The 142,047-nt window shown below is 38.5% G+C and overlaps 1 protein-coding gene across 2 annotated transcripts; it reads left to right on the forward strand.

The window, feature by feature from the left end:
• Positions 1-25,556: 25,556 nt before the first annotated feature.
• On the forward strand, positions 25,557-83,946 carry EFHC2 (EF-hand domain containing 2). 2 transcript variants are annotated; one of them, XM_058186540.1, is made up of 15 exons: positions 25,557-25,735; positions 26,951-27,139; positions 31,001-31,151; positions 37,825-38,048; positions 44,888-45,139; positions 46,154-46,264; positions 46,516-46,654; positions 57,957-58,122; positions 59,187-59,329; positions 61,818-62,014; positions 63,865-63,998; positions 71,172-71,369; positions 72,765-72,857; positions 78,901-79,006; positions 82,664-83,946. In XM_058186540.1, the coding sequence occupies exons 1-15, from the start codon at positions 25,694-25,696 to the stop codon at positions 82,757-82,759; spliced, it is 2,241 nt and encodes a 746-aa protein (XP_058042523.1). In that variant the 5' UTR covers positions 25,557-25,693; the 3' UTR covers positions 82,760-83,946. The 2 variants fall into 2 exon arrangements, with proteins under 2 accessions (XP_058042523.1, XP_058042524.1); XM_058186541.1 differs by lacking the exons at positions 25,557-25,735; positions 31,001-31,151 and having other exon boundaries at positions 27,001-27,139.
• Positions 83,947-142,047: the final 58,101 nt, after the last annotated feature.

Below are 142,047 nucleotides of genomic sequence, written 5' to 3' on the forward strand. Positions count from 1 at the left end.
CTGGTCTGTTCTTTATCATTACACAAGTCACAGAGATTTTAATACAATTCTCTATATCCTTTTTCATTCTTGGCCACCAAAACTGCCTCTTGGCCAGGTGTAGGGCTTTCAAAAACCCAGTGTCCATCTTGTTTGGCATCGTGGCTTCTCTGAAGAACTTGGACTCAGAGAGTACTTGGGATATATAGTTTGGTCCCGTTCCATGCTAACTCATTCCTGGTGGTCAGGAGTTGCTGGTGGTCTTTGAACCAGGGGTTGAATTTTAGCTCAGCCTTGAGCTTCAGTATCAACTCATTACCAGGCTTGGCTGACTGTTTTCTGGCTCATCACTTCATGGTCACTTGGGCGACTTGCTGAGGGAGAGGGGATGATTGCATTGACCACTTCTTCCCAGCTACTCTTGTATTGGGGCATTTGCAAAACAGCATCAGCCAGGAAGTATCTACCCCTGGGGATATGCTTTAAGGTGAATTTGAACTGGCTGCAGTACTGTGCCCATCGGACCTGTTTGGGTGAGAGTTTGCGAAGGTCTTAAGGGCCTCCAGATTTTTGTGATCACTCCATACTTCAAAAGGCACCTTGCTGCTCTCTAGGAAATGTCACCAAGTCAGCAGCACCCATCAAATGGGAAAAGCCTCCTTTTCCCATATGGCCCGTTTCTTCTCAGTATCAGTGAGTTTCTGAGAGGTGTAGGCACACGTCTGTAAGTCTCCCCCTCATTCTTCTGAAGGAGGATGGCCCCTGCAGCCACATTGCTAGCATCAGCTTAGATAACAAAAGGCTCCTCGGGGTCAGGGTGCTTTAGGACTGGCTCCTTTGCGACCAACCTCTTTAGTGTTTTGAATACCTCCTGGCATTCCATAGTCCACTGAAGCTTGGCTTGGTCATGGCTTAGCCACTGCACTTCCTGTTTTCAATAAGTCTGATTGGCAGGACTACTTTTGCAAATGAAGGGATGAACTTCCGATAGAAATTTGCAACTCTATAGCTGCTTGCAGGTATGAGGGGGTTGCCACTCCAAGATGGCTTTTATCTTTGCAGAGTCCATTTCCACCCCATCGCTTGACACTTGGTAATCCAGGTATGACAGGCAGGTCTGATAGAACTCACACTTGGACAACTTAGGATATAGGTTTGCTGCCAGTAATTTCTTAAGGACCTGGCAGACAAGCTTGACATGTTCTTCTATTGTCTCAGTGAAGATCAGGATGTCATACAAATAAACTAGGAGCCCCTTATATAGGTGCTTGTGTAGCACTTCATTAACCAGCTGCATAAACACTGTGGGGGCTCCCTGTAACCCAAACAGTATCACTTTGAACTGGAAGCTTCCAAGCAGGCAGTTGAATGCCATTTTCTACTCATCCCCGTTTGATCCCGACCCAGTAATATGCCTCTCTCAAGTCTAGTTTGTTGAATATCTTTTCCTTAGCCAGATGTGCCACCGTGTCTTTCATCAGAAGGATGGGTCCATGTTTTTCACACATACTTCATCAATCCCTCTAAAGTCCACACATAATCTCACAGTCACGTCTTTTTTTTCCTTAAACAAAACTGGGCTGCCATTCGAGATTTCGCTGGTTGGATGAAGCCTCTGGCTAGGTTTTGTTGATATACTCCCTCAGCCTAGGGATCATGGAGTACATCTGCCTAGGGATCATGGAGTACATTTTGGACTTAGGTAGTTTTGCCCCTGGTATGACTTTGATTGCGCAGTTTGTGGGGCCATGTGGAGGCAGTATGTCGCACTCCTTTTCACTGAACTCCTCTACCAGATCCTGGTACTCTCTGGGGATGATCTGGGTCCCTGGTGGTTGCTCCAATGTTGCAGTATTCAGGTTGTCTATCACCTGTATTTCGCTGGAGGGGTGGCATGCCCTGGTCGTGCGGAGGAGGAAGAAGGCCTCTCCCTAGCCTTATCTTCATGTTTTCCCCTTCCAATCATATTGTTGGATCCCACTTGTCCAGCCAGTCCAGTCCCAGGATCACCACTTCAGTCATTTTTGGGACTATCACAAACTGAATCATCTCCCAGTGCTGGCTCATTTCTAGCCTCACTGGTTCGGTCAGGTGGGTAGCAGGGGTCCCCTCTATTAGCGAGTCATCGACCTGCTCAAATTTCATAGCCCTGAATAGCCGCTTTGCTTGGATCCCAGTTTCAATGACCATATCATTTTTATGTATATTTTTCATCTCCAAGCTGTATAAACTTGAATGTTTAGTGGATATAAGCAGATCAGGTGATGTGTATTTGCATAATGAGGGAGGGTGTGGCCTAAGGAGATCAACATGCTATATCAAGGTGTGCATAATTATTAGGCAGCTTGTTTTCCTCATGCAAAATGGTCCAAAAAAGAGATTTAACTGACTCTGGAAAGTCAAAAATTGTAAAAAGTCTTTCAGAGAGATGCAGCACTCTTGAAATTGCTAGGATATTGGGGCATGATCACAGAACCATCAAACGTTTTGTTGCAAACAGTCAACAGGGTCACAAGAAACGTGTTGAGAAAAAGATGCACATTAACTGCCAAAGATTTGAGAAAAATCAAATGTGAAGCTACCAGAAATCCATTATCCTCCAATGCTGTCATATTCCAGAACTGCAACCTACCTGGACTGCCCAGAAGCACAAGTTCAGTGCTCAGAGACATGGCCAAGATAAGGAAGGGTGAAACCTGACCACCACTGAACAAGACACTTAAGTTGAAATGGCAAGACTGGGCCAAAAAATTCTGACAACAAAATTTTCAAATGTTTAATGGACTGATGAGATGAGAGTGACTCTTGACAGACTAGATGGATGGGCCCATGGTTGAGTCCACTTCGGCTCAGATGCCAGCAAGGTAAAGGTGGGTTACTGGTATGGGCTGGTATTATTCAAGTTGAGCTAGTCAAGACTTTTTCGGGTTGAAGATGGACTCAAAATAATCTCCCAAACCTACTGCCAGTTTTTAGAAGACACTTTCTTCAAGCAGTGGTACAGGAAAAAGTCTGCATCTTTCAAGACCACCATGATTTTTATGCAGGACAATGCTCCAACCTATGGATCGAAGTACTCCACTGTATGGCTAACCAGTAAAAGATAAAAGACTAATGACATGGCCCTCACCTGACCTAAACCCTTTTGAGAACTTGTGGGCCCTTCTTAAACGGGAGATTTACAGTGTAGGAAAACAGTACAGCTCTCTGAACAGTAACTGGGAGGCTATGCTGCACCAACAGTTGATCACTAACAGATCAAGAAACTGACAAAGAGTCCATGAATGGAAGGCTTATGACTTATTGAAAAGAATAGTGGCTTGCCACCCACTCTGCAGCCTTCCCTTCCATGTTAACGGCTACATCATTCACCATCCCGGTTGGGTAGGCTATGCCATAGCAATCCACATGAGCCGGTACCTGGTTTAGGAAGAAGGCCAGCTTGTCTGGGTTTCTGTCGAAGGTGACTCCAATTGGAGGGGGATCCACTGGTGAAGGTAGAGGCACCCAATAGCCAGGGTGCCAACCAGGGGCTGGGGGGAGGGTAGGGTCATTGGTATGGTCCAGGACACCCAGGGGTTTGCTACGGCCACCCCATCGGGCTCACCACTTCAGCCGGCCAAGGAAGCAGACTGGCCAGTCAGGCTACTGCAGGTGAACTCGGCCTCCGATGGATGAGGGGTGACTGGATTGCATAGGTCAGTCTCCACCAGTGGCTCCAGTTGGCACTTCTCCTTCAGTCTCTCCACCATCTTCCCTGGGTCTTACCCGTCCTCCTGGAGTGACTGGATAGGCAACCAGGGCTCAGGACCCCAGACGGTTGGTTTAGGAGACTTGGCTTGATGTCATGGTTCTGAGTAATGATCCCAACCAAGACAAACCTCTGAAACTAGAACTCTTCTGAAAGATTTTCTTTATTGGGTACATCGTATCGGCATGTTCAAATGTGAAGGCAACTCTGAATATTTCTCATGGTTCAGTATACAGTAGGACCCCGGTCATGACCCTAATTCGTTCCATAACTTTTGGTCGCAACCCAATTTGGTCATGACCCAAACTTAATTTTGGAAATTTGGCGCTTACAAAAAAATTGGCACAGAAGGGGAAATCAGCCACACACACACAAAAAGAATTGGTGATTTTTTTGGTGGGAATCTGATTTTGTTGTGTCAGAAGCGTTCATGACCAGAGGTTCTGTTGTAATTAAAAGAGTAAACGATTCCATCCCCCCCCCCCCAAGTGTCACAGATCACATTGCCCAACTGGGTAAATGGCAGGCTCTTCAGGCACTCTCCTTTCTTGCTCAGCACTTGTTAAGATGACCTTGGCTCTACCAGCCTCTGCCTGTGTTATGTTTAGCACATTGTAGAATAGCATTCAAAACCTCTTACCCTCCCTCCATCTGTGTGGCAACTGAGAAATGGGGGAAAAATGCCTCAGCCAGAGTCGTTTTGAAAGTTGACACTAGTGCCTTAATATCATAGTTTAAAACCTAAATGTTAATATGTTAATTGCATATTTTAAACTTTATATTAAAATGTTCTGAGCAGGGGAGAAAAAAGGGTCAACTTAAATTAATAGCTCTTCAAAAAGAATAGAAAAGAGTCAAGAAAGATAAATATTTAGGAATTCAACTAATGGCAAGGTGTGTTAAAGAAGATAATTATAAATTCGCGCAACAAATTAAAACAGATTTGGAGAAGTGGAAAATTCTGCAATTGTCATTGATGGGAAGAATAGCTACTATAAAAATGAATATTTTGCTGAGATTATTATATTTATTTCAAACAATACCAATAAAACTGGAAAAAATATTTTGAAGAATATATTAAATAAAACAATATTAAAATATATTTGGCAAGGGAAAAAAGCAAGGATAAATTTGAAAATGTTGCAAGATTCTAAAAACAGAGGGGGTTTTGGGTTAGGAATTGTACTACCAAGCTTCGATACTTACTTGGATGAAAGAATGGATTGGTCTGAGGCACAAAAGACTATTGACCTTTGAGAGACATGATCTCCAACTGGATTAGCTGGTTTTTTATGGTATGGAAAAAACAAAACGCATAACTATTTCCAAAGACATTATATTAGGAATGCATTACTATTAGTATGGGAGAAAATTAAAGAACAACACTATTTGAAAATATTGGGCTGGCTCTCCACAATCCAGGCACTGATTTATCCAAATGTTATTGATATGGAGAATATCACTAGATATAAAAATATTTTGAATGAAAAGGGGAAACTTAAAACTAAACAGAAATTGAGTGGTCAAGAGATTGAGATAACATGGTGGTCACATGTGCAGATACAATCCAGATATGAGAAGGATGCTAAAATGTATGGTTTCCATAAAGAATTAACAGAATTAGATCAGATATTAACAGGGCAGATGAAAAACTAATAAAGCAAATACATAGTCATTTGTTAAGTATTAAGATGGAAGATGAACAAGTAAAAGAGACAATGATAGTATGGGCTAAAAACTTTGGCTATCTCATTAAATAAATGGCAGATAAATGGCAGAAACTATGGGATAGAAATTATAAATTAACAATGTCTACTGCATACAAAGAACATCTTTATAAAATGTTTCTGCCCTCAAGATTAGCAAAGATGTTTAAGGATAAGTCTGCAAACTGCTGGAAATGCCATCAGACACCTGGTTTGTACTATCATTTATGGTGGACATGCCCAAAAGCACAAAAATATTGGACAAAAAAAATACATGGTTGAAAAAATGGTAAACCAACATATTGATTTGAAACCAGAAATAGTCTTGTTGGGCTGGATAAGTAAAGTCCCTTATTATTATTAAAGTAATGCATACAGTTGTAAACATTTTGATTATTTCCTAAAGCTATTTGTACCCAGACAACACACTGTTTAATTGAAAATGGAATTTTTATATGTTATAAAATAAAAAACGTGAAGCCCCCCCCCCAAAAAAAGCTGCTCAGAAGGCCATGAACCAATCAATGTTCCCTCTGGCTGAACCTATAGGAAAATGCAAAACACTGTCTCCTGTCCCAAATTGCTGCCAAATCTGGAGCAGTAAAAATTCCATTCACCTCTGAGTTGCCTTAAAAGGGAAGAAAATACTTTGCTATCAACCTCATTTTTCTTTTGTTCAATTGCTAAATACTTTTTAGTCTTTGTGAGTTAAATTCATTTGTTATGAATTTGTTTGATGTATGTTGTGAGTGGTTCAATGTAATTTTATCATGAATCAATCTTTATTAGGCAGAAAGAAATTTTTTTAAAAATCTTTTGTCACTAATTTATTCATATATAGGAATTAATACTGGCCAAATTAAAATTCAGGAAGAAATTACCACAAAATTTTTCTTTTGCAAAATAGACCAGCAAATAAAATCCACTAAACCTCTTTTTGTTTTTAAAGCAATTTGCAAGTGGCATTTTGAAAATATGTAGAATGAAGAAGGTTTGCTTCTTAGTAAAGAAATAAGATCTTTTGGTCTTGATACGGAAAAGAAAAAGAATTTGTAAGCACAAAGGATACACAGAAAGGATACCAACATTTGTTTACTAAACTCTTTCAAAGTTAAATGACAACGGATGTATAATGCATTTTTAAATTATTGGTTCCCAAGTCAACGTTTTTTATAAAAGATTTTGGTTGATTCAGTCAATTTATTTTTAACAAAGAAGTTGTAAACTAGAGTTTACTTCTATTCCATTATCAACTGGCTACAAAAGTGATAATCAATGACATGAAATAATATGATATGATATGATATGATATGATATGATATGATATGATATGGTATGGTATGATATGATATAGGAAAGAGACTTATTTCACTTGGCTTCCTTTTGAAAAGACATAATAATTGAACTGTAGATGAATTAAAGATTGCCTTTTCAGGAAGAAATTGTCTGAAGACCAAAATGGGAGGCCTTACACACTACAAAGTTTGTGTAAATAGACTCAGATTAACAGATTAAGGGACCTTGTAGGTCATCTGGTCCAGGGGTCTCCAACCTTTCGGACCTCAGGGACCACTAAATTCATAATTTTAAATCCCACGGACTACTAATATGATCTGCCTAATGACCGGCTGGGTGGGCATGGCCAGGTGGTCATGTGACTTGGTGGGCGTGGCCAACTCAATGTCACTCACATTGAGGGGCACTTCCTCAGCCTCTACTCACTCCTCCCCTGCCAGTCACTCCTCGCCTCCCTGCCTGGGCTCCTTAGGGCTCCAACAGAAAGCAGTTGTTGGAGCTAAGCAGCCACCATGAGAAAGAGTTGGAAAAACAGCTGGCTCAGTTCAAATTGGATCTGACCGAGGAGGAGGCTTAGGAGTACTTAGGAGGACTAGGAGTACAGGCTTTCCAAGCAGACGGAAGACCTGCGGGAGTGCAAGGCCAGGTACTGGCACCTGGAGGCTCAGTGGGCTAAGATGGTCAGTCAGTTCCAGGTCATGATGCAGTCCCACTGGAACAAGGCCCTCCGGCTCTTCGCCACCAGCACAACTTCCCTCCAGCCTTTGCCCAAAGCCTTGCACCGGGAGGCTGAAGCAGACCCCAAGTGGAAATTTCTGCCCTCTCCAACCCGCACAAAAAGACCTTGAAGGGGGAGTCTCTCTGCAGCAACACAAATGTTCATTGATGGTATCTGGCCTAGGGGCCATAGTTTGAGGACCCTGATTTAGTGCAATATAAAAAATGCAAATAATTTTTCTGCGGACCACCAAAATTTTCTCTACGACTAACAGTGGTCCACGGACCGCCAGTTGTTGACCACTGATCTAGTCCAAACCCACCCACCCCGCCCAAGCAGGAGACCCTACACCATTTTTGAATAAAATAAGTATAAAATAAATATAAAAAATAAGTATAAAATAAAGTAAGTATAAAATAAGTCTAATTGCTAAGAAAGTAATGGATACGAAGGAAATATTCAGTGTTGTGTCTGCGCCCCCCGAGCCAGGCCCCTGCCAGAAAGTGACTTGGAAAGTGAGGGGGAAGGGCCATCAGGACTTACCTCGGGAGCACCGGCTTCCTGGCTCAGCTCCAGGAGCCAGAGGCAGGCCAGGTGGAGGAGGTAACGAGGCCTCTGTCCCCTGACTCTTTCCCTCCAGGCCATGCCTCCAGACCCAGCTGATGGCAATCAGGCCTGGCTGGACCCTAGGTTTCATAGGCAGGAGAGGTGGGAACAACAGAAGCAGGGGTGGGGCAGGCGTAGGAAGTGCTGAGTCATGGAACCACACCCCACAAAATATAAAACCAGCGAGGGCTGCTATGCTTCTTCGTAGCAGGCAAATCAACTGCTTAACTAGCGCTGAAGTACTGTTTGTTCCTGGGTGACTCATCGGCATCAAGGGAGATAACAGAGTCACTTGGCAGATGCTCGCTAGTTTGCTGCCAGGGCTGATAGTGCCGGCTAATTAAGCCATCGCTCAGACGGAGGCGAGGGGGGACAGAATATTCAGTGTTGAGATAGCAGTTGAATAGGGAAGCAGCTACTGCTAGTTCATGTCACTCAACATTATCTCTTTTTAATATAGGAGGAGAGGAAAGAAAATCATTTCCAGAAAGCTGTGCTAGATATACAACGGCTTAATTTTTGGTTTTCATTCACAATTCATCTTGTTGGCAAAAACACCAGATACAAGTAGCATAAAGTATGTTTCAAGCAGGGATCTCAAATCATACCAGTAATTGATTATATTTAAAAAGGCCAACAAATTGAGTCTAGATGTCACCCAGATGTACAACTACACACTGAACAGTGGCCTGTTGTACGGTCAACATGAAGGAGATAAAGATTCCATGCATTCCAATATAAAATATTTTTTCTTCTTGCACAAGGATTTTCACACAAATAATTGATACGTCACCAGAAAACTGCTGCCCATTTGCACTTGAAAATTATGGACTATGTGGCTGAATTAATCATGGTTTTATTTATTTATTTATTTATTTATTTATTCAATTTTTATAACACCCTTCTCCCGAAGGACTCAGGGTGGTTTACAGCCAAATAAAACAGCATAAACATAAACAAAAATTAAAAACATATTTAAAAACTGATTATAAAATGGCCAAATAGGATTAAAACTAAGATAAAACCATCATAAAACCCCCACTTGAAAATTTCATCAGGCTAGCCCCGCACGGTGAAATAAAAAGGTCTTGAGCTCGCATTTAAAAGACCGGAGGTCGGGGAGTTGACGCAACCCCGGAGGCAACTCATTCCAAAGGGCAGGAGCCCCCACAGAGAAGGCCCTCCCCCTGGGGGCCGCCAGTCAACATTGTTTGACTGACGGCACCCTGAGGAGGCCCTCCCTATGGGAGCGCACAGGGCGATGGGAGGCTATAGGTGGCAGTAGGCGGTCCCATAAGTAACCCGGTCCTGTGCCATGGAGCACTTTAAAGGTGATAACCAACACCTTGAATTGCACCCGGAAGACCACCGGCAGCCAGTGCAGGCTGCGCAGGAGAGGTGTTGTATGGGAGCATTGTGGTGCCCCTTCTATTACCCGCGCAGCCACATTCTGGATCAGTTGGAGCCTCTTGGTGCTCTTCAAGGGGAGCCCCATGTAGAGAGCATTGCAGTAGTCCAGGTGGGAAGTGACAAGGGCATGAGTGACCTTGCGTAGGGAATCCCAGTCAAGGAAGGGACGCAACTGGTGAATCAGGCGCACCTGATAAAAAGCTCCCCTGGCGACAGCCGTCATATGTTCTTCTAAAGACAGCCGATCGTCCAGGAGAATGCCTAAGTTGCGAACCCTCCCCCTGGTTGAATGGATGTTGGATCATATGGACTTTCCCTTCAGTGTTCCTTGAAAATATGAAGATGTCATTTGATGTCCCATGCACACTAAGTCATGCATACACTATGTTGGCTGCTTTCATCAAACTCTTTAACTATTATACTGCTATTGTTGCAATACAACATTTGTATATAAGAACATAAGGGTTGCCCTACATTGGATTGATTCATTTATTCCATTCATTACCAACACTGAAGCCACTTGAAAACCAGTATTTAGCATCATTTTGAGATCAAATTGATCTTATGCCTATTTTTGGAAGTTAATTCATTTCAATTTTATTTGAAACCTTTGCAAAGTTGGGTAGTTTAGGTTATTGTTTTGTTTTTTAGGCAATCCAAAAATTTACTTAATAAAATATTGATAAAAATGTTTATTTGTTCAACAGGAGCAAATTATCAAATTATCAAATTTAGACACCATCCATTTCACTATCCAACTCTGACTCTGACAGATTTGCAGACACAGATTTTTTTAAGATGTTAAAAGGAAATTGTTTTAATAGTCAAAAACAAGGTAGAGGCTGCTAAAATATCCATTTACAAGGCTCAAAGAATGAAGAGTTTATAGAAGCCAGTTTATATACAAATTGAATCTGCTCTCCAATTTTCTTCCTCAGTGAGACATAAAAAAATAAAATTATATTTTGTGAATTTTAAAAACTGAAATGGCTACTAAACCACCTAAGACTGGGGGTAGAAGGGGTTCTGAACCAGCTTTAGAAGATTTGATTAAAGAACAAGGGAAAGTCTTTGAAGAAAAGTTTAAGGAGATAATGGATAATAATGAGAAAATAAGAGAGGAAATAAAAGAGAATAATAAAAAAATAAGAGAAGATATTTTGATGGCTTTCCAAGGTTTGGCAAAAAGACTGGAGGTGGTGGAGGAGGAGGTGCAAGAAATTGCTCAGTCAAATCAGCAAATAGAAAATAGAATGGGGGGAATGCAAATTAAATTGGACAAAAATGAAGATCAAGTGGTGGTGATGCAGTATAGAATGATGGAAGGAGCTCTGAGAATTAGGGGTTTGAATGAGGAGAAAGGGGAAGATTTAAAAAAAAATTTATCAGAAGCTCTGGCTGAATTTATTGAACTTGATCCACAAGAGGTTGCTTATCAAATTGACAAAATTTATAGAGTTAATTCCTGGATTGCTAGGCAGAAGAAACTTCCTAGAGACATTGTGGTTTATTTTTTGAAAAGAACAGTGAGAAATCAAATTTTGCAAGTTGCATTTCAGAAAAACTTGAAAATAGGGGAACAGGAGCTGAAGGTTTTGAAAGAGATTCCTCCCAAGATGTTAAGGGATAGAAAGGACTTTACATTTTTTACACAAGAACTTAAGAAATACCAGATTCAATTTAGATGGGAGATTCCAGTTGGTTTGACAGTGTATTATCAAGGAAGGAGATATCGTATTGATACAGTGCTTAAGGCCAAAGATTTTCTTTCCACCGTGCTGAAACTTGAATTAGAAATAATAGAAAAAAGAATTCAAGAGACTCAAATGGGTGTGGAAGCTGAGGTGATTCCAGTGATGTTACCATCTGAGGAACAACCACAAGAACAAAGACTGATGAGGGGAGCCCTTAAGCGTAAAGAAAAGGAGCAACAAACTCAAAGTAAAGTTCAGGATTCTGCTACAGAAGCGGTGGGAGGAGCATGGCCGAAGATACGGGAGGACGATCTTCAGCTGATCGCTCAAAAGCTTCAGCAGGCCAGTAATGGCAAATAAAATCTTGACCTGGAATGTCAATGGTTTGAATTCAGCTCAGAAGAGAAGAAAAATATTTCATTATTTGAAACAATTTAGAAATGATGTAATTTGTTTACAAGAAACGCATATTAAACTATCAGATCAAAAGTACTTAATAAACTCAAAGTTAGGTAAACATTTTGTTGCTTCTGCTTTGGACAAAAAACATGGCATAGTGGTTTATTTGAGAAAAGATATACCAGCCAAGTTAATAGAGGCAGATATTCACGGAAGATATATTGCTATTGAACTTACAATAGAAACAAAAAAGACCCTTTTGTTTGCTATATATGCACCCAATCAGCAACAAGAAAAATTTTATAGAATGTTGTATGATAAGTTGATTCTATGGGATTATAAATCGTGTATTATATTGGGAGATTGGAATGGAGTAATAGATACACGAAAGGACAAGAGAACTTTTTCTAAGAAGATACCTGCACATGCAAAGCTGCCTAAATCCTTTTTTGACATGATAGAAGATTTTGAGTTGAGAGATGTATGGAGACTGTAGAATTTGGAGGAAAGAGACTATACTTTTTTTTCTGATAGGCATCAATCCTTCTCACGTATTGATTTTATTTTAATTTCTAACGACTTGCTTTTTAAGGTGAAGAAAACTAAGATATTTCCAAGATGTTTGTCTGATCATAGTCCTGTTTGGATGGAATTGCAATATGGAAAAGAAGGTAGAAGAACTTGGAGATTAAATGAAAATTTGTTTAGATATCAGGATAATGTAAATCAATGTAAAAAGCAGATGAAAGAATTTTTTGATTATAATTTGAATAACGAAACATCGATAGAAATGGTTTGGGACGCCAGTAAAGCTTTTATGAGAGGTGTATTAATATATATTAATAATAGACAGAGAAATAAGCAACAAAGACAGCGTAGGTATTTAGAAGAGGAAATTTATAAGAAACAACAATTATTAATACATAACCCGCATGATCAAAAACTTAAAGATGCAATAAAGTTATTACAGAATCAATTTAATATGATAATAGCTGATCAGGTGGCAACAAATATACAATATGCCAAACATAATACTTTTTGTAATGCAAATAGACCTGGTAGATGGTTAGCATATACTTTAAGGAAAAGACAAAAACAACGTACTATAGAAAAAATAGAATATAAAGGTAAAGAGAGATACCAACAGGATAAAATTAAAAAAGCTTTTTTAGAATATTATACAAATTTATATCTTAAAGATAATATATTGAACTGGGATATTGATGATTATTTGAAGGAATATAAGGTTAAAAATTTAACTTTAGAACAAACGGATGAACTGAATCGGCCTATAACTTTTGAAGAAATTATCTTAGTAATTAAACAATTAAAAATGGGGAAAACTCCTGGTACGGATGGTCTTACAGTTAGTTATTATAGGAATTTACAGGATGAGATGTTAGGTCCACTTAAGGAATTATTTAATCACATACAAATAGGAGGGGGAATTCCCCCCTCATGGAGAACCTCTTTTATTTCATTGATACCAAAAGAGGAACAGGATTGTTCTAAACCTGGGAACTATAGGCCAATCTCGCTTTTAAATAATGATTATAAGATTTTTGTTAAAATAATAGCTAATAGATTAATGTTGATTTTGCAGCGAAGAATTCATAATGATCAATCTGGATTTATAAAAGGGAGACAGATGAGGAATAATGTTAGGCAGATTGTTAATTTACTGGAGTACTTAGAAAAGAAAAATTTTATTCCAGCAGCATTTATTTTTCTTGATGCAGAGAAAGCTTTTGATCGATTGCATTGGGATTTTTTATTTAAATTAATAGAAAAGATGCAATTTGGAGATGGTTTTTTAAGAATAATTAGGGCAATTTATGGAGAGCAAACAGCACAGATTATAATCAATGGTAGCTTAACAGAACCTTTTAAGATTGCGAAAGGAACAAGACAGGGATGTCCTTTATCACCATTATTGTTTATTTTAACTCTAGAACCATTATTGGATAAAATACGAGAAGTAAAGGAGATAGAGGGAATTAAAAGTTAGACAACATGAATATAAGCTGAGAGCCTTTGCAGATGATTTGGTGATTACTTTAACGAACTCTATAAATTCTAGTAAATCTTTGTTGGAAATAATTGATCAATATGGGAAGGTTTCAGGGTTTAAGGTAAATCAGAAAAAGACAAAAGTGATAATAAAAAATATGGCCAGACAACAGAAAGAAAAATTAGAGGAAATAACAGGATTTGAAATTGTAAAGAAGGTTAAATACTTAGGGATCTATATTACATCGTCAAATGTGAAATTGTATAAGAATAACTATGAGGTTTTATGGCAAAAAGTTCAGAAGGATTGTTTGGAAAAAATTGCAATTATCCTTGCTGGGGAGAATAGCTGCTATTAAAATGAATGTTTTACCTAGATTTTTATTCCTCTTTCAGATGATACCAATAATTAAGAAAGATAAGAATCTTGAGGAATGGCAGAAGGGAATTAATAAATTTATATGGGAAGGTAAAAAAGCTAGGGTTAAAATGAAAATAATTCAAGATTCTCGGAAAGGGAGGTTTAAAATGCCCAATTTTAAATTATACTATGAAGCAGCTGCTCTCTGCAATAAGTGATTGGTTTAATTTAACGGAGGAAAGAATTTTGAATATAGAAGGTTATGATTTGCTATATGGATGGCATGCATATTTAATTTATGACAAAAAGTGGATAAGGCCTTTAAAAATCATGTGTTAAGATCTGCTCTTCATGTGTTTGGAAAAATATTCTTACAAACTAAATTATAAGGTTCCTATATGGGCAAGTCCTAGACATACAATAGAGAATATAAATATAGAACAGAATCAGGAAATGATTACATATAAAGGTCTTTTGTATACTGAAAGAGGTAATTTGCAATTAAAATCTCTGCACGTACTAAAGAAGAAGGAAAAATTATACTTGGTTTCAATATGAGCAACTACGTGCCAGATGGAAGGAAGATCAGAAAATTGGTATAGAGCAGAACGAGGAAATTTGGTAAAGCAAATTAGAAATCAGTCTCAGGAGCATATAAAGAGATTGTATAATGTGTTACTTGAAATAGATTCTGAAAGGGACTTGGTAAAGGACTGTATGATAAAGTGGGCACAAAATTTTCAGGAGCCAATATTATTGGAAACTTGGGAAAAAATTTGGGTTAGAAATGTTAAATTCACGCAGGCACAGAATCTGAGGGAAAATTTTTATAAAATGTTTTATAGATGGCACTTAGATCCTAAGAAATTATCGTGTATGTACCCAGATATGCAAGCAAAATGTTGGAGATGCAATTGTGATGATGCTACATATTTTCATATTTGGTGGACTTGTAAGGATATAAAGGCCTTTTGGATAAAAATTTGGTGGATTTTACAAAATGTTTTGAAAAAGAAGATAAAGTTCCTGCCGCAATTTTTTTTTTGGGGAATTATTACGGACTGTACAGTAATTGAGACTAAATTGATTTTAAATCTAATAACAGCAGCAAGATTACTAATAGGACAATACTGGAAGAAAAAAGAACTACCTACAATAGAAGGATGGATACTGAAAGTTGCCAATTTGGCTGAGATGGCGAAGATATCAGCCTTTTTGAAAGACAATACGCAAGAAAGATACTTAAAGGAATGGAAAAAATGGATTGACTATATTCAAAGCAGATATCAGACTAAGAGTTATCAGATTGTTTTTGAATGATTATGATGTATTATTTTTGTTTGTTTTTGGGGGAAGTTAGGAATTGATGATTGTAGGGGTATAATTAAGTTGGGACGAAATTTTTTTTAGCATATGTTTGTTTTATTTTTAACTATACCTTGTGCTCGTTCCGGGAAGTCGGGGGGGGGGAGGGGGGTTGTGAAGTGAGGGGGGAGGGGAGGTGGGGGGAAAGGGGGGGAAATTTCTGTAAAACTTTTTGAATAAAAAAAAAAATTATAGTACCAGTGGTATTTTTTTAATGTTAACAGCTTGACATGAATTTGTTTTCAAAATGGCTCATGTAAGGAAAAAAAGGTTTGTGCTGTATTTTTCCCCAATATACTTTATTGAACTTTTATTATGTTAAAAACATAAAAAAACATAAAAAATTATATCACTTAAGAGTAAGAGCTATTTGTGGTGTTTTCTTATAACAATACTCTGTGCATTATTTACAAAAATTAAATTGTGTGTATTTACATTCTTGTTTTATCTTTTGCTTATACTTAATAATTAACTATTTTTAATCTGTCTCCATTCTATCCATTTGTACCACTTTTCCCATACACTATAGAATATCGATGCCTCTTTATCTTTTAAACTCAGTGTTAATTTATCCATTTCTGCACAGTTCATTACCTTTTGTATAACAAGTTTCTCTGTAGGTATATATGGCTGTTTCCAACACTGAGCCAAGGCCATCCTGGCGGCAGTTAATATGTGTAGTACTAGGTATTTTGTGCTCTTCACATATTTTTTTAAAAAAATTCCCAATAGAAAGAGTTCCGGTTCTAATTCTATTTGTTCACTAGTAATTTCCTGTAGCCAATCTTTAATTTTAAGCCAATATTTATGAGACTCGGGACAGGACCACCACATATGGTAATATGTTCCGTCTTTCTTTTTACATTTCCAACATGTGGGGCTCATTTTAGGATACATTTTCGCTAATCTCAAGGGGGGTAGGTGCCACCTATAAAATATTTTATATGGATTTTCTTTATATGCTGCTGATTTTGTTAGTTTATGGTTTCTGTTCCATATGCTCTCCCATCTATAAATGATAGATGTATATTATGTCCAATATTTTGACCCCATGCAATCATGCATCCTTTCACTACTTCTTCTTCCATTTCTACTTCCAGCAGATATTTATAAATTTGGGTAATATTTTTTTTGTCTAGCCCTAGTAAAATTTTATCTAATTGTTGTGGTTTGAGATATATTCCATAATCTTTTATAACTTGTTTGTATTGGTTTTGTAATTGAAGATAAGCCCACCAGTCAACTCGTAGTCCTTGTTCTTGGAGGTCCTGTATTGTTTTTAATTTTCCATGCGTATCTAATAGGTCTTTGTATTTTAACATTTTATTCAGATCTAAATTATTTGGGTGAATCATTGCTTCCATTGTGGATAGCCAAATTGGGTTTTTTATATAATGTTTCTTTTTAATTTTAATTCAATTATTTATTAGCGAGTCTCTAATCAGGTGTCTATGGAAGTATTGTTCTTTCATGGGTCCTGTTTCCCACAGAAAAGCATACCATCCTCTCTGTAGGTCATGACCTTCTATGGCTAATATTCTTTTATTCTTTAGATTGATCCAATCTTTTAACCAGACTGGTATAGCTGCACTATAATATAATTTCCAATTTGGCAAGCCAAATCCTCCCCTGCTCTTCATATCTTGTAGAGATTTCATTTTTATTCTGGGTTATTCCCCCTGCCAGATAAATTTTGTTATTATTTTATTAAGGTCATTAAAGAAGATCTTATCTAATTTAACTGGAATAATCTGGAATAGATATAGGAATTTTGGTAGTATAGACATTTTTACTGCTGCTATTCTTCCTAATAGTGACATCTGCATCTTCATCCATAGTTCTAAATCTTTTTTTGTTTGTTGTAATAATTTGTTGTAGTTATTCTCCTTTATTGCTTTGCAATGCGCTGTCAACCATATCCCTAAATATTTGATTTTTCTTGTTGTTTGGAGTCTAAGTGTTCTTTCCAATTCTATTATTTGTAGTTCTATTAAATTTTTCGGTAAAAGTTTCGTTTTCTGTCTATTGATTTTCAGTCCTGCAACAGTTCCATATCTTTCTAATTCCTTAATTAGTGCTTGACCTCTCTCTAATGGCTCTTCAATAATAAATGCCAAATCGTCTGCAAATGCTTGCAGTTTATATTCTTCGTTTCTGGTTTTCAATCCTTTTATTTCTGGGCTTTGTCTAATTCGTTCTAATAATACTTCTAGTGACAGTATAAAGAGAAAAGGAGATAAAGGACAACCTTGTTGAATACCTTTCTCTATATTTAAAGTTTGGGTATTTTCTCCATTAATTATATTTTTTGATTTTTGTATTGAATATATTGTTGTTATAATATTTTCAAATTTAGTGCCCAAATTCATATCATAAACATATCATTATGTTGAGTCATAAATTGCCAATTGAGGTTGTCAAATGCTTTTTGGGCAACCAAGAAAACAAGGGCTACTTGTTTCTCCAGATGAGCTTTGTAATATTCTAAACTGTCCATTATTATTCTTAAATTATTTCTGATTTGTCTATTTGGGAGGAATCCATTTTGATCTGAGTGTATATAATCATTCAAAATTTTCTTTAGTCTATTGGCAATGATAGTGGTGAATATTTTATAATCTACATTTAACAAAGAAATTGGTCTATAATTTTGTATCAGTCTGGCATCCATATCCCCCTTTGGGATTAGCGAAATTAATGCTTCCCTCCACGTATCCGGCATTTTAGCTGATGTTAATACCTCGTTAAATAGATCAACCATTATTGGTCCTACTTGTTCTTCTATTGCCTTATAGAATTCTGATGGAAAGTCATCGGGGCCTGGTGCTTTATTATTTTTCTGGGATCTAATTGCTTGATTTAATTCCATCATAGTTATGTCCTAAGTCAGCATTTCTTTCAGTTCGTCTTTTATTTCTCGGGTTCTTTTTTCTCTTAGATAGTCCCTAATTTGATCCTCATTTATTCTTTCTTTCTTATAGAGATCTTCAAAATATTTATGTGCAATATCTTTTTTCTTTTCTATTGTATGTTGGTTTTCTCCATTTTTGTCTTGTAATTGGTAAATGGTTCTTTTCTCTCTCTCTTTTATGAGTTTATAAGATAGCCATCTTCCTGGTTTATTTGCTTGTTCAAAGTATACTTATTTGGTTGCTTTCAAGTTTCTGACCAGTTCTTCCTGCTCAATTAAATTGAGTTTATGTTTATGGAGAATTAATTGTTCTTGTAGTTGGGAGTTTTGTGGATTATTCTGTAAATTAGTCTCTAATTTTTTGATTGTTTGGAGTAAACCATTTTGTTGGGCATATTTTTCTTTGTTTTGTTTTTTGCAACAAAGGATATTCTTGTCATTTCTACAACAGCTTTCATAGTGTCCCATAGATTTTGAGTTGTTGTATATTGATTATTATTTTCTTTAAAATAAAATTTTAGTTCTTCCTTAATTTTCTTAATCAATTCCTCATCTTTCAATAATTGGGTATTTAGCGTCCATCTTCTCCTTGGTTTTTTTCCCCTTCCAACTAATTCTGAGCGGGTTATGGTCTGCCACAAATTTGGTAAGATTCGGTAAGTGCTTCTATCACTTCTTCTGCTAGTTCTCCACTCATCCAGGCCATGTGAATGCGTGACCATGATTTATGGGGGTTCAAATAGAAATGTCTCTGAGTTTCTTTTACGCAGAAGAGGTATTTCTGGAACCTTGACATTATTCCAAAACTCATAACTTTCTTTTGCTAACGGTACTCTCTCCTCCTCTCAGAGGGGGCCCGTTAGAGGGGTGCTGGGCCCCAGTCTCCGCAACCTCCACAGCGGTGCAAAGACCCAGTGAAGATGGAAGAGCAGCAAGTTGAAAGCGTAGAAGGAGCACCGAAACATGAATCTGACGATTTAGTTGAAGTCACCTATTTCCCATCGGAGGAGAGGACTCGAAGCCCCGAAGTGGTAGAGCCTGCTTGTCAGCTTGGAGCACGGCCCAAGGACTCTGATTCATGGGTAAGCTGCCAGTTGGGAGAAAACATTTCCCCGGGGCGGAATGGAGAGCCCCCTCCCTCTTCTCAACCTCACTGGAGGACAGTAAAACCTGGAGAATCGGGAGAGTCACTGGATTGGGACCTGAGAAACCCCCTGAAATCCCAGTCCCTATTAGACCTCCCTGAAACTTTTGAGCGTCTGGAAGTGAGGCCCCGCATAAGCTCAGCCCACCTACCTCGAGAGCCTTTAGCTCAGCCTAAATTCACCTTCCCTCCCACCAGAGAGAGAGAAATTACTGAAGCTCGAAGCCGTTCCGATGAATGCAGAAAAACCTCCCTTCCCTCTTTCGGACGGCAGGGAGTTCAGGCAGCACCAGGAGCTTGGGGGGAATCGCAACTCCCCCCTCCAATCGACCTTTCCCGCCAACAGAGGCCTACGCTGCCTCCAGCAGCTTCTATTCCTCCTGGTTGGGCGTTTTATCCTGGACAAGGGTGGATCCAATACCAATGGCAACCAGCCAGTTCAGCACCTTTCTTTCCTGTGGGCCCCACGCCGATGTTTGTTTCATCAGCTGAAGCATTTCAAGGACTTCCTTCTCAGCAGCCAGGGGGAGTCCCACCCCCCTTTACAGCTCAACAACCAGCCACAACAGCAACGGCCCCGCCCCCGCAAATCCCTCTTCAGCCGCAAGCAGGCCAGTCACCCTACCGCTCCCCCACCCCCCTTGATAATCCAAGGTGAAACCCACTATGAAATCAAGAAAATTCTTGACTCTAGACTCTACAGAGGTCAATTACAATACTTAGTCCACTGGGATACCCATTATCGGAATCTACTTGGATCAAAAGTTGGAAAGTAAATGCTGACAATTTAATTAAACAATTTCACGACACTTTCCCTGACAAACCTAAGAAACCTCTTGGAGAGGGGAGGGGGGGGTAGAAGGGAATTGTGGACCACTGACACTCTTCTTTATCGACTCTTTGTTTTCTTTCCTAGGATATAGCTTCTTTTCCAAGGGGGGACGCCTGTCAGGCCTGGAAACCATATTAGACTTTAGGGTTCCAGACGCTGCCACATTTTTCCCCTGAGGGGAGGGGGGTAGAAGGGAATTGTGGACCACTGACACTCTTCTTTATCGACTCTTTGTTTTCTTTCCTAGGATATAGCTTCTTTTCCAAGGGGGGACGCCTGTCAGGCCTGGAAACCATATTAGACTTTAGGGTTCCAGACGCTGCCACATTTTTCCCCTGAGGGGAGGAGGGGGGGTTGAGGGGTATGGTAACATTCTTCAAGTGGTCAAGGTCGGATGGTGTTAACGTCTGCAGGAAGAGTGGCAAGAAGATATTCGAATGAACTGGAAGAACGTGGGACCATGTGACCATCAAAGGGGTCAGGGGGGTGGGACTCTTGGGGTTTGTATAACTGGGAAAAGAATCCGGAACTTCAGTTTTGGAATTGCACTCATCGTGTGCCAGTCTCCTCATGCTAGTAAAGAACTCTGGAAAAGAAATGTCTCTGAGTTTCTTTTACGCAGAAGAGGTATTTCTGGAACCTTGACAACGTGAATTGTCTCTTTTCTGGGTTTAGTATTCTCCATATATCTATTAAATTTAATTCCTTAGTCATTTCTAGAAATAATTTGGGTAGTTCTCCTTTTTCCCCACTTTATTTCCCCCATTATAGTCTTTTTGATAGTCTGATATTGTGACATTATGATCTCCTATGATGCATATATTTTTCTTTTCTAATTCAATAATTTTGTCATATAGGGCTTTATAAAATTCATTTTGATTATGGGGGCATCAATTAGCACTAGTAGAATTTTTTAAAAATTTATCTGTATTTCTATTACCAGAATTCTTCCTTTGGGGTCTTCAAATACTAACTTTGCCTCTATCTCTTCCTTAATGTAAACCGCTATTCCTTTTTCTCCTGATCTGCAGAAGTCGTAAACTGCGTCCCTAATTTGGGGCAATTTAAATATTTTTCATCAGTTTTTAGAATATGTGTTTGCTGTAGACATATGATATCTACATTTTGTTTTATTAAGTTTGCCAAAATCCATTTTCTTTTTGTTGTTGAATTTAGTCCATTTATGTTGATAGATAAAGAGTTTCACCTCTTTTTCCATAGCTCTAGTTATCTTTATCTTTTTGTCTTTTAGCTGCTCTTATTTCCCTTTCTGTTTGTTGTTGGTGGGTATCTATTACTTCTTGTTCTTTGTCTTTAGTTTTTAATTGGTCTTGTCTTTTTTGGCCGTTTAGATCTAGATCTTCTCAACTACTTTGGTCTTCCGACCCCACCAGTTGTACATAAAGTTCCTGTGCTTTTTCCAACATATCTATTTTAATTGTTCTTTCTCCCAAGTAACCAACATCCCTTCTGGGATCAGCCATCAAAGCAGGATGTCTTGTTTGTTCAACTGTTTGGCCAAAAATTTATAATCTTTTCTCTGCACTCTTACCCTTCTCGAGATTTGTTTAAGGATCTGGATCTCTTTACCTTTGTATGTTATTACTTCTTCTCTGGATATTTTGTATATTATATCTCAAACTTTCCTTCTTGTAAATTGAACATGGACCTCTTTTGGGAGTTTGTTTCTTCTTGCGTAGCTTGTACTGACCCCATAGACGTTATCCATCTCCTTTAACATTTCTACTTTGTCTCTAGTGCTTTGGCTAGGATTTCTTTGTCTTTTTCTTGTACTATATTTTGGAATCTTAGGTATAATGCAGCTTTCTCCATCTCAATAAAGGTCAGGGAGTCTCCCATTTCTTTGCTCACTGATTTTATTTGTTGGTTCATCTTTTCTAGTTCCTTCTCTGTTTGTTCGGTTCTTTTCTCTACTTCCTTTATTGTGTGCTCATTCTTCTCTAGTACTTGTTGGATTGATCCTATTTTTTCATCAAGTTTTGATATATCTGATCTCATTTCCAATTTTAATTTCCTCATTTCCTCTTTTCAGTTCATTAATATCAGCTCTTGTTTCTTAAAGGTTCTTTACCATTATTTCCTGGAGTTTTACCATAGATTCTTGTAATGTAAGTAGGGAAGTTTGGATACTAGAAGCGGTATTTTGTTCCTCAGCTTTCAGCATTTCCTCTATTGTTTTTTGAGTTGTCGCAGCAGGTGTTGTTGCTGAGGGTGTTAGAGGTAGTATGGCTTTCTTTCCTGCCTTAGTTAATGTGATGTTTGTAGTACTCGTTTCTTCTAGTATCTCTTTCTGCTTTTTAAGAATATTGTGCACGTGGTCCCAAATTGGCATTAAACAGCTTCAACTTCTTTACCTTAAAAATTAGCTATTAGTATAATCTGGCATATTTCTTAAGTTCATCCACTAAAAAGGCAAATTCTTTTCTCTTTCTTAACATTTTAGGAGGAATTTCCTTCATCATTATTATATCTTGTCCTAGTATTTGAAATTTATTTTTATAAGATACTTGTAAAATTCCATACCTAATCTTCTTAGTTGTAAAATAAATCACCACATCTCTTGGTAGTTGCCTCTGTCTAGCCAACCAGGAGTTAACATGATAAATTTTTTCAATATTAATTTCAAAGTCTTCTGGATCCTCTCCAGTTATCTATGCAAAAGCCTGTATAAAAATCTTTTTTAAATTCTCCTGCTTACATTCCTTCAATCCTCTCACCATTACGGCATACTCCATTAATGTATATTGTAAGATAACCCTTTCTTTATCTGCCCTATCCACCTTAACTTGTATTCCCTCTATTTTGTTTTCTAAATTCAAATTAACTTGATTCATTTGAACCTCCTCTATTTTCCTTTTCAAATCCAAATTAATTTGATTAAGTTTTTCCATTCTTTCATTCATCTTAATAGTATAATCTGCTAAGAGTTTGAATGCATCTACTACACTTTCCAAATCCTCATTCTGAGTTTCCACCATATCTTTAAAATCTAGTATTTCTTTTTCCATTTCATTAAATTTTTGATCTATTATAAAAATTCGAGCCTCCCAAAGTTCCTTTAAAAAAGCCCTTAAATATTCCTTAAGACCTTCTTTTACCTTCTGTATTTGAACTAAAGAAATTTCACAATCCTTGATAACATTTGGCTTTGTTTGCTTAAAAGCCATTTCCTGTTAAACTATAATATGCCAAATGGCAAAAAGAAATAATAAGAAAAAAATGAAAAAATTCAGTAAATCTTCTCCTCTTGAACAGTATAATAAGAAATAAATCAGTTCTTGTTCATTCCATTTACTTAATCTCTTCTTATATACTTCATGTAGCTTCCTTAACTTTCGCTCTCAAACAACAAAGCACCATTTCCTTTCTTCATCTCCAATCTTTCCATCAAAATATCCTCTGGTTAGTGAGTTAGAATTTCCTTACAAATAACTGCCGGTACTTCTATTTTTGTTCCATCTGCGTTGAAAATCCATTCACGTGATTTTAGAGTTTCAGTTCAGTATAAATCCAGCAGCACAAAGATGCTGAGAGCAGTAACAGCTTTAACGAGCAATTAACTTTCACTTTCACACCCTGTTACAGTGAAAGCGCCATCTTTATTCTTCTTACATTGATTCTGAAGGAAACTTTGTAGAGACAAAATTACAATTTGATACTTGTAATTACAGTTGCCAGAACTCCTGTTTTCACTCTGTCTGCATTGGAATCATCTTGAAACAAGTATTAAACTCAGAGGTGGATGCTGCGTCTTGTTCTGCTTAGGCAGAAGTGCTTCGGGTCTGGAGCTTGTCAAGCTTCTGGGGAGCTGTCACCTTTCGAGCCCCAGGCTTTATTCCTGGGGCTCTAAGGGAGCTCTACTCATGCCTGGCTGCTCTCCTTCCCCTCTTCTCCGGAGGGGAAGGAATTCAAACCATCGGACAGCTGATTTACGCTTTCCAAACGGTTCTAAACACGATCCCGAGGCGGACGATCCATAGGACTGTCTTCGAGGCAGTAGAGCCAGCCGGAAGTCCCTCAATAGCTTGATACTTTAACAAACAAAATAAGAGAAGATAACGATTCGTGATACCTCTGACTATTAGATTCCAGACTTTAAACTCTGAACTTTGAAAAACTGAGAACTAAACACTAGTTACGAGGCTGCAAACTCTGTTTTTTACTAGAGAGTGATAGATATTAAGTAGCAGCTAGAGTAACGGAAAGTGGAGAGAGTCCATAGCAAAGAGCATTACTCAGCAACTTATCTGCATAATAAAGAAGACTGAGTTGATGGGAACCTTTGAGAGACTGATACATTAATTAGAAACTGATGAGATTGGTGACTCTTCTACTTTTTGTTTACTCTTGTTTGCTGAATCTGCTAATTGATTTTTTTCCTCTTTTTTTCTACTGGATATAACAACTTAAATGCTTTTTGGTTTGTGCTGTTTTAAATACTAAAAAAAGACAAAGGATTATAGAATACTGGCCAATCATATCAGGAAAGGTGCTAGGTTATATAATCCCAATTTGAAATCAAGATACTAGACAAGGAACAAATTGGGGATTAGTATTTACTTCATCAAATGTGAAAGTGAAACAGACTATTTGCACTTCTCAGGCTACAGGTGAGTATAGACAAATATATATAACTGTGAATTTAGTGAATGATATTATATTACAACTTAATAATTCATCCTAGGATGTTTAGTTGATATTATCCTACTCATTTCAAAAAGACTTATACTCCTAAATGTGTATAACAGATTTTAGTTAAATATACACAAAAGAACAATGACCATTCCCAGCAGGACTGATTGATGAGACAGTATCTCACCACTCAAGGAGTGGACAGAAAACAAAAAGCAAAATCAGTGCTGACAGAATTTTAGACTCAGGAGTTCCAGATGGGGAAAAAATAAAGTAAGACTTTCTCAACATGGTAGATGCCTCCTAAAATAAAAATGGAAGAATTTCGAAATCCGAATTTCCGAAGTGAAGTCAGCTATATTTCATATACCACTTAATATATTGTAATATAGTGAGGCACCACAATAAGTAACTGTAATATAATAAAAGGGTTACCTGTTGCTATGTCCATTTTCAAGCATTGGCCTATGTCAATGAAAACGTCCGTTTAATTAATTTGTGACCTGGGATGGCAACAATCCCTTGGGTACGCAGGATGAAAAGGAAGAAAGACCTTTCCTAGCAGTCCCGTAGATGGAACTGCGCATACCTCAACAGCAAAGCGCGAGCCAGCAGCCCACGCAGGTCTTGCGGCAGAGTCTTGTGTCTGCAGGGGGCAGCATAGAGCAGGGGCGAAGCGAACACACCTTTCCTCGCCACCCTATGTGACGTCAAATGGGGGTCTCCAGGCAACTGGACTCCAAACAGCGCGGCTGCGCTTCCTTCGGCCTTGGTAGCGCGGAGAGCGATCAGCCAGGTTCGGGCAGCAACACCAGCCCTGAGGCGGCGGGGGGCGCGGGAGGCAGGACCGGCACAACTATGGCGCTACCGCTCCTGCCCGGGAACTCTTTCAACAGGAATGTAAGTAATGTTGAGTAAGATCCAGGGGCCACCGGATCTTATGTTTAGGTTAGGAATGTTTTGCGGGAACACCTATCCACGTGTGTAAACTTGGTGCGTGAAACTAATTCTAAATGTCCAATAACTGCCGTCCAACCAGAGAAAGAATCTCTTTCCTTCAGAAGGCAGACTCAAACTCTGCCTTTGATCAGATCTCAGATTATTTATAGGATTCGTCAATGTGGTATAATCCCAGCTTGCTTCCTGGATCTGCATCATCTGGGTAAAGAAAAGGCTAAACCTGATTATTGGGAATCCTTGCTAGAAATATGGAGGAGCTCTGTCTGCACCCAGACTACAGAGAAGGTGGATGAATCAATTTTGTATCTTCACTCTTCTTTCATTGCTAAAATTAGCAAAATATCATATATATATATATATATATACACACATACATACATACATACATACATACATACATACATATATATATATATATATATATATATATATATACACACCGTGCCCAACTGATTGGCAGTGCAGGTTAGAGCTTCAGCCAACATCGTTCCTTGGTCTGCTATTCATCTATGCAGATATAAAAATAACTTATACTTAAAAAAAGCCAACGTACTGCAGTACTTCTATCTTTCTTTAATATTTGAATTTACCCAAAGTGTAGCTGTCTACTTTTTACTGTGTTTTTTTTTGAGCTATGGTACAATTAAATGTTTCAGAAGTACCTTGATAGATGTTGCCTCTTGCATCACCAGCACTCCATAATTTTAGTAGTTCCTTAAGTCACTATTGCATATGTGTGTGTGTGTGTGTGAAAGAGAGAGAGAGAGAATAAGAGAAATCATTAAAATGTATATGTATGTTTTCACAGAGCATATGTATTCCCATTGTTATTTACAGAAGCAGCACTTTAAATCTGCAAAGTCAAGTCTATGTTTTGTTACATGATAAATTTTGGCATTAGATCGTGTAAAACTTAGGCACAGTATTAAGATGGACTTTTAACATTATGCAGTCTTGCCCCACCTTTATCTTTAAATGAGATTGAAAACATAAAGTATTTCATCACTGATAATAGAACTGACTGCTACTCAGGTTCCTTCAGAGTTTTATGGATTTGAGCAATTATTGTATAAATTATTTTGTATATTTAAAACATTCTTTTCCTTTCTTTGTTTTTTTAATAATTGTCTTCTATTTATTTTATTTTGATTGCAGCTAGGAAAAGAAAAGTTCCATAAGTCTCAACATTGGAGTTACTGCAATAAGGTTTCTATGTTGGTGGGAGAAGACAAACCTGGAATAGGAGGAGAACCTTTGCTTGGACAAAAACTAAAACCAAAGTATAGTGTATTTCCTAGAGGTGTTGGAAGTGATGCACCTTCATGGGTAGCATTTGATAAACAGGTAATTTATTTATTTTTTCACACTGATCTGCTGTTTTTTGTGTGTGTTTTCATTTTCAGTAATTAATTGGATCCTAAAATAAGTTAACTGAAAAAATGAAAGAAGAAAATTTATTGGATCCCATAAAAAGTCTTTTGGGAGAGCCAGAGATTGACAATTGCACATCAGATGGGATGAAGTGGAGGAATTTCTAATGAGGAAGAGAATTGCCCAGAATTGGTGGAAGTCTTTGCTGTTGAGTTATTGAAATCTGGCCAGGCTGCTAGACAAATTCTGTGCTATTGGACTATATACACAAAACATTTTGGAGGTTGGACAACATATAGAAGTGCCTGCAGGAACAATTAGAGATCAAATCTTCTAGAGCTCCTCAACAGTTTTGAATTATGTTTACATAACTTCTAGTCTGTGTCGGTGTGCGTTATTCACAAGTCATTGATATAATTTGAGAACTCTACACTCCAACCTTGCAAACTGTTAGATGAAATTTAACGGATTTATTCAGATGAAAAAAATGTCCAGTCCAATTGACCAGAGAGTCTTTCTTTTTACTTGCTTCATCTCTGCAATTGATTTATTCTACTGAATTTGTAAGCAAATCAGAGTTTTGTTATCCTGAATACGCTCTGTGCAAAAGCACACTTGGCATACATTTGCTGTTTTATAGATTTTATGGATTTTATAAATATTAGTTGTCTCTCCAGCATTACCTCCTCTTGTGCAATAAATATTAAGGATACATCTAGCTTGGGGTTTTGACTATAAAGTTCTGACAGAAAGTAATCTAAATTATAAATTTAGAAAATCTCACAGTACCATGAATGCATTTAGTACCTTAGAAATTGACTGTCTCTCAGCCTCTAATTCCTCATCTAGAAAATTAAGGTGATCTAATTTGCAAGATTATTGTGAGGTTACTTAGGTAATGGTCTATCACAAATCATATTTCTGTACCTTCACACTCTATCCCGGATGATTGGAAACAGACTGTTATGCTTCCTGTGATTAGCAAGCCCTCTGATCCAGGATTGCCAAACACAGTTTAATCCAGAGGTTCCCAATCCGAACTGCAACTGCGCATGCGCACCAGACGCCCAGAAATGGCGCATCAGCGGACCCAGCGGCGCAGATATTCATGGCGCCCCCATGACGATAGCGCGGCTCCCTGGGGAGCCGCGGCTCACAGTTTGGGAATCACTGGTTTAATCCAATTTACTGTCTTGCTTTTCAGATCTTGCTGCAATCACACACTCTAATTACAGACTACTAGAAAACAATGGAAAAGGGCTATCACCCTCCTGTACATGCTTCTTTCCAAAATGTATTTGTTTGACCATGTGTTATACAGAATGCTGGACAAGATAAGCCTTTAGCCAGATCCTGTAGGTCTTTTTATTTTTTATATAGAAAGAAGTATTCCATTTGTAATCCAGCATTTAAGAGTTTGTATCATGTGAAATACTCACATACTATTCTTTTTACTCCTAATTTTATATTTTCTAAGTATACAAATTGAAGGATTATGATGATTAGAGAAAAGTTTACATTTCATGCATAATAATGATACATAAAATGATGATCTTAGTTTTCTGTTTATGTAATGCTTGCCACACAAATGTAATGTTTGCAACATGATTTACAAACTAGTTCAGCCAAAGTGTTGTGAAGTTAAATCATTTCCCAGTCTGAAAAAAAACCCTGTGGGACAGAATTCATATAAATCCAAATAAAATTACTTAACTGGACTGTGGATTAGGATATTAAATAGTTAAGTCATGCTTGAAAACGTTCCTTATAAAACATGTTCATTAAACTGTATTGTCCAAGCAAGCCAAACATAATGCAGTTTCCTGGAGTGCCCCCAGGATTTGGCTAATCTCCATTCTCCCTGTCTCCCACCATATTTTTTTTCTTCTTGATATAGAATTTCTATTAATTTTATTGAAAAAGCGTGAATAAACATCAGCACATATGTGCCAAAAACCAGGCAGATGGTGTTAAATTGTTTCCAAAGCTATATACTAACAAGAAAAAAAAGACATTTCAAAAATTCAGAAATTTGAATTACCAGAATCATCTGCAATTTTTTTCCTTGCTAATATGAACATTTTTCTTGATGAGACTTGTGATTATTTCCATTTGATATTGGTAATAATAACTGCACAGTGTTTAATTAACTATGTATCGCTTGTGTAATTAGGAGATTAAATCTATCATTAAGGGTAAATTCAGACAGGACTCCCTTTCATAATCTTTTTCTTGCCTACATAGCTGCTGTCCCTCTTATCTTGATAGCAGAACATGCTTAGGTATTCTTTCAGTAAAGCATGCTAAAGGATCTCTTCTTTCTGGAGCATGCCATCCTGATTGCATGTACTACAAAAATATATGCCATCATATTAAGACAGTTTTAAATAATTTATCTTCCAATGAATATTACAAAACCAGAAAATTTGGATAGCCATGTGTTTACAGTATCAGAACAATCAGACAGAGTGACATTCAATAGAGTTCCTTTTAAAAATTTATAATTTCTGTTGTTGACAATTAAAAAAGTTGTTGACTTATGGGAATTTTCTGTTGATTTTACTCCTTCTTCCTCCCTCCCCCCTCCCTTCAGAAATAGGAAGTTTTAATACTGACTGTCATTCTTAGATTGTTGAGCTTTTATTTGTATCATAGATAAATGTAAGAATCTGGATAAGTAATCAATTGTATAATCAGATCAATAACAATAACAATAATAACAATAACAACAACAGAGTTGGAAGGGACCTTGGAGGCCTTCTAGTCCAACCCCCTGCCCAGGCAGGAAACCCTACACCATCTCAGACAGATGGTTATCCAACATTTTCTTAAAAATTTCCAGTGTTGGAGCATTCACAACTTCTGCAGACAAGTCGTTCCACTTATTAATTGTTCTGTCAGGAAATTTCTCCTTAGTTCTAAGTTGCTTCTTTCCTTGATCAGTTTCCACCCATTGCTTCTTGTTCTACCCTCAGGTGCTTTGGAGAACAGCCCGACTCCCTCTTCTTTGTGCAACCCCTGAGATATTGAAACATTGCTATCATGTCTCCCCTATTCCTTCTTTTTATTAAACTAGACATACCCAGTTCCTGCAACCATTCTTCATATGTTCTAGCCTCCAGTCCCCTAATCATCTTTGTTGTTCTTCTCTGCACTCTTTCTAGAGTCTCAGCATCTTTTTTACATCGCGGTGACCAAAACTGAATGCAGCATTCCAAGTGTGGCCTTACCAAGGCATTATAAAGTGGCACTAACACTTCACGTGATCTTGATTCTATCCCTCTGTTTATGCACCCAGAACTGTGTTGGCTTTTTTAGCAGCTGCTGCACACTGTTGGCTCATATATAAATGGTTGTCCACTAGGACTCCAAGATCCCTCTCACAGGTACTACTATTGAGCAAGGTACCACATATACGGTACCTGTGCATTTTGTTTTTTTGGCCTAAATATAGAACCTTACTTTTTTCACTGTTGAATTTCATTTTGTTAGATAGTGCCCAATGTTCAAGTCCGTCAAGATCCTTCTGTAACTTGAGCCTATCTTCTGGAGTGTTGGCTATTCCTGCCAGCTTGGTGTCATCTGCAAATTTGATGAGTTCCCCATCTATCCCTACCAGTGTTATGATCCTATAAAAGATCAATACAACTAATTAAAATATCTCCATAATAAATATAAAATAATATAATTCTTTGTTAGCATCCAACTTTCCCACTGTGTGTGTGTATGTGTATGGGTGTACATATGCATATACTGTTCGTTTCTGTGTGTGTGTATATGGTAGTGGTAATAGTAGTACTTGAATTGATTTTTTCTATCTCTGCTTTTATGTAGGTATTGTCTTTTAATGCTTATTTTGATGAAGAAGTTCCTGACAAAAATCAAGAGCTGTATAGAATAAGACATTGTAAAATATATTTCTATCTTGAAGATGACACAATTCAGGTTGTTGAACCCCAAGTGAAGAATAGTGGAATTCTACAAGGTATTTTATATCTTTTTTATTGCAAACGTTTTAACAGAATAATAGAGATGGAAGGAACTTGGCCAGTCTTCTAATCCAACTCTCTGCTCAAACAGGAGACCTTATACCATTTCAGACAAATGGTTGTCCAATCTCTTCTTAAAAACCTAAAAAAGTAATGGAATACACACAATTTTGGAAGGCAAGCCATTCCATTGATTAATTATTCTAACAGTTATTTTTTCTGTTCTGAGAGGTGTTTTTTTTTCCTTTTGCTTGCCTAATAAACTTTCTGAGAGTCAAGAACCACTTAATTATGTTGAGCTTCAGCCACAATATAAAATTTAGTAGTATAGGCCACTATTTGTTGCAATATATGGTATTTCCCAATATAATTTTGTGATGGTCCTGTGATTAGATTTATGTGTGAATTATAGAAATGATATTTCATATGAATTATAATTGTGTTTTGAATCTTAAATTGAAAAGATAGAGTTTAAATTTCCTTTACCTTTAAGAGTCAACAGTTTAAAGTTGATGACATATTATCAGTAAAAAATTACATTATTCTAAACCTAATAATAACAGATCTATGTTTATGAAAATAAAAGTGGAAAGTTGCATTTTTTTTCAGAAAAGAAATCCTTTTTTCATTCAGTTATAATGAAGAAAACCATTTTTGTTTATTCGCTTTTAGTTTTTATTATAAGATCTATAGTAATATACAGCTGTAACACCACCTTGTACAATAGATAGATTAAAAAAACTAATGAAGCATCAGGAGGAGGAGTCTTTTGGTCATCTGGCTGAGGATATCCCAGCTTTTCTGCTTGCAGTATTCATCCCATGTTTTGTGTTTTCTTTTCAAACCTTAACCCTAACCTAATGTCAATTAATTTTAATGGTTTTGCTAAAGACAATGTAGTTCTTTAGGTCCAAAATGATATGGTGACTTAGGGTCAATTGCTGTCCCTCAGTCCTAGGGAAAAGGTAATAGCAAGCTACTTCTGAAAAATGTTGCCAAGAAAACTGCATGGTTGATGTACTTATTAGAATCAGCACTGATTTGAAGATGCACACTATAGAAACAAGAGAAGAGAGTTGAGAGGGAAAGTAAAGTAGAGGTATTTTAGTCCATTTACTGTGCTGTTGGTATAATTGAGTTTGAATGTATTGTGAGAGAAAGTTGTTCAGCTAAGGATAGTTTTCTGGAACAAGTTTATAGGTGGCCTTCTAATTTCAGCATTTGATATGATTGCAGAAAAACAGAAATCTGTATTGTGATTTTATGTGTTTAAATATATCCCATTGAATGAAGTAAGATTTGATTTTAAATAAATATGCACAGGAACAGAATAACAGTTAACTATCTGTTGCTAAGTGAGACATTTGTTAAGTGAGTATTGCTCCATTTTATGCCACAGTTGTTAAGTGAATCACTGCAGTTCTTAACTTAGTAACATGGTTGTTAAGTGAATCTAACTACCCCATTGACATTGCTTGTCAGAAGGTTGCAAAAAGTCATCACATGATCTGGGAACACTGTCACTGTCATAAATGTGAGTCAGTTGCCAAGTGTTTGAATTTGATCACATGACCACGAGGATGCTAAAACAGTCATAAGTATGAAAAATGGTCTAAAGTCACTTTTTTCAATGCTGTGATAACTTTAGTCACTAAATGAAATATTATAATTCAAAGACTACCCTGTATTGCAGTGGTTCTCAACCTTTATAGTGCTGTGACCCCTTTAATACAATTCCCCACGATGTGGCGACCCCTTTAATACAATTCCCCACAATGTGGCAACCCTCAACCATAAAATTATTTTCGTTTTGAATTTATCGTGCCTGAAGCCGTATTAGCTAGCGATCTGAACTGCTTGTGATTGCCTTGAGGACGGAGGCATTAAAGCGGAGACTCCTCCCCTGTTAAGTTTATCGTGCCTGAAGCCAGATTAGGCTAGCGATTGGGAGTGATTGCAGCTGGCTTGAGAGAGAGACATCCGAGCAAAGATTTCTCTCTTTTTTAATTCATCGCGCCTGAAGCTGAATTCAGCTAGCGATCTGAAGAGCCTGCAGCTGGCTTGTGGAGTCAACCATTGGAGCGCGATTCTTCGACTCGCAAGTATACTTCCCATATTTCCGAAGGTCTTAGGCGATCCCTGGCAAATCGTCATTCGACCCCCAATGGGGTCACGACCCACAGGTCGAGAACCGCTGCTGTATTGCATTGTATTGCTCCTTTTTGAAGAATTGCTTATCTCAAATTACTGATACTCAGCTTTGCAGTGAGGCATTAGTAACAATTGAGTATGGAAAGTGTGGAAATCTGCTCTCCTTTGAATCCAGGAAAGAAACAGGGTCATTTCTATTTTTTTCCGTTATATAACCATTAAAATTATATTAGACTGATTTAAAAAAATATGCAGAAGTATTCTTTTACTTATTCTTTCCCAGTTACATGTTTCTCTGTGTGCTATAGGAAGGTAGTATATTAAATAATGCGTGGAATTATAACTAAAATTCCATCTCCAGTTATTATTTTACCAGAAATTAAAACAAATCACTCCTGAAATACTGAAGAATAGTATATGTTTCTATTTTATACTCAAAAACTCAGTTTTATGATAACTGTTTTCTATAAAAATATGTGTATTATTAATTTACCATAATAATATAACTTTTATGCATACTTATCTACTGTAACTGCATTTCATGGAGTTAAAAGGGTATGGGTATTGGCTATATTCCATGAGTATTAGAATGACATACAAAGGTGAAGAAAGGAAGGTGAAAGCTAAGTTTTGGCTTATAACTATTATTTCAGTAGAGATAAGGATAATTCTTGCTCAGGACAGGATCCTGAATAATATTTTTATAGAGTATGCAAAACATATAAATCCCGTTCATAAATACAACTAGGCTTCAGGGGGAGTGAGCTAAGAGATTCTTATATGCATACTCATGGTATCATTGTTTTTTAAAAAGTATGCTTCCACTACTTATTTTATTATATATTAGAATAGGATAGGATAGGATAGGATAGGATAGGATAGGATAGAATTTTTTATTGGCCAAGTGTGATTGGAATTTGTCTTGGTGCATATGCTCTCAGGGTACATAAAAGAAAAGATACCATCATCAAGGTACAACACTTACAACATTTAATGATAGTCATAGGGTACAAATTTAACACTTAATGATACAATACTTAATGATAGTCATAGGCTACAATTAAGCAATCAGGAAACAACATCAGTATAAATTGTAAGGATACAAGCAACAAAGTTACAGTCATAAGTGGAAGGAGATGGGTGATGGGAACAATGAGAAGATTAATAGTAGTGCAGATTTAGTAAATAGTTTGACAGAGTTGAGGGAATTATTTGTTTAGCAGAGTGATGGCATTTGGGAAAAAACTGTTCTTGTGTCTAGTTGTTCTGATGTCCAGTGCTCTATAGCGTCGTTTTGAGGGTAGGAGTTGAAATAGTTTATGTCCAGGATGTGAGGGATCTGTAAATATTTCCACAGCCCTCTTTTTGATTCGTGCAGTATACAGGTCCTCAGTGGAAAGCAGGTTAGTAGCAATTATTTTTTCTGCAGTTCTAATTATCCTCTGAAGTCTTGTTGGGTTGCAGAACCAAACCAAACAGTTATAGAGGTGCAGATGACAGACACAAAAATTCCTCTGTAGAGCTAGCTGTATCAGCGGCTCCTTGGGCAGTTTGAGCTTTCTGAGTTGGCGCAAAAAGAACATTCTTTATTGTCCTTTTTTGATGACATTTTTATGTCAGCTGTCCATTTTAGATTTTGCGATATGGTAGAACCTAGAAATGTGAAGGTTTCTACTGTTGATACTGTGTTGTCTACTATTGTGAGAGGTGGAAGTATGGAGGGGTTTCTCCTAAAGTCTAACACCATTTCTACGATTTTGAGTGTGTTCCGTTCCAGATTGTTCCGGTTGCACCACAAGGCTATTCGTTCAACCTCCCATCTGTATACAGATTCATCATTGTCTTGAATGAGACCGATCACTGTTGTCACTGTTGTCACTGTCATCTGCGAACTTCAGTAGTTTAACAGATGGATCGTTAGAGATGCAGTCATTGGTATACAGAGAGAAGAGAAGTGGGGAGAACACACAGCCTTGGGGGCCCTCTGTGCTAATTGTACAGATATCTGACGTGATTTTGCTTAGCTTCACCTGCTGCTTCCTGTTTGTTAGGAAGCTTGTGATCCACTTACAAGTGTATTCAGATACCTGTAGCTGGTTTAGCTTAGTTAGAAGAGTGTCTGGAATGATGGTGTTGAATGCTGAACTAAAGTCTACAAAGAGGACCCTTGCATAGGTGTTGTGTCTTGCCCGCCCTCAGAGCAGCCGGGGCCTTCTTACCTGCTCCCGAATGTATGCCTCCCGGCCCAAGTCCTGGCTCCATGCCCACACAAACTGCAGAAGAAGGAGCATCTCCCGGCCCCAGCCCTGACTCCATGCCCAGGCAAACGGAGCAGCTAGACCCCTCCCCCTCCTCCACAGCATGTGAGCCTGAGGAGGGTTTATTCCCAACAGCTGCTGATTGGTGTGACCCTCGCATCAGAAGGCTGGATAGGCAGAGGCAACAGAAGGAAGGGAGGGGCAGGCCTTAATGAGTGCTGAGTCATGGAGCCACACCCCATGGCCTATATAAAGGATCTGCTTTCTGGCAGTCTCTGAGTCAGGCAAAAGTCGAACTTATCTTGCTGAAGTCACTTACTGGTCTCCTGCCTGCTCTGAGGACTTTGCTAGGACTTTGGGCAGAGCTGCAGAGGCAAGCCTGATTCGGATTTCCCTGACCCGGCCGTCAGCGGAGGAGTGGGACACGACAATAGGTCTTTGGATATTCAAGATGTTGTAGGATGTAGTGCAGAGCCATATTAACAGCAGCATCTGTTGATCTATTTGCTCAGTATGCTAATTGCAAGGGGTCTAACAGCGGATCCGTGATGGTTTTCAAGTGGGACAGCACCAGCCTTTCAAAGGTTTTCATGACTACAGATGTTAGAGCAACTGGTGTGTAGTCATTCAGTTTCTTGATGGTGGGCTTCTTCGGCACTGGGATGATAGTAGAGCGTTTGAAGAAAAAGAAACATAGCACATCTCTAGTGATTTATTGAAGATATGGGTGAAGATGGGGGCCAATTTAAGCAAGAAGAAGTTATCTTGTCTGGGCCTGGAGCTTTTCCTGGCTTTTGTCTGTGAAATAGGTCTTGCACTTCCTTTTCTCTGATCACTAGGGGTTGTGAACCCAATGGGATGGGGTCAATTGTAGGAGGCTTGGCTGTTGTTGGTGTGTCTGAGATGGGGGTTGTGGAGATAGGTGGCTGTAGTTTCCTTTCAAACCTGCAGTAAAACACATTCAGGTCATCTGCCAGTTGCTGATTTCCTTCAGCCTGGGAAGGCGGTTTGCCGTAGCCGGTGATATTTTTAAGAGTTTTTCACATGTTTGCTGGTTCATTTGTTGAGAACTGATTCTTTAGCTTTTCAGAGTAGGTTCTTTTTGCTGCTCTGATCTCCCTTGTTAATACATTTCTGGCCTGATTGAATCTTGAATATTGAATCTTTTCCAGGAATTTTGATCCTTTCCCTTAAGACATTTTAAACTTTTGGTAGCTATTTTATCTGAATTTCATAATATTGTGCTTTAAAGATAGTCATGATAAGCAGTAATATGCTATTGGATATTTATTTTAATTTGAGTGTTCTCTATATCTTCCCTTAATCTCACAGGTATTAATCATAATACCAATTCTCCAAATGATTCTTTGGACAATTTAAGGAATGGAATAAGGACTTGCTGTTATTAAGGCACATAGGAATTATAGGATCTCTTTCTGATAAAGGGATTCAAGAGGGCTCTGATTGCATTGGAAAAAATATAGTTAAAACCATACAATTTAATTATAAATAAAAAAAAATGTATTAGTGCAACACAGTACAACTTACAACAATCACAATTGAGCCCAAAATTTCTCTTACTAAGCGAGACATTTGTTAAGTGAGTTTTACCCCATATTATAATCTTTCTTGCCACAGTGAATCAATGCAGTTGTTAAATTAGTAATACAGTTATTAAGTGAATCTGGCTTTCCCATTGACTTTGCTTATCAGAAGAGCACAAAAAGTGAAATACATGACCCCCAGGATGCTGCAACCGTCATAAATATGAGTCAATTGTCAAGTGTCTGAATTTTGATCATGTGACCATTGGGATGCTGCAATAGTTGTAAGTGTAAAAAATGGACATAAGTCAAATTGTAACTTCAAACAATCACTAAACAAACTGTTGTAAATTAAGGGTAATTTCAAACAAGGAATGCTAAAATACAGTAATTGTTTCAAACGTTACATCTTTACCTAGTAAACTACTGGAATTAGAGGCACAGAATTCTGAATGCATATAGAAATAATATATAAAGGAACAAAACCCTGATATACTGTTTTTATCGATGATTTTCTGAGAGAAATCCTCAGATACAAGTTTCAAGTGGCACAGTCCAAAGGGCGCTATTTAAATTGATGTTTAAATTCACCCTATTTAATATTTCAGGTGAAATTTCGGTTACCATGTAACTATTTTGAGATTTCATGTGAATAACGTTAATACAAAGTTACAGTTTGGAGTAAGTTATATTAATTGTGTTTTTCTTCAACATAGGAACACTTCTTAGGCGCCATCGGATTCCACTCCCGCCTCCTAATGAAGATCAGTTTTATACTGTTGATTATTTCAACCTTGACACTGATGTGATATTTTATGACCAAAGATATAAAATTATAGACTGTGATCAGTTCACTAAAAATTTCTTGAGAAAGATGGGAGTCAAATTAAACCCACCATTGGAACGTCCAGATGATCCCTATACGAAAGGACGCCAGAAGGTTAGATGAAAGAATGATTGACGAAACTGTTGTTTGTAGGGTAAAATTAAGAACAGCTTGAACATAACAAACAAGGAAAAGTTCATGTTGGGAAAGAAATATCTTAAAGAATCCTTCTTAAGAAGTCTTACATTAATAATCCATATTTTATTACATTTCTTGTATTGGTTTGCATATATTCCTTATAATATCTTTATTCCCTCAGAACAAGACCAGAAGTATAGCTTAACGTTGTGTTTGCCATCACTATAAATAGGTGCTTGTATCGATGAGTAAACCAGATTAAATTGGCAGTATCTTCATGCATTATGCATAGTTTTCAAACATATGCAGGATGTGTTAGATAGCATGTAAAATCTCTTGCCTTCTCTCATTTGCAAATAAAATATTGAATAGTAGATCAAGGAGTGTTCAAAAGTATTGCAGATAATAAAGTTCCTTTAATACTTTTTTAAATATTGCAATCTTAGGAGTAAGAATGATTATATACAGTGGAGCCTGTTTAAAAGAAACTTATAATGTTCTATAAATGTTTCTTTAACTTTATTTGACTGAACGGCCCATTATTCAACACATATCAGCATGGAACATAGTAAGCATAATAACAAGCCCCTCTTCAATTGCAGCAGTAATTATTTTATTTCTCTGATAAAAGGCACTGATTGAATCTTTCTAGTCTATATTTTCTTTGAGAATTTTCAATTAACACTAATCAGCTATGTAGCTTGCAGCTTGCTTGTTGTCTGGCAGTTGACTCTGTTTCAAGATACTCTTACCCTGTCCATTTTGTATTTCATATTTCATTATGTGCCTTGGTCGTTCATTTGTATACCTAGAGCAGCAGAAATGTCTGGCAACATCAAGGGCAACTTAGCAGACCTTTTAAGATAGCAGTGTTCACCTTTATATAAGGGAGGGGGTTAGAAAAGGTTTCTAAACATTGCCTGCCCCTCAACAACATCTGGCTAGTTAATCGTAGCTAGCAGATCATCCCCTTAACAGTCAAGAATCAAGGGGGGAAAATCAAAGAAAACTCATTTTTGGAGCCTGGAACATCCATACATTGTTGGATAGAGACAAGGTGCCATGGCCTGAAAGACAAACAGTGCTCATAGCAGCCCAGCTTTGCTATTATAGCATTGACATTGCTGCACTCAGTGAGATCAGGCTGGCAGATGAGGGTTCATTACAGGAATTGCAAGTGAGTTTTTTTGGAAAAGAAAAATTGACTGATAACAGGACTCACAGAGTAGATTTTGCAGTCAAAATTGCTCTGCTGAAGAACTCTACTCTTACCTACTGGAATAAATGAATGCCTCATGAAGTTCCGTTTTCCTCTCAGCAAATCCTGGTATATAACCATTGTCAGCACCTATTTACTAACTTCTCACTAGCAGATTTGAAGACAAGAAAGCTTTCTATGAAGACCTGAATCAAATTATTTGAATAAGCTTTGACAGTGACAAATTCATTGTTTTGGTTGATTTCAACACTAGGTTGAGGATTACAACTGGGACAGATTCTTTGTGAGATTTATTATAGGAGAAAATGTGGGCCAGTTTATGTTAAAGGGAAGCAGAAGGAAAATAGGCACTGGAGATGAATTAGGTTAAAATGAAGTAAGAGCTGAAGGTTTCTCTCTAGTAAGACCTATTGCCTAAAACTGAGTAGCTGATAATTCAGGGAAGTTGATACAAAAATTGTAAGAGGAATTCACATATGTAAGAAACTCTGCTGAATGTTTATAATTACGTTATAAAATGTAACACAGTGCAACAGAATTCCCATTATATGAATCTGCCCAAATGTTGTGTTCTTGTGTATAACCCCCTTTGAGACAATTTCATTTAAATTCTAATCTTGTTGATACTTTTAAACATTTTGGCAGTTGTTTTATTGTTCTGGAAGGGATTGTAAAATATGTAATATATTCAAAGCTGTTTGGTTTTAAAGCCCGGAACTTAATAATAAACATAAAATAATAGCTACCCTAAGGAGAAATTTCATGAAATAAATCAACTGAACAGACATTTGTTGGCCTACTCTAACCTACTGAAAATTCTTAATGCCATTTATCACAAACCTAGCTGTACTTCAACATTACCAGAATGAATGTGCAGAATATTTATAGTTTATCTTGTAATACATGTTTGAATCAATGTAATAGCACTACAACCTTTTACATAGATTTTTAATTAGGATTCTCCTAGCATAAATGTAACTGCACCATGGTAACTGTCAGATTAATTTAATACCAGTTTCTATTATCATTTGTCCTTTCCTATGTTGCATAACGATTAATTTACAATAGAACAAAAGACAAGAGAATGAAATAAAACTGATGGAAAAGAGTAGATTCCTTTATGTTGTCCCAAGATGTTTTTTCAAGACGACTTTTTTCAACTGGATTTTTTTGTTTTTCTTTGAAGACGTTTGGCTTCTCATTCAAGAAGCTTCTTCAGCTCTGACTGGGTCGTGGGGAATGGGAGCTGAAGAAGCTCCTTGGATAAGAAAGAAGCCAAACGTCTTCAAAGAAAAACAAGAAAGTCCAGTTGCGTCTTGGAAAAAGCACCTTTGGGACAACCATGACCTGGATGACTGAGAATGTCCATAGATGCTCCTTTATGTTACAGAATTGTAGATAAGGAGCCATATGACAGGGGTGGCTGAACATATATAGAGTTCTGCGGTCATTATAATAAGTGCCAAGAGATTATGAATTAATTTCTGAAAGCCATTGTTAAGAATATGGACAATGGAGTTAATCTAAGATTTCATAAATCAAGAATTATGGATTATTCATAATTATACTATAACAGACAAAATAAAAAAGTAGCTGTTAGGGCACTGAAACAGTTCTGTGTATCATTTCTTTTTTTTGTCTGGGACAGGATCAGTAGTTGCTGATTGAAAGGCTTTTGTATGCTGAACTTATAACTACTGAGAGCTTGCAAATATGCACACACATCTTTACTCAGTTTTATACACACTTATTTATACTTCTGTGATGCTTGTTTTCTCTTAATAATATTTCAATGTTAACTCAACAAAAAGTAGAAACTCTGCTTCCCTAAATGTTTAGAACAAGATACAAAGATGTTTCACACACATCTTATAAATGACATAAATGATGTATTTGGAAATTGATGTCCATAATTGCTTATGCACAGGGCCCACATAAAAATACATACTGGATTGACTAGTAATATTTTCACTTTATTATCTGCACTAGGCTTCTCTTTTCAATTGGCTTATTGAGAATACATGATATTACAAAAAGGTGGCAGCTGACCATCCTTTTTTTTCTAAATCCATCTGATTCTGCACACACATGTATGCAAACAGACACACAGAATCTAGAGAATTTTAGCACAATTAAATATGAATATATTAAAAATAAAAAAACAAGGTCGTAAATGTCATTTTAAGAAGTAGGGATATTTTGCCACAGCTGGCCATTTAAATTAAGTCACTGTTGTGCACAAATATTTTGTGTATCCTCAGCCGTATTTACAAAGCAATCCTATACTACTGCATCTACTCAAATTATCACTATTTTTTTTTGGTGTTTACTCCATGATTGTAGGATTGTTGCTTAAATTTCTATAGCCTAGTGACTGCGAGAAGTGGATAGCAGATTTGAGATAGAAATTTTTCTTAATTGATTTGCGCATATGTAACTTACAGAATACATGTGTTTACTATTGCTAATGTTAACATACTTATTATTTTAGCTGGCATATAAAATAATTGAGTGGCAATATATATTTTAAAATACCTAAATCTGGCAAATTAACTGACTTGTTTTCCAGAAGAATGATTATATTAATCTATGGAAAATTTAGAGATTCATTAGAGTTGTTATAATCGTACAGTGTAAGATTTATTTGTATTTAATTGATAAATGCGACATATATTACTGAAAGAATTTACCATTTTCCCCTCACAATCTTTTTGATCTAGTCTTTTTTGCCCATTTATTCATTTTATCTCGTATGTTTTGTAAAAGATATAACAATGATGTAAAGCAGGAATATCAAAATGATGCTACTGTAGATGTGTTATGAATGATTTAAATTGAACAATGTACTGACAGCTCCTAATCCACATTAACTCCTATAGCTGTTAACAGTTTCTCCCTCTTTCTTGCCCCCAAACACCATGACAGTTTTTTTATCATGCAACTGTCATCCCAGTTCTTTATTTTTAAAATCATGCTTGCATGATTAAAAGAGCACATATACCTTTTTGTTTAACTAGCATTTTATTTCTTTATTTTCATAATGGTCCCATTGTATAGATTAAACTAAGAGATATTGAATTGTTGAAAGCAGTTCAATATAGCCGTACTAGAGCACCTAGCTTCTACTATTCAGTTGGCCAAGTCTATGTTGCTTCATAATAAAATGAAACTTTGCTTCTTTCACTACAGTTCAATTGATCTGGATCTGATTCACACAACATGCTAAGCCATAATGTAATTTGTTTAGTTTTGGATTAGCATTCTAAGTTAACCATGGTTTTAAATAATGTTTTATGTCTTATGTGAACCCGGCAAATAGTAATGTAATAAACAGGGTTAGGGTTGCAAAATTTAGTTTAGGTTGATTTATAAATCTACACTGTTCTGCTTGTGGATTACTATGTTGGAAAAGGGCTTGGACTAGAAGATCATAAGATTCTTCCCAGCCTTATACTCCGCGATCATTTTATTAATATTTTAAAGTCTGGAATACTATGATTGCTCAATCATTGGTTGGGGCTTATAGAATAATAAGCTAACAACATTTTATGCCTTTCTATGTGCCTTTTTTCCTTTTTTCCCCTTGATTCCAGCACCCCCTCCCACTTCCTCTTCAGTGATGTCATAATATCTAACGTTAGTGTTCTGAAGAGACAGGGATGTTAATCCTGTTTCCTTTAGATGTTTATTGCTTGTCTCCTTCACTCACATTTCATTAATTTGATTTTGAAATCAAACTCAGGCTTCAAATTGAAGGTAATATCATTTATACCGTTTCTAGGGTATTTCTATTGGCTTTCTAGCTTTGTCAGTGAACAATTCAGTCTCTTCAAATTTTTATCTGTATTATCTTTTTCCTCATTGCTGCCATTTCTTCAGACCATTTTCTTCCATTCAGAATGTGTTCCTATTTTCACAAACTGCTTTTTATATAGTCTCGTTACCTCCAATTATTCAGCTAATGTGGTTTTCAATACAATTCTTTGTTTTTTCTCTGAACGTTCCTTAAGCGTATTGTAGCAAGTTACTAATACTGAAATAATACTAATGGATGTATTTTGAGAACAACTATTTTTATTTAGTTTATTTTATAGGCATAATGTAGCAACTACTAATCTTAAATAATACTAAAAGGTTCATTTCGAGAACAAGAACTAATACCTACTTGGATAAGAAATTTTATAATACCACTTCAGAACATGAAAAAGATTGTTTACAAAATGAAGAAAATATATCTGACAAAAATGTGCCTGAGACACATTTTTGCATACAAAAAATGGGATCGTATATTGAGATATTGGAAGATCGTAAAGTTGTCTGGAGGCTGTTAGGGGTTGGATGGGGAGCAATGGGTTGAAACTAAACCTTGGCAAGACCAAGTGGCTCTGGGTTTGGGCTCGTTGGCTCAGGAGAATTGCCGCCTTTAGTCTTGGATGGGGTGGCACTAGCCCAAACAGACCCTGTGCATAATCTGAGAGTTCTCCTGGACTCATGACTCCTGTTCAAAGAGCAGGTGGTGGTTGTGGCCAGGAGAGCTTTTGCGCAACTATGGGTTGTGTGCCAGTTATGCCCTTTCCTGGACCAACAATTCCTACTCATAGTCACTCATGCCCTAGTCACATCCGGTCTTGACTATTGCAATGCGCTTTACATGGGGCTGCCCTTGAAGAGCGTCCGGAAGCTCCAGTTGGTGCAAAATACAGTGTCCCACATAGTTTTGTGCAGACCCTGATGTGTACATGTATCACCTTTCCTGTGAGAGCTGCATTGGCTACCAATTTGCTTCCAGGTACTATTCAGTGTGCTGGTTGTCAACTTTAAAGCCCTTCATAGCTTGGGACCAGGTTATCTGAGGGACCGTTTCTTTCCAGTCACAACTACCCATCAGAGCGGGGAGGAGGAAATGTTGCGGGTCTTATCCCCTCAGGAGATATACCTGGTAGGACCCAGAAGAAGGGCCTTTTCCATGGTCTCTCTCTCTCTCTCTCTCTCTCTGGAACATCATTTCCTCAGAGATTAGAATGGCCCCCATTCTAATATTCTTCCTGAAGGCGCTGAAGACCTGGTTCGGCCAGCAGGCCTGGGAATCCCAGAACGGGGTGGAGTCCATTAAATGGCTCATGTGATGTGGAGGGTGGGGTGATTTTATTTTATTATATTTATTTATTTGATTCTTTTTTATTTGTTTTATTGTTTTAAATGAGGTTTTATATTCTGTAAGCCGCATTGAGTCGCCGTGTGTGAATAAGTGGCAATATAAATTCAATAAATAAATAAGTAAATTTCCAGTTTTTAGATGTAAAAGTTCTTCATAAAAAGAAAAAAAAAATTGAAACCTTGATACTTGAACTCACTATTGAAATTGTTCCTGGATGGTTATTAAATGTAGCATATATTTCATTTGCTATAACAAAATTGAAATGTGTATATGTTATACTAAAATAAAATGAATAGGAAACAAGAAGTATTAGAAAAAAATATGGTTTTGGCTATGAAGACTGGTCCTATGGGACATTTTAAAAGTTACTAACACATTGAGATTTGTATGTTCATAACAATAATCATTTTAAAAAACATTTTCTTTTTTTATCTACAGTTGATAGATAGTATGACACCATTGCGCCCCTATGAGCGCTTTGATACACTTCGCCAGTTTCTGGAACATGAAGGACATGTTTTACGTTTTTACGGTGTTTGGGATGACACTGAAACAATGTTTGGGGACTTTCGAAAAGTGGTGCTACATTATTTTTTGGCTGATGATACGATTGAAATAAAAGAAGTGATACCTGTAAATTCTGGCCGGGATGCTGTACCTCTATTCCTCAATAGACAGAAACTACCAAAGGTAAATGCGTATGTGAAAAATATGATTTGATATTTTGCAGGGTTGGGATGCATTTATACATTTATTTCATTTGCTGTCTTTTTCAATGAAATAAATATTTATATATATATAGTTAGCTGGACATAAAATATAGCTTTTATGTGAAACAGACATTTATTACCTTATAAAATTTCAGATGCAGGTAGTTCTTGACTTATTATTACAATTGGGGCAGGAATCTTGATGGTTGAGTGAAGTGGTCTTTAAATGAAACATGACATGACCACTTTGCTGAACAACTGCAATTCTGGCACTCACATTTGTAATTGTTAAGCGATCTCATGGGTCATTAAGTGAATGGAATCCCAACTAAATAGCACCAGTTGCTTCAGGGGGGATGGGAAAAACAACTGGATGCCCAATGTAGGCTAAGGATAATATGGGGTGTTACAACACATGCAATTCTTCCTGAGGGAGGCCTCAGCACACATAAACATTTTTACATAGTTGCATAGATTTACATAGGTGGGTGGAGGGAGTTGCAGTGGCTCAGCGGTTGTAAGTGTGGCTGAGCTGCCAAGTTCCTGAATTTTGATCACATGATCATGAGAACATTGCAACAGCTGTAACTTCAGGCATGGGTCGTAATTCCATTCAATTATGTTATTAGAACACAGAGCCTGCAATTACTGCAGGTTCGAGCCCGGCCCAAGGTTGACTCAGCCTTCCACCCTTTATAAGGTAGGTAAAATGAGGACCCAGATTGTTGGGGGGGCAATAAGTTGACTTTGTAAAAAAATATACAAATAGAATGAGACTATTGCCTTATACATTGTAAGCCGCCCTGAGTCTTCGGAGAAGGGCGGGGTATAAATGTAAAAAAAAAAAAAAATTAGCACCAGTGTAATTTCAATTAGTTGCTGAATGAATGGTCATAAATCGAGCACTCTTTATACAAGATAATCCTGGCTGCTTTCTTTAGTTAGTCTGGTAATTATATATATTAATAGCCTATGTCTTTTACCTGAACCCCAGTTTGCTCCAGTTGGAATATATCAGCCTGGTACAATTACAGATCGAACAGTCTTGAATGTATTTGGAGGGCTAGTTGGGAATAAAGGTCGTTATATTCTGGATAATCGTAAGGTAAGCTATTTTAGACAATTATAATTTACAAAGTTCACTATATTTAAATTGTATTTTTATGACTGGTACCTGAGTAAGCAGGTTGGGTAAAAATGTGAATTGGGAGAAGATGTATAATGTAATACAAAAATATAATCTCATACAAAAAGATATTTCTCAAACCGAAGCTTCTCAAGAAATTTTTCAAAATAGAATAACTGATGTAACCTTTAATGTATATATTTCTTCTCTCCCCACTCCCCAATTATTAGACAGGAGCAGTGTATCAGGAATTTTATAAAGACTGTGACCTGAGAATAGGAGCAACAATCAATGTTTGGGGACGAAAAATAATTCTCTGTGATTGTGATGAATTTTCCAAAGAATATTATAAGACAAAGTATGGAATCAGTAAGTAAAAATACCAATATTTTAATTTTAAATTGGGCATTTGTCAAGGTTAGTTTTTTAATCCATTGAGAACCTTCATTATTGTAGTGCAAATTTTAGCAATAACATCGTTATAGGAACTTAAGCAATTGGAGATGAATGCTTTTATTAATATCCTTGTATGGCAAAGATTCTGTCATATCTGAGCCCCTTGGATTCCATGTACTTTTACCTCTAGTTATATCCCCCAGAAATTGTCAAAGGTTGTTACCAAATTAAAACGTATAATGAGATAGAAGAAAAATATGAATGGAGAATAATCATATTTAATAGTAAATTAAAAATAAATAAAATGAAATAACTTAGACCAAGGATGTCAAACTCAATTTCATCAAGGGCTGTATCAGCATTATGATTGCCCTCAAAGGGCCAGTTGCATGTAAGACTATGACGAGTCACAGCAGCCAGGTAGGCGTGGCTGGGTAGGTGTGGCTGGGAGGTCACAGCTGGGTCACCGCAACTAGGTGGGCATGGCTGAGTATGACTGGCTCAACCCTCTTTCCTGGGTGTGGTGGACCAGGTATGGCTAGGTTGGGACTGAATAAGTTGTACTGGCTAACTGAACGTGGGGACAATATGGTGCCCTACAAGCTCCTCATCTCCCTAAACTTCTGGCAGCCAAGTGCGTGCACGCATGCTCACACACGCTCCCCCCCATTCTACATTTGGGGATTTTTATGCACAGGGAAAGGAGAGGGCCTTCTCCCTAAGCCCAGGCATGATTGGGAGTTGCAAGTTCAGATGTGGATAAAAGACTCCAAACTTGGAATGGGGTGTGTGTGTGTGCGTGTGCACAACATGTTAAAGGAGACATTCTTCCCCCAATCCCAGATATCGTTGACATTTCCCTGTCTGGTGCCCCCTCCCAGCAAAGCAGGAAGCGGAGGACAATACTACTGCGTGTGGAAGCACAGAGGAGAAAGTTTGCAGGAAGCAATTTCCTCCGAGTCCAACTTCTGCCTTGACAGATCTCTGGAGAGCAAGAGGAGGAGGCGGGGGAGCAGTGCTTCCTGGTCCTGCACGAGGGAGGCTGTTCCTTCTTGAAAGGGAATCCCCATTTCAAATCATGTGTGTAAGAATGCTGTCTTGTTGGGGCAGGCTTCCCTCATGAAGCTCCCCTGCCAGCCCCTCCTCCCCTCTAGAGATCTGTCAAGGCAGAAGTTGACTTGGCGGAAACTGCTTCCTGCAACCTTTCTCCTCTTTGCTTCCACATGCAGCAGCATCGTCCTCCACCTTCTGTGGGGAGCAAGTCAAGGCTGGGAGGGGGGATCTGGAAGTCTCCAGTGGAGAAAAGCAAAATCAGAGTGAGCATCAAAGCCTTGTTCACCGAAGGAGCCTCGCTGTCACTCTCAGGCCACGCAAAGGACCCCCGGATGGCAGCGCGGGCTGCTCGGAGCTCTGTGCAGCAGAGGGCAAATGCCCAGCATGGGCCTCAAGCTCCTGGGGCATTGGGACCCAGCAGCCCACCCCCGCCCCACTTCCCCAAGAAGGCACCCAGCTGCACTTACTTCCTCCTTGAGATTGCTGCTGCTGTGCTGTCCTTGGCCAGGTTCATGGTGGGTGCAGGATGGCAAAGTGCATAAGTCAGAGGGACGCCCACTCCCTCTCCATGCAAGGAGACCCAGCTTTGTAAGCAAAGCATCCTCAGTGATAGAAAGGAAGACCACCAGGAGAGACCAGGAGAAGGGGGCAAGGGGATGGCAAAAGGGCAGCTGGGCTTCTGGTGGCCAAGTGCTAAGGCAGGACTTCCCTCAGACCCTCCCTCCCTATCATTCCAATTTCCTTCCTTCCTTCCTTCCTTCCTTCCTTCCTTCCTTCCTTCCTTCCTTCCTTCCTTCCTCCCTTCCTCCCTTCCTCCCTCCCTCCTTCCCTCCTTCCTCCCTCCCTCCCTCCCTCCGCGTCCAGAAAGGGATGAAGGGAAGGAGGGGGAGAGGGTGGCAAAGCTGCGGGTGGCCATGGTTTTCCCACATGGGGGTAGGGGTGGGCTCCAGAGCCGCACCGGCAAGCAAGCCATGGAGGCAGTGGAGACAATGGTGGCTGCTCCTATGCTGCTGTTGGCCCCACACTGATCTATACCAACTTCGTGGTGGCCCACCCAGGCCTTAGATCAAGCCCATGGAGCCACCCTGGATGCCAGCCCCCATGCAGTCGCCGCCTGTTGGGCTGGACTGGGGTTGAGGCAGCATGGGCCAGCCCCTCGTTGCCTCCAGGCAGCCCCACAGGCCAGATCTAACCACATCATGGGCCAGATGTGGCCTATGGGCCTTGTGCTTGACATGTCTTCTTTAGGTCAACAGGCAGCCCATAGGCTCTGTGTGGCCCCTAAATCTCCTCAGGAGCAGTCCATTGAAATAATTTACTGGCAAAGTTTTTGATATTTTTTAGGATTGAAGGTTTGCAGTACGCATATCAAGCTATTTAATACTGAAACTTGCAAATATGTTCAAAAATAAAGAGTTGTCCTGTCCACTCCAGTAACATGACCAGCTCTCCCCATGAGTGCTTTAGTAAATGCAGCTTCCAAGGAGAAAACAATTTTAAGTAATGGGTGTTCTGCTCCAAACTGGAGCAGGACTTAAATTTTGACTGCTATTACTTTACTCTTCAGATGAAGTAAGAATTAACCAGCCTTCTTTAACTGATTCACTGTTTTGTTTATTGAAAGTTAGACAGTCTGAACATCAGATTATATCAGATTGTAACAAAACATGGTCATGGGAACTCTATTAGAGAAACAACAGCAACTGCAAAACCTAAGTTCAAGTCCTTTAAGTTTGAAATGATTTCTCTTGGAGAGTTAAATGTGAATTTAAATAGTCTGCTGCATTGAAAATTAAGAGTAAACTATTTGTTTAAGCATGATTATCTCAGTATTTTATGATTGCTATTGGACACTCACCAGCTGAAAAGAATGTGTGGTTTCTTGTGAGAAAGATTTATTTTCACATCCTGCCTTGCAGCAATATTTCTGAGAGAATGAGAAAAGCAACAGAAACAGTTGCTTCTTATTTCTTAGAATCTGCAGACTAGAGCAGCAAAAATACTCAAGTAAATGAGTAAAATAAATGCATTTGAGAGATTAACACAAAGTATTGCTTTCAGCTTTCAGTTTCAAGCTGAGCATGTGATCTGCAGTGGCTGGTGCAACGGAAGTAGAAGAACTGGCTTTCCGTTTTTACAACGGTTCTCTTGGAAGAACCATTTAAATGTAGTTCCTTTTAGCCCATCTTCAAGAAATGCACTAGGTGGCAGTGTTGGAATGCAAGGAAGATCTTAATCAGCAATCTATTTGTTATGCAAGTCCTGAAATTCAGATTCAGGAACAAGATAACTGCACATTAGAAAAGTTTTTGTCCTCAAGGAACATATCCCATTTATTGTTTGGAATATGTTGTAATGTTATTCCCCTTTGGTATAAACAACACAATGCAGAGAAAATAAAAAGCAGTAAGCAAAAGAAATTGAAGTCAGGAGATAAGAAAAGAGAAAAAAGAGCTCTTAACTAAATTTAATTTATATCAATCCTGTTCAGTATATCCTGTTCACATCTTTCAGTCTTGGGAAGCTATTCTTTCTTTCACTATGTTCATTTACTGATTCATGCATTGTCTTTTGTTTGTCAGGTTTCTAACACTCTCAGTTTGTCAGGTTTCTAACTCTCTCTCTCTTATGTCAGCTCTATTTATGGTAATCACAATTTGCTTAACCTTCTCCTTCCTTTCAATCCACTCATTTGTTTTGTGATTTATTCTCTTTACTTGACCAAACCACACAATGTACTTCTTTTGTATTGGGTACTAATTTTTATCTTTTCTCACTCTTTGGATATCTTTACTAAACACATTTTTAATTTATTCATACTTGATGTTGCTCAACTATAGAGTGCCCAGATATTTATAGGTTTCATCCTGATGGCTCCTAATGGTTCGATTTCAATTTCTAATTTTCCATAAAACTTCAGATCATCCATCTAAAGTAGATGTGAAATTTTATTAGAACTTTTTGCTGTTTGTATTCAAGATTCATGTATTTTTTTTCAAAATCACTGAAAGTGGGATCATAGCAATAACAAATAATAAGGGTAATAATGAGTCACCCTGGAAGGTGCCCTAAAACGCATGCGCAAGATGGCTGCCTAACCGGGAGATCGGGACGACGACGATCCGGTGAAGTGGGGGATGGCGACGCTCAGGCGGCCTGCCGAGCAGCCTACGCCCCTCGGCTAGGTCTATTATCATCTGAGCAGCCGTGAGAGGGGTCTTGGGACCTCCTTGGACTCACGGCTGCCGAGACCGAAGCCGGGGAAGAGCGAGCTGCGAACGGCGGCCATTTTACTACTCGGCCGGGCGGGAGCCGAAGAAGGAAACAGCTGGGCATGGAGGAAGGACGCCGGTACCTAGGTGGCCTGCCGAGCGGTTTCGCCCCCAATCCGGTATGTCATCTTTCGGGCAGCCGGGGGAGAGGTCTGGGAGCCTCTCTGGACCCCCGACTGCCGGGAACGAGGCCGAGGGATGGGCGAGCTGCGGATGGCAGCCACTGGGCTATGGACGAGGCTGCGGCTTGGATTTGGCTGTTGGAAGCCGCAGCTGGGTTTTTCCCCCCGTTTCGTTGCTTTTTTGGCATCTGACGTCTTCGGATGGTTTCTGGGCTCTCCAGCTCTTCTTGACTTCCCCTGACCCCCTCTGGACTTGGTGGAGGGGTCTAGGGTGAAGGGCTGTGAAAGATCCCTCTTGTGGCCCCCACCGGAGGTGTCCTGGCCTAGCTTGGCCTGGTCAGGCCTAGCGGGGCCTGCCTCTTCTCGGACTAGGAGTTGCATTACCATCTGCAACATGGGTCAGCTGCATTTGTCATCTTGCACTTTATATGGCCGGCTGGAGTTAGGGGTTATGGCCATTTTTGGGACTGTCCGGGAAGGTGACTGGAGACCGAATGGTGTATTGGGGCCCTACTCTGCAACATCTTTTGAGGAAACATCTACTTTGAAATCTCGGTGACGCCACGAACGGGGGAGATGAATACCACCTCTATTAGGATGGATTTTAGGACTGAGCTTTCCGCAGAGTCACAATAACTTTTTACTATCAGATTGCATCTGCGACTTATACCAGCTTGTACCAGCTTTAAGCCAGCCACCATCTGAAGACATTTTGGAAGATGGGTATCCACTTGGACTTGGCATTACATCCTGCCACCCCAGACTTTACCTTGCTACCTCACGTCGTCTTCTCTCTCCTGTTTATGCTTTTAACCTATTTATGCGATATTCTGCCTTAGAACTCTTGCGCCTGCGAGGTGCCCCCGCCTCGCAGGAATGGCCCGCCGCATTATCAAGGGCCGGCCTCAATGACGGGTCCTGGGACCCACAGAGGTGGCATGCGAAAAAAAAGAGCCTTTGGGGGTTTTTAGATAGGGCTTTTTTAAGGGGTGGGAGGTTAGGGCGGGCGTTGGGGTAGCCCGTCGGGAGGAGCCAGTCCTGCGCGTGCTCGTGACGGTTCTTTAATAGGTTCGGAGGTTAGGGGAGATTGCGTTCCTGTTGGTGAGGGTGGCCCGATTTTCACGGTAAGTGGGAGGGGCAGATATGGCGGAAGGGGATCATATCGTTCTGGGGGCGCGCCCGATGTTTGCAAGCGGTCGCGCGCCCGATCCTCGTCCTTTTCCCGTTCCCGGATGGTCAAGACCCCAGAGCCTGAGCCTGCGGCTGATGTTATGCAACGACGGTCCGTAGTTAATAAGGCCCCTAATATATGACCTTATCCAGGGGCGCTGCGGACCTTATAGGCGTTACGGAAACCTGGCTGGGCACGGAAGGGGTGCGCCTTGTGGAGATGTGCCGCGGGTTTCCGTGCATTCCATCAGCCGAGGGCTCAGGGTAGGGGTGGCGGGGTGGCGGTTGTGATTAGAGAGTCTAGAGCCGAGGAGACCACTGTACCTCAGATTGCGGGTGCGAATCCCTCTTTGTGAGATGGGGTCATAGGTGCCAGATGGGTTTGCTGATCACGTACCTGGCTCCTTGCTGTGTGACAGCTGCCCTGCCCGAGCTCCTGGAGATGCTGGCCGGGGTGGCAGTTGAGGCCCCCAGACTTTTAGTCATGGGGGGCTTTAACTTGCCATCGTCCGGCTCGTCATCGGCAGCTCGGGAGTTCATGGCTTCCATGACGGCCTTGGACCTGACCCAAGTAGTTGATGGCCCTACTCACATTGGGGTGGCACTCTGGACCTGATTTTTGTCTCTGGTCAGTGGTCGAGATCTGGACTTAAAGGAAATAGTCATTGAACCTTTGTCATGGTCAGATCACTCTCTCCTTCGCCTGGACTTTCTGACCGCCATTCACCACCGCAGGGAGACGGAGCCGATACGTTGGTTCCGTCCCAGGCGCCTGATGGACCCGGAGGGTTCGGACGGAGCTTGGGCCATTTCCTGAGGTCTGGCTCACGGCTCGGCTGAGGAACTTGTTGCGGCCTGGGAACGGGCGCGGCGGGGCCTTAGACCGTGTCGTGCCTTTGCGACCTCTGACCCGGCGCAGGTCCCAACCGGCTCCTTGGTTCTCCGAGGAGCTGAGAGGATGAGCGCGGAGAAGGCGCCTAGAGAGTTCCTGGAGGTCCAGCCGTTCAGAAGCTGATCGGACACTAGTGAAGTCCTATACCAGGACTTACCTAGTGGCATTGAGGAAGCGAGGCGTAGCTCGCCTCCTCCCTCATTGCATCGGCAGATAACCGCCCAGCCGCCCTGTTGGTGACCCGCTCCCTCCTACACCAGGGGAGCGGGATGACCCGTGCAGGGACGTGCTGAGGAGTTTAACGGTTATCTATCGATAAAATCGTTCAACCGGGATGGTTTGGACCAAGATTGCGGTGATACGGGTGAGACGGCTGATGGTGGTCTTGGTGACATTTTATGGGATGAGTTTGACCCTGTCGCTCCCGAGGACATGGACAGGCTGTTAGGGAGGCTGAATGCCACCACGTGTTTACTGGACCCGTGCCCCTCCTGGTTGGTGCTGGCCACGCAGGAGGTGACACGAGGCTGGCTCCAGGCGATTACGGGCGCTTCCTTGGTGGAGGGTGTCTTTCCGGCCGCCTTGAAAGAGGCGGTGGTGGGGGCCCTCCTCAAGAAGCCTTCCCTGGACCCGGCTGTTTTAGGTAATTATCGTCCGGTCTCCAACCTTCGCTTCGCGGCGAAGGTTGTAGAGAGTATGGTGGCATATCAGTTTCCCTTGCACCTGGATGAAACTGTCTATCTAGACCCGTTCCAGTCCGGTTTCCGGCCCGGTTACAGCACGGAGACGGCTTTGGTCGCGTTGGTGGATGATCTCTGGAGGGCCAGGGATAGGGGTTGTTCCTCTGCCCTGGTCCTATTAGACCTCTCAGCGGCTTTTGATACCATCGACCATGGTATCCTGCTGCGCCGGTTGGAGGATTGGGAGTGGGAGCCACCGTTTATCGGTGTTCCTCCCCCTATCTCTCCGACCGGCCGCAGTCGGTGTTGACAGGGGGGCAGAGGTCGGCCCCGAGGCGCCTCACTTGTGGGGTGCCGCAGGGATCGATTCTCTCGCCCCTTCTGTTCAACATCTACATGAAGCCGCTGGGTGAGATCATCAGTGGGTTCGGTGTGAGGTACCAGCTGTATGCGGATGACACCCAGCTGTACTTTTCCACACCGGACCACCCCAACGGCTATCAAGTGCTGTCCCGGTGTCTGGAGGCCGTCGGGTCTGGATGGGGAGAAACAGGCTCAAGCTCAATCCCTCCAAGACAGAGTGGCTGTGGATGCGGCATCCCGGTACAGTCAGCTAAATCCGGCTGACCATCGGTGGCGAGTCATTGGCCCCGATGGAGAGGGTGCGCAACAGCGTCCTCCTGGATGAGCGGCTGTCTCTAGAAGATCACTTGACGGCCGTCTCCAGGAGAGCGTTCTACCAGGTTCGCCTGGTGCGCCAGTTCGCCTTTCTGGACCGGGAGGCCCTATGCACGGTCACTCACGCCTCGTGACGTCTCGCCTGGATTACTGCAACGCTCTCTACATGGGGCTTCCTTGAAGGGCATCCGGAGGCTGCAGTTAGTCCAGAATGCGGCTGCGGGTGATAGATGGAGCCCCGTGGCTCCCGTGATAACACCCATCCTGCGCAGGCTGCACTGGCTACCTGTGGCCTTCGGGTGCGCTTCAAGGTTTTGGTGACCACCTTTAAAGCGCTCCATGGCATAGGGCCGGGTTATCTACGGGACCGCCTACTGCGACCAGATACCTCTCACCGACCCGTGCGCTCTCACAGGGAGGGACTCCTCAGGGTGCCGTCAGCTAGGCAGTGTCGTCTGGCGACGCCCAGGGGAAGGGCCTTCTCTGTGGGGGCTCCCACCTCTGGAACGAACTCCCCCCAGGACTCCGTCAACTTCCAGATCTTCGAACCTTCCGTCGCGAGCTCAAGACTCATTTATTCATCTGTGCAGGACTGGCTTAGATTTTTAAATTTAGAGGGGTTTTAAATTGATTTTAATATTTATATTTCTATTTTTAACAATTGGTATTATTAATTATTGGCATTAGAATAAGTCTTTTAATGATTATTTTAATTTGTATATTGATGTTTTTATATGCCTGTAAACCGCCCTGAGTCCTTTGGGAGATAGGGCGGTATATAAGTTTAAATAATAAAATAAAATAAAATAAATAAATAAGATGCCTTTCCTAATGCTGACAAACCATATTTTTCATTTCCAATCACCAGTTCTGCCTTCCACTACTTCATTATTTTCATACAGACATTCTAATGTTTCTACTGACACCAGTTGTTTGCAAACATTTGATAACCCTATATAGTAATCAATCAAATGCCTTTTTATAACCAGTTCAGACCATATGAAAATTTGCTTTTTGCCATATGCAATTCTCCAAAACCATTTTATCACTCAGAATTTGATCTTTTGTATCTCTGCTTTTCCTTTTATTTCCTTTCTTTTCTATTGAAAGGATGTTATTTTCTTCTAAATGACCTTGCATTTTACCTGCCATCATGCTGGTGAGTAATTTAAATATTGTTGGCAAGCATATTGTTGGCCTGTAGTTTCTTGGCATGTTGTTGGCCTGTAGTTTCCTTTCACCAGATTTTTTTGAATCAAATTAGGATTAGCCAATTATTGCAATAGTTCATTAGGCTGTTTAGCTATAGTTGGATGTAAGCTAGTCAACTATTTGAGCCAAAAGCTATTCAATTGATAATTTCTAGGAATTATTTAATTTTTAATCATTTTCACTTGAAAAATTTTAAATTGTTAAAATTTCTGCTCATATTATTGGCTCTTCCATTTGATTTGTAGTAAATTCATTTTCAAATTCTTTTATCCATCTTGCATTCTTTCTAAGTTTCCCATATGTCTTTCCAAAATGATTGTTTCCTTTTTATTTGGTTTTCCATTTTCAGAATTTCTGTTGCCATTTATACTTGGTAGAATCATTTCTGGTCTGATTGAAATAGGTGGTTTTATTTAAATTGGATGATCTGTTCATCAGTGTTCCCCACTATTGTTATTTGCTGCTTTATTATTTCTAAAAATTGATTTCTTCAATTTTTCTTGTGCTAAGATAATTTTTTTTATTAAGCTTATCTTTTTCCTTACATTTTTTCAAGTTTTGCTTTTTCATATTTTTTAAATTACTCACATCTGATCTTAATTTCTTTATTTTTATCTCCAATCTGCTCTTCCATTTTGGGATTGCATATGATTTTGCTTTTTGTTTTCTAAGTTTGATATTCAGTTTTTCTATATCAACCACTGCTGTACTGTAGGCAAACTGATTGGTCTGTTTGATACATGTTATTTTAATCTCTGCAAGGGTCTTATTTACATCCTTCATTATAGGTGCCAGATCTTTTGGGGACATTACTTTCAATGCAGACAATTTTGTCTTTCTACTGATAATTCAGCATATGTCATAATTTTCTCTTTTAATTCTTCGCTAGGAGAGGAATCAATTGGTTGGTTCTAGTATTTCATATAATACAGAGATTATTATAAGTAGTGATACTGTTAGCAGCAATACTGCCTGACTCCCAGTAACTCTTCATAAATGTATAGCTATAATGAAGGGGTCCTTGGTGCTCTCTGAGCTTGATTGTTTTCTTGCAGACTTTTCATTACCAAAACAGTGGATTAGCAGGATGATGTTACCTAGTTTTGGGAATAAAACGTCTGGAAGAAAACAATCAAGGACCCCTCATTTAGAATAGAATAGAATAGAATTTTTTATTGGCCAAGTGTGATTGGACACACAAGGAATTTGTCTTGGTGCATATGCTCTCAGTGTACATAAAAGAAAAGATACGTTCATCAAGGTACAACATTTACAACACAATTGATGATCAATATATCAATATAAATCATAAGGATTGCCAGCAACAAGTTATAGTCATACAGTCATAAGTGGAAAGAGATTGGTGATGGGAACTATGAAACGATTAATAGTAGTGCAGATTCAGTAAATAGTCTGACAGTGTTGAGGGAATTATTTGTTTAGCAGAGTGATGGCCTTCGGGAAAAAACTGTTCTTGTGTCTAGTTGTTCTGGTGTGCAGTGCTCTATAGCGTCGTTTTGAGGGTAGGAGTTGAAACAGTTTATGTCCAGGATGCGAGGGATCTGCAAATATTTTCACGGCCCTCTTCTTTCAACCCTGAACTACAAATATTCTCCATTATTAGCTGTAATTTAGCTGAGCTCAGTGAGAATAAATTGGTTTACCCATGTAATTTAATGTTAGGGCAGGATGGTTACATATAAATTATACATAGCTGGCTGGAGTAAAATGTTATGAAATATAGTTATGAAATTATTCAGTGGTAAACTTCAGTGATCTGTATTTATATTTAAAAAGACTAAAATAATCTAAAACTCTAATGATGTGAATAAAGGTCCATTTTCTAGCATAACATATAGTTATTCTTAATAATGTATAAGTTTTTCCTATCTATAAAAAAATAGCAATAGCACTTAGACTTATATAGTGCTTTCATAGTGCTTCATAGTGCTCATTTTACTGAACAGGCAAACGTATAGGAAGCAAAGGGAACTATCAATGGTGATATGCGGGGAAATTATTTTACAAAAATTCCTGTTTAGAGAAATGTCTTATTCTTAAAACTTATCTTAGACTTTTTTTAAAAAAAAATGGAAAATTATTTTATTTCAATAGATGTATGGTATAAATAAAATGTAAGCGCTAATATTCAGGAATTAATCTGAAATATGTTGATTTGCTACTTGTGTTTCACAGAGGATTTTACTCCAGTTCCATACAAGACAGCCCCTTCTCTGAAAATAGAAAGAGTGATTCCTCCGTACAGTGGTTTTGGATCTGAAGAAGACTCTCTTTGCTCTTGCCTTAGCTTGCTTCCTAAACCTCCCCAAAAGGACTTCAAGAAATTCATGGAAAAAGACAGGTATCTGAATAAAAGTGATACTCAGAACCTTTTTTCTCTATTTGAATGAGAGACAGGAAGAGATGGTCATTTTTTTAATAACGTCAATAAAAACGGGCAATTGTAGCAGTCATATTTTCTGTCTGGTAGACAACAGATCCTATTAACAAAGTTTTGATCTCCTAATATATTTTCATTAATCTGTATAAGAAATCTAAGAACCATCATAGTCCATTTATCTTTTCTGGCCTCTACTCTGTAATCATTTATATATCCTATATCATGCTCTATTTTGCAATGTAGTCTGGGATTTATAAAGTAGTTTTTGGAATTAGGACATCTGGATCATTATATACTACATGGGTAAATTTTGGAGAAAGCCTGCTATGGAATTTCCCCACAGATTTGAATTCTTTCCTTATAGAGGACAATTACAAATCAGTATGGTTCATGGCCATCTCCCCAAAACTTCAGTACCTTGTCTTCTTTAGGAAGCGTTCTTAATAATGGGATGAGTGTGCACTTAGTGCAGTTAAATAACATATCAAAGATTGGAAGCCCAACAAGATCAGTCTGCTCTTCCTAGGAATATTATTATTATTATTATTATTATTATTATTATTATTATTATTATTATTATTATTATTATTATTATTATTATTATTTGCATTTATATCCCGCCCTTCTCCGAAGACTCAGGGCGGCTTACACTATGTCGAACAATAGTCTTCATCCATTTGTATATTATATACAAAGTCAACTTATTGCCCCCAACAATCTGGGTCCTCATTTTACCTACCTTATAAAGGATGGAAGGCTGAGTCAACCTTGGGCCTGGTGGGACTTGAACCTGCAGTAATTGCAAGCAGCTGCTGTTAATAACAGACTGTATTAGTCTGTTGAGCCACTAGAGGCCCCTCCTCAAACTCCTCTTTTCAAATGTTAATTTTAGTATGCTGTAATGCACTTCCCACAGCAGTTTTGGAGGGCCAATATTGAATTAATATAAATCCTGACTATGGGATGTTATTTTACAAATTGAAATTATCTGTTTTTCCAGATAATCTTTCCTTCTGCTTTTTCAGACAAGGCCTTGAAAGCAATATTTTGCGGTTCCTTGCACAACTTATTACTTCTGATCCCATCGCTAAGGATCGGAAGTTCATTATTTCTTATTTTCTAAGTGATGACACAATATCAGTGTTTGAACCTCCCCAAAGAAATACAGGTAAGATAATACCGGTAATTCTGTTGCAAGCAACTCTGATAATGAAGAGGATAGAGATTGTCCTTTACTTACAACTGTGATTGGGACTGAATTTCTTTCACTAAGTGATGCAGTCTAAGGCATTAGTGCATTACTTGGCAAAACCAATCCCTGCAAACCTTGTTTTTGTTAACTGAATCCCACAGTTGTTACAGTGGATAGAAAAGTTTACACATCCCTGTTAAAATGTCAGTTTTTGAGATGTAAAAAAAAAATCAGACCAAGATAAATCACTTCAGATTTTTTCTACCTTTAATATAATATGTAAGCCATACAATTTACCATATTTTTCGGCATATAAGACGCACCGGCATATAAGATGCACCTTAATTTTTTTTGGGGGGGGGGGGACAAGAAAAAAAGAATTTTGCCTCTGCCTATCAGCATGAGGATCAGCCATGTCCAGACTTCCACTTGATTTTGATAATGAGCAGCACAGTTATCTGTTTAAAACAAACCCTATAACGCTACATGCGTTTAACTGGAATGAGTGGGGTGGGGGATGATTTTCTTTCTTTTCTTTTCTTTAGAATTTAAGTTTTATTAATTAGGCAGGACAGTGATAAATTACAAATATAGCTTAGCATTGCAAAGATCTTTAGTCCATTATCCATTGCCAGGTCAGAATCCTAAAGTCAAATCCGTATTATGAAACAAAGTGCATAGCTAAAAATGCAACCTCAGCACACAAACTATGCAGATCAAACAATGTATTTGAAGCTGTAGGTGTTTCGCAAGATAATATTTTGCCTTTACAGCGGCCACATAGCTCTTGCCGATGGGGTCTCTTGAGGTCAATGTGCCTTTTTTTCTGGGGATAGGAGCAATGAGTCTTTGAACAGATTTGGCATTGAATTGCTTCTACTTTATAGGGATTAAAGCTCTTTTGGCACTTGCGACAAAGCTGCTTAAAGTATACCTTATTGGTTCCAGAAATGCACCATACATAGGCACTTTCCCATCTGGTCTTACAGTCATTGCAATGGAAATAGCCATATTTCTGTTCTAAGAATTGGAAGCTGGTTCTTTTGTCCTCTTCGTGGAACGACTCCCGCCTTCCTCAGCCTCACCTCCTTGTCCGACCTGCTGCTGGGCAAAGTATCCAAAAGCGTGTCTCGGCAGCTCGTCCCCCGCTCCCGCCTTCTCTTTGGCACCGCTCTCCCCCTTCTCTGTGGAGGTTCCCTTTTCCTCGGACTCTTGGTTGAACTTTCTTTCCCTCTTCGAATCCAAAAGGATTCCCGGTTCTCCGCTGCCCATTGCAGGGGAACTGGCCGCCACCTGAAACGCAGCTCTGAAATTTGCCTTGGGGGACCTGGCCAATGGGCAGCAGTGGCTGGAAAGGAGGGACGTTTCATTGCTCCGGCTCGGCTCAGCTCAGCTTGGGTGGGGCTACATTCCGCATATAAAACGCACCCAGATTTTTACCATCTTTTTGAGGGTAAAAAGGTGCGTCCTACATGCCAGAAAATACGCTAATTGAAAAAGAAACTGAAAACGTTTGGTGGGGAAGGGGATAAAATAAAAATAAAAAACTTACAATAATATGCATAAGTGTGGACATCCTCTTAAAAATAGGAATGTTTTGGTGGTATGTGAGCTCTTATTATTTGGTCATATCTGTTTTGGTGGTTTTTGGGGAATGATATTTTATCATATATTAGTATGTAGCTACATAGGTAAATGTTTTCAAGTTAAAGATGTTGAAGTTATATTACATCATTTATTTCAAAATCATGGAATTTGACAATGGGGGGAGGGGAAATATAGATTATACCAGGCATAGGAATAGTCAAGAGAATTATATTCAATGACTGGAAATGTATTATCCAAGACATCAAAGACTTAAGAAATCTGTAACATTGATTTTTGAAAAGGCTGTTTTTTCTACTAATTAAAAAAATGACACTGCATTTCATTGGCATAGATTTTATAATCTCTTACAAATACATATATAATATATACAATCTTGACACATTTTTAAATTTAATAAGTTAATTTTCCATTTCTTATTTTATTCTTTTTATTTTTGTTTAGATATAATAATATATTTATTGGATATGTGTATTGATTTCTATTCTTTTACGTTGCAATAAAATTATAAAATAAAATTCAAATCATTTGAGTTAATATTTTCCTAATTTTCCTAATTTCTTATGAATCCAGTCTGCTGTAATCCTAGTTTCTCCCAAAAGGATAGTATGATTCTCAGTTGCTCATGAAAACATCTAAAAATTGTGAGTTTGATCATTGTGGTGAAATAAAATAAGAGTGTCATTTGATTACGTTGATTATTATCATGAATATAGCAGGAAATCTGGGCAAGCAGGAAATTGTAATGATTGTTACATAGGCTTGGCTATGGAAAATTCAATGTGAGTGAGTGAAATGTATGAGTCTTGTTTTATTTTCATGTGTATAAGATCGTGTGCTCATGGTTTTCTCATTATAGGCGTAATTGGTGGGAAATTCTTGGAAAGAAGTCGCATTAAAAAGCCTGGGCAAGAGCTTTATAAAAGTGAGCCATCTGAATACTACACATCTAAGGACCTGTTTGTTGGAGCCAAAGTGTGTTTCTATGGCCACGTCCTTCTTTTGGTGGATGCTGATGAATATGCTTTCAACTACATGGAGAAGCATGCAAATGAGGCAAGCTATGTTTGCTAATCCTTATTTGTCTTTGAAGGCATATGTGGTTTTATTATCTTGCCTAAATAAGGGCGGCTCTGAAGATCTTTGTTTATATGTTGAGGATCAAAACAGCCAACATTGTTTGATTTTGTAAAAGAAATAATATGCTCTTTGAGTAATACATGCTACATTGTGAGTTTGGTAAATGCCATGGAGTTTATTTTGTGCCCGATGACTGAAGTTTACAGACTGATTTTTTATAATGTTCTAATCCTACCTTTGTTTTAAGAAAGGAATAATAGTAACAAAAAGGGAACTACTGATAAGGCCTGTGTTGTTACCAGTTTATTTTCCCATACAAAATACAAAGGAGCTAAAGCTAATCAAACAAAATCCCTAAGAATATTTTATCATTGTTATGACTGCTTGTTTGCTATAGTATTCATGTAAAGCCTATTGGATAAAGGACAGCTAAACAATGAAAAGATAAAACTAGCCTGATGAAAAATTTAGCAGAATTGTAGGAATTTTTAAAAACTTTTTTATTTTAATCCTATAATACTAGACAGTATTATATATCATTTCTATTTGATGCTTATAGCTACTTGATGTATTCTGTTGAAGTAGAGATATTTTAATAGCCATATGTTGTGATGACATTTTCTCAAATTAGAAAAGAATATACAATGCCATTGTGAAAATATATACAAGTGAAAATAAGCAATACTAAAATTCAGATCCATTTCAAACATATTGGAGATCATATTACAATTGTTGCCTTACACCATAGATCTGATGTGACTAAGCTTTTGTCTTGAATGCAAATTAGATGCAGGACAAAATGGTATCTCACTTTTTAAAACCATTACCATTTGTTTTTGCCAATTATTAGTATTAGGGCACAACGAATGTTTTTAGATTTTCTCACTCACTGGAAAACATTGGTATTTTCAGTAGGCAAATATTGCATATCACTAGGACAGCAGAGTAATCAAGTACAAGTCTTACAAAGATTGGTCTAATTTCTTAAATTTAAAATTTAAAGTTAAATTATATATAACACAGTTTCATAGTTTCTTCACCATATGGTGAAATTGTACTTGACATCCAGAACTGGCATCATTGAATCAGTCCAAGTTCTGTGCAAGTTGTTTGTTCTCTTCAGTTCTTTAACTTCTGGTTTTTGTTTTCTGCATTCTAACAATGAAGTGTTCATATTAACAATCTGACAAATTATCTTGCTTTCAAGGTAATATTGCTTTGTTTTTGCTGTTTTAATTCTTCACAGAACAGGCCAAGAGTTATAAAAACACTAAGTTTCTAAAATACCTTCTCCCTAATACTTTCGGGGGGGGGGGCTTTATGATGGTTTTTTATTCCTAGTAACTAGTCCTTGCAATTTTCCTGGAAAAGAATTTTTTGAAGTGGTTTACCATTGCCTCCTTTCTCGTATTGACAAGAATGGCTGGCCCAAAATTATCCAGATGGTTTCATGCCTAAGGCAGGATTAGAACCAATACTCTTCCAGTTTCTAGCCTGATGCCTTAACCTCTCCACTAAATTGGCTCTTCACTAATGTTATCCATGCTAAAACTCAGGAAAGAGCAGTGGTAAGATACAGATCGAAACTGCTGGCTTTCCATATAAGAAAACTGGGAGAGTACATGTGCAGTCTGACAGTATATTGGCACATGACTCTGAAGTAAATCCTGGCATTCTTAATAACTGGTAATTTGAAATGTAATTCAATGGATATATGTCATAAGGACAAAATAACAGTGTCATTAGAATTCAGTCTTACACTATACAGTATTAGGTGAAAGGATACAACAAAATCAACCTTGAACCTCCCTCATTTTTTTTTCTAGTATGCTATGGCCAATATCAACGTAATCCTGAACAAATTGAAAGTTATAGGAGAACCTCGGTCAAGAGAGATTAAACAGATTTTTGCAGCCGCTGATCCTCAGAGCACTTACATGATTGATTATGATGAGTTCAGGTAAGATTCTGAGCATCCAAGCAAATAGAAATTTAATTCATTTAAATTTTAATACGGCTGAGAGAGTGATTGACCCAAACTTACTCAGCTGGCTTTCATGACTCAAGCAGAACTTGAACTCAGGGTCTCCCAGTTTCTAGCTGGGTGTTTTAACCACTAAAGCAAACTTGTATTAATTCTATGAGAGACTCTTATTTATGAAGAGAAGAGAAGAGAAATAGAGGGAGAGAATTTATTTAGCTATAGATGTTCTCTGCTGCACGGGCCACAAAAACTAGTACAAAGTATTTTGTAATGCTTCCACTTTTTAATTCTTATGTAGAATATTGTTAAACAAAATGAACTTTCTAACATACGAGTTATTATATTCTTAACTATTCATCCATTTAGCCAGCATGTTTGTTTTAATTAACCCTACTATGAAAGATTTTTCCCAGAGCAGAAAAAGCAATTAAACCTTGGTCATTCTATACATAGATCAAAATGTTATGTTCATAATTATAGACAATATTGTAAGTTCATAACAATATATTTCAAAAGTATCTTTCCAAAAGCCTTCCATTAACACCAAGGTCTTTGCATACTTTAAATACCTTCAGTAAATAACAAAATGGCAGGTGAATTCAATATGCCGTTTTTTAACCCTATGCTTTACATCACGGTTGTCAAACTCACGTCATCACACCAGTGTCACATGACATATCAGGACTTTTCCCCTCTTCGCTAAACCAGGCGGGGGCGGGGCCAGCACATGACGCATGTGGCCCGCGGGCTGTGAGTTTGATACCCCTGCTTTGCATGGATTGAGGCTGAAGAGTCCTTTAACAAGATGCCCTATCAGGAACCTGAAGAAAGTTCATGAATCAGGCAATTCCTTCAGGGTCACCCTATACAAGTAATCCTCCACATGTGACCACAATTGAGCCCAAAATTTCCATTGCTAAACAAGACAGTAGTTAAGTAAGTTGTGTCTCATTTTATGACCTTTTTTGCCATAGTTGTTATTCGAATTAATGCAGTTGTTAAATGAATTGTGCAGTCATTAAGCTAACCTGGCTTTCTCTATTGATTTTGCTTGTTGGAAGTTGACTGGGAAGGTTACAAATGGTGATCACCTATATAGAATTGTATACCAAGGGAATCAGATTTATCGTATTTTTGTTGTATAAGTTGCACTCCCCCCCCCCAAAGTGTGTGGAAATGTCTGTGCATCTTATACAGCAAATGTTGCCAAAGCCCTGCCCACCTGCCAACCCCCACCCTTCAGCCTCTGACTCCCAGCAGTTTGCCTCCTTGCAGCAAACAGCCTGGTCAGCTTCAGCACAGCCTGATTTAGCACGAGCAGCTGATTGGCGGTTGGATCTGCATGCCCCATTTTTGGCCTGTTCCAGGCGGTGGGGATCGCTGCCGCTACCTATTCCCACCACCTGGAACAGGCTAAAAATGGGACAGACAGAGGCTGAAAATGGGGTGCGTGGAGGCGGCGATGGGCGGCAGTGGCGATGGTGGTGATGGGCATGACAATCCACGCAGCCTGGAACAGCTGATAGGCGGTATTCCGGGAAGCAGATCCAACCACCAATCAGCTACTCATGCTAAATCAGGCTGTGCTGAAGCTGATCAGGCTGTTTTCTGTTTGCTGCAAGGAGGCAAATTACTGGGACGCAGAGGCAGATTTTTTTTTCTTGTTTTCCTCCCCAAAAGCTAGGTGCATCTTATAGTCCAGAGCGTCTTATAGTCTGAAAAATACAGTATCTTATCAGAAGATATTTGATGAATCTATATCGATTATGCTGCTATAGTGAAATAAAATGTGAATATTACTGTAACTGTGAGTGTTCCTTATTATTGGAAAGTCATACTGATCTTGAGCAAATATACATATGTCTTTATAAAATAATTGTCTCCTGTTATGAGTTAAAACAACCTTATTTTCAAATCAGTGCCTTTCAGCAAGACACAGTGCAATCATTTTATCAGTATTGGAATACAACTTCTAATGTAGGAATACAGCTTCAGTTATTGAAGTTGACCATTGTTTAATTTATCATTCCTGACCACTGCAGAGTTTTAAGAAAACTAGAACTTTGCTTCATCCTTTTTCCTTAGAAGTAGACAGAATAATTTTGGAGATAATACCATCTCAAAATCACCCTGATTCAGATTTTATGATACAAAGAAAAATCATTTAGAGTTGTCCAGAGAAAATTAAAGTTTAAAAAATGTTCCTATCCTCAAATGTGCACAATCTAAATATCAGTAAATAATATATAGTTTAGAATTCCAAATTTAACTTTGGTGCAAGTTTTAAGTGTCATTCTTGGTTTATTAAACTTGCATATTATAATTCCATAGATCTTATCAATATTATGAAAAGCAATCCTAAACTGAGTAGGTAAAAGTTCAGAAATTGACATATTGCCATCATATTTTTCCCATCTCATTATTTTATGAAATTGATGGTAAAAAACAAGCAGTATAATGTGCAGCAAATACTAATATAATTTCAGCAGTATTTCATTTTAGGTAATTTAGACCAGATTAATACATGAATTGAGAGAGTAAACCTTCTAGAATGCTCTACAGGTTGGCAGTTCATGGACTATAATATTCTTTTGAATGATTTCTCAGTTGGGTTGAGCTTTAGGAATGGAGTATTATGGCTGCTTTAATCCTATTTGAAAGATGTATCTCAAAAATTCTGGAATTTTTGCTGGGCCCTGTGATCCTTAGTTGTATAGTACTTATCTTCTGTGCTATTTAATATCTGTGTCAAACCACTAGAAATGACCTATAAAGTTTTTGCTAGAGTGCTATTAATATGAAGATTTCAAATGGCTGTGCCCCTCTTTTTTAATCTATAAACTCTTAGGAAACTGAAAAACTGGTGGTATTTAGGGGCTAGATATGGTTGAACAGGCTAAAGTTTAATTGAGACAAAGAAGTGTTTCAAATAAGGAATTCTTAATTTGATAGAGGGATTCAATTATTATTGGATGGGGTAATACAATTTGGAGCATCCATCAGTTTAGGCTTATACTTCAACTGTGACTTTAGTTAAGAGAAATGGAATTCATCTTCTATATGAATTCCTTACATAAAGCCTGTGAACATATTTTTTTATTCAAAAAGTTCAGTTTATACAAAATTTAGAATTTTGTAAATTTATTTTTGTTGGGTCTAAACAGTCAGATTGTATTACACTAATTCAGGACCAGATGCATCAGTTGACAGTACATTTCAAGGCACTATTAAAATACTAGTACTTTCTTAAAAGCCCTGAAATTACTGGACTGAGTTAGTTAAAGTCCATACAAAAATCTATTTACGTTTTTTGTTTATCTTCAGAACCCATGTTTATTAAAATCAATAAAGTTGAGAGGGGTAGCAGTAAAACAAGCATTATCCAATAGAATTTTTTTCCTTTAGGTATATAGATGTCACTAATCAGTGATTGCTTATAACAGCTTTTAAAGCATAGTTGCTCTCTATGCTTTGAGGTCTGAATATTTTCTCAAAGAAAATTAATCAGTGTGCTCCCTATCTGAATGAAAAGCCATTGTGAAAAATGTAGCCCAATAATATATTAGTAATGAATGTTATTATTTTTTAAGCAATACTGCATGCTCTCTCATTGGGCATTTTAAGATAAAAACAGTTTTTTAAATTACCAATTCTAATCCAATTTGTCTTTGGAAAATTCAGTTATAAGAACTAAAATGAATAAATATTATAGTAAGTAAACAAACAAACAAACAAACAAGAATATATAAGGTTACTGTTGAAACTTGGTGTTCAAACAAATCAGCCATCAGTCCACGTTTACAGACCATTCATAAGAGACAGTAAAAAAGCTAAGAAGACCACAGCATATTCACTCAGCAGCCAACACCCAGATTAAAAGGTTTAATACTAGACAAGCAATTAAGCAGTAAACAGTACCCTAAACAAGAAACTACCATAGAGAACACCTAACTCTATCAATACTGGCAGGGCAAGTATTATGCTGTACATATATAGGGAGTAAGCCCCAAGCACACTAACACTGATGATGTTACCTAGTCAGGTAATGAAATTTCTGTAAGGAAACAACAAACCTCTTAGAACAGCTAGGATGCCACAAATAAATAAATACTTTTTCTGTTGCTAAGTTCTTCCTTCTATGTAGAAAAAGCAAACATAATACTTTTTATACAAGATACTAGTCATAAAGTAAGTAAGTAAGTTTTAAGTGCCATTGCGATACACATAATATAGATATTTTCTGCTCCATTATAGAATTAGATATTCTGTCATTTCTGCTGGATGACATGCAGAAAACATTCTGCATGCTATATATATATATATATATATATATATATATATATATATATATATATATATATATATATATATATATATATATATATATATATATATATATAGGTCTTTGGTTGTTCGGTTTTCTCCGTGTAAAATTGGAAGTGTCTTGGCGACGCTTCGATGAAGTCTCATTCGTCATCTTCAGGCTTCAGCTTCGTGCTTCTGGGAGCAATGTGTGATCACAGCTGTTTCTTCCTTTTAACTGCTAGTGGGGGTTTGAACTGATTGGGTGGGAGCTTGGCTGTGCTCTGATTGGATGGGGGTTTTTCTGTGCTCTGATTGGATGGGGGTGTGTCCTGTGTTGGTGGGGGCTTGGTTGTGCTCAGTCTAGTCTGTGCTGCAGGGGGATTTGAGCTGGTGGGCTGCACTGCTGTTGTTTGGCTTTGTGGTCGTGCTACATCTTCATAGTGGGTGTCAGTCTGCTGCATGTATGGATTGGAGGGTTTGAAATGGCTAATGTTGCAGCTGCGGTCTGGCTTCTGGTCCTTGCTCGTGCTTCCTGATTAGTGTGGGTTTGGGTCTGCTTTCTGGGTGGATGTGTGGTGGTGACATCCTGTGTGGACCTCGTGAGTGTGGGTCTGGTGTCATTCCTCATGTTAGGGACTCGTTTGTCAATAAGGGCGGATTTCCAAATGGCTGGTAGGCGGAGGTATCATCTCGTTTGTTCATGCTGTGTGGGCGTTTTTTCTATCTCGATGGCTTCTCTGATTATTCTGTTGTTAAAGTGTTCAGTTTTGGCGATAGTTCTGGTCTTTTTAAAGTCAATATCGTGTCCTGTGACTTTAAAGTGTTGGACCAGGGAAGAAGTTAGTTCCTCTTTTTGAATGAGTTCTTGTGTTCTTCAATCGTGCACTTATTCTTCTGTTGGTTTGTCCAATGTATGTGGTGGGGCAGGCGGTGCATGGGATTTCATATACTCCTTGATTTTCTAACTCAATTTTGTCTTTGGGGTTTCTTAGGATGGTGGATATTTTTGGTTTGTGCAGAATGCTGTCTTGATGTTATGTTTGTGGAGGATCTTGCTGATTCTGTCTGTGGTGCCTTTTATATATGGGAGGAGGGCTGTGCCATTTTCTTGTTCTCTGTCTTGGATTTTAGTGGGGGTTCTTTTGGATTAGTTTGGTAATCTTATTTCTCTGGAATCCATTGGATGTTAGTACGTTTGTGAGAGTGTGTAGTTCGGTTTTAGGTGTTGTTCGTCAGCTAAGCATTTTGTTCTAGAGATGAGTGTCTTGGCTACGGAGTTGATCTGTGCTGGGTGGTGGTGTGAGTGCATGCAGATAGCGGTTTGTGTGTGTTTTCTTCTGGTAGATGGTGTGTCCTAGGGAGCCATTGGGTTTCTTGTAGACTAAGACATCTAGGAAGGAAGTTGGTTGTTAACTTCTGTTTCCATGGTGAACTGTATTTTGGGGTGTAGGCTATTGAGGTGTGTGAGGAAGTTGTCAAGTTTTTCTTTCCCGTGTGGCCAGATTATGAAGGTGTCATCTACGTATCTGAGCCAGAGTTTGGGTTTGTGATCAGATTTTTCTAGTGCTTGGGTTTCAAAGTGTTCCATGTAGAGGTTGGCAATGACAGGTGAGAGGGGTGATCCCATGGGTGCTCCTTCTATTTGTTTGTATTTTTGTCCGTTATAGATGAAGTATGTGTTGGATAGGCAGTGGTTGGTCAGATCTAGGATGTGCTTGAGGGGGTTATATTTGTTTTGGATAGCTGTCAAGGCTTCTTTGATTGGCACTTGGGTGAAGAGGGATATGACATCAAAGCTCAGGAGTAGGTCGCTGGGCTGTAAGTTTTGTTTCTTTATGATATCTATGAACTGGAATGAGTTTTTTACGTGTGAGGTGATGGATTCTGCATAGGGCTGTAGTTGTTTGGCGAGAAATTTGGCTAGGTTTTGTAGAGGTGAGCCTATGGAGCTGACTATGGGTCTGAGTGGGGTTCCTTCTTTGTGTATCTTGGGGAGGCCGTAGAGCTTAGGGCATCTGGATGATTTCTCTCTGGGAATGATTCTTTGTTGGATTTCTTCGCTGATGGGGGAGGCTTTTATTTTGGATCTAGTGGTTTTTTCTAGGTAGGTGGTGGGGTCTGTTTTTAGGGGCTTGTATGCAGGGTCTTGGAGTAGGTTGGTTAATTTGGTTTGGTAGTCAGATGTGTTCAAAACCACCGTGGCGTTGCCCTTGACTGCTGGTAGGATTATTATGCTGGTGTCTTTTTTCAGGTTAAGTAGTGCTGTCTGTTCCTCTTTGGGTAAGTTGCTTTTGGGTGGCTTGTTGTTGCAGAGGATGTTGGTGATTTCGAGTCTGATTTTGTTAGCGTCATCGGGAAATCCAGCAGAAACCCGAATAACCAAAGACATATATATATATATATATATATATATATATATATATATATATATATATATATATATATATATATATATATATATATATATATATATATATATATATATATATATATATATATAGATATATATATATATAAAATTGGAAGTGTCTTGGCGGCGTTTGGTAAGTCTCATTCGTCATCTTCAGGCTTCAGAATGAGACTCTCAGAATGAGACTTCGTCGAAACGTCGCCAAGACAATTCCAATTTTACACGGGAGAAAACCCGAACAACCAAAGACCTATATACAAACACCCGGGGAAACCTCAGAAAACATATATATATATATATATATATATATATATATATATATATATATATATATATATACACACACACACACACACACACACACACACACACACTATAGAAATGCCAGTGGACGGATGGATGGACTAATGTTTTAATTTACTTTTCCTTTTTAGAAATGTGTTATTGAATATCTCAGATGGAAAATTATCAGAACATGAAATTATGACTATTGGGCGATATTACAGTGTAAGAGAGGAGAATGAAATGGATGCCACTTATCTTCTGGCAGTGTCGCAGGAAAATCTCAAGAAAAATAACTTTGAAAATTTTGGCCAGCTATTGGCAGCCTTGGCATACTGTGATCGGGAAAAGTAAGACCTTCTTCTAATATCAGATCTGCATGGTTTAATTCTTATTAACCCCAGTCTAATAAAATAGGAGCTGTCTTTCCCCTCATGTCAAGTCAATGTGTGTGGTGGAAAGTTTAAGCCTTCTACTCTATATCTCAGAGAATTGACATTGGAAACAGCTTTTCTCCATGTCATGTTCTTTTCTTCCATGTCAGCCTTCCTGTCATGGGAGAAGTAAAAAGAAATTACTCTCACTCCTGCCTTCCTTCCCATTTAAATCTGGTATCATGCATTACAAAGAACTAATAGGAAACTCTCAGAAGCACAATGACAATGGGATAATCAATCTGCCTTCATAATTGTACTACATCACTCAGCCCAAGTAATTAGAGAAAACAATTGTCAATGGGTTCCCTTTGGGCATATAAGACACATATATGCATAGTATAAGACCTCCATGAACTGTAAGCCATTTGGATTTATGAATACTCTTATTTAGATAACCGAAGGGTTTTGTTTTTTTTACTTTATATTGAACCGAAGCAAAAGTTGAGATTTGCTTCCAGCTATCTTTTAATATGCTAAAAAGGCATGGAATCGTAATTACATCTTTCTTACCTTTCTAGTATGCTTCAAAATTTTTGTTTTTCTAACTATCCTATAGCATAAATACGGTCTGAATCTTAATACTGTTAACAAATCATATACCAAAACAGTTCAATCAATATAAAGCTATAAATTTAAAGAGAAGGTAAATATAAATCTGTTGGTGTAGTTACATGGGTATTAGTATCTTAGAGCAGTGGCCCCCAACCTTTTGAGCACACAGGTCCAGTTCCGTGGGGAGAGGTTTTTCCATGGACCACAGAGGGCGTGGTTTCACCTGCTGCCTATATCCCTTGGATGGGGCTTCATTTTTTTGCCTGGGTCAGTTTCTGTCATGCTGCTGATTGGGGCTGATCTATGACCAGGGATTGAAGACCCTTGTCTTAGAGGCAAAATTCTTTAGCAAGGAGGAAGGTTGAGGAAGGTGTCTGCTCAGCTGTGAATTGAAGGTACCCTCACCCCAACAAATACATTACAGAAGTGATGATTTATTTTTTGTTAATGCCTGAATTGAGGATGGGAAGATGGGAGGAACTTTGGCAGGAGGTTGTTGGTGAGGGAGCCAAGTGATTGTTTGGTGAAAAGAGTGCAAATGTTCAGGAACATCAATTTTCTCTAGGGCTTAAAACCTTCTTTAAAGACAGAGGACCAAAAGAAATAGCTGGCACATTTGAACCAGTTTTCCTTTTCATTTTCCATCCTTTTTACATTCCTTTCTAGCACAATTCACATTCTTTTAAACCTTCCATCATGATTGTTCTTAATTCCAATTTTTTTAAAAATAGAAAGTTATTACTTTTGTTTGTGCAGATGCGGACTGCTGGCCAGTGACAAGTGCAGGACTGTTTGCAAATCCTTCAGGCTACCATTAGCAGATGATCTTCTACGTGCTTTACTAGCTGCGTAAGTCATAATTCCAATGTAATAATTAGTATGAATAAGAGTTAAAGAATGTTTTTTTCTTCTGAAAGCCACATTCCTTTTCTGATAATGTACCAGAGGCTATTTCAGAACCATCTCTTTTCTTTCTATCCATTCTTCCTCTCTCTGTTGCTATTGGGATCAGGACATAGGGCTAATCTATTTGATTGGAGAAGGTTTTTTTAAACACAAAAAAGGCCAAGAACCACATAACATTTCATTGATCTTAATATAAATGCTTCAGGCAACATATCTGAGATGTTATGATGAAGTAATTCCATTGTAAACTAGTAATCATTATTTGGAAGTAATTTCAATGAGAGATGGACTTTGAAAAGAGGAATGACTGTCTGTTTTAGCAAGCCATAGGTTTCCTAGGGTACTTGCTCCTGTCCTCCAGTTATGAGAATCCTACCTTGTCTTAATCTATTCATCAGGATAATCTAAACCTTCTTGTTAACGATGGTTTGACAAGCACCACTCTCAGAAAAAAAAGTTCAAAAATGTAAAAATAGCGGGAATGAAAATATCTGTTAACCTTTAAGAGATTTTAGCAAGGAATTTCATTTTCTTGCTAAAATATATATCCAAATGTTCAGCCTCTAAACAACAATAGATGATTATGTGGAAAAAGGGAGAAAAAGAAATAATAAGGGAAAGCAGCAGTCCACACTTAGTTATATATTAATTATTTAACATACACGTGAAAGCTGGTCCCATGATTTTCAGGAATTTACATTTACGTTTTATAGAAACCAGCAAGGCAAATCAATGTTTAAGAAAAAATGGTGGTGCTACCATTTATATCTCCATCAGTCCCAGATCTGTGGGAGAGTCTTTTGTATACTTGCAGGGTTCAGTTCAGTTTTTTAAATCAGAGATTGATGGGGAAGATGAAGAATCTGCTATATGTCTAGAAAAGATTTCAAGTTATGCAAATTTTTTTCCAAATTTGAGAGATAGTCACAATCTGTTTATGAAATAGTAATAAAATATACAAAACCTTTTTTTCCTTAAGTGGGAATGGAATTGCTGATCATGTCATCCCTTTAATTAAAATTCCTTTTAATACTGAAAAAAATTATTAAACCTATTCAGCTTGGATGAAATGGCAATCTGCAAGCAATTCTGCCCTTTGTATTGTTTATATTCTAATGTTGTTTCTCCCCAGGGATTCTTTTGCATATTCATGCTATTTTCATTTTGACTACAGCCTTGTTATATCTCTGCTTAATATTTTTATTATTCAGATGAGTCATGTGTGTACATTGCACTTCAATATGTTAGCAATGTTGAAACAAATGAGAATATTGTTTAGAAAATGTGCTGTTAGCACAGCTGCTTCAGAAGAAAATACACAATGTAGAAACAGCTTGAATGAAAAAGTCGCCTCATTATTGAACTTGGATTATTTAGGCTGAAATTAGTCAGTGCAAGTATTAAAGCTATATATCTGTCACTGCCTATTATTTTGAGCATACTACTTGCAAAAGTGCAGCGGGGGACATTCAATTCTTCAAGGCAACCCAATTTGGGTTACAATACCCAGTTTGGGTATTATTCATTCAGAACACCAGAGGGCTGTGATACATGAGATAACTGTTGGCTTGTTACATTTCAGAAACCTCCCCTCTACACTGTGTACACAATTATTAGGCAACTGAATATTTTGACCATATCATTTTATTGCATATTTTCTATCTCCAAGTTGTATAAACTTGAATGCTTAGTGGATATAAACATACCAGGTGATGTGCATTTGTGTAATGAGGGAGGGTGTGGCCTAAGGAGATCAACACCCTATATCAAAGTGTGCCTATTTATTAGGCAGCTTTTTTTCCTCAGGGCAAAATGTGCCAAAAGAGATGTAACTGATTCTGAAAAGTCAAAAATTGTAAAAGGTCTTTCAGAGGGATGCAGCACTCTTGAAATTGCTAAGATATTGGGGCGTAATCACAGGACCATCAAACATTTTTTGCGAATAGTCAACAGGGTCGCAAAAGAAATGTGTTGAGAAAAAACAATGCACATTAACTGCCAAAAATTTGGGAAGAATCAAACGTGAAGCTACTAGGAACCTATTATTCTCCAGTGCTGTCATATTCCAGAATTGCAACCTACCTGGAGTGCCCAGAAGACATGGTGTTCAATGCTCAGAGACATGGCCAAGGTAAGGAAGGTTGAAATCCAACCACCACTGAACAAGACACATAAATTGAAATGGCAAGACTGAGGCAAGAAATATCTGAAGACAGATTTTTCAAAGGTTTTATGGACTGATAAGATGAGAGTGACTCTTGATGGACCAGATAGATGGGCCCATGGCTGGATCAGTAACAGGCATAGAGCTCCACTTCGACTCAAGACACCAGCAAGGTGGAGATGGGGTACTAGTATTATGGGCTGGTATTATGAAAGATGAACTAATTGGACTTTTTTGCGTTGAAGATGGACTCAAAATCAACTCACAAACCTACTGCCAGTTTTTAGAAGACACTTTCTTCAAGCAGTGTACAGAAAAAGTCTTCATCTTTCAAGAAGGCCATGATTTTTATGCAGGACACTTCTCAGTTGCTCGCATGCATCAAAGTACTCCACTGCATGGCTAGCCACTAAAGGCCTTAAAGATGAAAGAATAATAACATGCCCCCCTTCCTCACCTGACCTAAACCCTATTGAGAACTTCACCGCCCTGAGTCCTTCGGGAGAAGGGCGGTATACAAATTAAATTATTATTATTATTATTATTATTATTATTATTATTATTATTATTATTATTATTATTATTATTATTATTATTATTATTATATGGGAGATTTATGGTGAAGGAAAACAGTACATCTCACTGAACAGTGTCTGGGAGACTGTGGTTGCTGCTGCACAAAAAGTTGATTGTCAGCAGATCAAGAAACTGAGAGACTCCATTAGTAGAAGGCTTATGACTGTTATTGAAAAGAAGGGTGGCTATCTCGGTCACTGTTTTTTTTTAATGTCATAAATGCTTATTTGTACATTTTGAGTTTTTTGTTTATTATTCTTACTTTGATGCAAATAAATGAGTGAGATGGGCACGTTTTCATTTTTCATAATAATTCTGCATACTAATAGTTGCCCAAATATTGTGCACACATAGATATTCTCCTAAGAAAGCCAAAACCTCACTTTTCTTAAATATTCAGGTTTGAGGTTTATTAACATTTTGGATTGGTCGAGAACACTGTAGTTGTTCAATAATAAAATTAATCGTCCAAAATACAGCTTGTCTAATTATTGTGCACACAGTGTAGAACCATGGATGACAGAACACGAAGTTTAACCCAAGAGAATGCTTTCTTATGCAAGGTGGAAAAAATATTAATAAAATAGCTGTAGTAATTTTTTAACTATCTCTTAGTATAGTAGAGTGGTTTAAAGAATTACCAAAGTGGCTAAGTGTTAGAATTGTGAGGAGTCCTACTATTATGTAAAACCATGTTGGGAAATTGCAGCTTTATTCCTAAAGTAGCTCTCAAATCACAGCATCATCAGGAATTATGTTCGAAGTCATAATAATTCAAATCTGAGACCATACATTTCTTGTAGAAGAAGAAATTTTTTTAGCTAAGACTAAGCCATAACTGGATTTGAGATTCTTCTCTAAAGATTAATTTTAGCCAATACTTTAATTGGAAAGTTTAATTTATAGGAGCCTCCACAGAGGAAAAGCTAGGGGATTCATGTGCAGAAGTACAGTTAATATACATCAGGGGAGTTCTTATGAATTGTAGTTATTCCAGGTTCTTATTTTTGTTCCAAACATAGGATTCTTTTCTGTGAAAGACAAGACTCAATATCTCAGCTCTGAACTTAGGATGACACTTTGAATATAAAGATTTATTGAGTTTTTTATTTATTTATTGAGTTTTATTTCTTCATAGGAAATAATCTTTATTTGAGATGCCTAATGAGCACTAAAATGCTAGTGAAAAAAATGGTTCCTTCATAAAATAAAATAATTTCAGGAACTTCACAATAGTGACAAATGGATAATTTTTGCAACTTGCTGTATATTCATCAACATCTGGTTATGAGCATTAAAAAGAAGAAAGAAAACCACTTTAGACTCCCTACTGAATGGTTAGAAAGTTAGAACAGCTAAAATCCCAGAATGAAAAATTATCTCTGTTCTCTAAACCAGTAATCAAAGAATTGTTTCCAAAGAGAATTATGATAAATGTATTGAATATTTAATATGAATCCTTTGTGTAGATAATATAGGAATACAACATAACTTTTGATCTCTCTCTCTCTTTCTCTGTGCATATATAAGTATATGTGTGTGTATATATAAAATCTATCCATTCATCCATCTTTCTTTCTTTCTCTCTCTCTCTCTCTCTTTTTCTCCTGAATGAATTCCACAATGTGACAATTTTACAATTATAAAACAGATATTTAATTTGTTATATAAAAGCTAAACTTTCTCTGAATTAACTCTTATACATGTGTTAACCTGAAAATAATCTACAAATTTCATATTGTGAAATGTAAAATGGGCCACAGGAATGTATTCCATCTGAAACAAAACCAATAATTCAATTGCCATGGTTATTTGATAGCAATTAAGGAAGAGGGCCTACAGTGTTTCCCACAATCTTATAGCATATTTATTGGAATATTTTTTTTAAATTTGATCCAACAACTTGAAAATTGGAGTATGTTCCCAGTTATTTCCTGAATTATACAATAGCACTTTTACAGCAGTGGAATGAATATGCACTGTTTGTTCAGATGTTGAATGCAAAAGAAGTTTTTTTTAACAGAGAAAGTCTATCTCTGTGTGCCACAGTTGTTATTTTTATCTAACACTATAACAACATTTATTTCTTTAGCTTTAGGCTTCTTACTCTTACTTTTTCTCTCTTTTTTTCTGAGCCAAACAAATACTGCAAATGCAAAAAGCTAAAAATCTATTAATAAAATTGCAGATTGTTAATATAATGTAGCAATCCAATATTTCTCTAAAGGATGATTGCCCTAGTCTTTACCAAAAGAACACATGTTATTTCAAGGCACACATGTAAAACTGGTTTAATACAAGTTGATTTTTATTTAGTGAATTTGCTATTTAAACAAAGATTAGGGAATTATTGTCATTTCAGATTTAATCTTTTAAAATATGGCCATTTATTGGCCCTGTATTTCTGCATGATAAGTAATTGTTTTTCACAAATGGGAAGAATAAATGTAATAATGCAAAACATGTTCATGGCAGTTGACTAGATTTCCCATCAGCAAACAAAATCAGGAATATTACTTGAGTCAATCTGTTTTAGTTCAAAGGCCACTACCATAATTTATTTTATTTTGATCTTGTTGACTTTTCATTATCTATTCTTGTAATACATAACTGACATTTCAGTCTTTCTTAAGTAAAAGGAGAATTCTACCATAAAAATAAATTTCTGTCCACTCCTTGTGGTTGAATCACTCAAAAAAAAAAACAAAAAAAAAAACAACACTCCATGAATGTGCACCTGCAAAGTAAACTCTGCCACAAATGGGGGGCCTTTAAGCATTTACATAAAATACTCTGACTCTTGGAATTTAGTTTCTGAATTCTAAAAAAGCCTCTTAAGTATCAGTTGCTTCACTGACAGACCAGTCCTCTCTTGTGAGCTAAGCTCTGAGGACTAGGGGCCTATGCCAACATGGTGCTTTGCCAGTTAAATCAAGAATAACAAATCATCCAAGAAATAATAAAAGAAAAACAAGAGGGCTCTGTAAGCAAGCCTGTCTTAAAATAGGGAGTTGCTTTCACAATTTGTGTACATAAATAATGAAGATTTGTGTGCTTAAAAGACATGAGTGAACACAAGTTAAAACTATGGGTCTCTTTTTTCCCCTTACATTTCTTCTTTTTCATGAGTTCCAGCTATACTCCAAAGATACTTTCATTATTCATTATATCAAAAAAAAATCTAGGTTAAACCAAATGATAGAGGGAGAGCCAAATAATGAAAATATGCACACAATCTTTATTTAGGTGTGAAGATTGCAAAGAACATGTAAATTATAAGAAGTTGGTTGATAGGCTGAACTGGAGAGAGCACCCAATTCCAGCTTTCCAAACCATCCTGACGCCAATACAGGTAAAATAAAATATGTATCCGTAAGTTTCCAAAAATATAAATCATGATAGTTCAGATTCTCAAACAAGAGTACAGACTGGTTTGTATTTACTGCCAAAACATTGCTACTATTTACAATTTCAGTTTTAATTTTACACTAGACAACTTGTAACCATTTGGGTCATCATTTGAGAGAGATTTCCTTACCAGAATCCTCAATGCCTTTAAAAATGGCAGAGTTTCTAATGTATTTGAAAGATTCTTAAAACTTCAAGGAGATATTCAGAGATATATGTGCCTGAAAAGTAGCCCATGTTGAACTGTATAGCACCGTCAGACATCAGGAGTTGATCATAGGAAAAGTTTTATGACATTTTATATTGTGTCATAAAATCAGTGGTGGGATTCAAGCAGTTTAACAACCAGTTCTCTGCCCTAATGATTTCTTCCAACAACCAGTTTGCCAAACTGCTCAGAAAGGTAACAACCGGTTCTCCCGAAGTGGTGCGAACTGGCTGAATCCCACCACTGCATAAAATGCTTTATAATAATTTTTATTTCATAAAATGGTTTATAAAATTCATTTCACAGGTTGTCATAGGTCCTAGATTTTGGACAAATTCTATACATCAGCTCATTTGGGTATCTTGGCTGAAAATGTTTTCTCTACGATGCACCATTTCACCTAATTAAAATTTATAGACATGAGAGTTTTAGTAGCATATAGTTTTGAAAACTTAATTATGTTTGTTTCAACTTTCTCTGTATACTGGATGTTAATTAGCTCTACACTTGGTATTAATGTTTATGGCCTCTGCCTGTATACCTAGTTAATTTATACTTTCATAGGCCCTCCATTTTACAGGTAATAATCCTATATAATGAGGATCATGCCCACATGAAGTAGCTTCTGCCCAGCAACAGAGAGGGAAAAGGGGGTGGTGTTTCTGTGTGCTCCCATTTCTTTGTGACAGTCCTCCCCTCAATGCTAGGGGCCGTCACTGCCCCCTTTCCCCTCTCCGTCTCCACTGCTGGGCGATCCCATGCGAAGAAGGGGGCTAGCAGAGAGGGGAGAGTCTGAGGTTGCTGCTTCTGGGATGAGGGGACCTGGGAAGCGTCTAGGTCCAGCTTACCCAACGTGTCTTCCTCTCGCAACCATCTTTCCCAGTCTGGCTTGACGTAGTATCTCTCTCACACACACCACAAACACACGCACGCACGCACAGACACACACACACACACAAACAGGTTGGATCTTTTTTTTCTCCCCCCACCCCCACCGGAGACCCTTGGATTCCCTCCCCAACCCTGCCTGTCCCACACAAGTGACGTAGAGTTGGCCACACCCACTCAATCATGTGATCCCACTTTCACTCTGTTCAAACCAAGTCATTAGAGTGCAAACTATAGTTTAAAAAATGTCTAAATATTAAGTGAGAATGCAGCCTAGAGTGCCTACCAGATACTTATTTAAAATGTCTTATATCTTTTACCATAATATTCTGTGGCATATTTAATATCCTTCAGATATTAAAAATCAGCTTCTACTTGATGTGATATTAGTAAGTGTCAGAATTAAGCAGAAATGAAATGGCCTAGATTAACAAAATATATGAAACTGATAACTGCAGATTAGGAATTTATAATTTTTATAACATTAATACATTTTAAATCTCATATTCAGTTTATACATTCATTTCTTTTTAAATTCAGTATGAATATCTCTATCTATCTATATTTGCATATAAAATATAATGTACATTTTTGTAAACAAGCATTCTCCCACTAATTTTAACTTTCTCATAATGTTGCCTGTTTTTTTTTCATTAAAGAATTATATTCCAAAATTTGAAAAAGTATGAAACAGTGCTAATTATTGTTTTATTAGTAACATTTTTCTCTTATAAAAATACTTAGAAAGTTTAAATTAGGTTGATTCATATTGAAATACAAGCCAAGCATAAACACGTTGTCATTTAAAATAATATCTGGATAACATGGGTAGCATACATTTAAAGTGTAGAAATCTCTATTTACTTGCCCCTTAATATTTCATTTTATTTATTATTATTATTATTATTTATTATTATTATTTATTAAATTTTTATACCGCCCTTCTCCCAAAGGACTCAGGGCGGTGTACAGCCAAAAATAAAACACAAGATATATACAATTAAAACCAACATTTAAAACATAGCATATTATAAAAGGCTGATAATTAAAAAATTAGATTTAAAATTTTAAAAATATTAACAAAACCCCAAATTAAAATTCAACACTATTATGCTAGTCCTGCTTGAATGAATAAGTGTGTTTTTAGCTCACAACAGCAGGTCCGAAGATCAGGCACTTGACGTAGGCCAGGGGGAAGTTCATTCCAGAGCGTCGCTGCCCCCACAGAGAAGGCCCTACTCCTGGGGGCCGCCAGCCGACACTGTTTGGCAGATGGCACCCTGAGGAGACCCTCTCTGTGAGAGCGTACGGGTCGGTGGGAGGCAAAAGGTAACAGCAGGCGGTCTCGTAAGTACCCGGGTCCTAAGCCATGGAGCGCTTTAAAGGTGGTAACCAAAATCTTGAAGCTTGAATTTAATTAGGAGAAGGGAGCAGGGCCTTTTCTGTGGGGGCACCGACGCTCTGGAACGAACTTCCCCCTGGCTTACGTCAAGTGCCTGATCTTCGGACCTTCCGTCGTGAGCTCAAAACACACCTATTTATTCAAGCGGGACTGGCATAATAGTGTCAAATTTTAATTTGGGGTTTTATTAATATTTTTAAAATTTTAAAACTAAATTTTAATATTCAGCCTTTTTGTAATTTGCTAGGTTTTAAATGTTTTAACTTGTATATATTTCGTGTTTTATCTTGGCTGTACACCGCCCTGAGTCCTTCGGGAGAAGGGCGGTATAAAAATTTAATAAAATAAATAAATAAATAAATAAATAAATAAATAAATAAATAAATAAATAAATAATCACATTTAGAAACTGCACAGAGGAACTATGCAAGGAGGAAATAAAAATCATACTGTTTCCAAATTAAACATTGTCTCACCCAATTATTTAATAATATGTATTCTACTTTAAAATGGAACATACATAATAATGTGCCTTCCTTACCAATATTTCTAAAGGGAATTCTATCGGATTGTCTTCTGTTCTCATTTTAATTTTTCTTGAATGGAGATCAGTCTCTCTCCAGAAGGATATTAGATTGAGGAATCCCATTGGCAGTCAGTTTGTCTAACAGAGCATTCCCCACCCTCCACCCCAAATTATTAAGGACTGGCCAGCACTGTCCCTTCCCTGAGCAGGCCAAAGAAATATACAGATAGTCATGATGTCTGGTGTCCAAATGAGACATTGAAATGAACTTACAGTTTTATGTAATTAAATATATTTTACATCTATATTTACATCAAATAAGATAGACACATCACTACATCATGAGGTAAATCATCAAGTAAATCAAAGTAGAGAGCACACAGAAGAAAAAGGCCAGAAAAAAGGGAAACTCCCCCTCGTCATCTGGAGAGCACTTAAAATTACAATGCAAATATATGGTGTATTGTTTTAATAGAAACAAAGACTGCAATGCTTGCTAGTATTCAACATCATTTTTAGTTACTTTCCATTTCACTTTGCAGTTCTAAACCTTCTTACCTTTTGCTTGTGCTTTCAGTATGAAGATGGATGGAGTGGGGAGCCACCAGCACTTCCAGTGAAAAAAATAAAATACCTACCATTAATAGAAGATGTCTTTGGCAGCAAAGATTAGCCTTAGTCCATACATCGTACTTCTTATGGATAAACATTACAACTTTCTCTTTCTGGACGGTTACTGCATATTTTTATTTAAACAAAATAAAAGAATCACAGCTACAGATTTTATGGGGGGGATGTAAGTTTTATTTTTTAATTTTATTGTAGAAATATAATTCATATACTTTGTAATTCTTTGAAATGCTTATACTATATATTCAATATAATAATTTAAATGTATTTTTATTTTCAGTTCTTATATATGGAATGGATTCTATATAACTTAGAATTTTGCTCCTTTCCACTTGAACAATCAAGCTGTTACCCTTGTTTTTTCAAGAAAGTCCTTACAAAATTTGGGATTAAAGCCTGGCCCTTTAAGAGTTGCATAGAAGAAAAAAATTGACCAGAATCCCCCACCCTAGCATTTTAAATGTTGTTAATAAGTAATTGCAATTCAACTTCCACATGAAAAGGAACAGTAATGTATATTTGCATGTCAAAGCTAAATAATAGTTTGAATGACTTCAGATTACAGCCAGGCTTTTTCTATGATTATAATAACATAATATTTTTTTCAAAATTCCCAATTGATAGTTAAAAACAACCAAAGGAAAATGCAAGAAATATCAAGAATAAAAATCTATTGATAGCAGGTCACAGGGATGTGCTTTGTGCAGATACGGATTGCTCATGGAGTAAGTTTAATAAAATGTAAAACATGTTTTGTTCTCAGCTGTCTCATGACAAAAGTAACTATCATTCTTCATCCTATTTTGTTAATATAGCCTTATGCCTCTCTTAAATATAAGTGTATGTATGTATTTATATGAGAGATATAGATAATAGATATGGGAATAGAGATAGAGATAGAGATGGATGTGTTTAATAGTGCAGGCAGTCCTCTTACAAGTGTGGTACAGTTTTATTTAGCCAGATTTTGTTTGGGGGACAGATTTTGTTTTGATATTCTTAAATACTATCTCAGGAAAAACATTTACATGAGTGATATAATTAATAATAAATTTATCAACCTACCTGGAACTTTCCTATCTTTGTTATAGCACAGTAGTCTGGTAATAGTGAGATATTCATAATCCTTTCCCCCATTTCTTTCTAGCATATTTTGGAATACCAAATAATTCTCCCTTGTTGGACAAGAATTTGAATAGATTTATTAATGGCTAAAATAAATTTGTAATAAAAATCATACATTCCTTTAACTGTTGTCTTAACATTTCTCCACTTTCTCACAGGAATGAATGTCTTTTCCTTAAATATGGACATCGTCAGCAATCTGAACAAAAAGTCTTTAATACAAGATATTTTCTTTTTGTTTGGAAAAAGGAAAGCAATTTGTGAAATAGCTGAAAAGAGATTTTTCTAAAAAAAAAAAATACATCACAATTCAGAAATACATTTTGTAATAGTTCATGACTTTATTGCTCCAAACAGGAATATGTCAAGAAATTCTCATATAGAAATACTTATAATATCCCTAGACTTAACAGAAAAGAATAATAGAGTTGGAAGGGACCTTGGAGGTCTTCAAGTCCAACCCCCTGCTCCAGCAGGAGACCCTATACCCGTGATGGCGAACTTATAGCACGCATGTCACAGGTGGCATGCATAGCGATATCAGTGGGCACATGAACTCAGCTCCACTGCCCATGCGCGTGCCGGCCAGCTGATTTTCAGGCCTTCTGGGCCCACCAGAAGTAGGGGAAATAGGCTGTTTCTTGCCTCCAGAGAGTCTTGGGGGGGGGGGGGAGCCTGTTTTTTGCTCTCTAGCTCTAGGAGTCTGGGGAGGTGAAAACGGTCTTCCCCACCCCTCCGGAGGCCAGAAACTTCCCATTTGCCAACTTCTGGTGGGACCGGAAGGCTTGTTGTTTTGCTGTCCCCAGCTTCCAGAGCCTCTCTAGGAGTCTGGGGAGGGCAAAAACAGCCTTCCCCATCCCCCGAGAGGCCCACCTAGAAATGCTGTGGAGCCAGGTGAGAGAGAAAAACGGGGCTACCAGGCCATCACATGCCAGGAGCATGGGGGAACGTGGGAGGGGGCTTGCACATGCATGTACGGGCGGGGGGCGCATAGAATTATGGGTGTGGGCATGCATGCACATGACCCCCACCTACCTTCTTGGCACGCACTGGCAAAAATGTTAGGCATCATTGCCCTATACCATTCTAAACAAATGGCTTTCCAATCTCTTCTTAAAAATCTCCAGTGATGGAGCACCTACAACTTCTGAAGGCAAGCCATTCCACTGATTAATTGTTCTAACAGTCATGACATTTCTCCTTAGTTCTAGGTTGGTTCTTTCCTTAATTAGTTTCCATACATTGCTTCTTGTCCTGCCTTCTGGTGATTTGGAAAGTAGGTTAACCCATTCTTCTTTATGGCAAATGGGACATCCTTTCAAGTTTTTACTAGTTGGATGTGAAAAGCCTCTGGAGCCTGGGGAGGGCAAAAATGGCCTTCCCCACCCCCCTGGAGGCACTCCGGAGGTGAGAAACAGCCCATTTGCTGACTTCTGGTGGGACCAGAAGGCCCATTTTTTGCTTTCCTCTGGCTCCAGAGGCTTTCTAGGAGTCTGGGGAGGGCAAAAACTGCCTTTCTCACCCCCCGCAGAGCCCCTCTGGAGGTCAGAAATGGCCCGTTTCCTGACTTCCGGTCCCACTGGAAGGCCTATTCTTTACTCTCTCTAGGCTCTCACTGGAAGTTGGCAAATGGGCCATTCCCGGCCTCCATGGGTGTGGAGAAGGCTTTTTTCACCCTCCCCAGGCTCCTAGAAAGCCTCTGGAGCCTGGGGAGAGCAAAAAATGGGCCTTCCCCCCTCCCGGAGGCCCTCCAGAGGACAGAAACAGCCTGAAGCCCGAAAATCAGCTGGCCAACACACGCATGCTGGAGGTAAGCTAGGACAATGCTTGTGTGCCCACTGATATGATTCCACGTGCCATAGATTCGTCATCATGGGTATATGTATTCCCAGGAAATGATGCAAATGGATCTGAATCAGGTGGGTTTCAAAATTTGTCGCTACTGTTTTGCTCATGCGCAGAATCGGGTGGGCGGAGCCTCCCCCACGCTACCGGTTTTCCCGATTCGGGGTGAACCAGTAACAACCAACCACCGATCTGAATACTTTAAATACCAGGAAATGTTTTAAGTCTTCTAACTTAGTTTGCAAGACTTTTGAGAGGTCCCAGCCTGAAAATAGTGAAGTGAATGCATTGACTTGGATGAGATTTCCCTTCACGTATATGAATAACACCACAATAACACAGCTCCTGGTCCACTTAACAATGAGTACTATCTCTTATATGACACTAGAAATACAACAAAAAATGGTATGGTTAAAGTCAACATTTCCAGTCAACAATGAATAATGAATAATGAATGCTCCAACACTGGAAATTTTTAAGAAAATGTTGGATAACCATCTGACTGAGATGGTGTAGGGTTCCTGCCTAGGCAGGGGGTTGGACTAGAAGGCCTCCAAGGTCCCTTCCAACTCTGTTGTTACGTTATTTCTACTGTTAAAATTGGCAGATTTTTTTTAAAAATTTGAATTTATATCCCGCCCTTCTCCGAAGACTCAGGGCGGCTTACATTGTGTTAAGCAATAGTCTCATCCATTTGTATATTATATACAAAGTCAACTTTTATTGCTCCCAACAATCTGGGTCCTCATTTTACCTACCTTATAAAGGATGGAAGGCTGAGTCAACCTTGGGCCTGGTGGGACTTGAACTTGCAGTAATTGCAAGCAGCTGTGTTAATAACAGACTGCATTAGTCTGTTGAGCCACCAGATACATGTTAAAATTGGCAGATACATGTTTATTGCTTTCCGCAATATGCTATTTGTGGGTCTGTGCTGTCTTTGGATGTTTGGTGACTCAACAGGGCAAAGGATATGCAGACTGCTGAGTGGGGGTATAACTCCTGACCAACATTTTTATTACATGGGGATCATAATTATTTGTTTATTACAAAAATGTGTATGTTGTCTGATTCACTAGAGTCTGTGGCAATTCTATATTGGCAAGAATGGAGTGGGTGGGAATGCTGCTTCATCAGGCCAACAGTCCATCCGGTCCAGCATTCTGCGTCACACAGTGAACAACTAGATGCACTCAGGGAATCACAACACAGATAAAACGATACTAGTCTTCTTTCATCATTGATGATCCTTAGGTGATGCTGTCAATGAGTGTAGAGTGTAGTAAAGATTAATCAAAATTCATAGCAATTGACTTGCTAACAAGATGGATGAAATACTCCTTTTAAACAGATACAATTCTGACCTTTACAATTCAGCAGCCCTATGCTTCTCTGAAACCTTGTTAAATGAATCAATTGATGATAGCAGCCTGCATACCTCAGGGTTTCAGATTCAACGATCAGACAGAATTGCAGAACATCTGGTAAAAAGAAGGGAGGAGCTTATGCTTATATATCAACAAAAGCTGGTCTCAGGATATAACTATAGTATATAAATTCTGTGACAAAAAAAGAGACATTAATTATCAAGCAAACCATACTATTCGCCTCGTGAATTTTCCTCATTTCTTCTAATTGCTTTTTATGTCCCACCACAAGCCTGTGTAAACAAGGCATTATGAACTCTAGCTGACCAAATTATGGAGGCTGAAGCCAAATACCCCGATTCACTGGCCATTATTTTGGGAGATCTAAACAAGGCAAGAAAACAAGAAACTTGTATGTGGGTCAAGAAGCAACAATGAGAACTGGACACAGAACCACCGATTGGTTCAAAATTGGGAAAGGAGTCCAGCAAGGCTGTATACTATTGCAGTGTCTATTTAACTTATATGCAGAGCACATCATGAGAAAGGTGGGGCTGGATGACTCAAAAGTTGGAATTAAGATTGCTGGGAGAAATATCAACAACCTCAGATATGCAGATGATACCACTCTAATGGCAGAAAGCAAAGAGGAACTAAAAAGTCTCTTGATGCAGGTGAAGGAGGAGAGTGCAAAAGTTGGCTTGAAACTCAACATTAAGAAAATTAAGATCATGGCATCTGACCCTCTCAATTCCTGGCAGATAGATGGTGAAGAAATGGAGGTAGTGAAAGATTTTATTTTCCTGGGCTCCAAGTTCACCGCAGATGGGGACTGCAGCCAAGAAATTAAAAGATGCTTGCTCCTGCGGAGGAAAGCTATGGCAAAACCAGACAGCGTACTAAAAAGCAGAGACATCACCCTGCCAACAAAAGTGCGTATAGTCAAGGCTATGGTTTTCCCAGTTGCAATGTATGGCTGTGAAAGTTGGACCATTAGAAAGGCTGAGTGTCAAAGAATTGAGGCCTTTGAACTCTGGTACTGGAGAAGACTCCTGAGAGTCCCTTGGACTGCAAGACGAACAAACAAGTCAGTCCTAGAGGAGATCAACCCTGACTGCTCTCTGAAGAGCAGTCTCCAGGTCCTGAAGATGAAACTGAAATACTTTGGCCACCTAATGAGAAAGAAGGACTCCCTGGAAAAGAGCCTAATGCTGGGAAAGATTGAGGGCAAAAGAAGAAAGGGACGACAGAGAATGAGGTGGCTGGATGGAGTCACTGAAGCAGTAGGCATGAGTTTAAATGGACTCCAGAGGATGGTAGAGGATAGGAAGACCTGGAGGAACGTTGTCCATGGGGTCGCGATGGGTGGGACACGACTTTGCAACTAACAACAAATAACAAACAAGGCAAACATAAGGAAAGAGCTACCAAAATACTTTCAGCATGTCAATTGTCCCACTAGAGGCAAGAATACTTTAGACCATTGCTACACAACACTAAAAGATGCTTATTGGTCCTTACCATAGGCAGCTGTGGGACACTCTGATCATTGCATGATTCACCTTGTACCTGCTTAGAGGCAAAGACTTAAAACCATAAAACCAACAACTAAATCAATGAAAACCTGGACAGAGGAGGCAAAGTTAAAGCTACAGGCCTGTCTTGACTGCACTGTTTGGAATGTTTTTGAAAGTACCTCTGCAGACGTAGATGAACTCACAGATACTGTAACATCATATGCCAGCTTTTGTGAAGACCTATGTGTATTGACCAGGAACTTGCAAATATACAGTAACAACAAACCTTGGTTCACAGCTAAACTTAAGCAGCTACGTCATTCCAAAGAGGAAGCCTACAGAAAAGATGATAAAATGCTGTACAATCAGGCCAGAAATGTATTAACAAGGGAGATCAGAGCAGCAAAAAGAAGCTACTCTGAAAAGCTAAAGAATCAGTTCTCAACAAATGAACCAGCAAACGTGAAAAACTCTTAAAAGTATCACCAGCTACGGCAAACCACCTTCCCAGGCTGAAGCAACTGGCAGATGACCTGAATGTGTTTTACTGCAGGTTTGAAAGGAAACTACAGCCACCTATCTCCACAACCCCCATCTCAGACACACCAACAACAGCCAAGCCTCCTACAACTGACCCCATCCCATTGGGTTCACAACCCCTAGTGATCACAGAAAAGGAAGTGCAAGACCTATTTCACAGACAAAAGCCAGGAAAAGCTCCAGGCTCAGACAAGATAACTCCTTGTTACTTAAAAGTCTGTGCTGATCAATTGGCCCCCATCTTCACCCATATCTTCAATAAATCACTAGAGATGTGCTATGTTCCTTCTTGCTTCAAATGCTCTACTATCATCCCAGTGCCAAAGAACACCACCATCAAGGAACTGAATGACTACAGATCAGTTGCTCTAACATCTGTAGTCATGAAAACCTTTGAAAGGCTAGTGAAAACCATCATGGATCTGCTGTTAGACCCCTTGCAATTTGCATACCGAGCAAATGATGCGGTTAATATGGCTCTGCACTACATCCTACAACATCTTGAATCTCCAAAGACCTATGCAAGGGTCTTCTTTGTAGACTTTAGTTCAGCATTCAATACCATCATTCCAGACACTCTTCTAAATAAGCTAAGCCAGCTACAGGCACCTCAACACACTTGTAAGTGGATCATAAGCTTCCTAACAAACAGGAAGCAGCAGGTGAAACTAAGCAGAATCACATCAGTTACCTATACAGTTAGCACAGGCCCCCTCCCCACGGCTGTGTGCTCTCCCCACTTCTCTCTCTATACCAATGACTGCATCTCTAATGATCCATCTGTTAAACTACTGAAGTTCGCAGAAAACACAACAGTGATCAGTCTCATTCGAGACAATGATGAATCCACATACAGAAGGGAGATTGAACAATTAACCTCGTGGTGCGACCGGAACAATCTGGAACTGAACACACTCAAAACCATAGAAATGGTGGTGGACTTTAGGAGAAACCCTCCCATTATACTACCTCTTACAATACTAGACAACACAGTATCAACAGTAGAGACCTTAAAAATTCTAGGTTCTACCATATCACAAGATCTAAAATGGACAGCTAACATCAAAAACGTCATCAAAGAAGCACAAGAAAGAATGTTTTTTCTGCGCCAACTCAGAAAGCTCAAACTGCCCAAGGAGCTGCTGATTCAGTTCTACAGAGGAATTATTGAGTCTGTCATTTGCACCTCTATAACTGTCTGATTTGGTTCTGCAATCCAACAAGACAGACACAGACTTCAAAGGATAATTAGAACTGCAGAAAAAACAATTGTTACCAACCTGCCTTCCATTGAGGACCTGTATAGTGCACGAGTCAAAAACGAGGGCTGTGAAAATATTTACAGATCCCTCACATCCTGTTTCAACTCCTACCCTCAAAATGACGTTACAGAGCACTGCACACCAGAACAACTAGACACAAGAACAGTTTCTTCCTGAACACCATCACTCTGCTAAACAAATAATTCCCTCAACACTGTCAAACTATTTACTAAATCTGCACTACTATTAATCTTCTCATCATTCCAATCACTCATCTCCTTCCACTTATGACTGTATGACTGTAACTTTGTTGCTTGTATCCTTATGATTTATATTGATATTGATTGTTACCTGATTGCTTATTTGTACCCTGTCTATCATTAAGTGTTGTACCTTAGAATTGTTGATGAACATATCTTTTCTTTTATGTACACTGAGAGCATATGCATCAAGACAAATTCTTTGTGTGTACAATCACATTTGGCCAATAAAAAAAATCTATTCTGTTCTATTCTATAACTACCCAGATTGTTGGGGGCAATATGCTGACTCTGTAAACCGCTTAGAGGGCTGTAAAAGCACTATGAAGTGGTATATAAGTCTAAGTGCTAGTGGTAGTACCCATCTCATGAAAAGTAAGTCTAGGCAGCATACAACATATGCATAGTTAAAATCATGATTTGAACAGCAAAGAATAAAAAACAAAGAAAGTGCGACAATACAATCATTCAGCATCACATAACCATTTTCCTGGCTCACCATGGCTGATGACCCCCAAACAAAGTCTTAAAAGCCTTCAAAAAAGTAGATGGGTGGGTCCAACTTTACCACAGGGAGAATGATGTTGCAGAAAATAGGGGAGGGGCTAGAGCAGTAAAGACATGTCATCTGGGCCCTACCATATCTCTAGTAGCAGCATAATCCTCATAAATAAGTTATTAAGAGTATTTCAGTTGGTCAAAGTACATTTAAACAGGAGGGATAAAAATTTAATAGTATTATTATCCAATCTTTTTATTATATTAATTATTTTATTACATTTATATCCTACTGCAATTAAAAAAAACTGTCCAAGTTTGAATGAATGGGCCCTAAACTCTAATATCATAGAGAAGAAAAGATTCTCCATATTTTCCATACTGGCTGTAACTATATATACTTTCATAAATTACTTTTAACTTTTCCTGTTCCAAGCTGACAATCACTATTGTACTCTTCAAGCATTTCTACAATCCATTGTTTCTGCTCCACTACTCCTTGAATAAGCGGTCGGAAACTAGCTTGTAGTCAACCTCATTTCTGCATTTGAAATTGCAGGGAACATGATAAACAATCAGGGCTTTCTATCACTAGGAGAGCACAAAATGCTTAATTTGAATGTCTTGTTCCCTCCCTCCCCTCCCCTCAAAATCTTACCATAGATTTTTGAGCAAAAAAATATTTTAAACCCAATCAATATTAAAGGGAGCAAAATAAATTGGAAGCATCCCCATCAACATTTCAGTATATGTCCAAGCATGTATTACAAGGGAAAACGTCCTGATTGCAAAGATGTTATTACTTTATGGCCTTTAAAAGAGTGTTACAAACTATGAAGATGGAATGATGGCATATTAATATAAAATTTGGTACTTTTCCCAACCATGGATACATATTGCTATGCTGGTGAGTAGACAAGACAAATTCTAAATTCAGATGGGCAATCCAGTATCATATTTTTCAACTCCACTTTCTTGAGAACTGTGATGACAAGGATAGGAATGAAAGCCAAATGTCCCTGCAAGTCCTTTGGCCAGAAGGCCCAAGGCATAGTGAAATAGGTGCATTTTATAAAATTTAAGGGGTGAGAATAGAATAAGAACTTGCACTTCCAATCTTAAATTTCCTTCCTGCCAAAATGGACTGAAAATGTTCAGCCCTACCACTTTCCGTGACATCATCACATTCTTAGATGACCTCCCATATTTGCCTTGGGAGGTGGAATAGCAGCCCACTCAAATGCCATCACTGCCCTATGACAATTGATAGGTATCAAGAATATAATCATTTTGGCCCCTTTGGGGCTCCCTTTCAACCTGACATTCTTTTGAAGATGTGATGACCAGATTTGTACATCACTCTCCAGATGCAATTTAACATAGATTTACAAATGAACATTGTTAAACCGATTCCTTGATTTTAAATTCCCCTTCTAATACTGTAATTCCAAGAATGGAATGTGTTGTTTTTGTTATACAGTAATCACATATTATGTCAACATTTTTATTTTGCTGTCCACTATGTGGCCAAGACCTCTTTTCAGTCAGCGCTAGAAGGAATCTCATTAGTATATATAATATATTTTGCACATCTATAAATTACTGAACTGCACATTTTAATGCTCATTTACTCAGTTTAGCTAGGGATCATTTTGGAACACATAATTACTTTTGATTTGCCACCCCGAGCAGTTTAGCGATAAGGAAACTTGATTACCTAACTACTAATTTGAAACACCAAATCATTTATAAAACTCCCAATACTGACCCTTGATAGATCTACTTTGAACAACTGTAAAATTTTCCATTTACTTCTACATTTTTGGCTCCAGTTACCAGTGCGTGAGTGCAGTATCCCTATTATCCTATGGGACCTGAGTTTATTTAGGCCTCTTTAATAAGGTTCTGGTCAAGGCTTTTTGAAAGTCAAGTATATAGCATCTATTATGGGACCTTTACCTACATGAAACAGGAAGAAAACTCTGACATCAAAATATCTTTAATATATGTTGACTTATTTTAATGTTCCTAATTCAGGAACATGGTAGCAACAGGCACATTTGTCCTTTTGCATCAGTCAATTTTCTCAGGAGACTTATACTAAATATCAGTAAAACAACAGTGGAAGACTAGACAGCTGACTTTGTTAATGAGACTTATTATATTTGAATGAGGATGGTGTAATATTGATCTAAATAGTATATTAATAAAATCATAATTTTATCTGTCTGCCTGGGATTTTATTTTATGATACCAGGTGCTGTTGGAATGCTGGTGTTAAAGCATCCTTTTTGTTTGATCTTTTAAAAAAGCATTTTGTTCATCCTTCTTTCCCTAATGATATGCAAGGAATTAATACTTGTGTTACAAGCACAAAGCAAAGCAAAGGAAATTGAGGTGATCTTTTCCCTTGGAACTCTGCAAATACTTAGCAATGACAATAAAATATGCAGGTAATCCCTTGACTGAGGCATAGATTGACAAATACCCTTAAAGGAAAATATTAGTTTAAATTGATTTATTGATTACATGCATCAAGTTATTTTCAACTCTTGGTGAGCACATTGATAGATCAACATGAATTAGTCTATATATTTCATTAAAGGAATATATATATATATATATATATATATATATATATATATATATATATATATATATATATATATATATATAGGTCTTTGGTTGTTCGGGTTTTCTCCCGTGTAAAATTGGAAGTGTCTTGGCGACGTTTCGACGAAGTCTCATTCGTCATCTTCAGGCTTCAGCTTCGTGCTTCTGGGAGCATATGTATATATATATATAAATATATATTTCTTGTTAATCACATTTTTAGAGTCATACATAGAGAGAGATACAGAGGGGAAAGATAGGGGGGGGGGAGAGAGAGAGAGAGAGAGAGAGAGAGAGAGATACAGAGGGGGCGGGGAGAAAGAGAGAGACACAGAGCAGTGGTGGGTTGCTACTGGTTCTCCCCGGTTCGGGAGAGCTGGTAGCGGAGATGGTGAAGTGACAGTGAACCAGTTTGCTCCAACCATCACCTGGGCCCTCCCTCCCCTGCGCTTTACCTACCTTTATTCCTTTGTTTTTAGCCCAGCTGAAAGGCATGGCAATGCCTCAGCTATTCAACCAGTCAATGCTGATTGTGTGCAAAACACATGCGCGAAGCGAACCGGTGGTAACACTGGTTAGAACCCACCACTGACACAGAGATACAGAGAGGGGGCAGAGAAACACACACAGAGAAAAGTGGAGAGGGGAGAGACAGACACACAGAGACACAGAGGGGGGAAGATAGATAGAGAGAGAGACAAAGAGAGGGGAGATAGAGGAGAAAGACAGAGACCCACAGAGAGATACAGAGGGAGAGGGGAGAGAGAGAGACAGAGATACAGAGAGAGGGAGATAGAGGGGGGAGAGGGGGAGAGAGAGACCCACACACACACAGACATATAGAGAGCGGGGAGAGAGAAAGGGGGGAGAGAGAAAAGAGAGAGAGAGATACACACAGAGATGGGGGAGGCAGCGATCAATAAATACCCGGGCAACGCCGGGTTATCAGCAAGTATATAAAATATTAAAAATTACCATGATACCAAACTTTTCATGGTTGAAATTTACTTTTTCCAGAACACCCTGAAAGTGTTTCCGAGGCTGTAGCAGGTTAACTAAATTTTTCATCTAATCTCCTTTTTATTGTTAAATCAGTCACTGTTCCAGTAATCTTGGAGCAATGTATTTTAGAACTGGCAAGTTACCAGACTGAAATATTTTGTACACCTCGTTTATATTTGCATCCATGCTGTTTTTCTCTTTCCTTCCCAGTTTTTTTAAATGTATCTTTTAAAAAGAATTATAAACTTTAGGGCAGGAAATGCCTCCACCCCCCATCCTTAAGCTGTTCTGGGTATTTTTCAGGCTGAAAAGCAATGAATGTTTCCAGTAAATACGTAAATAAATTTTATGCAGTTAGCAAATCCATAAGATGATATGCAACCCAAATACCAAATAAATTGGTGGATTCTTCTCCAGTTAACTTTGCTGGTGCTGGAACAAGTGTTTGATAATCTAATTTCTTGAGGACAAACGCTATTCTGGAAATGTTATACTTCCAAAGAATCTTTCTAAACCAATTGGCACTTATTTTGGCAAAAGCTTTCATGGACAGGCATAAAAGTAGCTAATTTTAAGGCCTCCCCACCCCCAGTTTTTAGAATTTCACTTGAAGCCAAACTTTTTTCAGCCTAGAGGAAAACATTGAGAGGAGACAAAAGTAGGAGAAGCCCTTCTTACCTACATGTAAAGAATAAACCAAAATAAAACAGTAATTAGTATGTTTTTTCTCAACTTTTTTTTGGAATCATGTTTATGTTGGGAAATACATACTTTTCCCTTCTGGGCAAATTAAAACCAGCTGAAAACATTTATTCAAATGTTTCACCATACACTTTATTTAGTCAGAGATAAAAGTTTTATTTCAGTCCCATTAAGTACTTTTTTCAAAGAAAGCACATGACAGAAAACTTGTTATAATGCAGATCATGTTTTGTACCCTTAAGTTGGATTTATGAAATTTATGGCATTTCTCAACTTGCCTCTCGGGAGAGAATAGACTTGCTTTATTAAAGCTGGCTTCTATCGAAGAATAAATAAACCTTCTCCCTGGCAAACAGGATTTCCTAATATCCATAAAGCTCATTTCTAAGCATGTACTGTAACTGAGATGTATGTCCTACAGTTTTCATTGGGATTTATTCTTTAGAAAATATGCGTAATGCTATGGCTTTCATTATTTCTTGTGGAAAGTGCTGAATTATTTGAAGGGATCCTTACAAAAGTGGGCTGTATTCATATTTTTTATTTATTTATTTATTTGTCACAACAGTATATATAAGCATAAGCATGAAATAACTATACGATATATAAGCATATATATAAGCATAAGTATGTAATAACTATATTAATTGGATATAATGAAAGGGAACATTAGGACAGGAATGGTAGGCACGCTTGTGCTCTTATGCACGCCCCGTACAGACCTCTTAGGAATGGGGTGAGGTCAATAGTAGACAGTTTTTGGTTAAAGCTTTGGGGATTTTGGGAAGAGACCACAGAGGCTGATAGTGTATTCCAAGTATTAACAACTCTGTTACTGAAGTCATATTGTCTGCAATCAAGATTGGATCGGTTAACATTAAGCTTAAATCTATTGTGTGCATGTGTATTGTTGCAATTAAAGCTGAAGTAGTCTTCAACAGGAAGGACATTGTAATAGATGATTCTATGAGTTAAACTCAGGTCATGTCGAAGGCGGCAGGGTTCTAAGTTGTACACCCTGAAGAAATATCTCTAGTCAGGGCTATACACTGTAAGTATCATCAGAACTCTGCACTGGCATGATAATTAAATGGTAAATTGCTTAAGAAAAGTTGGCTCCAGCACCAATTATTTGTTAATTCTTTAGGAAGATTCAGCAAATGAAACATACAATTTCAGTTTCCGACCATCCTAAGGTAGGAAATACACCAACGTTGTAGTATAAACATAAATTAAGTTTAACATTAAACTTAATATTAAACATTAAACATTAATAATTAATAATTAATAATTAATAGAGAGTTTTAACAAAAACTCTCTACTATTGACCTCACCCCATTCCTATGAGGTCTATAAGGGGCGTGCATAAGAGCACAAACCTTTCTACTGTTCCTGTCCTATTGTTTCCTTTCATTATATCCAATTAATATAGTTATTACATACTTATGCTCATATATATGCTTATATATTATATAGTTATTTTCATGCTTATGCTTATATATACTGTTGTGACAAAAATAAAATTAAAAAAATTAAAAAAAAAACATACTTTAAGAAAAACACTTCTCCCAAGGCACAAAAATTAGAAAAAAACAAAAATTAGACCTCTGCCTTTGTGCAGAATGTAGCCCCATCAATAATACATTAGCATCTTGCTCAATGCAACCTCACTTCACAAAAGGCATATGAAAATTTTTAGTATGGTGTCTAGTTACTCTAATGTTGCCCATTGGGGTGAAAAGTACACAATTAGAACATTGCAAATTTTAAAAGATTTTAGTTGGGCATATTTGAGTATGTCTGACAGATTGAAAAATAGTTCACTTTTACCAAATTTCTACTCCCACTTTGAAAAATTAATGTCCAATTTATAGGCAGAAGATTATAGTTGAACAGTAAAGCTGCAGTTAAAAGTGAAAATGGTGGTGTCTAGACCTCAAATTCTCTGGAGAAGATAGTGGAATTTCCCCCCAAGATCCTCTTGTATATACTGAAGACAAAGAAGATGTGGAATTGATTGGAATAATGGTTAATGGAATAGGCATGCACTGCTCAGCAGTGATTAACATGAAAGATAACAATTAGTTGATTTGCAAAACATTAAATCTGACTTGGTCTTTGGAACAATGCTTATGTCCAGAAGTGCTTTTTGCTAGGCATTGAGGGAAGCATTTATTTTCTTCACATTATTTTAATTTCTCAATTAAATTTCAAGGATTTTAAAAGAGCAAAATGTGGTTCTCTTTGAAAGTTATACTTTTTCAACTTCTGCAATGCATTAAAAAGGTTCACAGAATAAAAGGAAATCAAAATGTGTTAAAGAAAATGATTACAATACTTATATTTGTAGAGAGTGAGGAAGATGACCTTGATGGAGCTATGCAGAACAATGAGCTAACATTCAAAAGCAGCTCAGGCAGATGCCTCCCTAATGGACTGAACTTCAGGATGTTCCAAAACATCAGGATGTTCCAAAACATCAGGATGTTCCAAAACATCAGGATGTTCAGGACTTCCAAAATTATATAATTATAGCAAATGGAGTTAATTTCATGGGCTGATCTACCTAGTGGGGTTGACGTCACAATGCAAAATTCTGCAGCCAAATGTGCATTTACAGAAATAATTATACATATTCATACATTAAGAAATCTAATATAGATATAAGATAAATCCTCTTTGACTGAAAAAAAGTAGAATAATGAAAAAAACAGAAAACATCCCATTGTACATCCCATTGACTGATCATGTCTATCATAGAAGAGCTTAAGCTGACATACACAGTGCTCCCTCTTATTTCCCCCCACAACAATCAGTCCATCATGTAGGCTGGGATGGGATGATTAACGCCCAAATTCGTCAACTTGAAGAGTGAGCTAGTTGTAGCATTCTTTTGCCATGAACAATCAAATAATGAAATATTCTGGGGAAAAATAGCAATAAAGTTGCATGGCATTCTTGTTGCTAACTTTTTATGACTGCAGGAATCTATGAGGACTTCTTAACTATTGCTCCCACCCGGTGTTGATATTTTTATTTTTATACATATTTCAAACTCTAGATTTTGCAATATTTAATTTTTTAATTGCATTGCATTACATTACACTGAGTAAAATTGAGTCAAAGACTATTGAACACTTATTTGGGAATAAACACCATTCCTTCTTTATTAAACTCCAGCACACTTCAATAAATTAACCCAAAGCTATGTGGTTTATCTGGTGTTTTTGGTAATGGTTAACTTGTAAGGTTTATATTAGTTTGATTTAGTTATATTAGATAATAATATATAATTTACATATTATATACATTATATAACTATAATTTAGTTACATTAGTTATTAGTTATATTACTAAGCGTGTAATATAAATAAATTTATCTCGTGGCTGGGAGATAAATTTATTTATACCACACCCTTAGTAATATAACTCAAACCAGTATGCATAATACTGATTCTTCCTTCAATTTCCCCCTTGTGAGTTGGATTGGGCTGAAAGAAACAACTGCCCCAAATCCCATGCCAGTTCCCATGCTTAAGGAAGTACCAGGACTTACAGTCTTCCAGTCTAGTTCAGCTCAACCACTGCACAACTCAACCACTGGCTGTTTAAATGAATTCATGCAGATGACTCCTTTTGAAATGGAAACACAATTTAAGAAGCATGATAAATTCACAATTGATATGCTACCCAACACAGCATCAGTCTAGATTCCTTAAGTAATTTTGTTGTTATTGTTGTTGTGGAATGTTTAATGTCTTGAATTATTTTTCATGGCATTGATACTACCTCAACTGTTAAAGTCTTATTTCAACAATCAGAAGGAAATCAGAGGAGCAATCATCAAATTATAATGAACAGAAAGTTCTAAAGATGCACCCACTAATTTAAAGAAATAAATACACCATTCACTTAGTTTCCCAGTTCACAGCCAGTCAATTGCTAGGCCAGAGTTGCTTTCTTTCTCAGCTTTGGCCCCACCAGGTCCACTACTGATCAATTGATTTGCATAAATACATTGGCGACTGAGAACTAGTGGTTTGAAATCTATTTTCAATTTAAAAAAAACAAGTAATAATGTAAATATTAATTAAAAACCCTGATCAATCTTGGGTGTCAATCCACATGTGCTGTGCAACATGGAACTGTGATCTTGTATTAGCAAAGAGAAAAGACTGGTATAAAATATAAAAATTAATATCTACCGATGAGATTTTGCTGAATTCAAGATTCACTTATCCCTGCCCATCTAGATATTTATTAAGAAGAATATTCTTCTAAATGTTTGTGCTCTTATTGCAATGTGATATCTGATATATAAAATAATTGAAGTTGTAAAAAAACATAAAGAATTATTTTAACAAAATAACTTTAGATTTTTTAAAAAATACAAAAAGTCAAAAAGACATTTTAAAAAGGAAAAGATGGAAAGGCATACAGGAAGGCAACTATAACATTATCTTATTCACCAAAGGTATAAATTTAAAAATGAAATGTAGAAAGGGGTATTTATCTGATAGGTCTGCATTTTTGGTGAGTATTTATTTTGTGTTCCATGAATGAAGAAATTTTGATAAATACCGGATGACCCTAAACACTAAAAAAAAAATAGTGGTCTGTATTTCTTTGCTGCTATCTAGTGGTTATCTAGATTTTTGCAATCCATATCTAGTCCTAAAATATATAGTGGAAATGAAATAATTTCCCCCTCCAAAATATTAAATCAAGCGAAGATATTGATATATGTTATTACTGCTTTACAGCAGTTTATTATTCTTTATTTTATATGAAGTTTGCTGGAGCAGGAAGCCAGTGAGATTATAATGCTAACTGGCACCCTATTGCTTATTCCTGATCTAAGAAGCTGATTCTTTTTCTTGCATGGAGCTAAAGGATTTGTGTCACTGTCCATCTGCAAAGCCCAAGATTCAATCTTATAAAAGCTAATAAAGTACAGGATGCCTTCAAAAGTTATAAATTGGCTGAAAATCAAAGTTTTGTTACAGAGATAGTATTCCATAAAGTAATGCATGTTTTCTTATCCTTTCATGAGTAATATGTAAGATAATACAGCTTATCCATCTTTTCCTATCTCTTAGCAATACTAGAGATATTGGCCTCTCTGAAATAGTTGCAAAAGCTGTCCTTTGCCAGTTACCCAATAGATTGCAGTTTGATTTTGATAAACTCTCTGGAAGGATAAAAGAGACAAATGTCCTTTCCCACAGACATTATTATTCCATTTAGGTGAATCACAGAATTAACACACAGTAAACGGAAATGAAATGTTTGCTGTTCTGTTGTCTAATACCTCTTCCCAGCCATGGTTGTTTCCTCAATATATCATATTGATGTGTTGCTAGGCATTATCTAAATTAGTCAACTGGTTCCATCAATTATTTTAATTTATTAACCTTTCAAAATGAAAAGTACAATTGATCATCAGGTTGAAATGTTACGGGAAAACTTACGTTTTCAGTTGAAGGAGAAAAGACCACAAAGGATTGGAGAAACAAGAATTATTTATTTAATTATTTGTGCAAATAGGTACAGACCTCCACTTGCGTGGAAAAACAAGGTCTGGACCCCTGGCACCGCCCAAGCATATTCTTTTATAGTAACTGGTACAGAAAGTAGTAAAACAGGAAAACACGAAATGATACATAATTGGCTTACAGTATACTTGACTATATATGGCAATTATCTTACACCTTATGTCACCTTTCATGACACGAGACATCCTCTGACACGTGTCATTAGTCACTGTACCTTGATGAACGTATCTTTTCTTTTATGTACACTGAGAGCATATGCACCAAGACAAATTCCTTGTGTGTCCAATCACACTTGGCCAATAAAATTCTATTCTATTCTATTCTATTCTATTCTATTCTATTCTATTCTATTCTATTCTTGTCACCTTCATTTCCCTATTCTTACCCAGTACGTTCCAGGAGTTAAGAAGTTAAGAACTAGTTACAATATGTAGAAATATTCCTCTAGGTTTGCAACACACGCCTCTGCCAAGCAAGATAACTTCTGCTTTTACATAAAAGTAATGCATGTTTTCTTATCCTTTCATGAGTAATATGTAAGATAATACAGCTTATCCATCTTTTCCTATCTCTTAGCAATACTAGAGATATTGGCCTCTCTGAAATAGTTGCAAAAGCTGTCCTTTGCCAGTTACCCAATAGATTGCAGTTTGATTTTGATAAACTCTCTGGAAGGATAAAAGAGACAAATGTCCTTTCCCACAGACATTATTATTCCATTTAGGTGAATCACAGAATTAACACACAGTAAACGGAAATGAAATGTTTGCTGTTCTGTTGTCTAATACCTCTTCCCAGCCATGGTTGTTTCCTCAATATATCATATTGATGTGTTGCTAGGCATTATCTAAATTAGTCAACTGGTTCCATCAATTATTTTAATTTATTAACCTTTCAAAATGAAAAGTACAATTGATCATCAGGTTGAAATGTTACGGGAAAACTTACGTTTTCAGTTGAAGGAGAAAAGACCACGAAGGATTGGAGAAACAAGAATTATTTATTTAATTATTTGTGCAAATAGGTACAGACCTCCACTTGCGTGGAAAAACAAGGTCTGGACCCCTGGCACCGCCCAAGCATATTCTTTTATAGTAACTGGTACAGAAAGTAGTAAAACAGGAAAACACGAAATGATACATAATTGGCTTACAGTATACTTGACTATATATGGCAATTATCTTACACCTTATGTCACCTTTCATGACACGAGACATCCTCTGACACGTGTCATTAGTCACTTGTACCTTGATGAACGTATCTTTTCTTTTATGTACACTGAGAGCATATGCACCAAGACAAATTCCTTGTGTGTCCAATCACACTTGGCCAATAAAATTCTATTCTATTCTATTCTATTCTATTCTATTCTATTCTATTCTATTCTATTCTTGTCACCTTCATTTCCCTATTCTTACCCAGTACGTTCCAGGAGTTAAGAAGTTAAGAACTAGTTACAATATGTAGAAATATTCCTCTAGGTTTGCAACACACGCCTCTGCCAAGCAAGATAACTTCTGCTTTTACATAAAAGTAATTTTACATCAGCATTACAAAATTATATGAGCAGTAAAGGTACACACAGAACTTATTGGTGTTTTAGGGTTGCATAGATATCGGGGTCCCTTATCAGTATCAATGAATTACTTTAAAAAGTAATCAATTGCTGCTTTATTTTAGCAAAGACCAAACCAAACCAAACCAAACCAAACCCAACCCAACCCAACCCACCCAACCAAACCAAACCAAACCAAACCAAACCAAACCAAACCAAACCAAACCAAACCAAACCAAACCAAACCAAACCAAACCAAACCAAACCAAACCAAACCAAGAGTTTCAACTTGTGTTCAGATTGGTAACAATTAAAAGACAGCCACTTCATTTTAGTTGTATTTCTTCTTTGAAGAAACTTCATTGTGTGGATCAGCAGCTGATCTAGATCAACCATACAATAAAGATTTTATATATGCAGATCAGTACTGAAGAAGGTGGTAGGGTTCCTCAAATTTTTAAGACATGTAAAATTAGATATGATCAATACTAGTGGTAGGAGTGAGTTTCTTTTGTTCTTGAAATATTATTTATAATGAGTCCACATTTTGCTTCTGCACTGCTAATTGCAACATCATTTGCTGTTTTATTTTATTTATTTATTTATTTATTAATCAAATTTCTAGACCGCCCTTCTCCCGAAGGACTCAGGGCGGTGTACAGCCATATTAAAATACATAGATAGACAATGAATTTAAAATAATTTTAAAATGAAATATTTAGCCGGCCAATTGAACTAAAAATAATAAAACCAATTAAAATCAGTATAAAATTTAAAATTTAAAATTTAAAAGCTAAAAAATCTAATCCAGTCCTGCGCACCTGAATAAGTGTGTTTTAAGTTCACGACGGAAGGTTCTAAGGTCCGAGAGTTGGCGAAGTCCTGGGGAGCTCGTTCCAGAGGCGGAGCCCCAGAGAAGGCCCTTCCTGGGTGTCGCCAGGCGACACTGCCTAGCTGACGGCACCCTGAGGAGTCCCTCTCTGTGAGGCGCACGGGTCGGTGAGAGGTATTCGGTAGCAGAAGGCGGTCCGTAAATAGCCCGGCCCTATGCCATGGGCGCTTTAAAGGTGATCACCAACACCTTGAAGCGCACCCGAAGGCCACAGGTAGCCAGTGCAGTCTGCGCAGGATAGGTGTCACCGGGAGCCACGAGGGGCTCCTTCTATCACCCGCGCAGCCGCATTCTGGACTAACTGCAGTCTCCGGATGCCCTTCAAGGGGAGCCCCATGTAGAGAGCATTGCAGTAATCTAGGCGAGACGTCACGAGGGCGTGAGTGACCGTGCATAGGGCATCCCAGTCTAGAAAGGGGCGCAACTGGCGCACCAGGCGAACCTGGTAAAAAGCTCTCCTGGAGACGGCCGCCAAATGATCTTCAAAGGACAGCCGTTCATCCAGGAGGATGCCCAAGTTGCGCACCCTCTCCATTGGGGCCAATGACTCGCCCCCGACAGTCAGCCGCGGCTGCAGCTGACTGTACCGGGATGCCGGCATCCACAGCCACTCTGTCTTGGAGGGATTGAGCCTGAGCCTGTTTCTCCCCATCCAGACCCGTACGGCTTCCAGACACCGGGACAGCACTTCGATAGCTTCATTGGGGTGGCCCGGTGTGGAAAAGTACAGCTGGGTGTCATCAGCGTACAGCTGGTACCTCACACCGAAGCCACTGATGATCTCACCCAGCGGCTTCATATAGATGTTGAACAAGAGGGGCGAGAGAATCGACCCCTGCGGCACCCCACAAGTGAGGTGCCTCGGAGCCGACCTCTGCCCCCCCGTCAACACTGTCTGCGACCGATCGGAGAGATAGGAGGAGAACCACCGATAAACGGTGCCTCCCACTCCCAATCCCTCCAACCGGTGCAGCAGGATACCATGGTCGATGGTTATTAGTTGTTATAGATCCTGAAACCAGTACTTTTCATGGTATGGTTGTTTATGAATTTTGGTTGACATTTTATTAAATTAAATTAAATTAAGTAAAGTAAATTTGCATTAGCAGCTTCTAGTAATGACACAATTTTATTGTAGACTTGACTATCAAAAATATATATTTGGAAATATGTCTGTTTTATTGTCATTGTTTCATCTTCACAGTCAAACGTATGTTTTTTTCCTATGCCTTATATGAGTACATATTTTCACTTTCAGAAGTAAAATTAGAAGTTATTTTTGCACATGTTTTGCAGTCTAACAAACCACAGATATTCAGAGAAGGTTACTGATAATTGAAATATTTATACTATTCCAATCTTCAGCAATCATCAATATATTGTCACCACATACTTCCTTGGCATTAGTAAAGCTTTTCCCCCTGATTTTAGTGTCTTTATTTTCTTTATGTTTCACTTCACTGTTTTCTATTTTTCTATCTGCAGTTCTTCTTGATGTATGTATTAAAACTTTTTTGAACAGCTAATGCTATGCTGAAATTTAATACAGTATTTAAGGAAAAACATATAAAAATTTGCCAAACATGCATGCAGTGAACTTACAAGCATCACAACAATACCAGTAAGAGAAGTTTGCTACAAAAATAATATTGGTCTTGTATTTTGTGGCAAGAGGGATTACTAGAATATGCCAGGATTTCATGCTGTTGCTTTTCTGCTTGCCAGAATTCTTTCAAGCCATCAGGTGGGTTTTAGAATCCTTTGCTAACTATCATTGATACACTACGAGGAACAAGATGACCCAGACTCGTATTTGATTAAAGTTCACAGAGAAGACCACCAACCATAGTTTTAAAAGTTTTATTCAAGTTCCTCAGTGGATTTTGTGAGAATAAAATTGGAGGAGAGAGGTATCATAAATTAAGGCTCTGTATGTTTTGGACATTATTTGGTGAGAATATCTTGAAATTTGTGCTAACACAGCACTTCTATTAGGTTTTGTAAAGCAACCTGTGTTGGTTTATTTACTTTTGTTTGGGCATCCAAGCTAATCTGAAAAAGATATATCTGCTTTAAAGCTTTGATTCATAAATGAATGAAACTCTTAGAGCAGCATTTTGCAAAGGCAAACCTGAGCACAGTGATAGTCTTCTGATACATACATACATACATACATACATACATACATACATACATACATAAATGCCTAGCCGACAAAGACTACCTGAAAACTGAATTACACACTCTTACAAACATATTAATCTCTAATGGATTCCAAAGAAATACAATTACCAACCTAATCCAAAGGGAGACACCCCCCAAGAACCGAGACACAGACAGGACAATGGCATCGCCCTCCTCCTTTACATCAAAGGCACTACAGATAAAATCAGCAAAATTCTCCACAAACACAATATCAAGACAGCCTTCTGCACTGACCAAAAAATAGCCAACATCTTAAGAAACCCCAAAGACAAGATCCAGCTAGAAAACCAAGGAGTCTATGAAATACCATGCAAAATCTGCCCAGCCACATACATTGGACAAACTAATAGGAGAATAAATGCACGCATCGTAGAACACAAGAATGCAGTCAGAAAAGAAGAAAAAACTTCCTTCCTTTTCCAGCACCTTAAAGCAACAGGACATGAAATTGATTTTGAAGGAACCAAATTATTCTCCAAAACTGAACACTACAACAAGAGAATAATTATGGAAGCCATCTGTTCTGTCCTCCCTTGCCTCCGTACGAATGATGGCTTAATTAGCCGTCACTATCAGCTCTGGCAGCAGAATAGCCAGCATCTGCCGAGAGCCTCCGTTATCTTCCACGACGCTGGTGAGTCACCTAGAAACAAACTTCAGCTCTTAATCAGTGGATTTGCCTGTTACAAAGAGACACAGCAGCTCTCGCTGCCTTTTATATCCTGTGGGGTGTGGCTCCATGACTCAGCACTTCCTAGGCCTGCCCCACCCTTGCTTTTGTTGTTCCCTCCTCTCCTGCCTACGAAACCAAGCCTGATTGCCATCAGCTGGATCTGCAGGCATGGCCTGGGGGTGGGGGAAGAGTCAGGGAATGGAGGCCTCATTATCTCTTCCACCTGGCCTGTTTCTGGCTCCTGGAGCTGAGCCAGGCAAGCCGGTGCTCCCGAGGTAAGTCCTGACGGCCCTTCCCCCTTACTGTCCAAGTCACTTTCTGGCAGCAGGCCCGGCTCGGGGGGCAAAGACACAACACCATCGAAATAGAGAAACACCCCCACAACATGAATAAACGTGACGATACCTCCCACCTACCAGACATCTGGAAACTAGCCCTAGTCAACAAACGAGTCTCAGCCACAAAAATTGACACCGGACCTAGGATAACACATGACGCCACCACCAATCATCCTCACCAGATTCAAACCCAAACCCATCCCATAGACAAAATACAACCACCATCCACATCATGGCGGCATCACCAGCTGCTGCACCCGCCTCCGATCCCCAAGCAAAGCAAGCTGACAGACACCATGAACACATGACAGGACCTCAGACTCTGAGCCAGGCCAGAGCCCGGGGTGCTGCATCACAGCCATCTTCCCAGGACATTGCAGCACAGTACTCAGGATGTCACAGCACTAGAGCTCAGGATGTTGCAGCACAGCCCATTACCCAGGTCGTTAAGACTAATGGGCACACAGCTAGGACCACACCCACACAGGATGCTACGAAACAGTCGACTAATCTGCAAACATCAACTCCATCAACCAATCAAGATATAACAACACAGCCAATTAACCCATTTACAGCAACAAAGCCAGCACTCCACACCTCCACACCAGTATTTATAGAGAGACCGCAGCTCTGACCATGCTTTGCTCGCAGAAGCACAAAGCCGTAAGCACCAGCCTGAAGATGACAAGTGGGACCTCATCGAAACGTCACCAAGATATTCTCAACCTTACATGGGAAAAGACCAGAATACACCAAGACTTGCATACCTATACCCGTGAAAACCTACAAATATATATGCAATCAGATATAATTCCTTTGTTATAATAGGAAAAATCTGAGCATTCTGATGTATGCAATGAAAATTTTATTATGGTCATTAAGCCAGCAAATAAGCAAGCCAGCAAGAAAGTCTGAGCAAGCATGCATGACACAGAGAGCCTGAAATGAAATTCAGATAAAATCCTATACCACCTTAAATGAAAATATGTTTTCAAAGTACGGAGCCCAATCCTATACAAGTCTATTTAGATATTCCAGATGATAACAAATGAAGCCTAAAATTGAGTTTATTCAACTTGCAGCTCTCTGGATATGTATCCTAAAGTTCATATCTTTCCTAGAAAGCATAGCTATTTACTACGGTGGTTGACAATGGTAGAGGTTATAATCCAACATATTTGGTCGGAACCCAATTGAGTAAGGCTGTATTAGATATACAGTGGCTGATGTGATCACCTCACATATATATTTCACTCTATATTTCATCTGGGTTTCCAGACTTGGTGCTTAATTTGTTTAATCTGCTCTCCAAGGTCAGTTTCATGTGTTAAAACAACCTGCATTATATCTACTTCATAGATCACTACTAACATACCTGTAAAATAGTTACATGTTATAATGACTTTGTTTCCACCACAAGCCTTCCTCCTATATCCAAACAATGTCAAAATGTATTAAATGTAAAAAATCCAGTAGGGACCTTGGCTCTCACTTGGTATTTTGATTCCAATGTCTCCATAAATCATTATGCATAGTTCAATTTATAGACATGAACATCTGCTTATCATAAGCACTTAGGGTTGCAGGTGTATTTCACTAGTAAAATAAACATTCATTCCTCTCAATTACCCAGGCTAAGGAACATTAGACAGATGCTAAGGGGAGTTTATGCAAGGAAACATTTCAGATATGAACACATCACAGTCATTCTGTCCATGATTGCCTTCCCCATTCTAGTACCCTCCAGACACTATTTCCATCATTCCTGCAAGCATGATCATTAGCTGTTGAAGTTGAGTGATGGAACTTTTATTCAAATGCATCTGGATGATAACCAATTCTCTAACACAGCTCATCTGTCTGGAACCTGCACTGCATATTGGACATTAATACAATTGAGAGAGTCCAGGGATATTCCACAAGAAGAGTCCTCCATTCCTTTACCTGCAATAAAATACCTTATGCCACCAGACTTGAAATTTTGGGCTTAAACAACTTAAAATTACACCGACTTTGGTCTGTCTTAAGCATAGTACATAAAACTATCTGCCACAATGTCCTACCTGTTAATGACTACTTCAGCTTCAACCATAACAATACATGAGCAAATAATAGATACAAAATCAAGGTAAACCGTTCCAAACTCGATTGCAGAAAATGTGACTTCAGTAACAGAGTGGTCAATGCCTGGAATGCACTCCCTGACTCTGGTTTCTTCCCCAAACCCCCAAATCTTTAACCTTAGACTGTCTACTGTAGACCTCACCCCATTCCGAAGAAGTCTGTAAGGGGCATTCATAAGTGCACCAGCGTGCCTACCACCCCTGTCCTAATGTTCCTTTTTACTCTTACTCTTTTCTTGTATTCAAATTCTGTTTATACTTTGGCCTGTTATCTTATATATGCTTGACAAATAAATAAATAAAATAAAAAATAAAAATAAAATTGAGGAAGGCTGCCTTATGCAGAATGGAAATGGGACTATATGTTGTGATTTGATCCTGCTTTCAAGAAATACAAGTCTGAAAGCAAGAGTGGGAAAACAAATGTCGACTGCCCTGAAATTAAATAAAGCTTTTCCACTTCACAGGAGAGGTACAGCCAGCTCATCTGCCCCACTCAGAGGATATAACATCAAAAAGAGGATCATATACACTAATCATGGATTAAATATTTGGCATATTTAAACTATCTATCCTTATAGAATTTTCTGAACTAGCAACTCAGTGTGGAACCATCTACAAGCAACACATAAGTTTGGCTTCTCCTGAATACCCCCAAAGCCATAATTCCTTATATTGGCTTGGGACATAATTTGCAGAAAATAGCCGGCCAATTGTTAATTGAAATGATTGATTATGTATGTGTTCCTACCTAAAATGCTGGGATTAAAAATGTGGATGGAAAAACTAGTAAAAACATTGTCAATTCTGTTATAGAAAAAAATCCCTATTTAACTATAGAATTACTGGGCCTTGGTATAATGCTTCAGATCCAATTTATTGCGGTAAATAATACAGCAACTTAAGAAAAACTATCAAGCAAGAAAAAGGCACAATAAAAATAAAGAATTTCACATTATTCTGATGTTTCAAAATGAATTGTTTTAGTATCAAGTCAGTTTACTGAAAAATAAACTCATAATCAAAATAAAAATGTATGTTTATATAATATGTGTATTTATATGAAATTAATTTCTCTATTTGGCTCAGAAATTATTTAGATTTGTGAGAAAACTATAAGCAATATTGAAAAGATCCATTTTATTGAAGTCATGTACAATTGAGCTAGCAAGAAATAATGTAGTAGTTATGGCTTAAATCAGAGCTATGGTGTGGTATCATCTGCTCAGACAAAAGGAGAAGGGAGGGAACCAGGCAGTGGGAAGAAAAAGAAGTTGCCTGTGTGGGAGAGGTTCCTGGCTGATGTCAAATAAAGCTGGACAGACTGTTCAGAGATAGTGTGGAAATAAGGACAGATTGATGGACTGTGGGATGCTTTCTGGAGCCATATATTCTCTTTTTGGGAAGCCTTGGGAAAGACCCAAGAGAACAATGCCAAAGAGTAATAACATGTAATAATGATTATTAGAGAATATATGTAACTTGGTGTTGAACTGTGGATTCCTTAGTGCTTGATTGTTTTCTTGCAAACTTTTCATTAGCCAGCTAGCTAACAGGTAATAATAAAGTGGATAATGAAATGTCTGCATGAAAACATCCAAGTTCTGTAAGCGTGGAGAATTTCAAAAAGATTATTATTCCAGCTGGGGATAAGACATGTTGGGAGTTGTGTTTTAGTTATATTCTCTTTTCATTCCTATGCTAAGTTTCTCCATGCATTTCTTCTATGTAGAAAAGCAGTGAAATTCTTGGGAGCTAGATGAGTGAGGTTCCTTTTTAGTGGTTCTGTGTGATCACTATTTTACATTTTATGTTTATATATTGTAGATATTCAATATTATACAGCATGATGGGGATGGGTTGTTATGCTGTATGCCACCCAGAGACAGAGAGCTTTGGGTAGCTTTACAAATTATAATTATGGTAGTGGGACTTGTGTGTTCTGAGGAAGCTGAGATCTCTGCCAGAGATTCAACCATACTGGATCGGTTTCATCAGAGGAGCAGTATAAAGAGTGACTTTCCCACTTAAAAATATGGTGAGATGTAATTTATAGAAGCTCTTAACAGATCAGTCATCAACAAGGACTGCACTGGGTGTTGGACATTTGGTGACAAAGGACTGCTGGTTAAGCAACGAGACCAGCAGCTGCAAAACTACTGGAAAAAGAGGTGTTTTACCCATTGCAAATATAAGAGATTTAAAATGAAAAAAATAATGATTTGTTATTACAAATCAAGTCCAAAGAAGAGGATAGCTGAAAAGAAGAAGATACGGGTGAAGATGGGGGCCAATTGATGAGCACAGACCTTTAAGCAAGAAGGAGTTATCTTGTCTGGGCCTGGAGCTTTTCCTGGCTTTTGTCTGTGAAATAGGTCTTGCACTTCCTTTTCTGCAACCCAACAAGACAGACACAGACTTCAGAGGATAATTAGAACTGCGGAAAAAACAATGGCTACCAACCTGCCTTCCATTGAGGACCTGTATACTGCACAAGTCAAAAAGAGGGCTGTGAAAATATTTACAGACCCCTCACATCCTGGACATAAACTGTTTCAACTCCTATCCTCAAAATGATGCTACAGAGCACTGCACACCAGAACAACTAGATACAAGAACAGTTCTTTCCCAAATGCAATCACTCTGCTAAATAAATAATTCCATCAACACTGTCAAACTATTTACTGAAAATGCACTACTATTAATCTTCTCATCGTTCCAATCACCCATCTCCTTCCATTTATGACTGTATGACTGTAATTTTGTTGCTTGTATCCTTATGATTTATATTGTTATTGATTGTTTCCTGATTGTTTATTTGTACCCTATGACTATCATTAAGTGTTGTGCCTTGGAATTGTTGATGAAGGTATCTTTTCTTTTATGTACTCTGAGAGCATATACACCAAGACAAATTCCTTGTATCACATTTGGTCAATATAAAAAATTCTATTCTATTCTATTCTATTCTATTCTATTCTATTCTATTCTATTCTATTCTATTCTATTCTATTCTATTCTATTCTGGGGGTTGGGAACCCAATGGGATGGGGTCAGTTGTAGGAGGTTTGGCTTTTGGTGTATCTGAGATGGGGGTTCTGGAAATAGGTGGCTGTAGTTTTCTTTCAAACCTGCAGTAAAACTCATTCAAGTCATCTGCCAGCTGCTGATTTCCTTCAGCCTGGGAAGGAGGTTTGCTGTAGCTGGTGATATTTTTAAGAGTTTTCCACATGTTTGCTGGTTCATTTGTTGAGAACTGATTCTTTAGCTTTTCAGAGTAGCTTCTTTTTGCTGCTCTGATCTCCCTTGTTAATACATTTCTGGCCTGATTATACAGCATTTAATCACCTTTTCTGTAGGCTTCCTCTTTGGAATGACATAGCTGCTTAAGTTTAGCTGTGAACCAAGGTTTGTTGTTACTGTATATTTGCAAGTTCCTGGTCAGTACGCATAGGTCTTCACAGAAGCTGACATATGATGTTATAGTATCTGTGAGTTCATCCAGTCTGCAGAGGTACTTTCAAAAATATTCCAATCAGTGCAGTCAACGCAGGCCTGCAGCTTTAACTTTGCTTCCACTGTCCAGGTTTTCATTGATTTAATTGTTGGTTTGTGCTTTTAAGTCTTTGCCTGTAAGCAGGTATAAGGTGAATCATGCAGTGATCAGAGTGTCCCACAGCTGCTCGTGGTAAAGACCGATAAGCATCTTTTAGTGTTGTGTAGCAATGGTCTAAAGTATTCTTGCCTCTAGTGGGACAATTGACATGCTGAAAGTATTTTGGTAGCTCTTTCCTTAAGTTTGCTTTGTTTAGTTCTCCCAAAATAATGGCCAGTGGATCGGGGTATTTGGCTTCAGCCTCCATAATTTGGTCAGCTAGAGTTCATAATGCCTTGTTTACATAGGCTTGTGGTGGGACATAAACAGCAATTAATAGAAATGAGGAGAACTCGCGAGGACAGTAAAATGGTTTACAGTTGATAATTAAAGACTCTAAGTTTTCATCACAGAATTTATATATTATAGTTATATCCTGAGACCAGCTGTTGTTGATATATAAGCATAAGTCTCCTCCCTTCTTTTCATCCATCTTGTTAGCATGTGAATGTAAATTTGTCAGGAAGATTAAAGGCAGAGCAGCTCTATTTCCCCCATTCCTTAGCCTGTTTAAAATTCTCGCCCTTTTACCTCTTCATCTCCATTTCCTCCATTTGGTTTTTTTGGTAATCCATAGCTCCATGGAAATTGTTTCTTTCTGTGTTAGAATTTCTTCTGTGTTTGTAAAGATGGGGGGATTTGAGATCACAGAAAGCTGCTCCTTAAAGAAACGTTACTTAATTCTTAGCAGATGGTCTCGTGAATATGAAATCCGTAGTGAGTCACAGAGAATAATAAAAAATAAAGAAACCATTAGAGAGCGTTTCACTGAGACAGCCTTCGGTGGCACCATCTTGGATCAGAATGCTCTCTCATTGCTTCTGCAACTTCCAAACACCATGCAAAAGCATGCCCCATTCTCATGAGTCCTTCACAGCTTTCAAAAATTGTACTAGAATGGGGCATAATACTTGTTGTCAGCAGATGGTGAATGCTGGTGCGTCACCCAAAATGCAGTGGTGTGTCACCTTTAATAGATTTCATAGATTCACCAACACTGGATGGAAAAAATACCCTTTTTAGCAATCTTCTACTTGTGTTTTTAAAAAGGGCATATAGTACGCCAGACTAAATAAGGCTATGGTTAAGGAATTGAAAAAAAATGAACTGATCTTGATTTTTCTAATACCTAAAAACCCATAGCACCATGAATGGTACTACTTTGTTGCCTTTGATTATTGGCTTTTCTAGGATCCAATGAAAGTTGGCAACAATAGCAAAATGATAAATTTATACCATCATAGTGTCCTCATCTAATGGAAATGAAGTTAGAACATTTTGCACTTTCTATAAGCTTGAAGAAATTTGTCTGGCTTGGATTAAGGTAATTTCTAAAGTTCCTAAACTATTCTTCAATTATGGAATTCCTTTTTTAGGGTAAGAAGTGTTGGCTATGAAATAATGAATGACAATGATGACATAAAGTGGCATTCCTTTAGAGAAAGATATACCTTGAAGAATGTAGCTGAATTTCTTTTGGCTATGTTTTATGTTTTTACATCATTATGCATCTCTTGTAAACCGCTGACAGTTTAACTGGAACATTGTAAATAAACAAACATGCCTTATATAAATGTATTTTTTTTAATTTGAATTTATATCCCGCCCTTCTCCAAAGACTCAGGGCGACTTACAATGTGTTAAGCAATAGTCTTCATCCATTTGTATATTATATACAAAGTCAACTTTTATTGCCGCCAACAATCTGGGTCCTCATTTTACCTACCTTATAGAGGATGGAAGGCTGAGTCAACCTTGGGCCTGGTGGGACTTGAACTTGCAGTAATTGCAAGCAGCTGTGTTAATAACAGACAGACTTAGTCTGCTGAGCCACCAGAGGCCCATTTATTTCAGTCTGGGTTTGATTGTCTGGTTGATAAAGTATGTCAGGAATAAGAACTTGTGAGGCCTGTAGCTCCCTTGAATCTCTGAAATCAGCCTTAGGACACCTTCCAGCCATGCTTTACTAATTGACTGGGATTCAGGGAAATGTGTGCTTCTCCAACTATTACATTCCTCCATGGCAAATAATTTTCCAAAGATGATGCCTGGAAGCTTTTGTTTGTCATTATGGCACTTCTGTTTTTCTGTTCCCAGAATTCTATTTTGTTTCTGTCATGATATTAAGCATCAACAGGAATTTGCTGAATGTTATATCATCAATATAATGTTGGCCAGGCCCAATTCTGTATATTTAAGATATCAATTTTATTATTGTGGGATGTGCACCTGTTATGGCTTAGCTGCAGATGAAGAAATGCAAACTTATGAAAAGTAAGCTGTAAGAAGTGCCTTTGTTGATTGAACTCATACTGCACATTTCCCTCTACTGTTCCCTCTACTATTGCCCATGGTGGTACATCTATCTACAAAAGTGTGGCATGGAATACCAGTTACAGAGACCAAGATAGTAAAATGGTACAATGTTCATAGTTTTCACAGGAACCTTGGTAGACAATGTAGGAAATAGTTCCTATACTAGGTGGGTTTTTGTATATATTCTGTATATACTCTTTATGTGTATGACCTTAGGAATGAAAAGACCACCTGATATAAATCAGGATATTGTGCGAAGTAAAAAAAAACATAAATATATGAGCAAGGACCACCCCCTCCTGATCCCTGAGCATGGAGAATGGAGAGAAGGCAGGAACAATGCAGGCTGACCCAATGACTCGGGAGGAGAGAGCCCCAGCACTCTTTGCAAGACACACCTGGGGACTGAGATTTAAGGAGACACTGTCAGAAACAAATGCTGAATTGGTAGAGTTTGGTGTGCTGGTACATATATTTGGAGTTTGCAGGACTGCTTGCTTCTTCCTGACTTTGTGGACTCAGTACCTTGTTCCTTACTTGGTGGACTCACTGTTTGTTCCTTGGTTCGTGGACTCATTGTTTGTTCCTTGTTTCATGGATTCATTTTCCTGTTGCTTTGTTTTGCTGGACAAGGCGCTGATATATATATCAGATTGTTGGGAATTGAGGATTTGATAAATGGACATGTGGTTGAGGACAGTAAATTCCCAACTAATTGAAAGCAGAGAGGAAAAACTCTTCAACTATCTTAGACAAATATTGTTTTCTTAATAAATAATAGAAAATGGCAGACTCTTGACATATGAATTAACATCCCCTCAGATACATTTAGAACTACACATATTAAACTGCAGTAAGCAATTACTACATAAGAGGCCTAGTAGCCATAAATCAACATGAATCACATTTGTTTATAGATACAACCTATAGATAGGGTAGCAGGTATAAAGTAGTTGGTGTTATTAGCCACTTATTTCTTTGTATTTGATATGATAGTAGAGAGGAAAGGAGCTCTTTTCTTGTTTTCTAGGTAGTGATAAAATGAATAAGCTACAAAAAAACAGAAAGGCCTAACTACATTTCTCAGACTATTTTTTTAAAAACAGTCTGAGCTTTTCTGAAATATACAAACAATGGCATTCTCTGCATTTTTTAAAAGAAAATCACAGAATTGGGTCAATGTTAAATTAATTGAATATGATAATTATGATTATGTCCATCAAGCTACAGTTGTCTCTTGGCAATCACACAGGTAGATTTTTTCAATTGGTCCTTCAGTTCTTCAAACTGCTTTGCTGCTGTAATTAAATGTATTCACATTGGTTGATTTATCTTTTTTTACCAAGCTATCCCAGTGTAAAATTCAAATTATATCTTTATATCAATTTACATAAATGTTAGTAATACCTTCTGATTATGCTGAAGAAAATGCTGAATAGAATAGAATAGAATTTTATTGGCCAAGTGTGATTGGACGTGCAAGGAATTTGTCTTGGTGCATATGCTCTCAGTGTGCATAAAAGAAAAGATACATTTGTCAAGAATCATAAGGTTGTTGTTGTTGTTAGTTGCGAAATCGTGTCCGACCCATCGCGACCCCATGAACAACATTCATAAGGTACAGCACTTAATGATAATCATAGGGTACAAATAAGCAATCGAATCATATTAGGAAACAGTCAATATAGGATACCAGCAACAAGGTTACAGTCATACAGTCATAAGTGGGAGGCTGCTATTTTACACACTACCCCTTGAGTAAGTAGATATATAGTATAAGATTGCATCACGTAACACTTCAAATCCTTTGATTTTCATTTTTCTTTTAAATCTGAAGAACTATCATTTCGGGGGTTTATATTGTCATTAATTTCATCTCTTCAGTTATCATTTTTATTTTATTATATAAAATACAAAGAAGAAAAGAAAAAAATGGGAAATTAAGGAAGGGAAATGGAGCAGGGAAAAGGGAGTGTGAGATACAAGGGGAAAGAAAAAAAGAAAGAAAAGGGGCCATTGACTTCCAACTCTTCTTAGCACAGTACAAGATAAACACATTCCAACCTCAACTTTTTTTGCTTTTACACATTAATATATAACTAGCCATTCCTATAACACCAAATCTTTCTAATCAACAAAACCAAGGTCAAAGTTTTTTCTTCACAAGCACAAATTGCAGAAGTGATATCCAAGTAAGAACTTATTTTCCTCTTTGAATAAAATAATCATTTTAACAATTCCTGCTTTATCTTCCTTGCTATGGAAATAATGTGTATTTCTATTTGCACCTAGTAATTTTTGTGAACTGTCACCATTTTTATTTACAAAATTTATTGTATTCTTTCAAATTCTTTGACCTTACTGAAAAAAAGGGGAAAACCCCCCACCTTTTTTTCACCTTTTCCCCTCAAAATACGAAACTTTTTTTAATCAAAAATTTCTAATACATCTTTTTATGTGACTTCATAACGTACTAGCTTTAAACTTCAGTATTGCATTTAGATCCCTCCCTCCAAACTACTCTTATAGAATTTGTTTTCTTTTTAAACATCCTTTTTAACATACAGATTTTTTCTTTAAACTGGTACATCATCTACTTTAACTTCCTCTTAATACAGGTACTCTCAAATACAGTTTCAAGAACTTTTACTTACTTTAAGAATTACTTAAGCATTATAGACATGTAAAAATACATTTTCAAATTTTAGGTTAAACCTTTTTTTCAGTTGCACATATCAAGCAGATAAAAATGCATCCTAATTCCAGTTAACTCGTTAAGTTTAAGTCACTCCTTCCATCTTATCTGCATGGAGTAAAATCTTTTTCTTCTCTGGAAGTTTTATCAAAGACATATCGGCCTTTCTTTTTATCACAAGATCCTCAACTTTGTTAATGTCCTTAAAGAAAAAGTCCCAAATTTGCCTTTTTTCTCAATGCTTTTCTTTCAGTTATGTTGAGAGGTTTACATTTGAACAATAGTAGTGAAAGTTAATATCAGGTTCTACCAAAACTGCGATAAACTCCTGCATTTTCAGTTACTTGTGAAGTTGCCTCAGCAGTTTGGTAACATTCTCCGCATGTTTGCATCTCAGAAGTAATTTGAGAGGATTTTTTATCATCAGAGAACAGCTGGTCAACAAATTGGCGTATTTTATTTAGAGATTTTTCAAATATATCGCTAATACTTTGCTCCACCATCTTGGCTTCCTCTTTTAATCAGAATCAGAAGGTTTTAGCCACCCACAGCTAAGATCAAGCTACCAGTTATTACAATAGTAAACTAAAATCACAGCTTTCAATCTTTATATTTCTCCATCAGTTTTCTTTCTTTTTCTTAGTACACTTCCTTATTTGGCTTGCCTTAGCAGCCTTCTTCCTTGTTCTTTGAGACAAAAAGAGACCCATAAAATTGTGCAAGTCTTCAAAAAGGTTATTTCTAGAAAGAGCCTCTTTTTAAGTTGACTTAAGAAAGAATAATAGTCATTGAAAGTGAGTAAGAAGAGAAAGGCACAACTTACTGTCTGTTTGAAAGATGAATTTCAAAGTGGCAGCTTTTTCAACCACGAACCGATTACAGTTCCTCCCCTCCCAGCTTTTGGCATGCAGAGTTCAACTCCAGAAGCCATTTGCTGGCTTAGAGCTATATTGGAGGGTTCCGAGGGGAAGTTCTTCAACACAACCTTACCAGGTGGGTCATAAAAGCTGATGGGATGCCAGTCTCTTCAGTTTAAAGGCTACACCCCAGGAAAAAATCTTTCAGAGATCTCTCCCTGGGTGTGTAATGTAGCCAACCATCTTCCCAGAAGTGAATTAATGTTCAAATTATGCATTTCTGGTAGACATAAGGCTCATGTGGCCATTTATATTAGATGGCTTCTGAAAAGTTATGGAAATATATTTGCCATTGACATCACTTCATTGCCTTCTTCATCCATCATAGATAGTCCTTCAAGATTCATGATACATTCCTAAGAATATATATATATTCTTTTACAGTAGAATTCTTGGAATGATTTAGACCAATGACAGTGAGTTCCAAAAATCTTTCATTCTTATGTATGGAATAAAATTACAGATTTATTAAGTGGAATGAAATAAGAATCTTATTAATTACAGCAGGCAGTTGAACAAAAATTAATAGAAGAGCACAGATGGAGCTTAGCTTCCACATTCGCTCTTGTTGGATCTGAGCTGAAAGTGCATCTACCTGTAGAAAGTACATCATTTCCTTGATGTCAGATAGAAAGCAGGGCTTAACTGAAGCATTCGTGTGATAGGATCTCTGGTTCTGTAGTATATAGGTCTGTTCTGTAGCACTGCATCAGTTGGCTAGGTAAGGTTCTGTGATGGCCCCTCCTGAAATTCAATAGCCAGCTGATTGTACCAAAGGGATAATACTTTATTTTTATTTTTATTTATTTATTTATTTTTGTCGCACAGTATATATAAGCATAAGCATGAAACAATTACACAACACATAAGCATATATATGAGTATGAGTATGTAATAACTATATTAATTGGATATAAAGAAAGAAAACAACAGGACAGGAACGGTAGGCACGTTTGTGCTCTTATGCACGCCCCTTACAGACCTCTTAGGAATGGGGTGAGGTCAATAGTAAATAGGTTTTGGTTGAAGCTTTTGGGATTTTGGGAAGAGACCACAGAGTCAGGTAGTGTATTCCAAGCATTAACAACTCTGTTACTGAAGTCATATTTTCTGCAATCAAGATTGGAGCAGTTAACATTAAGCTTAAATCTATTGTGTGCTCGTGTATTGTTGCAATTGAAGCTGAAGTAGTCTTTGACAGGAAGGACATTGTAATAGATGATTCTATGAGTTAAACTCAGGTCATGTCGAAGGCGGTGGAGTTCTAAATTTTCTAAACCCAGAATTTCAAGTCTGGTGGCAGAAGGTATTTTGTTGTATTCGGAGGAGCGGAGTACTCTTCTTGTAAAATATTTCTGGACACGTTCAATTGTATTGATGTCAGAAATGTGGTATGGGTTCCAAACAGTCAAGCTGTATTCAAGAATTGGTCTAGCAAATGTTTTATATGCTCTGGTTAGTAGTGTAGTGTTTTTGGAGAAGAAGCTACGCAAGATTAGGTTTACAACTTTTAAAGCCTTTTTTGCGATGTAGTTACAGTGGGCTTTGGCGCTTAAATCATTTGATATGAAAACTCCAAGATATTTTACAGGGTGGGAGTCATCAGTAAGGTAATGTCCATCAAGCTTGTACTTAGTATTTAGGTTCTTTTTTCCAATATGTAAGACTGAGCATTTGCTGATTGAGATTTGGAATTGCCAAGTTTTAGACCATTCAAATAAGAAGTCCAGGTCTTTTTGGAGGATAGCTGTATTGTTGGTGGTGTTAAATAGTTTGACATCGTCAGCAAAGAGAACACAATTACTAGTAATATGATCACAGAGATCATTAATGTATAATATGAAGAGTGTTGGTCCAAGAACGCTGCCTTGGGGAACGCCACTTTTAACAGGAACAGGGTTTGATAGAGCATTGCCAATTTTGACCACTTGTTGTCTGTTTGATAGAAAAGCTGTTATCCAATTGTGGAGGGGTCCTGAAATGCCATAGGATTTTAGTTTTAGGAGAAGTTTATCATGTACTACTGAGTCGAAGGCTTTATAGAAGTCTATGTAGATTGCATCTATTGCTTTGCCCTGATCAAGATTTGTAGTCCATATGTTTTTGCAGTGAAGAAGTTGTAAATTACATGATAATTTTTTTCTGAAACCAAATTGTTTATTAGAGAGTAGGTTGCTTGTTTTTAGATGGAGGGTAATGGATTGGTTGATGATAGATTCAATTACTTTGCAGGTAACACAACAAAGAGAGATAGGTCTGTAATTTTCAACTAGGCTGGGGTCTCCTTTTTTGAAGATAGGAATGACCATGGCAAGTGACCAAAGTTTGGGAAGGGAGCTGGTCGTGAAAGCTTTTTCAAAAATTATGCTTAGGGGTTCTACTATGTTAGTGGAAATCTTTTTTAAGAAGTATGCATATAGTCCATCTGGTCCAATAGATAGGGATGGTTTCAGTTTGCGAAGAGCTTTTTCAATATTATCTTCTGTGAAATCTATGTGTGTTAGGTCGTTGCACTCATTGTTGGTACGATTGGGGAATGTTGGGTATAAGTCATTACTATTAACAAAGACTGTGCCAAAGAATGTGTTGAAGAGGTTTGCTTTAATTGTTTCATCATTATATTCTTTGTCGTTAGAATCTTTTAGTGGTGGAATGGATCTCGAGTCTTTAAGTTTGTTGTTCACAAAATTATAAAAAGCACGATTGGAATTTGTGCGCAAGATGTCTTCTTCTTGCTTGGTGTGGTAATTGGTGCATTCAGTTTTTATTTGATTGCATATATTTCTGTAGCGGTTTTTGAAATTTGCTACATAGCCCTTTTTGTTTTTTCTCCAGAGGGTTGTTTTTTTTGGATTGAAGCTTTTTTACTGATATGGGTAATTTGTTTTTTCTGGTTTTGGTGGTGGTTTGTGGTATGTAAAGATTAATGACTCTATTGACTTCAAGTAGGAAAACTTTATAGTGGTCTTCTGCAGTGATGCAGGTTGAGAATAGATTTTGCCAGTCAAGAAATGAGAAGTCATAGTTTATAAGGTCATAGTTGGCTTTTTTGAAATTGTAGTTTGGAATACCATTATTATGACGATTTATGTAAGGGCGTATATTGAGACAAAAGTCTATCATGCTGTGGTCGCTGTTGGAAAAGGATTCTTTTATTTGTAGTCCATAAATTGAGTTTGTGTTGTTGCAGAATAATAATAATAATAATAATAATAATAATAATAATAATAATAATAATAATAATAATAATAATAATAATAATAATAATAATAATTTAATTTGCATACCGCCCTTCTCCCGAAGGACTCAGGGCGGTTAACAGCCAAATAAAAACAACAATCAAACACATAGAATACGAATAAAAACCATAGCTAAAAAACTTATTTAAATTTGGCTTGAAGATGAGGTCAAGGCAGTTGTTTAGTCTTGTATTGTTTGTTACTAATTGTTCAAGACCAAGGTTTGTAATAGCGTTGTATAGGGCAGTATGGATGGGTTCAGTTGTACATTCATTTGTTATCCAGTTAATAGAAGGTAGATTAAGGTCACCCAGGAAGATTAGAGGATATGGGCAAGAGGTAGCCCACGTTAGTGTGATTAACTTGTTTGCATGAGCGATGTCGTAGTCAGGGGCTCTGTAGCATAGTAAGTGTCAGGAAATTGTTATTTGCCTAACTAGTTGGCCACGCAATATATAAACTAACTATGTATGTTTATAGGGCCGTGGATAGCTCAGGCTGTAAGGAGCCTGTTATTAGAACACAGTAGCCTGCAATTACTGCAGGTTCAAGCCCGGCCCAAGGTTGACTCAGCCTTCCATCCTTTATAAGGTAGGTAAAATGAGGACCCAGATTGTTGGGGGGGCAATAAGTTGACTTTGTAAATATACAAATAGCATGAGACTATTGCCTTATACACTGTAAGCCGCCCTGAGTCTTCGGAAAAGGGCGGGATATAAATGTAAATTTAAAAAAAAAATAGGAAGGCATGATATTGCTTTAAGGCTGTGCTGCATCATGCAAGCATCCTGATTGGTTGAGCTCTGTAGCCAATGTATAAAAGGACTAGTAAATTATGGCTTGTGGAGAATTACAGAGACGCTACAGCATTGTAAGCTGAAGACATGCTGCAACTGTGTATTTGAGTTTTATTTATTATTTATTATTTATTTATTTATTTATTATTTAAATTTTTATACCGCCCTTCTCCCGAAGGACTCAGGGCGGTTTACAGCCAGATAAAATAAACAGTACTATTACAAAATAAATACTATTAAAATACCACTAAAAAACTTATTCAATTTGGCCGCAATTAAAATTTAGCAAATAATAAAACCCATTAAAAACCCATTAAAAACCCATTTAAAACCCCTTAAAAACCCACAAATTTAAAAACTAATCCAGTCCTGCGCAGATGAATAAATGTGTTTTAAGCTCGCGACGGAAGGTTCGGAGGTCCGGAAGTTGACGAAGTCCTGGGGGGAGTTCGTTCCAGAGGGTGGGAGCCCCCACTGAGAAGGCCCTTCCCCTGGGTGTCGCCAGACGACACTGTCTCGCTGACGGCACCCTGAGGAGTCCCTCTCTGTGAGAGCGCACGGGTCGGTGAGAGGTATCCGGTAGCAGTAGGCGGTCCCGTAAGTAACCCGGCCCTATGCCATGGAGCGCTTTGAAGATGTTCACCAAAACCTTGAAGCGCACCCGGAAGGCCACAGGCATCCAGTGCAGTCTGCGCAGGATAGGTGTCACACAGGAGCCACGAGGGGCTCCCTCTATCACCCGCGCAGCTGCATTCTGGACTAACTGAAGCCTCCGGATGCCCTTCAAGGGGAGCCCCATGTAGAGAGCATTGCAGTAATCCAGGCGAGACGTCACGAGGGCGTGAGTGACCGTGCACAGGGCATCCCGGTCTAGAAAGGGGCGCAACTGGCGCACCAGGCGAACCTGGTAAAAAGCTCTCCTGGAGACGGCCGTCAAGTGATCTTCAAAAGATCGTTCATCCAGGAGGACGCCCAAGTTGCGCACCCGTTCCATCGGGGCCAATGACTCGCCCCCGACAGTCAGCCGAAGACTCAGCTGACTGTACCGAGATGCCGGCATCCACAGCCACTCTGTCTTGGAGGGATTGAGCCTGAGCCTGTTTCTCCCCATCCAGACCCGTACGGCTTCCAAGCACCGGGACAACACTTCGATAGCTTCGTTGGGGTGGCCCGGTGTGGAAAAGTACAGCTGGGTGTCATCAGCGTACAGCTGGTACCTCACACCGAAGCCACTGATGATCTCACCCAGCGGCTTCATATAGATGTTGAACAAAAGGGGCGAGAGGATCGACCCCTGCGGCACCCCACAAGTGAGGTGTCTCGGAGCCGACCTCTGCCCCCCTGTCAACACCGTCTGCGACCGATCGGAGAGATAGGAGGAGAACCACCGATAAACGGTGCCTCCCACTCCCAATCCCTCCAACCGGCGCAGCAGGATACCATGGTCGATGGTATCAAAAGCCGCTGAGAGGTCTAATAGGACCAGGGCAGAGGAGCATCCTCTATCCCTGGCCCTCCAGAGATCATCCACCAACGCGACCAAAGCCGTCTCAGTGCTGTAACCGGGCCGGAAGCCGGACTGGAACGGGTCTAGATAGACAGTTTCATCCAGGTGCAAGGGAAACTGATATGCCACCATACTCTCTACAACCTTCGCCACGAAGGGAAGGTTGGAGACCGGACGATAATTACCTAAAACAGCCGGGTCCAGGGAAGGCTTCTTGAGGAGGGGTCTCACCACCGCCTCTTTCAAGGCGGTCGGAAAGACTCCCTCCACCAAGGAAGCGCTCGTAATAGCCTGGAGCCAGCCTCGTGTCACCTCCTGAGTGGCCAGTACCAGCCAGGAGGGGCACGGGTCCAGTAAACATGTGGTGGCATTCAACCTCCCCAGCAACCTGTCCATGTCCTCGGGAGCTACAGGGTCAAACTCATCCCATAAAATGTCCCCAAGACCACCCTCAGCCGTCTCACCCATGTCACTGCAATCTTGGTCTAGGCCCTCCCGAAGCTGAACGATTTTATCGTATAGATAACCGTTAAACTCCTCAGCACGTCCCTGCAGCGGGTCATCCCGCTCCCCCTGATGTAAGAGGGAGCGAGTCACCCGAAACAGGGCGGCTGGGCGGTTATCTGCCGATGCAATGAGGGAGGAGGCGTAGCTACGCCTCGCTTCCCTCATTGCCACTAGGTAAGCCCTAGTATAGTATATGATCGTTGCTTGATCATGGCTAGTTACTGATTCCTCAAGATACTGACTGTTGTGTATTGAACTGAACTGAAAGAAGACCTTGTGTGTTGTTGCAAGTCTACATTGGTAAGAAGACTGACTTTATATGTGTATGACCTGGAATTGTTTTTGGACTATGACTTTGCCTTTTCCCTAAAAGTAAAGGAACATCAAACCCCAGTTTGTCTGCAAGTGATTGTTATTGTATACAACCAGTCTCAGTCGTTTTCATGCGTAGGGTACTCTGCTCAACAGTCCACAATTTTGGTTGTGAACCCAGATTACCCTTAACAGTAAGAATCGAAGTGTGATGTTAAGGAACAGGTTGCATACAATAGTCTCAGGAAGAGAAAGTTTAGGTGTAACTTGAATATTTTTTAGATTCAGTGACTTTTTGAAAAAGATAGCCACTCCACCTCCTCTGCGGGTTTCACAATCTGACCGAAAAACATGATACTCTTTGTTTGAAATAATGGAGTCAGGGAGGGATGAGTTCAGACATGTTTCGCAAACAAATATAATATCAAATGTATCAATGTTTGACAAGAGGATAAATTCAGGCAATTTATTTACAATGCTTCTTGCATTTATCAATTTGCATTTAAGATCTGCAGTGTTTGGTGTAGAGGAAGTAAGGGGCATGCGTACCTAGTTTTGAATGATAGTTGGTTGGGGGTTACGTACGATGGGGGGGGGTTTGGAAGTTGGATGGTTGTTCAACATTTGGTTGAGCAATGGATAGTTGAGCTTTGGATGGTTGGAGATTTTGCATAGGTGGTTGGAGGTTGGTTGGTTGAGCATCGGTTGGTTGAGCAAAGGTTGGTTGAACAAAGGTTGATTGAACATTGGTTGGTTGAACATTGGTTGGTTGAACAAAGGTTGGTTGAACATTGGTTGGTTGAACAAAGGTTGGTTGCACAGTGGATGGTTGGTGATACTGCCCTGGGTATCTCAAGGAAGCCTTGGAGATGCAGGCAGCTGATCTCTATTTTAATTTTTTTGGCTTTGCAAAGCTGTTGATACTTATCTACCTTCTTTATGGATTCAACTGGGTGACAGGACTCCCAGAGCCTCCCCCACTCGTAAGGTACCCCGTGCTTGCTTAATGACCCAGGCATTCATTTAATGGTAGCATCAGGGAGAGCAGGTAGTAGAAGTTGTTAAACAAATCTGTCTCATTTAACAATTGACCTTACTTGTGACTATAATCAGCAAACTCCATTACAGTTGTAGATTGAGGGCTACCTGTAAAGCAGCAAAAAAAATGCCCTAATCAAGGAACTATCACGGAACAAAACTCACATTCCTCACTAACACTGGCAGGGCAAACTACTATGTTGAAACAAGGAACAAAATTTGCACTAACTAGCACTGATGAAGTCACTTAGTTGGATAGTGAAACTTCTGCAAGCAAACAACCAAAATCAAAGAGCACCAAAGACAAAAATTTTCAGAAGAAAACTTCTTATTGCTAGTTTTTATTTTACTACTTTTCATTGCTTATTCTATTCTATTCTATTCTATTCTATTCTATTCTATTCTATTCTATTCTATTCTATTCTATTCTATTTATAGATGTCATTCTTTCTGCATGAATGTTTTCAGTACATGATTTTGCTATATTTTAAAACAACTACCTGTTGTGTATATTTTAGTAGTACTGATATATGCTAAAATTGTATTTTTCCCCTGCAGATTTTTAGCATAGGAAAAGATGTTGGCAGATGCCATTCAGTGCATATATGCCTGAATTACCGTAGCTTCAAATGTATTTATTATTTAATTCCCTATTCAATATACTGAATTCACTACTCCTAGCATATTCTTGTAATACTTTTTTGCCACAAGAATTTAAGTTGCAAAAGAATAAGGACTCTGCTCATGTTGCTTTTTTTAACAATTAAGATATTAAAATGCAAACAAGAGCCATCCAAATTAATAAATAAATCAATACACTATAGAAGAATCGGGGTCACGGGTAACTCTCATACAAGGGAAAGTTGTCCTGGAGTCAAGCTCAGATCCTACTTACTGTTTAAAGGGTTATTTTGCTGGCAATGTTGCAGAGTAGTTTGCCAGAGCCTTTTTCTGAACTTCTCAGTTTAGCTAATAGTGTTGCTATTCCTTGGAATTGCTCCATCGAAGTACTAACCATGCCCAGCATTTCCTAGCTTCTAAAATAGTCGCATCTTTTCTATGCCCCAGTGCTCCTTCCAACCACGGTTCCAACGCAATTGCTGAAAGTAAAGTTGTGGTTTCCTGCTTTTCACAGAGACAAAATGTGCAAAAATTGTAATGCCAATCCCAGAAAAGGCCTTTATTCATTCTTTTAAATAGAGCACCCCGTACAAACAAAAGGTTAAAAACATAATAATGGAATATAAAAATTTAATACAGAGGCAAGAATGTTTAAAATTTGCTATTAAATATTCATATTCATCACTCTCAAAACAAGCTTATATACAAAGAGAAAGCCCTGCATACTTATTCCCACATAAATGCACATAGGTTTGCATTCTGAGGCTCATACTATGGATACTTATTTTGACATTTTTAAGGACATTTAAGGTTTGTAATGTATTTCACTGAAATTAATCAATGCATTCATTGAGGCCAAAAATGCACTCTCTTCCAAAACTTTTCAGCTATAATGGCTATTATACAAAGAGGATCAGCGTGTAAGAATACATCTATATTCTCAGATGAATTATATATAGGATTATATCCTCAGAATTACATCCAGCCCATAAATGATAGAGAAATGGAAAATGGCAAAAGGTTTGAGAAGGAGAGATTATCAAAACTGAACAAATAGAAGAAATTGGCTGATGCAGCCTTGGCATATGGAGAAGATTAAAAGAAGGCATGCATACACAAACATAAAAACCAGATATAAACAAAGATAACATTTGTGTTTGCTTTGTGCAGGATACAAGCACATTCCTAAAAGTAACTGGAGCACCATATTCTATACAACTTTAGAGACACCACCGGTCCAATCAAGACTGTGTGGGTGCAAAAATTGGCCTTCAACTGATATGTTTTCAATTTTTGCAGAACTGTATTTTTCTATTCCTGAAACACATCCAGTATATAAAATTATTACAGGAGAGCTTATGTCAGAACTGGCAATCAGCTGCCATTTCCTGTTTCAGAGCTCTGCAATTAATTTAGAATACCACCTAAGCACAGAGATAAAATCAATAGGCATTTTTCAAGTCTCTAACTAAGATATGCCCAAGTCCATTTCCAGTAGCCCAAAGAACTTTGGCTAAAGACTACATTCAACCTGAGCTACATATATTCTCTTCTGTTGGATGCTGTGTCTTAAAAATTATACCTGACAGGAAATTTTATGCAAATGCTTTATATGTGGATTTTTCCTTCCAATGGATTGGAATGTTGCTATACCAAATGGAAGAATTACAATGTTGTGATATATACTGATCTGTAGATTCCTAAGAATATTAGAGTCTTAAAATGAGTGCTAATGTATTACCAATGTTTATGGATTCCTTAGGATGCTGTGGGAAAAAAATCCTAAAGATTAAAAAAAAAACTTGTTAACATTCTGCATAGCTGCTGCACATATTTATGCACTTTTGGTTATTCTATCTTTCTTTTCTATTTCTAATAGCTTATATGTATGTGTCTATACCTTTGTGTGTAAAATAAAAAGAGAGTAGTGGGAAAAAGAAAAATTGTAGATATAAATGCTTTTTGCATCTAAGAAACAGAATACAGATGACAGTGAGACTTGATTTACAGAATATAAACTCTTTTAACAGGTGCCTAGCTCGCTATACAATTAGTTTTCTATGATCAATTTTAATTTTTAACTTGAATTACATATTTATTGCTTCATTGTTCATAATTTTATTGTAATTATTGCATTGGTTGTAACTTTTGTTTTCTACACTGATTCAGTTGTAGTCAATGAATAGATATTTATCTTTAAGTTTGAAAATGCAGTGAGTGAGGAATTCTATTCATAAAATGGTGTGGATATAAAGGATTCAATCCTATTTTTAAATCTGAAATAAAAAGGAAGCATTATTCTATCCCCCCTAGTTATCTTCCTTTTCTGTGTAAGGACTGGACAGCATGTGCTACCAAAATCTTTGGATGCGAACTGGGATGATGTCTGTTGTATCATGTACCAGATTGTTAAAGTCTGTTTTAATGTCACATTAAGGACAAATTTGTAGTTTTAAAGCACCAAATAAATGAATGAATGCTTTCTGTCAGTGTGTTTCATTTTTTATTTTTATGATAATTTGTTTTTTAAATAATTTGAATTTTTATCAAAAGCATTTGTTTTTGCTTTTTTATATTGTTTATTTTTGGTGTGCAATGTTTCATCTGGCCAGAGGCCACCGTTAGCAACAATGAGGAATGCACAATGTATTTTCCAATGGTCTATGTTTGCATGCTTCCTTTTAACATTAATCAGTTTGCTACTTTGGAGCCTTGATGATAATCTTAGAAATTATATTGAATTTCAAGACAGGCTTTGTTCTCACATTCCATTTAGACAGTTTACACATCAAATCATTGCTTGCTATTTGGGTTTCAGCAAGTTGCTAAACAGTTTATTCAATATCAGATCTCCATGTTTTCTGCAGTTGTTTCATATTTTCCTGCCAAAGAAGCACATTGTGTGCTTCAAAATGAGCAATAAACATATGAAAGTTTGGCTGAATCTTTATTCTATGAATCAGTTATCTTCTATTCTATTTTTAATTTTTAAAACATGAATATATATTGTTTAGGAATAGTGTGGTATCAGATTAATAAACAGATAAGCTCACGCTTGTACATTTTATTCAAGAATTAAAGACCTTTTGCTGAGCCCAGCCAAGCTCGACACTTGATCCCTGAAGGGGGATAAAATGCGGGATGCCAGCACAAACCTTGACATTTAATGATGACCACTGAAAGAGGGGGAGGGGGTTAAACACCGGGTGTTCAAGTAGCACAGAGGTGATGGTGATGGTATGCAGGGTCAGGCGGGTGGGCGAGAGCAGGGAAAGACGATGGATGGGTGTCCTCATGGCTGCGGTTCCTGGCATTGGTGGATGACATGGCAGCACGACGAGGCCAAGGCTTGGAGTTCGCTGATTTTCCAATCAGCTGAGAGGCACTGCTGAAGTTGGGGCACAGGGCGGCACAGCATGTTTAAAAGGCGCTGAGAGACGGAAGCTCTCAGTGCTGACTTTGTATGCGTCGTACTCAACTTTGCCTGAGACCCGTTTGTAGCAGAATAAAGAATTACTGGTTTAGGTAGGACAGTCTTGGTGTAGTGATTCGATGTCTGCTTGCACAAGCGCAGCTCAGCATGCCGAGAGAAAGTCGGCGCACCCTTTACACTCAAGCTTCCTGTCCATTTGGTCATGAGTATGGGACTATGGCTGAAGGCACGTCTACTGCTGTACCGTAGCCCTAATTGGATAAAAGGGAAGAGGAGGTGGATGAAACAATGATCTCTGAGGACAGTGAAACCCGGTTGTGAGACCTAAGGAGCAGAAAGCCTGGAGTGAGGACTGCTGAGAGTCAGGAGGATGCAGATAAGGGGGCAACACAGTCATCTTCAGGCCATTGGTGGCACAGCTCTGCCCTAACTGGGCCTGGGGAGCCTAGGGTGAAAACACCACCACCTATTTGGGGAGCACCATTCCAGGGTTGGAGGGATAGACGGTGGGCTGAAGAAGATGAACAGGAATGGAGTTATTCCACAGGCCCTGGTATTACTACAATGGAGGTGCTAAGAGAAAAGTTTGGGGAGGTCAGCTTCCGTGACGCGTCTTCCTGGGAACCCTAGGCGATAAGTATGGATCCCTCTACCACCTGGTGAGGCAGTGGGGATTCTGGTTCCGAGTCATGGTTCCATCTAGCCAGCCCCAAACTCCAGATTGAACAGGAACCCAGGCAGTTTAGAGGTGCAGAGCAGCAACTTGTTGTGGCCTCAACTTCGTCCTTGGGGGAGGTGGGTCCTGGCCCGGGTTAAGGACCACGTAGGGATTCCAGGAGGCCTAACACTAGGCCCCTGCCCTTCAGGACACAATTAGACCCTCCCCAGCCAGATGGTGGCAGCGCAGACTCTGCCAGGGGACATGAGCAGGCACCTTTCTGGGTCACTGGACTGTTGTGTCTCGTCCGATCTCACCACAGCCGGGGCCTTCTTATGTGCTTCTGAACACGGAGGAATGTCCTAGTATGCCTCCCGGCCCCAGCCCTGGCTCCATGCCCAGACAGGCTGAAGAGGAGGAGGAGGAGGAGGTTGGACTGCTGGGGCATTCCCAGCAGCCAGTTGAGCAGTCAGCTGGGCGACTTGCTGTTGCAGTTGCTGGTTATCTGCTTGTAGCTGCTGCACAATCAGTGCCAGCTGTTGCTGATCCATCTTGTGGTGTAGATGTGTGGGAGTCAGGCAAGATGTCGTGTCCCACTCCTCCGCTGACGGCCGGGTCAGGGAAATCCGAATCAGGCGTGCCTCTGCAGCTCTGCCAAAGTCCTAGCAAAGTCCTCAGGGCAGGCAGGAGACCAGAAAGTGACTTCAGCAAGATATGTTTAGACTTTGCCTGACTCAGAGAATGCCAGAAAGCAGGTCCTTTATATAGGCCATGGGGTGTGGCTCCATGACTCAGCACTTATCCAGGCCTGCCCTCCCTTCCTTCTGTTGCCTCCGTCTATCAAGTCTTCTGACGCGAGGGTCACTCCAGTCTGCAGCTGTTGGCAATTGACCTCCCTCAGGCTCACATGCTGTGGAGGAGGGGGAGGGGTCTAGTTGCTCCGTTTGCCTGGGCATGGAGCCAGAGCTGGGGGCTGGAGATACTTCCTCCTCTTCAGCCTGTCTGGGCATGGAGCCAGGGCTGGGGCCGGGAGGCATACTAGAACATTCCTCCGTGTTCGGAAGCAGATAAGAAGACCCCGGCTGAGGTGAGATCGGACGAGACACAACAGGAGCTTAGGAGGATCGCTGGGTGGCTGAGGACCTGGCCTGAGTGCTTACTCATTCACCAATTTCACATGGTACTAGACAGAGATCTACAGCAGGTGTGTGTTTATAGAGGATTGTTTCCATGCCTGGCTGATTGGTTCGAGGCTGCAGTGGATATGGATGTAGGATTATGAGAGTTCAGGACAGGGGGCAGTGGCGGTCTGAACCAACCACGATGGACTATGGACAAAGCACCACCCAGTAAGGAGGCAGCAGCACCAGCAACCTTGCCCGGCAGAGCGGATTCGGCTCGTAGGCCACTTTTTCGTTGTTTTCAATGCAACCAGGTTGGCCATAGAGTGGCTTAGTGCCCATTAACACCACCAAAGACCCTGGCCACTGGAGAAAAACCCCAGGAGTGGCCCCGGCCAACTTCAGAACAAACAAGGCTAGCGTCGCAGACAATACCCGTGAACACCACCACTCCAGGGTAAGACATTGGAAGCCCAACTGCGGAGGGCGGACAAATGCTGGTGGTAACTGGTAATGGTGATGAAGAGGATTCAAATGACCCAATGGTAAGCAGGCCCGTTTGTCCATTTGTGATCCCGGTGACAGTCTGGAACACTCACAGGGCATTGGGGGCCAATCAGGGTGCTCTAATCGATTCAGGATGTACTCAGTGCCTAATTCATCAGACTGTGGTGGATGGGTTAGTGGTGCATGTCAGGAAGTTACGTACGTCCATTAAGTTCGAACAAATGGACAGTTCAACACTTGGGGGAGCACCTCTTACCCATGTCACTGAGCCTATCAGATTGGACATAGGAGATCATAGGGAACATATAAGGTTCATAGTTGTAGATAAGATGATCGAGCCCATCATATTGGGGTTGACATGGTTGGATAAATGGCAACACACTGTATGGAGAGAAGGGGGGTTCCGGAAACTAAGGATAGTGGTTGGCCTAGAGTTGCCCAAGGACCAGGTGGAAGGGCTGGGTGGTGTAAAGCCATGGGAAAACACAGAGAATGCTTTGGAGGAGTTCCTGGGTATGTACAGGGATTTGGCAGACATATTCAGTGAGGAGGAGTGTGAGGTTTTATCTCCACACCGTTCAACTGATTGTGCTATAGAATTAATACCAGGGGCTAAGCTGCCAAAACCCCACATGTATTCAATGACACCAAAAGAACTCGAAGAATTGAGATGATATATCGATAAGAACCTGGCCAGGTGTTCATTTGGACCAGCAGATCCCATATGGCAGCACTGGTCCTGATTAGGGGGAAAAAAGATGGTAGCTTACGTCTATGTGTAGATTTTCATGGGCTCAACGTGGTATGCATAGAGCACTTATATCCCTTACCTTTGATGAAGGATTTACTGTCCACCCTTGCAACTGGCAAAATCTTTATGAAACTGGATCTAAGAGAGGCATATTACAGGGTGTGTATCTGGTCAGGGGATGAGTGGAAAACAAACTTCAACTGTTCCCTGGGGAGTTACCAATTTCAAGTGATGCCATTCGGGTTACAGGGCACTCCGGCTGTTTTTATGCAGGTGATAAATGAAGTTCTGCATGAGCATCTCTACCGGGGAGTCCTTGTATACCTGAGTGATACCCAGATATACACTAACACAATGGTGGAACACACCCGGTTAGTCAGCCAAGTCTTAGAAAAACTGCTAGCTGCCAGGTTGTTTATAAAGTTGTCTAAGTGTGAGTTCCATCAAACAGAAATAGACTATTTAGGATACCATATATCAGGAGAGGGGGTAGAGATGGACCCCAAAAAGGTAAGGCAGTATTTGAATGGCCAGCCTCAAACATGAGGAAACAATTACAGAATTTCCTTGGCTTTGCCAATTTCTACAGGCAGTTTATTCGGTCATTTGTTCAGATGGCATTACCCTTGACAGGCCTTCTACGTACAAAACCAATCTTGACAAAGCCACGGCCGGGACAAGTAATAGCGTGGACACCTGAGTGTCAGATGGCATTTGAAAGACTGAAAGAAATGTTCGCATGCGAATCAGTACTAAAACATCCTAATCCAACATGGCCTTTTGTCATACAAGCTGACACAAGTGACATGGCTGTAGGGGCTGTTCTGCTTCAAATAAACAACAAAAGGGGGGGGGGGCGCTACAGCCCTGCGCCTATACCTCAAGGAAACTTACGGCCACAGAGTGAGGATAGGCTATTTGAGAGAAGGAGGTGTTTGCAGTGCGATGGGCCCTCCTTAGGTGGAGACACCTGCTTGAGGGGGCAGGGAATCCATTCGAGATGTGGACTGAACACAAGAACCTGGAGGCCTGGCAAACCCCCAGAAAACTATCCCCCAAGCAGGTACACTGGGCACAGTACTTCCAGAGGTTCAACTTTACCCTGAAGTATGTGCCCGCTGGAAGAAACTTCCTGCCAACGTGCTATCTCTCATGCCACAATACAACAGTAAGAAGGAGGAGGTGGTACAGGCAATGATACCCTCCAGACAGTCGGTGGGGCAAGTCAGCCATGACCAGCCAGTGAATCCCTGGTACAATGACTTGCGGAGAATGTTGCCAACAGATGCCTGGCTAGCAGAAAACAGGTCACTACTGACACACAGGGAGGGTCTTATGTGAAAAGGAGATAAATTGTATGTTCCAAAGGGATTCAGGCTTGCGGTATTATGCAGATGCCACCATGACAAACCTGCTGGTCGCTTTGGGTTTCTTAAAATGTTACATCTAGCGAGATGTCAGTTCTGGTGGCCACAAATGTGCAGGGACATTGAGGAATACACCAGGGATTGTCAGGTCTGTACAACAACCAAGCCATGCCCAGGAAAGCCCCTTGGTCTGTTACAGTCTGTAGCCAACCCCGGGAGACTGTGGGATGAAATCGCTATGGATTTCATAGTCAACCTCCTGAAAAGCAATAGCAATATGGTAATATGAACTGTGCTAGATCTCTTTTCAAAACAGGCACATTTCACACCGTGTAAAAGTCTCCCATCAGCTCGGAGATTGGCAAGAATAGCCAATCATACCAAACATCTATTGCCTACACCGTGCACCCCATAGGATCATATCAGACAGGGGAGTGCAGTTTACTGCACGATTCTGGAGGAACTTCATCCATTTTACTGGGTCATCTCAGGGGTTGAGCTCAGCCTTCCATCCTAGCACTAATGGTACAACTGAAAGAACTAACACTATGGTGGAATGCTGCCTGCGAAGCTACGTGTCATACCAGCAATTGGATTGGTCCAACCTCATACCATTCACCGAGGTAGCATATAATAATGCTGTACATCATAGTACCAGTCTTACCCCTTTCCAAATAGTGACAGGGAAGGAGTTCTCTACCATACTGGAACTCGAAGCCCAAGTCCAAGGTCAGATGTCCCCTACTGGATGGGCTGATAAAATTTGAGAGGTCTGGCATCACGTGAAACAGGCCTTAAAGAAGGCTGCTGAAGAATATAAACAACAAGCTGATACAAGGAGGATGGAATCCAAGCCATTTCAGGTGGGGGATCGTGTATATCTATCTATTAAATATATAAAATTGAGGGTCCCCTGTAAAAAGCTGGGTCCTAAATATCTTGGACCTTTCACAGTGACCAAGGTCATCAACCCTGTAACAGTTGTTCTGAAACTACCTCCCCTCCTAGAGAGAATACATCCCGTCTTTCATAGTAGTTTACTCAAGCCTGTAGAAAAGCGAACTCCTGCAGAAACCCCTGTCCCCATGACCGGTGATCAGTATGAAATAGATGAGATTAATTAATTAATACAATAATTATCAGTAAAGGAGAATATTTGTGACTCAGGGTTGAAATGAAGGGTCCTTGGTGCTCTCTGAGATTGTTTGTTTTCTTACAGATATTTCATTACCCAAACTAGATAATATCATCTTTGCTGCATGATGTTACCTAGTTTGGGAAATGAAACATCTGGAAGAAAACAACCAAGCTCAGAGAGCACCAAGGACCCCTCAGAATAATTATCACAAGGCATCACTATGAAAAGCATGCTTATGCTACCTCAACTGCTAGATTTCTTTTTAAGGTTCACTGCAACTCAGAATATTTTGAACAATTACTATGGTACATTACAGTAAAAACAATAGCAACAAATAACCCAGGGCTTCATTACTGATCTTACATTGCCACTGAATTTTTGTGATAACATAGAATCAGGAGTGTCTGCAGGGTATGGTAAAAAAAATCAAGACAGTAGTTGCTGCACGTCTTATAATCAAGATGAATATTGATTGTACCATTGTGGCTCCTATTGTTAGCCACCCTTGTGTGCAAAACTTCTTCCCAGGCAGCCAAGCTGACTTTCTTCAATCTCAACAGTAGCAGGAAGAATTAACTCTTTATCAAGTTGCTTTACCTTTGTTCCAACAGTTTAGGGCTTTGGCTTTTTTAAATGGCCAAACAAAATACATATAGAATATACGGAAAATTTAAGTGGAATAAGCAAGCAGTTTGATTTGATTTTTCCGTTTCCATATGGACTGGATAACTACATAACTTTAGTTATTCTGAGCTCCTTTTTTGTGGGCACCTTAATATATAATCATGTATTAGAAGAGGGTATTAAGAGTATCAAGTCTCCAACCCTCTGTTAGGTGCAGAAACCCTAATAAAAAGCATCCAGTATGGTTATCCAGCTTCCACTTAATGATTGGAAGCTCATCACTTGCCTGGGTAACTGGTTCCCTTATAGAATTGCTCCAGCTGTCCAATAATGTATGAAGTTAGGGAGATTTTTTTAAACCCACCCAACTGGAATCTTCCGTACTGTAACTGAAATGAACTTAAAACCATTATTCTGTGTCCTGTCCTTTGGAACAATACAGAACAAACCTCAAACTTCTTTTGTGTGCTTTCCTTTCATGTACTTGAAGAATGTAGCCTCTCTAACCAGCAGGACATCATAAATAGGCATAATAAAACTAGCATGTGAGTTTGCTGCTTCAATGCCCACTGCAAGGCTAGTCATCCTGTAGTGGTAGTTTTCCCATGAACCTTTTGGCACATGGGATGTTGAGAATGTTTAGAACAAAAGCTGAGGCTCTGGGCCTCCAGGATGGAACTGGCAACCTTGGCTTTGATCAGTGCAACTGGACTGGGTCCATAAAGAAAGAAAAGAGGATCAAAAGGAAAACTATGAAAAGTTATAATGAAGAGTGCTGTAAAGAGCAAGAATTACTTTGATGTTTAAAGATGCATATTGTTCTTTCCATAAACCTTCTATTTGATATTTGAAGTTTGAGGGATCCTGTATATTATTTAAAAATACATACGGTATTTCCTTTTAAAAAAAAATTCATAAAATTGCTCCAGGGGCCAAAACAAATCATGTTTACTTGAGCTTCTATTTAGTTTTTTCTTATTTTATGCAAGAATTAAACTCCAGTTTTAATGAATGTGTATGTTGGTATAAAGAAGAATTGTGTATTTTATTTATTTAATCTTTTTAGTGTGTTTTTTGTTGAATAATTACTGGAACAAAAAGCATACTGGGGAAAAGGAACATGGATGTTTAAAAACCTGAGATATCATAAAAATATTTTCTTCAGCCTATAAGGAATATTTATTGGAGTCAGTCATGCTCAACAGATTTTGCATGCCTATTCTAGGTTACAGATTTGAAGGATTAAAGAACAATCAGAAAATCAAATTAAAGACTGACGATGAAAGGCAAACTGGGAGCACAGACAAACCATAATACTTGGGTATGAGCAAGAATTTAGGAAGCTCACGAACAAAAGAGGAGTCAGAATCAGACCATGGGGAGAACACACAAAAGACAAGTTTCAAAAGCAGAAGCAAGGACGGGTCAAGGTGAGAGGAGAAATTGGCCTGGCATCTGAACTGCAAACAAGGATAGCAGCTGTCACGTTGCTTATATACGTCTTGCTTTCCATGTGCTGTTTTATATAGCCCAAGGCAACCAAAGAGAAATCAAGAAGTGTTGATCAGTCATAGCACAAGGGCTGTCCAGTTGCAATAGCTAAAGAGTGTTAGTATAAAATAAACAAATAAATAGACAGTAGGGGTGTTTTTTCCCCAGGGGGATGCATATCATGATTGCAGAGCTTGATTAGGGTCCTTCGATGATGAGATTCAGTAGAAAATTACCTACCCAGTTTATTTTTTACTTTATGATAATGTGGCTAAAGTTTCTTGCCTACATGCAGATAATTTAATTCTGATTTTAAAAAATCAGAATAGTATGAGGAATGTGAAAAAAGACATAATATGCAACATACCAATATAATATATCCTGATGGTGAAACAGATGAGAACTGTAATTTTACACTTTCTCCTTTGTCTACCATAGGCTGTTGCTGTTTTTAATTATTGTCATCATTCTCCTCCTCTCTTTTGACTTTTTATTGTATAAAATGCAATTGTTATACATAGTAATAAGTGCTTTCATTTTTTAACCATCACTTCTTATATACTCAGAACTGTGCCATCCATACACAGAAATTATCATTAGATTCATAATAACCCCATGAGTTGCAAAACTAAGAAATATCTTTGGGGGTGGGTGGGAAGACCCTAACATGCTCAGTGATCAGAGAGTTGGGGTGAAAAGAGCAACCCAGCTCTTTTATTTGCATAACAAAAACATTTCCCCTTTTGCATCTGGTCATTTTATATACGGGTATGAATGGTGGGGAAAGATGACTAGAATGAGAAGGGGCTGGAATTGACACCAAAACGCCAAGCTGCAACATCTTTGTTACCTATAAATATTCTCTTCAAAGCATTCCTATAATTTAGGCTGCCATTTCATACAGAGATGTTAGAGATTGGGTGTCACATGGCAACCTGTGCAGAGGCTTCCCTGTACTTGTTACTCTTTCAGTTGTACCAGATCCTGGGAACAAAAGAAGGGAAAAACTTTGTATTTGGAAGCCAACTGCGCTTTCATAATTACTGAGACATCTGTGCAGATGCAATAAATCAGAAAGCCCAGTGGTTCTTCTTTGAGGAGATGGCTTCAAGTCCCTTGTCTGAGGATAACAAAAGAATCAGATTCATCTTCTTCTGGTTCCCAAGGTCTAAAGGTTTATTTAAGAAAACACTTTCTGACTTGTCAGGGAAAGCTACAAATTATGCTGGAAATTCACCAGCATAAGGCAGGGGACAACCTTCACAGAGGTTATAGTACAATGCAGATATTTTTACCAAAATGACTATCACATTAATGTCATTAATAGTGTAGGGGCACATTTATTCTTCAACTTTGAGTGCAAAGTGGATTTTTTTCAATTGGTTGCATAGTGATACATAACCAATTCATTATAGCTCACAATTATCCACTGGTGCAAAAGAAGCATTACTTCTTTACTTCATGCTCCCTGGAGTTATGCTTCTGTCCCTCCCAAAGACTGTCCCTCCCGTCCTCCCTTCCTGCGACGGGCTACTTCTATTTTTATTTTTAGAGCTACATTTTCATGAAGCATCCGACAAAATCCTTAATAATCAGATTGCCAATCTGAGTACCTGAAGAATACATTTGATCATTTAAGGAAAATAACAAATCTATGGAGTCAAAGTGTGACAGAAAAATATTTGGCTTCTTCTTGTTATAGATACTTGGAAATGGAGGATGCCGTAGCAATAGCTGGTAATGAATTCTTTAAAGAGGAATATTCCAATTTGTGGCATTAAATAGCCAAAAATGTGTTATTATCCTCCTAGCTAAAGATATCTGGGTTAATGGGAATGGTTGGTATATATTATTTGCACTGTTCTTGGATCACTTGGTAACTCTGCTGTAATAATTTGCAAATCAGATGGACTGTGCTTAGCTGAACAGAAGTGATTCACGACTATAAATTTGTTAACTCCCCCCCCCCAAAGAAACAAAATAACATGCATGTTTGGGTATGTGTAATTAATCACTTTTTGTTTTGAAATTCAGATAAAATTTCTTTCAACCAGGCTAATATAGTAGTAAGGTAAGAGTTTGGATTTGGTCTGCAAAGATGAAACTTCAGTTAACCACTCAACACTGGAGTTCACGGGAAATTTGGAGTCAGACCATTATCTTAGCCTACTCTATTTTTCACATTATAGTTGTGCATGTTTTTATCTGGAAAGACAAGCGGGGGTGGGTGAAATGATATAACATGGTTAGTGACACCATCATACAAATCTCATACCATATGCATTTGTGTTAAGTGCCAAAATGCATATATAATTCGTGGCATTTACATAATGGTATCATCATCCATGTATCCTCATTATTGTGGTTTGCTGCCGTTGTTGGGAGGATAAATTACAGGCAATTCTCATATGTGCTGCCTAAAGGTACCAAGGAAAAGTTGGGTATAAATCAAAGTATAAATAAGTAAAATAAATACAAATAAAAAGCATTATTTGATGACCTAAAAATTATATCTGCATATTATCTATGACATGCAAAGTCTCAATGCTGATTTTAGAGTAAATAAATGAGGAAATGAGGCATCCAAAACACTGAAGTCTAAACTTTCACACTCCCTGGTAGACAAACCAACATTGCTCCATTCAATACAACAGGGCTTAATCAAAGAGAAATCTGTATAGAAAGATAGGAAGACTTTGCAGCCTAATGGCCACATTTAACAATTTCAAAGCATATTACGTGTCTCAAAAAATGGATGGTATGGTAGATTTCCCATTTATAAAATGTTGAATGGTGGGTCTGGTCTTTCATAAAATGCACATTTAACCAAGAGTGGGGGGGATTGTAGAGAATCTCAAAAACTCTTGACAACCTCTTGTGTTTCCAAAGTTGCACTAATCTAGTTTATTTTTTCCCCGCTCTCAATTTTTGGGGGTCCATTTCCAAAAAAACACACTGAAATATATGGTATCACACAGCACTGTTATTACCTGAGAATGCCAGAGACAGAGATAGAAGGAACCCCTGGGAGAGGATGTGACAATGGTCAGTAATCTTTAGAGCAGCACATCTTTTACAGATGATGATATGAAGGAAGAAACAGGCCCCAACCCATCTTCTTATGCCTATTGAGTTCTTCTACACAGTCAGATGAAAATACAGAAAAGAGTGCAGAGCTTGAGTTTCTCTTTCTCACGCACATACACACAAACACACATATAAATGCACACACATGGGATGAGGAAGCTTGCCATCTATCCCCCATTTTACTGCAGCAAAAGGCCTCCTGTTCCAGTTAACTACATTTTCAATCTATCCTTGGAAATTGTTGGGCCCTATTATTGCTGCTAGCACATTCAGGAAAATGCAAAGTTAAGTAATGGAACAGCTTGAAAAGATCTATTGCAAAATGATAGCTCCTCTTCTGCTGTGCCTTATTTTTTGTGGGAGGCCAGCAAAAGGAGAGCTTTTAGAATAAATCATTATGCATGAACAGAAGTAAAAAAGACATTGGGAAGAAAAAAATCTATTTTGGGGGGGATATTTTTACCTGAGCACCTCCCCTCCAGATTTACCCAACAGCTGGAATGTTTGCCACCAATTCATGGCTTGTGCTTTGATATTTATGCAGGAAATAATATAGCTATAACTGGAGTGATAACTCAATAGACATATCTAAAGGGCAGAAATAATATTCAATTTATAAACATAATTGTTCTCAATTTTGCACATACTTGAAAGAGGCAATTTTATTATGCTAAAATAATGTTTCTATGTATTGAAGGAATAAAAGATAGACAATTTCTCTCAATCATTAAGGACAGAGACGTATTCAAACAAAGCAGAAAAATTGTATTCATGCACTCTAGGCTGTGTAGAAGCTATTATCTCAACCATTCACTAGAAGCTATGATCTCAATAATCAGGATATAAGAAAGTGAACCCTGAACCAGGAAGCTTACTATTGGCTTTCACAATGGGAACTAGGACTCTTTAAAGCCCCTCCCTGTTGGGGCAAAAGAACAGCCAACGACAAAGGTCTTCCCTATCTATGGCAATGCTGCCATTTGTTTCTGTGATGGCTTGTTTCATGGGCTAATTACACATGACATGTCATGGTAAGTTCTCTGACAATACTAGGACAAACAGTGTGCTGAAGATACTTATTCTACTTCAATTTCTTCCCAAAGCTGCAGTTATCTTCAAATTAATAAATAAATTTTATTTATTATTTATTTATTTATTTATATTTATATATTTATATTTATGATTTATATAATTTATTATTTATATTTATTTCAAAATAAATTTTGAAGTTATCTTCAAAAACCATTTGATTGTTCTGTTCTGTATTTGTTGATAGTATTATTGTACTTCTATATACTTGACAGTATATTGATTATAATCTATAAATTGTACATTATCTTGGGACACTTGACTTTTTGGAATAAAAAGCTCATAAATTGTTTCATGAAGGAAAATGGCACTGATGTCAAAATTCAAATTTCAAGACTTTTATTTTAACAGGAAATTAATAGAAACTGGCACATGAGATACAACAGAAT

Source organism: Ahaetulla prasina, chromosome 5, assembly GCF_028640845.1.
Source record: "Ahaetulla prasina isolate Xishuangbanna chromosome 5, ASM2864084v1, whole genome shotgun sequence".
In the NCBI taxonomy this organism is placed as follows: domain Eukaryota; kingdom Metazoa; phylum Chordata; class Lepidosauria; order Squamata; family Colubridae; genus Ahaetulla; species Ahaetulla prasina.

Bases quoted from the DNA above. Each gene is read 5' to 3' on its own strand.
- EFHC2 (XM_058186540.1), top strand. From the start codon at position 25,694: ATGGCGCTACCGCTCCTGCCCGGGAACTCTTTCAACAGGAAT. The intron at 31,152-37,824 runs GTATTTTATATC...TCTTCAACATAG, and splicing joins GAATAGTGGAATTCTACAAG to GAACACTTCTTAGGCGCCAT. The intron at 63,999-71,171 runs GTAAGATTCTGA...TTTCCTTTTTAG, and splicing joins ATTGATTATGATGAGTTCAG to AAATGTGTTATTGAATATCT.